Source organism: Synchiropus splendidus, chromosome 9 (genome assembly GCF_027744825.2).
Source record: "Synchiropus splendidus isolate RoL2022-P1 chromosome 9, RoL_Sspl_1.0, whole genome shotgun sequence".
NCBI classification, from domain to species: domain Eukaryota; kingdom Metazoa; phylum Chordata; class Actinopteri; order Syngnathiformes; family Callionymidae; genus Synchiropus; species Synchiropus splendidus.
Genome location: NC_071342.1, coordinates 23,167,392 through 23,296,877, shown reverse-complemented (window position 1 = coordinate 23,296,877; position 129,486 = coordinate 23,167,392). Strand labels below are relative to the sequence as shown.

Genomic DNA, 129,486 nt, shown 5'->3' with positions numbered 1-129,486 from the left:
TGCTCATGCTAACAGACCTAACTCATCCTTTCAAAGTCAAGCTCAGAGCCGGTCACCACAGACTTTAGTGAGGACACCGAGCCTGATGTTGAGGAGGCGGCGCCCAGCACCTGAGCAACATGGAGGCAGGAAGATGCAGCTCTGGGCTGTGGAGTCTGAGTTTAGATGCAGATATAGACAGTTGAGGTTTAACGCTTGACTCACGTTGTTTCCAAACTAAATGGTGACTGAAGCTGAATGAGTGTTTGACTGCGTTCATGAAAGCAGCACGATCATTGCGACATCCAATAAACTGCTACTGCTTTGTTTCACTCACTCACATCTGGTTCGGTTTGTCTTTTTATTTGAGGAAAAATGCTACAAAATATCCGACAATTCGATCATGTTTGGATAAAAAAGCCAACAGTGAGACACGTCTCTGTTGCCAGAGAGCAGGTGAACAGTAGTGACAACTATTTCAAATGCATATGAACCATCATGTGAACAACACAGAGGCGCAGTTCTCACCACGACCTTGATGAATCTAGTTTCCTTACGAGTCCGGCGTGGTCCAAGAGAGATCACTGATTTGCAGACCGTGGTCATGTGACTGCTACATGAGGCCAACCTGTGGACATTTTTTCCTGTCATAGATAAGTTTGTCCCAGCTAGCCAGGGTGCCAGGTGATAGGAAGACTAGCCAGGTTTGCGTGTTTTGACCTTGTTTGTGCAGGTCATTGAAACTCTGACTTCCTCCGCTGTTATTAAACAGTTTTAGGTGAATTGAATCTTCGTAATGATCTGAGAGGACCTGGGTCTGAGTGGCCTCCCTGGACGATGGTGGCTGATGCACCTCTGTGTTGGTCATGAGGGACAGTCTTCAGGTTTCCATCCTGCACATGCAACATTGAGGGCTACCGGACCTCTGTCAGCAGTCGAGTACAGTATTTACACTGAGGTCCAGAGGAGCACCTCACAACATGCTGGGAGCCACTGGACCTCAGCTTCCTGGATTTCATTTCCCTCAGTGGCCGGGGATCAGACTGGAGCTCTTCAGTTGGCTCTGTTGTTGCCTGCTGCGCCCAAGTTCATCCTCGAATACGAGTCTATAAATGGTGTCTCTCAGGCGTCACTGTCACTGTGAGCGGCAGTTGAAGAGGCTCCACAACACGCCCGGCTCAAACATCCCACACGACTGAAGAGTCCAAGAAGAGAACTAGTCCAACAGAACTGACCGTCACGAGAAGAGAGGATTCAAAACAACCGCCGCCTTTGAGCTCAGCACAACTGCTGCGTCCTTCACAGTCCAGCAGGACGATCGCATGCAAACTCTTTCACACTGTCTCAGAGGGCTGAGGAGAAGCATGACACCACGGCTGATCCAGGAGAGCTGTGGAGTCAAGGTGGCTCTCTCTTCACTGTGAGGACGAAGAGCTCAAATGGCCACGTGGCTGTTAACTGACCAACCCAGATGTGAGACCAGGTTCAGACCCATGCATGGTGACAGAATCATCTGGAAGAACTCAGCTGGCCGTGAGGTGGAGGGGAAGCTCGGTAGAATCTAATAAATCCACTCATCAACACAAATGCTTCAGTTGTCTTGTGCATATAACTGTTGTCTGCACAGGATATGATGACCATACGAGCAACTGAGCAGCTCCTCAACACTTCAGTGGAACATCTGCCTCTGAACTCCACACAGTCTCATTGTAACTGGAGTGGCGTTGCAGGCTACAGGAAGTTACATCACTGTGACATAGTGTTGTCACAGGAAGTTGAATTTATTTAATAATTTTCATTGTTTATTAATCGTGGCAGCAGATATACTTAGTTATGTACTGTTATAAATACAGCCAGCAGCATGACGCTATCCTCTGCCTGGGATTGGAGGGGAACGTTGGAAAGGAGCCCAGACAGCCCAGCCAATGTGGTCTGGACCTAAAAAGGGTGTGACGGCACAGACATGAGTGAACTCGGGAACATCTGGGGTCGAAAACCCCCTCAAACTTTATTCAGGAACATTATAGTTGCTGCAGAGACTCATCAGCACCCCCTGGAGGCTGACAGAAGAAACGCAGTTCTGCTGCTTCAGGCTCCAAACCACGGTCCAGACCTCTGGACACCAGTGATCCCAGCGCCTTCACTGACTCGAATATGTCCTCAAGCACCTTCTCTGTGGATCCTGGTGTCGCCTGGGTGTGTGTGTCTGTACCTCGGGAGCAGCAGCAGAGGGAGCAGCAGGAGGAGCTGCTGGTCAGTTCTCAGCCAGTGACAGCGCCAGAGCTGCCTGCAGCGCTGCCTCCTCGTCGATGCTGTAGTCCTGCAAGGGCAGGGAGGGAAAGTGGTCACCGTTTAGAGTAAAAAACTGACGTGCCACCAAAGTGCGCGAGGGTGTTCGAGACTCTGAAAGCCAAACTCCAAATGCCAAACTCACCACGAAGGTGTCATAGGAAAACTTGTGCCTGTGGAGAAGATGCTGCATGAAGTTGGAGCTCTTGTAGCTGGGGTCTCCCCAGGGCATGGCCGAGCACACGGGACACACCTGAGACACACACATGCCACTGTCAGGACTGAGGATGCTGACAAGCTGGATTCACTTCGGAACGCAGGAGTGAGACCAAAAGAAAAGCCGCAGGAAATACTGACCAAAATATTCTGGCTGATGATTCAACCATGTCATGACAGAGAATCTGTGAGCGATAACCAAGGTTCAAGAGAGTGAGAGAGAAGCCAGTTACCACTTTATTGGGGTCATTGCGGTGGTTGTCCATGCAGTGCTTCACCAGCTCCTGCTGGTCCAGGTTCCGGGCCCCACAGAAGGGACACACAAAGGTGGAGCGGTTTGGGATATTGCTGCAACACCAGAAGAGAAGTTTTGGAGTTGATGTTCTATGTTTGGCACTTGGGTGAGGCGTGCATGACTCGTTCTGGTGGTTGGTCCGACAGGACGCACCTGGGTATGGGCTGAGAGGTCGGAACCACCGGGACAAATTTGGGGCAGTTGGCTATCTGCTCCTGTACTTTAGAACAAGACGCAATGTGGGATCTCATCTTCACAAGAGAGACCTGAGAAACCAAACACACAAACATCGATTGATCCGCAGGTGTTAGTGATCAGAGTGACAGGAATATTTTCTTTGCTGACATGGGCAGCTACCTTCTTGCTGCAGCCCCTGCAGGGAGCTTTGTATGAGGCCAGCTGCTTGTCCACACTGGACGACCGCTCCACTTTCTTAGGGTCAAAGGGCACTCGGCAGAGAGGACAGAGAGGTGAGGTCACCTGAAGACACGGCTGCAGACACTCGCCACAGAACCTGCACAGAGGAGGCCACTGAAAATCTCCTCGAACCAACAACGTTCACCTTCTGTTTCTTGTTTTTATTGGTTGGTTTTATGATCCAAATGACGTCTTCAGACTGCAGTGTGTGAGGCGTCCCACGCAAATACACACTCTCCACACACAGCAGGACTCACAGCCGAGCGAGCTCAGACTTCCTTTCGTTCCCAGTAGACTTGCAGTGACCAGAAACATCAAGTGTTGATGGAGAACTGAAGAGTTCTGTGGTTACAAATTCCCACAATGGATAAGTTTAGGTCCTGTCTTTCGTTTGACTCTCCACAATAGTTAAAGCACAAGTCTCTCTGTGTGAGTAATGTGAGGTCACCCAATGTCTGGTTGGAAAGAAACTTCGTTCACAGAAGCTCAAGTGTGGATCTGATTGAGGATTTACAATCATCTGAGCGACAAAGAAATTCAACAGAATTCAGTACTGTTGACGTGGACTCCACCTGCTGTGAGACGGTGACTAAGACCTCATTTAATGCCTTTCATCCAATTCCATCAAATGCAGTGTAAAAATAGTGGCCACTCTTTTGACTCAAAATAGATCCAAAGCAGCATGGTCTGTTTCTGTCTTTCACGGCGGTCAGTGGCTCAGGGAGACAAAGGAGCGAGTGAAGTGTGTATGTGTGTGTCATCTGTGGGACCAAATGGTGATGCTGAGACATATATTTGCAAATGTTGATGTGTAAACGTCTTCTACGTGAGAAACTGTCACGTGTGCTGCGTATACTGTCAGCTGAGGCCAAAACAGCCGCAATTGTTACTTGTTGTTTGTGGGTTATTTATTTATCAGTCCCTTCTATTATTGTTTATTTTATTCATTTTTATCTGAAGTTTATTTATCCAGTTTTTGCAAAGCACTTTGCTAGTCGGTGGGATCCTCGTTGACCTTGGCAATAAAGCTGATTCAGAATAGTGGAGTGAATCTAACTAGTGTTGTTCTGGAAAATAAATAAAAAGGCGATGAACGAGAGAAACGCCATGGGTAGTTAGTAGCAGTAACGAGGTGACTCCAAGTTTAGGTTCCTGTTTTCGACTGGGCGCCTGCACTGCACAGCGCAACAACATCCAGGGACGAGACAGAGCAGAGCAGACAAGCGAGGCTACTTTACGTGTGAGCGCAGCTGGCGATGCTGACGGGCTTGTGGTAGACCTCCAGGCAGATGGGACAGGAAAACTGGCTCTCGACGCTCTCAGCCGGGGCACCGCTGCTCGCTTGCTGCGGCCTCATCTGGGTGCTCGAAGAGACAAAGCTCCGGAACATCGCCATCATGGAGCTGAAGATGAAGCCGCAGTTGTCGACAACAGTCCAGACACGGGAACAGCTTTGATCGCTCTCACAACATCCGAGCCGCGGCGTTATCGCGAGCGCTACAGATTCCACCTATCGCCAACGCTCTGCTCGTTCGGTGCCGATGCGACAGGAGCAGCGACATTGTCTCCCTGGCTGGTGAAGACATGCCGGAGAAGTAAACATTGAGGCGTCACTGACCTGGATAAAAAGCTCAGAGCTACATTGCTCATGCGCGCGCGCTCTCACGCATCCACTCTGTTGTGAGATCTGCGCCGCCGCGCACGCGACGCTCGCGAGCGACAAGGGGTGGAACCAAATGGAAAGCGCTCGGCTCGCTTTGATTCATGGGAGTAGCAGTTTCTAAATTACACGAGGCGTTTGTGTCGCCGTTCGCCGAAAGAACGATGCTTTAAAGCGTCACTGTGGCGAACCACGTCACCGCCTTCTCACTACTTGACGGTCTGGATTCTGGTCATTTTGAAAACTGGTCACGAATATTTTTACTGTTTGATTCTTTACATGAAAAACGTCATTCATTGACTCAAATCCGGCATACGTTACTTAGATTATATTCTAAGAACACTGCAATATTTGAGAAAATGTTTAAACATGTCGCAAATTAGGGCAAAAGCATTTAATTTAATGCCCTTTGTGTGTCAGTCCTGTTGTTGACAATCACCTTCCACACCAGCAGGGGCGCATGTTTGGTTGTGGCTACGGTTGCGCATTTGGAACTGTCTGCTGGCGGCCACCGTACACTCGAGCAACGCCGTCTTCAACTTATGTTATTTAGAGAAACACGTTGTCAAGTTAGCGACGTTTTTGAGAACGAGGCTCACCCTTCGAGTGCTACCTTCCTGCTGGCTTCGGTCGCCTTGAAAAGTTGAGTCATCGCACAAAGTTGTCACGACTCACCCGGGTGCTCGACTGGACTCTGCGGGTGGCGGATCGTGGGTCTTGGCCGGTGGCTTCACAGCTCAGGATGTGTCAGGTCAATGAAGAATTGCCGTCACTGAGGGAGAGTGAGAAGATGCAGGGGTGAGTTGTATGTTGCCACGGTGGCTTTCATCTCTCTGATGTCCAGTGGTGCGAGATGTCTTTGTCTTTTTTTCGAATCTTGTTATTGATTATCTCATCGAGAAACGGTCTCAACAAAGGCAAAGGACACAGCGCGCTTCCTTGTTCTAAGATTCTTTGTTGTCTTGACCGTGGTGGTTGTTGACGCAAACATGTATTTGCCATGAGGAAAACACAATCCAGAAACTCCGAGACATTCTACAACCAGAGTGTGGAATCACTGTGTTTACCACATCATTCACCGCGTCATTCAAATAAATGTCTCTTGTCTCTATGTACATCTCGAACTGCAATAAAGAAGTGATACTTTCTACCTCACCAATCTCTGTAAGAGCCATACGTTTTCTGGTCCAAGGTCTTGAGTTTCAATGAGACAGCATCCTGCAGTCTGGTTTCTTGTTCTGCGTCTTTGTTACATTTGACCTGAAATCAAGCTGAGATGATCATGTGCCCTAGATTCTCCAGGAAGTGTTGCAAATGCAAAGAAGGGAGTGCAGCCGTGGTCATTCGGGCCGGAGACACCTACTGCAGGTGCGTCATCTGAACACTGAAATCTAATGTATCATTGGCTGTTTATTGTCCAATAGAAACCCATGTACAAATGCGTAGCTTTTCATTGTGCTCATGGTACTTTCAGTACAGCGGGCTTGTGTTTGGGCCAGAGTTTAAGATTCACACCAAAGTCTTAGGATGACTGAATTTAGATCTTAAAGGACGTCCCAGTGAACAAATCTTTCATGCTCACTGGGCTGCGGTCAGAGACTGGTCAGTGGTTTGTTGTGATTCTGATCTTTGACTTTTACCTGCTTCCATCTTCCCGTCAGGGACTGTTTCAAGGAGTATTTCATCCACAAGTTCCGGGCCATGTTGGGGAAAAACAGGGTCATATACCCGGGAGAGAAGGTGCTGTTCCGTTTCACATCTCTCCCACTGACAGTCCTCACACAGATCCTTTGCTGCTTCACTTGATCAAGCTGTTTTGGGTGCAGGTGCTGCTCGCTGTATCTGGAGGTCCCTCTTCCTGCTCCATGCTCAGACAAGTGCAAGAGGTAATACAGTGCTGGAGTGTTATAATGTCTGACATTTTGATGAGGAGTAAAGTTGTTATGCTAGATGAATTAGCTGATAAAGACTGCAACTCTAGTTAAATAAAAGCCTTATTTTGTCAATAGATTACCATTTTAATCTCAATGAATCGCACCAAAGCAGAGTTAACTCACCGTTATTGGCAAATTCTTCACACATGACAGTGGCCAATTATGTATCCAGTGTTGTGCCGTGTTGTTGAGCCTCTTCATCGCCTCGATTCTAAAGAATGTTCTGGACAGTATGTGTTCTGTTGGGCATTTGGAGTAGAAAAATGTTGGCATGAGGAAAACATTACTGGTCGCTCTGCTGTTTATTGAGGTTTCCTTTAAGTTACATTTAAAACGGATACAAAATGTGTGATTAAGTTGCCATTAATCGCGAGTTAACTCAACTATAGTGCGATTCATTGAGATCAGAATGTGAGAATCTGTTCTTCTCTTCAGGGTTTGAGTCAGAATGCTCACAAGAAGTTGAGGTTCCTGCCTGGGATCGTCTACATCGATGGTAAGCAGAACCGGGGCCCTGCAGTCTGCAAACATTCCAGCTGGTGATGTCTTGTGTTCTAGAGGGCGCCGTTACGGGACAGACGCCGGAGCAGAGGCTGAGGACGCTGGCAGAACTGCGGGCTCTGTTCCAGGCCACAGGCTTCCCCTTCTATATGGTTCCACTTGAGCGGGTCAGTGTGTGCGCGACGGTCCCGTGCACCAGCTCCAAACAGGGCCTCGGCGTTGGATTCAAATCTTGATTTATGTGTGTAATTGTTGTGCCAAAGAAGACTCAGCCAAAAAGCAACCTTTTGAACGTGTGCGCCAGAAGCCTCACACACAGTCGCTGCCCATAACATGTGTTCAATGAGTGTCTCCCCCTTCAGCCACTTCTGTGATGACCAACTTGACGTCTGGCCTCAGGTTCTGGATCTTCCCAGCTCAGTGCTGGTGGCCGCCGTCCCCGATCACGGTCCGTCGGCTGCGTCCTACAAAGCAGCTGTGGATAAGTTCCTTCAGGCTCCTGACGCCGACGGTTACCAAACTCTGTCAGCCCCAGAGTCGCCGGTCAGCCTCAACGTCCAGGAGCCACAAACTCGGATGCTGCAGCAGATGCTGGACTCTGTAAAGACGCTCACTGCCAAGCTGGACCTGTTAAGAACTTTAAGGTCAGACGTGCTTAGTAGTGTTCCTCTGCACGTCTGGACACTTGTCTTTCCTGCTCCCCCAGGCAGCATCTGCTGGTCCACACTGCTCGAAGTGAAGGATACAGCAAGCTGATGTTGGGCGACAGCTGCACCCGAGTGGCTGTCCTGCTGCTGGTCAGCATCTCGCTGGGCAGAGGAGCAGCGCTGGCTCAGGACACAGTACGTGCATGTGGAGCCGCAGCTTCTCAGCAGGATGTTTAAAATGTTCCCATGAGATTAGACCCAACACTTGAGTTAATGAATCAACTTCTGGGCTTCATTCAGGGTTTCTCTGACGCTCGGTACGGTGACATCGTTTGTGTGAGGCCCATGAGAGACTACTCAGCCAGAGAGATCGCCTACTTCAATCATCTGTTCGGGGTGCCGACTGTCTTCAGCCCCGGCCTGGACACTCAGGTACCGTCGTTTTAGTTCTGTGCTGCGTAAGCCACGGCTGACAAAGGTGAAAGTGTGTGGTCCAGTTAGAGGCGCATCAGCTTTAAAAACAGCAGGAAGTTGCGCATGTGAGCGGCTTCTTGGCTGTGAGTGTGTGGGAAGAGGAGCGCGGCGCACCACAGTAGCGCTGCTTTGACTGAGGGACAGATCAGCGCATCAACACACTGGAGCTCTACAGTAGAGTGGAGAGAAAGAATGGCAGCCAATCCATGGGATCATCTCCTCACCTTGGTTGCTCCTCAACACCTTCTCATTGTCATGATTTCATGTCATCATATCGCCCACCTCTATCTCCGGACAAATGAGGTGAAAGTGGATCATTTTCCCACGGCACACCTGTCGGTTAAAAACGCTGCATTCATCCACATCGAAGATCGTGTTGCGTTTTCACCGCCCCCTGCTGGACAGATTCAGTCGCACGCGCTTGTGATTGTTCGATTACGTGGCCGTCTGAGCACCTCTGTCCCGTTTGAGTCCACAGACCAAAGACAAGTCCAGTATCCAGCGTCTGACCGAGAGTTTCCTCACCAAGCTTCAGGAGGACTTCCCCTCCACCATCAGCACCATCTACAGGTCAGCAGCAGGCCTGACGTGTGAGTGTCTGTGATGCCTCTCAAACCGCTTCCCCTGTGTGTGCAGGACCAGTGAGAAGCTGCAGACCGCATGTGGGGCGTCTTCTGCTGTAGACCCCTGCCATCGCTGTCTGCTCTGCCTGTGTGGCCTGGACACATCTGCAGGTCAGTTGCCAACTTCATCCTGCCACTGGTTGCTCTTTAGTTGTGGCTGAAAAGGGCTCCACACCTGAGTTTTCAGTGTGTTTGAATGGCCCAATGAAGCTGCTTCCAGCAATGAATATTGTTTGTCCCCAGGAAAGGCTTCAGCCTTTCAGTCGACCCTGATCTCAGAGCAGCTCTCCCAGACCAGAATCTCCTCCGCCTTTGCTTCAAGTCCAGGTCCGACCTCTGCTCTTGGACAGTGCTGTGACAGGACAGGAGTGTGTGGGGGGGCTGAGGAGGGGGTGCCCTGCTGCTCCTCCTCCAGGTGAGTGCGCTCTCGCGCTCCTGTCTTGAGAGAGAAACCTCCACTGACTCTCCTGGGTCTGGTCACCTCAGGCCAGCAGAGAGGACGGACCTCAGCAGCCTGCTGTGTTACAGCTGCCAACTGACTGTCAAAGACCTGGTGAGACCACCTCTCGTCTCACACGCACTTGTATTTCTATCCTTGTGGGGATATTGTGATGTTTCTCATGGCCCATCGCCCTTTCCCCAGCCTCTCATCCTGAACCTAACACATGACTAACCTCAACCAGAGCCAAAATGTTATAATGACCCAGTTATATGGAGGAAAATACAAGAGAACAGTTGAGGGGAAAAAAGGAATGATATGATCGGAATTGGAGAAATATATTTTAGGGATGAGCAGAGAGTGTGTGAAATGAGCATCAAGAGGAAGAATCTCACTCAAGCAATTCTGTTTTTTTCATGGTTTTAAAATGCCCTGATGACAGGATTGTAAAAGTCTTCTGTCTTGACTTTGCCAGACCTCAGTGGAGCGACTCCCTCAGTATGTCCTGGCGGAAGCTCGGCGGCGGCAGCGGAGGTGTGACCCGCGCAGCTCCAGTGACTGACCACAAGACTCTTAAACGGCTTCTGTCCTGCAGGTCTGAGATGAGGGAACAGATCAGCGACTTCCTGCTGCCTGGAGACGACTGACAGAAGTGGATCATGAGGATGCGGAAGCTCACAAGCAGAAGCTCTGACTCTGACCTCAGTTGGCCGCGCTCATGTGCACGGCACACATATCCAGAGAGTTGCATTTAGAACCTCTTTTTGTTTTCAGTTTCGTCATTAAAAACGTGTTTTATCACTTTTCCCAGTTCTTCATCTCTGTGTTGAACAGAAATAAACTTCTCCAAAAACCAAAACAAAATGAAGTGACAAAATTAAAATAGATTTATTCAACAGGACACACAAACAAATATGAACAGGGCTGGAGTTTAAAAGAGGATCAAGTTCTGGTGATGTTGGCAGCAGGCAGGATGGACTTGTCCAGGTCGTCGAAGTACGGGTGCAGCATGGCCTCACGAGCCGAGATCCTTCTGGGAGGGTTGTAGATCAACATTTTCTGGAAGCACAGGGGAACATCAGCCACCGCTCATGTGACCAACGCTGAACTCAGATTAGAAACAGAACGCTCCCGACATGAGCTGAGAACCGAGTGTGAAGAGTGGCCACACAACCGCCTGAGACTCAAGAGATCACGTGACAGGGGCTCAGTCCTCACCCCCAGCAGGTCCAGTCCCTGCTTGTCCAGATTCTTCACCAGCGACGACAGGCTGCCAGACTTCCACTTGGGAAAGGTGTTCTTGTAGTCGGGCAGACTCTCCACCTCTGGCCACACGTCATTGTTTGGAGTCCCCAGACACCTGTGGGGACCAGAACCAGAGTTCACCTCTTTGGTCCACCACGACTGGAGGCAGTAGCCAGCGTGGCTGGGCTCACCTGAAGATCCTGAAGAGCTGGTCGATCTCAGAGTCTCCGTGGAAAAGAGGCTTCTTGGTGGCCAGTTCAGCAAAGATGGTCCCGGTGCTCCAAACATCTACAGGGGTGGAATATCGGGGCGAGCCCAGGAGGACCTCTGGGGCCCGGTACCAAAGCGTCACCACCTGGAGGCACAGGGTCTATTGAAGCCACGGCACAGGAGCCAAGGTCTGGGAGCAGATGGTTCGGAGCCAGACTCACCTCATGAGTGTAAACTCTGACAGGAACGCCAAAGGCCCGAGCCAAGCCAAAGTCCGCCAGCTTGATCACCCCCTTGTTGTCTATGAGAAGGTTCTGGGGCTTCAGGTCCCGATGCAGGACTCGGCGACAGTGGCAGAAGAAGATGCCGTCCAGGATCTGGTAGAGGTAGCTCTGAATGGAGGAGCAGAGGCGGAAGATCAGCTTCATATGAAGCATCATCGTCCAGCAGAGCTCCAACTCTCCCGTCTCACCTTCACCAACATGGGGTCCATGTACTGGCCAGAGGGGATGGAGTCCAGGTACTTCTTCAAGTCCATGGACAAGAACTCGAAGACTAGATAGAGACGGGACTCCTGCATCAGAACGTCCAGCAGTCTGGACACAGGAGCAGGTGAGGAACGTCTTCAGTCTGGGGGGTGTGGACCTCTCTTACCGCACAACGTTGGGATGTTTGAGCTCCTGCAGCAGAGAGACCTCCCTGACCGCCGTGCTGGGGACCCCTTCCTCTTCACTCTCCAGTCGGATCTTCTTCATGGCCACCACCTGACCCGAGGACTTGTGTCTGCCCTTGTACACCACTCCATACGTGCCTGTGGGGACCGGATACAGGCTTCATGATTACAACTCCACAACCTTGCATGGTCAAAAAACTATTACAACGGTGAGATACGCAGACCATGTTACAGTCCTGGTCTTGCAGGGTGTGGTCAACTGGTCATCTCAGCAATTGACATGAAAAAAGCACCTATTCATGGAGCTACCTTTTGTTTCAAAGGCAGTTGTCAAAGAGAATCACAGCACAATGGAAACAACGAGTGGTAGATCACATATATCCAGAAGACACTTTCTAAGTGTTAGTCACAAGGAAGATCTAATTTCAATAAATAATTTACTGAAAAAACATCGCTGTTTTGGAAAATCAAGACCCACCTTCGCCTATCTTCTCTGTCCTCAAGTAGTCCTCCATGATGTCCTGCAGTCAGTCTCAGCGACTGTAAATGAGATGACAGTGGCGTCGCCAGAGAACGGATTGATTTAGGGGCACCATCAATGAAGCTCTGTGTGGTCACGACAGACTGAAGGTTCATCTCGCGTCTCGACATCGAGACTCATCGTAGTCTCGCAACATATCGAGGTGTAATTACAGAGTAATAGTTCGGTGATCCGCGGCGCCCATGTACTATCAAACATTTCCAAGGGTTTTGAAATGGCCTTCACTGACAACGTGAAAGTCCTCGTCGATCTGATCACGAAATTCAAATGCTACAACCTTCATCGACGTCGTCCTCGCAGTACTTACCAGTGTTTCTCACGGCAGAACGAGGTCCCGACTGCTGTTCTCAACTACGCCAATGCTAAGTTAGCCTGCTATTTCTCACCCTCCGATTACACCTCCTGTACAAAGAGGGAACGTGACAAATGGAGAAAAAGCAGTCAACTGTTTGAGTCGCAGCGCCAGAGTTTTAAGTCTCGGTGGATCTGCAACAGAAAATGCTGGGCTCGTTTGAACTGGCCGGAATTCTGCAGCGGTTTGAAAACAGCCAATGGGGTCGTCGATCGGGTGTCACGAGGTCGCAGCGTCAACATACGTGCACTTTCAAAATGGGTGGAGCTTGTGTTACACGAAGTTGTTGAATGTCACGTGTTTTAATGTACACGTTTATCTTCAAAAATAAAATACCACCGTCTCCTTTAATTTGAGTTTCTTCGTGAAGTGCTCGCATTTTTACGGTAACGTTTAAAACTGGCCACGTGACGTCACGTTTATTACATCTCCATTCAACAACACATTAGTGCTCGCAGCAGCACTGTTTAATATTTTCACATCGGACCACTGATGAGCTCGGGTCAGCCACTCGGAAACAAGATATGATCTTTGCGTTTGTGTATTTAAAACTTTAAATTTTGTTGAGTGAAAACCTCACAGGCCCTTGAAAGTGAGCGAACGTGTTTGGGCCCTACACTCAGCCTCGTGTCTCATGAAGGAAAGCGTCCATTCACAAAGGTTCATCCAACAACTGCACATCACTGAAGCTGAAGCTGTGGACATGTTAAACGGTTATTTACATCCCACATGCACTTCTGTGTTGACATGGCCATGACAGAAGCGTCTGCCAAAGATGAACTGATCATAGATAACAATGTTTTTGAGGGAAAGATGATGAAAATCCAAAGGACAGTTTTGAACTTGAACATCTTCCATCTGCTCTGGACTTCCTGGGCAAACGTTTAACAGGCGTCCTGAACCACTTCAAACACAGACTTGAGATTAACCAGGACACAACTCTCCCTGTTGTGCACCGGTAAAATCCTGCGGCGACCGTTGAGCCGACGACATCATCACAGCCTTGGACTCGTGGATGAATCCCAGTACGAAACAACAACTAAAGGCGAGTGCCAAGCCACCAACACTGACTCCTGCGACACACTCAGAACTTCCGGTCCAGGACCATGTTCCTCATGAGCAAAAGTTAATCTGCCCTTCTCCTCCAGCATCACGCTGACAACTCTGTGTCCGAGAACATGGTGGTAAATAAGGTTGGAGAGACTCCAACAGATGACGATGCAAGTCCATGAGCAGACAAACCTCTCTCCATACGAGGTGTTCAAAGAGATCTGGACCTCAACAGACCAATGCAGTTGAGATGGTGAAGGAGGAGCAAGTGAGCCTCGAGGTGAAGGTGATGAGAGTCGTCACACTCCTCTCTGACCCTCCTGGGGACATCTGGTCCAGATCCAGGCTCCGGTCACTGTTCCATCTCAGGTCAGAGGTCAGCTGGGACCATGAAGCTGCCAGAACCTTCAGGACATCTTCAGAGGTGAGACGACGTGGAGAAGCAAAGCTTCAGGGTGTAAGGGTTGGAGCCATCTGGAACACACACACAGACACACACAGCTGAGAGAGTTTCTGCTGCTGAAACACAGGCTGCACATTCATGTAGGATTGTATTTTCAGATTTCACAAATGGAGCTAAATGAGTCCTGAAGCTCCAGTGCCTGGACTCAGTCTGAGGACTCACTCGGGATTCTGATCTGGTAATGGTTGAGGACCGTCAGAACCTCCACAGCCTCCGTCTTGCTGTCGAATTCCAGCAGGCCCGAGATTGTTTTGGACGAGGCTGGCGGAGGAGAAGAGGCGGGTCAGAGAAGACGAAAACACCTTGGAGGATTATGAGAGAAAACACTCACGTTTGGCATCGAACATCTTGAACTTGATGAAGCCCGGAACATCGTGCTCTGTGCAGAGCTAAAGATGAAGACCAGGGGTGGGCAATAAAGGGCTGCATTAAGTACTGATATATATGACATTGTTTAGACATATGATAGAAAGGCACTATTTTCAAGGTCCTGTCGAAAAAATCATTTTAAATTATTTATTTGAGGGACAAAAAAATACTGTCAAAAATTTGCATCACCCATTGGAATAATCCAATTTTAAAGGGAAATAAAGTTCTATTTAGAATTTGAAAAGTGATGCCTACCTTCAGCAGGTGCTCCTGGGAGATGCACGGAGGAACATTGTAGTAGTGCAGCACGGCTGATGGAGGCTGGATGATGTTTTTGGACGCCTGTCCTGCGCTGCTGAAGCGATTGTTCCGGGTCATAGCAAAGTCCTTGTAGCTGCTGGAGCCATCCTCCAGCTCGAACACTTGACTGGGGATGACGGCGTGCTGCTTCGACACGCTGGACAGTCACAACAGAGGATTCACTCAAGCGGCGGAGACCTCACTCCCAGCACAGATGTTAACACGGTCACCCGACCAACACCAACAAATAGCAGCCCGAACAGTATTCAGCTATCATGCTGCCAGAACGCATACTCACATACACGAATACTCACCAAACGTTGAGTCTCTTGCTGAAGACCTTGATGCTGTTGAGGTGGGTGATGGCTCGGTCCACAGCATACTCGTCCCCCATCTCCACCAGGGCCGTGCCCGGGACACTCTTCATGAACTTGACCTGTGGCAGCACGGTAAGAAAGAACCTGAAGAGAGCTCAGGATCTCATCCACAAGTTCTTTCACCCTTCCTTTTTTTAGGTCTGTGTTCACCAGAGAGGTTTCCCAACAATTTGTTTTCTCCACAATGAATTACGTGACTCTGGAACCTTCAGTGAGGAGCCGCTGCCAGAGGGGTGCAGCGGTTTTCAACTTGTTGTCATGTGTCATTGTGTCCTAACATCTCTCCTCTCCAAAATTTTCAACTAAACTCCAACATTGTCAGTGTTTAAAGCTCCGGTTTGCCATCACCCTTTCCCCAGCCTCTCACCATAAATCTAACCATCCAAAACATGTTTTAACCCTCTAAACCACTGTTTTTCAACCTTTTTCTAGCCACGGCACCCTTGGTTCCAAAGGAACCTGGGCCAAATCGCACTTCTGCTTTAAGTCCTATAGAAAATCACTATTCATTTGTGAAAAACAGTAGCTACTGACACTCAGTTTTGCAGAAACAAATTGCAGAAAATGTATTTGTTTCAAGTGTGTCCAGAAAGGGGCGGCAATATGGCAAAATATATCATGATTTATTTATTTTAAATAACTGTTTTGATTTCATCACTGGATCATTTTCTCACAGCACACCTGACTCTCTCTCACGGCTCACTAGTGTGCCACGGCACCCTGGTCGAAAAACGCTATTCTAAACCTTGTGAGGACAGGCCAAAATGTCCTCACAAGAAGGTGGCTTGTCAAGACTTGGTACTCACAGGCATGGCAAAAGATGCCCACACACACAGTCACACGCACACCCACTGACACACAGATATAGTGCCACGCACCTTCTCGATGTTGCCGTAAAGGCAGAAGAGGTTGAAGATGCGGGTGCAGTTCATCTTGGAGGGATGTAGGCCGCTCACCATGGCAACAGAGCTGGGGGCGTGTCCTGGGTAGGACGTAGAGGACTGGGGCAGCGGGTACGACACCATGTCAGGAACATCCAAGGAGCTCAGCTTGTGCCTGCCATTGCCAGGCAGAGGCAGCAGGGGGCAGGGCGGTCCTGCAGAGGTCAGAGGGCCAACATGAAACTGTCTTAGTGAAGGGCAAAGGCAAGCATGCTGCCAATCAGGATCCATTTGCTACTGTGTTGCTGCAGTGATGATGAGGTGAATTCCACCACAAACATCAAGACGTTTGGATGTCAATTCTAGAGGTTTCCAGGCCTATATCAAATACTGATGAGTAGTGATCATGACCAATTGTTTACTATATATTCTACTTCCATACCTCTGTCACCTCTTCAGGTTCAAGATATTTGAATTTAATTTATTAATAAGTTACAATTAAAATGGTGAATTTATTTTGTAAAACGTAAAAAAACGATGAGCATATTTGTGAGAGTGAGACATCGTCTTAAATAAGGATCGTTCAAATACGCCTGTAGAGTAGGTGCACTTGTTTCTACTTTGTAAGTATTTGGTTATAAATGTTTGTGAAGCTGCTATGTGTTTTGTTGAACACTGAATGTGTTATATTTGTACATTTGTAGTTACAAGATACATGTACAAAAAACCTCCATAAACCAAGTTTGCTGGCTGTATAACGGCACAGTGGCACGTGTGGTGAGGACAGTACAACCACCACTTCACCTACTGAAGTTGGCAAGCAGCCCTGCTTATTTCTTTCATTGCAAGTATTTCTTTAAGTTATTCTGAGTTATGAAGTTCTGGGTTCTGTTCTGTTTTAAAAAGTAGTTCAACTAGATAAGAAAATGAGAGCGCAAAAGAAAGACAGCGATGACTACAAAACATGATGGAAAATATCCCAAATATATACTTAGAAGATGAAGAAGATTCCTTGTTCAATTTTCATTGAAAGTTTCATCGAAATCTGTGGATACACTTTCTAGTTATTTTCAACACAAACAGACCAATGCAGTCGCGCCTTCTGGGCGAGGATAAGAAGGTTGGTGACCACTGGTTTAAAGTGCTACAGCTGTGGGTGCAGGTTTTTGTGGCAACTGAAGGAGCAGCATCAACAAAGGCTTAAACAAAGGCCCTCCTGGGTTTGAGACCCCTGATCTGGAGTCAGGTGATCGGAGGGTCCACCCGTGAGGTGAAGTGGAACGTTCATGCTCTCAGAGCACACCAGATCAGTGACCAGAGCCAGTGCACACCGTCCCCGCAGGTCGCGTTGGACCAACACCAGCTGAAGGGATCTTGGATCCTCAGCTGAAGCACAGCCCAGGTGCTGTCTCCAGACACACTGGAGCCACACACCACTTCATGTTTGTCATCGTGTCAGGTGTAGTAATCAAGGCACGGCCACTTACAGCCCCTGGAAGTAACACAAACCTGTGGTGTGTGTGTGTGTCAGGTTACCTCTGGGAGGACTGTGGCTCAACAGCACCAGCAGATACAGTTACCAGTTTAAGTCTTTTAAAAGTCTTGGTCTCACCTGCAGCGTCCTAATGTGCGTCCACACTTTTAACAACGTCGACTCCTCCAGCAACTAACACGTTTGTCAGCCACCAAAACACCTGAACCCTGTGGTGCCCCAAGATGAACGAGAGGAAGCCCATCCTCTTTGTTCCGCTGCATGTGCGGCAGCTCAGGATGGTCCAGTCAGAGCTGGAGGTGGAACACACAGGAAGCAGCTCAGCAGACTCACCGAAGCCATTGTTTCCGTAGGACGAGGGATGCTCTCCCAAAATGGCCTGCCTCTGCCTGCCCTTCCCACGCTCTGAAACACAAAAACACGCCACCATTAGCTCGTGTGTGACACCCACAGAGTGAAGTCTTCTGAACTGCAGGAGGACACCAGGCTGGCTGCAGAGTGAAGCTCTCTGGTCAACTGCTGGAGCTCCATATCTGCAGTCAGCTCCTGGAGCAGAAGACAACACAGATCTTCAAATGATGCTACACACGTTCATCACACTTGACCAGCACGAAAGAAGCACCACCATCTTACATGAGACTTTATTGGCGTTCAAGTACAGAGGGAATAAAAGGACACAGTACCTGAGGCGTCAGACAGCGCTCTCATCCTCCCACAGCAAGAACATCAACCTGCGTTACATCCCACCATAATCAGAACATCACCAGTCACTTCAGATACACACGTGTGATGGAGGCACAGTGAGTCCGCCCTGGTGTGTCCACACCCACACCACTGAGGGGGGCCAGACCAGAGGGAGTCACAGCTGCGGGCGGCAGGTCTGAGATATGGAGGCGCTAGAGAGGCAGGAGCTGAGGTGGACAGATTCCTTCTGTGTGCGTCACTCATGTGACAATCACAAAAACAAATGGTGAACTACAGAGGTGACGATGAAGTCACACCTCAACATGGGTGTCTAAGGACACCAGATAAGAGAAGAGGTTGGAGGAAGTTGAAGGGTTAACAATCACCAGCTCAGGTGTTTGTACACCTCATATCCACCTCAACTAACTTGTTGCCAAGGTTCAGACTCAAACCGCAGAGCTTTGAGAGAGCTGCTTTGACTCAGTATGCCTCCACCTGCACAGGTGAGTCCCACCCAGTTCACTTCAATATTCAGAGGGTCAGAAGCCACAGTCAGAGACATTCAGTGAAGTCAGTGTGAGGAAAACTAACTTTTCAACCCAGCTCAATGTGGTGTTGCAGGCCAGACTGGCACTGAGAGAAGGAGTCCCGCCTGGTGAGTTTGTGGAACAGAATTGAAGTGAACTGGTTCCGAACTTTGTCACAGGAAAACTCCCGACAGTACAGCCACGTACCATTAGCATTAGCTCCACATCTGTGCTAGCTATCATTACAAAGTTCTCACAAATCAATCGTCGAGTCTGTCGACCGAGACTCGTGCGCATGCGTCAGTACAGTTGTTTAGAAGTGTCACAAGACACTTGTACTCACAGCCAAATAATACAACGGCCATGTGACTTCCTAAACCAGAGGGAGGTCAAGGGACAAGCGGCATGTTTCACACCCACCAGTGAGTCAGTTTTGAGAGCTACACATGATCAGTTGCTGCTGTTTCATGTATTCATAAACTCGAGGAGGGAGAACTGTTGCAGTGTTCATGTGTTCAATGACTCGAGAATGAAGAGCAGCTGCAGTGTTTGTCAATTTGTTCATAGACTAGGGAAGGAAGCGCAGTAGTGTTGACAGACAAGGGCAGGCAGAGCTGTGGCGGGGTTAATGTGTTCATAGCCTAAAGGATGAAGAGAGTCGGTAGTGTTCATTGGCAACAGCAAGCAGAGCAGTTGCTGAGTTCATTTGCTCATAAACTGGAGGAGGATGAGGTTCTGCAGTGTTCCCATTCATAGTCTAGAGGAGTCAGAGCTGATGTAGTGTTTATGTGTTCATAAATTAGTGTATTCAGAACTGCTGCAGTGCTCATGTGTTCATAGGCTCGAGGACAGATAACTGCTGCAGTGGTCATGTGACAATAGATTAGGGAAATGTTGACATTTATGGTGACTTTTATAGGGTTTTAGCAGGTGTAGAATTCATTTTTTCCATTTCCAAAGGACCATGAGGTAGGCAAACCCTTGGTTTGTAAAGAGTATTCACAGTAGGCCTGATCTCAATTCTAATAATTCTTGCACAAATAAATAAGAAATTCTCTAAATAATAATCCTGCAGATGACTAGCTGCATATTCTGCCATTATGCTTTGTTTTTGACCTGTATTTTGGGTGGTGAAGGTCCCTTTTGTAGCTTCTAGCAATCCAAAATCATTTTTCAAAGTCTGAGTGCACTTGCTCAGACCAAAACCCAAGACCTCTTTTCTGCCTTTGACCATGATCATTGTGCTCTATGAACTCACCAACATCATCACCAAGCGGATGAGCTTTTGGGGTCACACTCACGCCACATTTTAACCAATAATGGCAAAATTGGGCAACGCCCCGCTGATAACCAGAGTCCAACTCTTGGCCAAAGCAGGCTGTTCTGACAGCATCTAAAACTTCTATAGCATCTCAAACTTTGTATTTGTGCTTTGAGTCTGTTGACAGCCTCCAAAACTTCAGCAAAATTGTTACCATGTCAACAATACTGCAATGACTATGCAGCTAGTCATTTGAGGAATTTCTTTTTTATTTCTGCAAGAATTATTAGAATAGAGGTTAGGCCTACTGTGGATACTCTTTAAAAAAACAAGGCTTTGCCTAGTAATGGAATTTAATTTTTCCATCACAGTCTCCTTCATGGTCCTTTGGAAATTGCAAAAATGAATTCTACGCCTTTTAAAACCCTAAAAAAAGTCACCAAAAATTAAAAAATAGATGATCCCAATATCTCAAAAAACAAGTTTAAATCTTCTAATGACATACCATTGTGAAAACCTCACATATAGGGCTACAAGTTGGTATAGGTTTGGTTATCTGCACAATTTTGTGAGTGTAGATTTTAGTTACGGAGACCTTCATAAACCGAGGAGGTAGTGCCGTGTTCATAGGTTAGTTTGTCATACGAGCAGAACTGTGGAGAAGTGAAAAATCCTTGACTCACGACTGAGTGACTTCACCGCAGCAAGAGTGGATGTTGGATTCTAGCATGTTCTCCTCACAGAAGTCAAAAAGGCGACAATACAAGACAGATCAACAAGCCTGTCAGCCAGAGTGAGGCAGCAGTAGTCAGCCCTGCGAGACGTCTTGTCCAGAAAGCAGAAGATGGAACACAGGAGAAAGAGGATGGAGAGAGAAGAGGAGCAACTGAAGTCCTGAGGCCTCCTGGGCATGTTGAAGAAGCAGCTGCGTGCCTGTCAGCAGGTCTGAGGTCCAGTTCTCCACCTCCCTTTCTGCAAGTCTCTGGGTTGAGGAGGTGATGATGAGAGAGAGCTGCTGTGCATGGTGAGCCTGATGTCCGTCTCTCCGTCGCTCACGGGGTGGAGGAGGTGCAGGCTGGTGAGTGGCTCATGAGAGTGGTTTGTTTGCAGATGTAGAGGAGCGTCGCTCAGATGAAGCTCTGTGTCCCACACAACTTAACACTTTATCTTCATGGAGCAGCAGCAGTCAGTCACTGAGTCTTGGACCTTGGCCTGTCTCCCAGTTTTGGTGCTGGAGTTGTCAGAGGCAACCGACCCGAGCGAGTTTGTGTGTGTGTGTGTGTGTGTGTGTGTGTGTGTGTGTGTGTGTGTGTGTGTGTGTGTGTGTGTGTGTGAAGAGACAGGGAGTGAAGGAGAGCGTCTTACCTCGCCTCACCAGGTAGGGTTTGGTGTAGTCCCAGCTCTCGCTGTCGTTCTTAATCACATTCAGTCGTGTGGGCTGCAACACATACAGTAGGTGAGTTCTCCAGATCACCACATCACTGAAGAGTCTGAGCAGGAGCATCAGAAAGCAGAGAGACTGACCCGAGCATATTCTATCTTCAGCGTGCAGCAGCCAGCGTAGATGTCGGCTCCGTTCAGGGCGGCTTTGGCCTTCTGGGCACACTGGACCGACTCGAACCTGCAGGATGTGAGTGAAGGAGCCGGCAGAGAGGAGACTCACACGCTTACACACACACATACACACAAAAAAGGATACTCCACCATGGCTTGTATTCCATTTCGCTTGAAGATCACGATTCTCAGAACATTGCCGATGGGGTTGCACACCGTGTGCAGAACATCCTGACAGGGAGGAGATTGAAGTCTTAACAACGGTGGACATTTTGGCATGTCCTCACAAGGTTTAAAGGGTTAAAACCCAGTAAAAGTAGTTTATTATAATTGAGTTTGGTTCTAGTCCTGGTGAGGTGAGCCATGTGTTTTGGATGGTTAGGTTCAGAGTGATAGGCTGGGGAAAGGGTTATGGCAATGAGAGGTCCTCACAAAGACAGCCAAACAAACGTGCATGTGTGTGCGAGTGTGTACCGTGGTGATGGGGTAGAGTGGGTTCTGGATGGACAGCAGCAGGACCTTATTGCCACTGTTAGGATTGTCAGCATTGGTGGGCCTGGTGATTCTCTTGGAGGTGGAGTAGTTGAAATAAGCCTGCTGACCTGAAACACAACGTCGTGACTTGAAAACACAACTTTCATTTGCTCTTTGAGCCTTGTTTTTTTGTCTTCCACAAGATATTAAGCGAGGGAGGATCTTAGCACCACCCTCCTCTGTCGACAGAAACACCACCACAGACAACACACCAGCGATATAAACTGGCTCCTTGGCTCCACAGGACACACAGCGGTCGGCGCTTTCCGCTGCAGAGAACTCCACCAGAGCCTGGCGCTTGAAGGGCATCATCATCACGTAGCTGCAGGGACACAACCGGACCGGGACTCAAGTCACACCAGCTGCAGCGGAGGCAACCCATAGGCGACACGACTCACCATATGGAACCAAACTGCTCCAGAGCATCGATCAGGTCGGCCTCCACCACCGCCTCACACAGGCCTCTGACGTGGACCACCGGGCTGGGTGAGATCTGGTGCGAGTCCTCGCCATTATTCTGTAATAGACACATCTGATGCCGGTGTTTGCAACACAAAGCACTACACATTCTCTCAATAACAAGTCGTGCAGATGAGTAACAGCCACCCACAGAAGACCACATTGTCCACCAACTACGCATCAGGGTGAACTGGCAGCATCTGGAGGAGGCGTGGGGACACCCTGGACAGCACACCCGCGAAGCAACACAATGGCGATTTTCTTTTTGGCTATATGTGGGAGGAAACCAGAGTTTTCTTCTTCTTCTTTGGCCTTCTCCCTTCAGGGCTGGCCACAGCGGATCATCTTCCTCCATCTCACCCTCGGCTTCCTCTTCTCTCAAATCTACAAACCTCATGTCGTCCTTCACCACCTCCATCAATATCCTCTTTGGCCTTCCTCTCCACCTTCTGCCAGGCAGTTCCAACCTCAACTTCATGTACTATCTCTCTTTCCTCTGTACATGTCCAAACCATCTCCATGTAGCCTCTCTGACTTGGTCTCCTAAACACCTGAGCACATGTGCTGTCCCTCTGATCCTATCCATGCTGCTCACTACCAGAGAGAAGCTCAGCATCTTCATCTCTGCTACCTCCAGCTCTGCCTCCTGTCTTTTCCTCAGTGCCACTGTTTCCAAACCATACAACATTGCTGGCCTCACCACCCTTTTGGGAGGAAACCAGAGTGCCAGGAAACAACCACGGTGTTGCCTCAGGCTGCAAACGTTGGTGACTGGAGTATGGAATAATCTAACTGAAGTAATTGGTGACTTGGTTTGGAGCAGCAAATCAAGAAGAGACTCACATCAGTCTCATCATCCTGCCCTTCCTCTACTCACTCAGTGCCTTCATCTATTTATAGACGTAGATGACTTCTGCAGCGACGCGTCTCTCTTATGTGTCGCTCACAGCCTCGCTGCTCTGAGAGTTTGAGATGAACAAACATGCAATAACACACAATAATGTTCCCCTTCAAGCCCCACCTCTTCTAGAACACCAGAGCAGATCCACAAGAGGACGTTCAGGGTCCACAACCGAAGGCTCAAGGTCCTCAAGAGCCTCCTCTTGCAGGGTCCAACAATCAACATGAAGAGCTCAGCATCCACACATTGTCCAGGACATTTTGTCTCAGGTAGGCCACGTGTTTTGGGTGGTTAGGTTTAGGGGGAAAGGGTTATGGCAATGAGAGGTCCTCACAAAGACAGCAAAACAAGAGGACGGGCGGGATGGGCTGTCATGATTCACATCCTTGTGGCCCAAGAAAGGAGGCTGACGGACCGCAAACAGCCCGAGGGCAGTGGTTGAGATGCAGTAAATAATGGGTGAATGAGTGAGCGTCACTAAGTAGAACATCCATCTTCTTAATCAACTGCAATGCTGTGAGTGTCGGTCGGTATGAATACTTGAGTGTGTGGAAACTAGAAGACCTGCATGTAGACCTGATTACACAGGAAGGTGACACCACCTTCACTCCAGCCTGCTTCAGGTGTGTGTGTGTGTGTGTGTGTGTGCAAGACCGTGAGAAAGGAAGCAGAGTGTGAATAACAGCAACACGCGTGTATACGTTACATCACCGTAGAAACTCCTCGCTTCTCCGTTTACCTCCTGCTTTATTCATCCATGCTCAGAGGAACCTTGGTCCTCTTACTGAGGGTGAACGTGTGCAGAACCTCTCAGGTTGCTTCAGCAGATGCTCTGATGTTCTTGACTGTTTATGACACCCTTGCTTTCACTGGGCCTTTCTGTGGTCTCCAGGTCTCAAACTCCATCAGCACCGTTCTTCAAACAAATGTGTTTTTTCCAAAAAATCTCACTTAAAAATGGAGCTAAAAACAAGAGCTCAGAAGAAGAGGCCACATCTGACACTACTAAGGAATTGGTAGCACAATAAGTCGGCTAGAAGCAGTGAGTGACAGAGTAAACGCTCAGCAGCAATGAAGATAAAACATCAGTCTGGCTCAGGAATCTTCTCACTTCCACAGACCAGGGTCTCCTGTGACCATCCTGGAGATGGTCTTCTCACTTCTCACATGCATCTCATCTCTGTCTGCCACTCGCAGCCCACTCGGCAGCAGAACTCAGCAGCTCTTCAGCAGCAGCGTGGGAGGATTGTTCCCAGCATCTGTGGGTGTGAGAGCTCTGCAGCCGTGGATCTGCAACAATGAGCATCAGACCAGTTTCTCCACATCGCTTTTGTTTTCTGACTCCTCACTCGACAACACGGACAAACTGTTACAGTGGGATTTGTGAATAAAAGGCATCTTCCATGTGTGCAGTTTATGGAGTAGCATCATCCTCATGGCATGTCCTGAACAGTCCTGTCATTCTTCTCAGCCACAACGGAGCAAACTCTGAGTTCAGGCCGCTACAGGAAGTGACCCCACCAGAAATACAAACGCACACACATTTGTGATGTCTGTACGTAACTTTGCCATTTCAGCTTTCTCCACCGACAGAATCAAGGGAACCAGACCATCAGCTGAGACCAGCGTCCCACTTGCTAGTTACTTTCTTGAAGACAGTAGTTCACGATGGGACCTTTAAATGTAAGTGTGAGGTGATAGATTCTCAAATTTTCATCCTTGGGTCTGTCGCACAGCACTACAGGAAGAGGAGTGCGGAGCCACAAGCTTTTTCTCACAGCCCACAGAGACGCTCATCTCTAGAACTGGAACCGTTGCTATGGCAACTTGCTGAAAAACCATTGTCTTGGAGGCAGAAACCTTGTCAGCACTAAGCTCGGCAGCAGTGATGGAGAAAGTCTGAGGGGAGCACAGGCAGCACGGGGAAAAGAAGAAGTGACACCCGAGCAGAAGTTCTGGCAAATCTGAAAAGACGGCGACTGTGTCTCGTGCTGTTGACATCATTCACCAGGTGTGTGTGTGTGTGTGTGCTGCTCTCGAGAGTTGAGCTTCAGGTGCATCCTCGCATGCGCGCGCACGGCTGCTCTGCTGAGTAACGTTAGCTTCTCACCTTCCTTCCTGTCGTGTACTGTCCGCTGCTCCACTGGGCCCGACTGTTCCCGAGCAACGAGCCGGTGTCGGGGTCTTCTCCTTCCTCCAGCTCCTCTTCTCCCTCCTCCCGGTCCTCCACCCCCGCCTCCCTGTCCTCCGTCCTGCGTCGCTTGGCGGACCTCTCGTACTCCTCCTCCCCGAGCTCGCAGCCTGGTTCTCCCGAGGACATGGTGGCGCTGACTCTGTGGACGGAACCGAGGCTGTTCTGCAGCGGCAGGTCGACTGTAGAGCTGCTCCACTGATTTACACTGCGTGAAGGTGTGCGCGCGCCACAAGGCCCGCCCCCGCCGCCAGCTCATTGGCGGCGGTGCGCCTGCGCTACCGCACCTCTGTCCGTGATTGGTCAATCTCGCCGCGTCACTGCAGAGGCAGAAGGGATGGAGGAGGGATGATGCGAGCTGACTAACTGGAAGACCAAAGTGATGGAGGACGGTCGTCCATGAGCTGCCTTCTCCAAAGCAGACTTTCTCTGGGGACACGAGTGTGTTACTCCGGGAGGAAGTCGAGAGTCAGAAACAGCCGTTTCCCTGACTACGGATGAACCCTGACATCACCACATGCATGACATACATGCCTTGCTTCTGGACTGACCCTCCGATGATGGTGGGTGAAGCAAAACAGACATTTAGGTGTGTCTCAGAAAATGTTGAGTCCATCTGTCTCTTCATCTGTCGCCACAGCTGTGTTTCCTGATGAGTATAAGTCTGTGAAAGTGAAACAGAAACAGAAACAGCGTCACAACGCTGTGAGTTCGGGTCACCTCCAAACTCCAGGCCAGAGCAGCTGGTTTTGAACCTCATCTTCACAAATCACATGTTCTCAGCACCATCAGTGAGAGGAGATCCACATTAAGGTCATCAGGTGGGTGTCACACCTGTTAGTGGAAGATGACTCATGAAACTTTGACGAATCCTGAACCTCAGCTGATCATCCATGCTCCCCATAGTTCCAAAAGTGAAGAAGCGGAGTGAATCAACCACCACTGTATTCAGTTTGACAGAGAGAAAATGTTCAGAAGCGGCAAGGTTCACCTCCCCATGACACTGTGCTCTTCTAAACTTCTCACAAGGTTGGGGATGGTAGTCCTACAAGCACTGTCCTCTCTAGTGGACTCTCCAGAGTAGCTCCTCACCTTGACTCTTCTTTTGGCTGGTGTGAAGTCACGAGAGGAGAAATCATCGGTTGGTAGAGAAGCTTCACCCAACTTCTTTCACAATTTGATGGACTAGCAACATTCTTTCTGTAAAAAGTTCTCTATGACATAATGAGCAGCACCTGCACCATGCAGCAGCAAAGTCCTTGTTGTTGTTGTCAGACAAGTTCTGCATCTCAAGATACGAATTCATGAAAATAGAGAAGTAAGTCTGCGTGCTTGGAACTATAGAGCACCTGCAACCGAGTGAGGACGTGAATATAAATACCTTCGTCACCAAACCATCCAAACGTGCTCCAGCGAAATTAGAGGGAATTGTTGAGGCTCGTACCGCTGACAGCCACTAGGTGGCGGTAACTGCGTTGTTCTACATGACGCTCACAATATTAGATGTTGTGTGGCAACACAGGAGAATAGGTTTATTTTCCATCTCAAAAGTGTCTTCATGTAGTTTCCGTCTCAGATCAGAAAGGTTGGTCCGGGAGTCAGCATTCACACAGCAGGTGCACCGGGTCACATGGTAGTGAAGGTGTAGCGAGTCACGTGATGGTATTCTTCGCCAGGACGGAGCAGAGTGTCAGGAAATGATGCCTTCAGGAACATGCGTGCACACGGCCAGGTACAGCATGAGAATTGCATTTGGTTTCAAAGGCGGCCCACGTCACACACATCTCACCTGGTTGACAGCATCGGGCCAGTTCTGGGTCTCTAGACAGATGGCACTGTGCTTGCCATATCCACGGCCACACTTCCCAACCACAGATCCATCTAGAACGTTGGCCGTGTAGAGCTGCAGTCCAGGCTGGGTGGTCGTCACCTGAAGGACACGCCCACTGGCAGGATGACTCACCCTGTCAACATGTGGTCACATTTCCTCAGTCATGAATGTGTGTATGTGAAAACCTGAATATCTATACTTGAGGACCTATTCTTGGAAACACACCTCCTTGGAGGGTCCTTTTGTTATTTGGGGCTATTTGTGGGAAACTTTTTCCAGTCCCCACAAGGTAAAGCCTCAATTTGAGGATTAAAACTTCAAAATAACTGGGACATTATAATTCATTTTTGGTTTTTCAAAGTATGGTTTAGGTTAAGGTTAGCCATTTGTTTTGGATTGTTAGGTTTAGAGTGAAACTCAATGAAATGTCCCCACAAAACATAACCACATAACATGTGCATGTGTGAGATGTGTCTCACCGAGCAACCACTCTCTCGCTCCAGGGGTCACCAGGAGAACACAGACAGAAGTTGTGATCAAATCCTGAGCCAGGAAGTTTCTTCATCTGAGAGCCGATGGCCACTGGCTTCCTGAGGTCAAAGGGCGAGTCCTGCACAGACCTTATCTCACCTGCAGAGACGTTTCTTCATCAGTCATGTTCTATACATAAGCAAATGAATGGAAACAGCGCTATGAAAAGCAAAGCAGGAGCAAAGCCGCTGACATGAATTCCATTTTTGAAACTTCACCTGTTGGGACTGAGGTTTCATCTACTGGCAGGTAGGAATCGGCGTACACCGCCACCTGGTGGTCATAGATGTCCACAGCGTCCTGCGATCAAATGGGCAAGTCTCAGTGGGCGACAGTGAGCCACACTCGCAGGCGCTCACCGGCCCCGCCAGGTTGACGTAGGAGTGGTTGGTCAGGTTGATGGGAGTGGTACGGCTGGAGCGGGCGTGGAACTCCACAGAGAGGGTTTCCCCCTGAACATGGCATCAACGCAAGAACTTAGACGCTCTGGAGTGCGACAGCAGAGTTAACATATCAGAGGTGAAAAACGCAGACAGAAGAGTTTCAGCTTTGACCTCATTCACTGATTCATGGGAACATCCATTCAAGTGAGCTAACATTGGTGCAAACAGACAAAGACAATAGAAAAGAGTGGCTTCTCACACTGTGTGAGCGATTCAGTGCGTGACGTTACATTAGATTTCCAGGGAGTGAGTTTACTACCTGCAGCAGGTAGGTCACCGACACCTGGACCTCTCCGGGGTATCGCTGATCTCCATCAGGACTTACGTGACTCAGCTGGACTCCACCATCCACTGCGGAGGCTCGCCAGATCGCCTGCCGGGAGTCAAACATTTACACAGGAGTGGACAAATGACCTGCCAAACTCCTCACTGGCTGAGTCAGAGGATTCACAAGTGAGTGTGAAGGCTCACTCTCGGTGTCACAACCCGCAGGAGAAGCATTCTCTTACTGTGGAATCATCAGCCTGTGGTTATTTTGCTTCATCAAGACTCTTCACTTTGTAGACGACACCACCTGCTGGTCAGAGGTTCAACCAGAACAACCGGGAGCTCCATGACGACACTGGCTGGTAGCAGGCCTGGATGACTCGTCATCCAGCCATGACTGACTTTCATTTTGTCTTTGGAGACACTGCACGCTTGTTTGTCATTGTGATGAACACAGTCCCCCTGACAACACGGCAGAGGTCCTGACAGGTGTAAGGACCACATGTGGGGTAACATTGTGGTGAGCAACCTCCTCTCTGCTCCTGTTCCCATCTCAGGCTGACCTTGTTGAAGCCATGCAGACCTCCATGTATAGCATTGGGGCCACTGTTGAGGTCCAGCTGGTACTCTGTTCCATCCACCATGAACCGTCCTCGTGCGATCCTGTTGGTCACACGGCCCACCACGGCACCGAACAACCTCCGATCTGACACGTAACCTGCAGGAGCAGACGAAGTTAAACACCCTCTTGCTTCACAGTTACATCTCCCCCACAACAACCCGCAAAATCCAATTCAACCAAAGATCCAGACTGCAGGAGCAGTTGACCTCAAATCGATAACTGGATTCTACTGAGTGTCGCGTTTACCCTCCAGGTGGTCGAATCCTAGGACCACATCCTCCATGTGACCGCTGCTGCTCCTGCAGCGCACTGAGCGGATGATGGCTCCAAGAGTCAGCAGCTCCACTTGTAGCTGGGAGGACTGGAGTCTCCAGAGGTCCACCGGCCCCTGGCCAGCAACCTGGCCCCACGACTCGCTGCTCACTTGAGTCATCTGAGGAAGCAACAAGTCAGACATGACCATCAACTCCAGAACACGCCCCAGTGCTCTCACCTGGCCACCATTGACCAACCACCTCTTCTCACCCCTCACCTCTTCCTACGGTCAGCAGTGTCTGAGGTGCTGAACATTTCTTCTTTCTATCCTCCTCTCATGAAAACATCCACACACACGCGTGTAAACACAACACTAAAATCTTGCTCCCTCTTTTAAAGTTCACACTAAACACACTAAATCACACTAAAAATCACACTTCGTCTCATGTTCATACGCGAAAAAAATCCCGACTTGAGAATCGTTTCTCACACAAACGTTTACGGACTTACCGAACAACGTGACGTCACTTAAAAGAATGGGAGACTTAAAGATCGGATTGATTCGATGTTGACACTGCTGGTGATTCACTTTTACTTCTGTTTACTTCCGCATTCGACCAATGGCCATAAGGGTACTCTCTCCCTCCGTCTTGACTTACAGGAGCGTCAGCCAAACGCCGGTGCACCGGCAAAGAGGCCTTTCCCCGAAAAAACATCATCTCGCCACCGCATTCCGGACAATCTTGAAGTCTGAAGCTGGTTTTAACTCTTGCTTTTAATTGGTTATCACTTACACACTTCTAAACAATAGATGATAAATGATATTCCTCTCAAATAATTGTCTTGCGGCTGAGTGTTCACAATGATTACCAATGGTAGAACAAAGAAAAGAAGAACATAATAAGATGGTTATTGCATGAAAATTATCATTATTATTATTTTTAACAGCCCTTAGGTGCACCCACCATTGTGAATGTCTGTCCCTCAGAGCGCTGAATATTAACGAATGGACTTCATGAAGTGATGTCATGAAACTGCGTTTACACAATGGACTCCCTGGACACATGGTCACCAACAACCATCAGCATTTGTTGTCGTCGTAGCTGGTTGCTGTTTCACATTCTAGGTATTTTAGAACCTTTTCCTTGGATCATTCCTTTAATTTCCTCAAAGGGCTGGGGTGGTCCAGAGGAGCAGGTTTTTGATCCAACCCATCGAGCACACACAGTTCAACCAATCAGGTGTTATCAACTGAGTGTGTGTGCTTTATGGGTTGTAGCAAAAACCTGCCCCACCCCGGCCCGTTGAGGACTGGTTTGTTTACCTCTGACTGAGCCACTTTACTGTTGCACTGTTTAGTTTCACGAGAGCAGCATTGTGATTGACACATGGGGAGCATCTTATGCACAGTAGTTTTGACTCCTGTCCACTTTCATGTCATCACATATCTGTAAACTTCTCCCTCTGTCATGACTGTGTGCTGCTTCGGAGAGTGTGTGTAACTTGTGTAGGTGACTGCATCAAACATCAGCGTTTTCTCTCGAGGCGACCCCACTCTGAAAACCTGGTGGTCGGCTTTGGCCGGTGCCAATAGAAGGTGACAGCCGCTGTCAAACAAACTCAGCCGCTGCAGGTCACACGACAAGAAACCAATGTTTGTAAATAGGAGATATTTATTCAACACTACAACAAGAAAACTAGCTTGAAGTAGCAACACTGTAACATGCCATCATCTCTCCAGCAGAGGGCATCCTGGTTCAGGGGTGTGAGTTTAGCTCCTGTCTTCAAGCAGAGACAGAACGGAAGTGGCCTGCGCGGCCAGGCGGCTGCTGCTGTGCTCGGTCAGCTCGCGCACACTCTGCCTCATGTCCACGCTGTGCAGCTCCGCCGTCATCGCATCTGCAAGGAGACGCCAGAGTCAGAGTAGAGCCAGAGCACCAACTCTGACTCGAGCTTCTGCTGCTCAGTGGAGTCCTGGCAGACTCTGACTCACTTGTGCTGGCGAGGCTGCAGACCAGACCCAGAGCACTAAACTTGACCTCGACTGCTCCTGCAGGATCCTCCAAAATTTTCTTGATCATCTGCAACAGCCCGGCCTCACTGAAGGGTTTCTTCATCGCCTCTGACCCCGAGACACATGAAGGTCGTCATCATCATCATCATCACCAAGTTCCGTGACTAGAACTCACCGACGTCAACCGCAGAGGCAATCGCCAGTGCGACCAATGCTTCGTTCTGCATGATCACATGTTCACTCGTCGCCATGGAGATTAGGTGTCGAAGTCCATCTGCTTTGGCAACAGTGTGCACGACTTCCTATCAGAGAGAGGAGATGACGTGTGTCTGTCCTAACCCAGAGTGAGGACATTCTTGGCTTTGCCAAGTCCTCACATCTTCAACCCTCAACCCTCCCTTTGAAGATTACAACTTCATAACTAGGTTACTATAATTAAGCCTGGTTAAGAGTAATGGTTAAGTTTACGCATTTGTTTTGGAGAGGCAGAGGAGAGGATTATGTCAATGAGTGTCCTGACAAAGTGCAAGGATGTGTGTGTGTGGACTTACAGCACTACGACTGTGTCTGATGAGAGCGGCCAGCAGACGACTGGCTTCTCCTTGAACGCCTGCGTGGTCTTTGGCTTCACACCACTCCATGATCCGGGACAGCAGCTGTGCATCTCGACCCAGGACCAGAGCTGTCTCCTCTGACTCCCATGGAGATGGAGAAACAGAGACGGGGTCAGTGGTCATCAGGGGACTGTCTGAGATACACTCTCACCTTGTCCGTCGACCATCATCCGCAGCGTCCCGAGCAGCTTGAACTGGACCGGCGGCATGTCTGAGCGCAGCAGAGTCTTGATGCGCTGGGTCACACCGTCTTCCAGCATCTTCACCTTGTTAGCAGCTGGACAACACATGACACTTCCTGTTAGGGTGGCCACATGCTCCCTCTTTTGTTTGCACTCTATACCAGGAATGGCCAGGTTTCTGAGCGCGCTCAGTCCAGCGTGCTGCACGGACACATCTCCCTCGTCTACGTGCTGCTCCAGCAGGGTGAGGATGTGAGCCACCACGCCAAGGTCCAGCATCTTCACACAGTTGCTGTCTGACAGGAGCAGCAGACGTTACAACAGGTCCACTTCTCTCTCCCACATGGGCTCACCGTTCCTGGCGAAGTTGGCGATGGCGAGGGCGCCGGACAGCTGCAGCTGTGTATTGGAGCTCTGCAGCCAGGACAGGACGTCTTGGTAGACCCGGCCGGACCCCTCCCCGAAACACTTCTGCATCGACTCATCTGACACACACCAGACCAGACAGTTGATCCCAAATCCTCCTGAGGACCCTCCAGCATCTGACCCGTCTCAAACTCACCTCCTAAGAGCAGTGACACAATGAGGTTGGAGGCGATCTTGATGCTGCAGAGGTCATGTGGATCAGATCCTCCTTGTAGAGCCCGGATCATGTCTGACAGCGCCTCCGGGATCCCTGACTCAGCAAACTGCAGCTTCAGAACGTCTGATGGGAGCCAGCAGAACTTTAGAATCCAGCTGTCTGGAACGGATGAGAGAAGAAGGCTCACCGCTCTCGCCCAGCGAGCCCAGAATCTCCAGGATGACGTGGCGACGTTCAGAATCAGGCGCCCGATTCAGCTGAAAGGTCAGAACCTCTGCAACGTCCAGCTCAGTCAAGGCTTCACGAGCAGAGTCTGCAGAGGGGAAAGAAGGTTGCTCTTCTTGTCTCCATGAGAGCAGCTGCTACTCTACATCAGCCACCTCTTGTCATCTAAACCAGTGGTTCTTAACCACAGGGCTGGGGCCCATGGTTGGGCTGCGAGCGCCCCTTAGAAGGCCACTAGAAGTTTTCTTGTTTTAAACCTTTGGGTCATGAGACGCTTAGTTTTAATACACGAGCCACATATGGTGGCAGTAGTGTGTCACTGAACTGACTTGACAGCTGCAAATCTGTGATAGTTACCAACTATGGAGAAGTTCTTGAAAAGAAAAAAATGAGAAAGAAAGTGATGCTGCTCCCCCCAACAGTACAAACTGTTCATGAAAGCAACTGCTGAAGCAGTTTTGAAAATTAATTAGATCATTTTATGGCAATATTTTCATTTACACTTCAGTTTAAATCAAATGCCTAATTTTTATGTTATGATATTTAGACATGGATTGATTGAAGTTTTTCCAATTTTCTCAACAGTTTGCATCGAGTGTATATTTGATGAACATGACTTGCACCTGGTTCTGCTGCTGGTTGGACTTTTCCATGATGAATAAGGTTTTGGTTTGTTTAACGTGTCAGTAGATTAAATACCCTGATCTAAACCTTACGACAAACAGGAGTTACCCAAATCCGCCAGGTTGCAGAGGGCCAGCAGGCAGACGTTGACCAGAGGATCATTCTCCGGGTACTCCCTCATGATGGAGACCAGTCTGGGGATGACTCCACTCTGAACCAGCTGGTCCTGCTGATGTGCTGTGTTCAAGGTCAGACAGGAAGTCAGTTCAGGTTCAGCCCTGAGCTTCCTCCCGGTCTGCGTCTTCCACCTCACACGTCTCACATGGAGCAACAGCTCTCCAGCAGGGCAGGAGAGGACAAGGCATCGAGGAGTGTCATAGACTCACAGTTGTCAAAGCAGATGCGTCCGATGGCTCTGCCGGTGTTGAGCAGCATCTCTGGGTCGCTGCTGCTCAGATGAGGAACCAGAACCTTCACCAGACCGGCCTCGATACACGGCTCTCTGACAGAAGCTGCAACACACACAGACCTGAGTCGGAGTGAACCTCAGGGAATGGACAACAGAGATGAAGCTGTGTCATGAGGGTTGAGGCTCCAACCGTCTCTGGCCATCTCTGCGACCACCAGCGCCACCTGGCGGCTCAGATTGCTGCTGGAGCGTAGCACCTGGACCAGCACCGGCAGAATCCCACTTTTGGAAATGTCCACTGCAGCGTCCTTCTCTGTGAGGACCAGGACATCGTCAGTGACACTGCTATTTTGCTGACTGCTAGCAAGCAACTTCTCTCATAGATGATCAACACAATTGGATGTTATATACTGAGTTACAATGTTTCTGATCACAGAAGCTTGGGGAGTCAGTCAAAAGAAGGAAAGAGACTAGTGGACAGAACAGTAACTGGTGTCTAGAACAACCGAAACGTGCCAGAAAAGTAACCAAATGAGAAGACGCGAGAGTCAACAAAACAAAATACATGACTCGGCGACCAAACGTTTCTTTAGTCTGAGTAACAATCTCCAAGAATTTGGTCAGATGGAGACCATCAAGAGGAGGGTTGCTCAAGACAGGAAGTGAGTAGGGAAGGTACCAGTATGGTCGCTGGGTGTGAGGGGCAAACATGTGCTGTCAAGGCTGAGCGTGGTCAGACCGTCTGTGTCAAAAAGATGACTTACGCTTGGACAGAAGAGCAGCCAACAGTGTGTCCAGATGAGGTCTGAGTTCATCCTCCACCAGCTCGGTGCTCACGTAGAGAGCCTGCAGAGCTTCAGCCAGAGAGTCTGAAACACACAGCAGGTAGCTGAGGAGCTTCTCCGAGCTTCAGGTGGGCAGGAGGGAAGGGTTACTGTGCTACGATGCTGCGCCCGGGTCGATCGTTACAGCTCCGACTGACACCCATGAAGGCAGGTTCCCAAACACACCCCTGCTGAAGCATTGTGTTGTGGAGACACAGACACACATGCACCGAGGCTGCATGCTAATCACTCCAGCTAATCTCTGGTAAGTCCAATGAAAATAGCCCCAGCAGAGACACAGGTCTTTGTGATTGTGTGTGTGCGTCTGGCCCATCCTCCCTTGTGGGGACCAACTCTTGACAAAACACTATCCTTGTGAGGATCTCTGGCTAATGTGGGGGCCGTTTGGCTGGACCACACAATTCCAAGCCATGAAAATAACTGGGTCAGAGTCCTGGTTCAGGTGAGCCATGTGTTGTAGATGTTTGGGGTGAGAGGCTGGGGAAAGGGTGATGGCCAAGAGAGGTCCCCACCAAGATACAAATACAAACGTGCGTGTCTGAGTGTTTTGCTGGTGTGTGTGTGTAAGTCATTGCTAATGCACCTGCGCAGACACACTCATACACACACTTATGCACATACACACTCAGGGTGTTAGCTGTGTGGCTACTCACCGGCTTCTGTCATGGCTGCAGGATCTCTTTGCCTGGGCTGTATTGACTTTGGTGTGTGTGTGTGTGTGTGTGTGTGTGCGTGCGTGCGTGTGCTTCAGTCAGATGAGCTCCCCTCTCCAAAGGTCAGGTGTCCCCCTACTCTGTCCCCCTTGCTGCTCCTGCCTGCTCCTCTGTCATCCTTATTCTTCCTCTCTTAATCTCATTATCATCCTCTTCCTCCCCCTCCCTGCTGCGCTCCCGCGCATGCGTCCTCCTCCTCCGCTCCATATTCTGTCCCGTCATCCTTCCGCCGGCAGACTCAGGTTCTCTCACGCATCACACGTCACAGTTCCTCTTTTTGCCGAGCGGCGTCTCAGCTGGCAGTTGTCTTCTTCAGGTGTGATGACCCGCTGTCATGCTGACCTCAGCAAGACTACATGCTCGCTCATCACCTCAGCCTTCTCTCACCTCATGACTCTGCGATGTTGAGCAGCAGCTCTGCACAGACTCTGAGGAGGAGGAGAGACTCTGATGTTCCCCAAGCTTCCTGATGATGGTCTTTGCTGTGAAGCTACAGTTTGTAATTATGGCTGACGTCTGCTGGTGTGGAGTCGTGAAGCTGGAAACACGCTTGTGGGTGGAAACACCTTGCTTTTTCAGATTGAGTCAGCTGACCTGCCGATGACTCATGCAGTGAGACTGGTGCCAACTGCATGGGTCGTCCTCCTCCAACATCACAGCTGATCACGCCTCCTCCTTCACTCACTTCACCAGCACCCCCGCTGACCTCCCTCGCCTCCTGCCTCATGAGGTGGTCAGATGTTGTGAAGCAGCAGGAGCTCTAATCGCAGGCGTGATGCGAACATAAGTGTTCCTTCTCAGGAAAGTGAATTATGGTTAATCAAATCAAATTCACTTATCTTCTCCAGTCAACTCACGGCGGCTCGGCTTCCTGGCCACAGCTTTCCATTCACAGAGTCATAACCCAATCATCTAGAGGAGTGTTTTTCAACCTTTCTCAAGCCATGGAACACTTGGTTCACTGAAAAAATCCCAGGCTCACCACCAAAGGAACCTGGGTCAAAGCGCACTTGTGCTTAAAGTCCTATAGAAAATCCCTATTCATTTGTGAACAACTGTAGCTACTGACACCCGCTTGTTATTTTGCCAGGGTATTTGCAGAAACAAATTGCAGAAAATGTATTTGTTTCAAATGTCTCCAGAATGGGGAAGGCAATATGGCAAAATATATCATCTATTTATTTACTTACTTTAAATAACTGTTTGGATTTTAGAGTGGAGAAAAAAATGTCAGTGAATCCATGTGATCTCCTCACCTTGGTTGCTCCTCAACACCTTCTAATTGTCATGATTTAATGTCATCATATTGCCCACCTCACCTCTATATCCAGACAAAAGAGGTGAAAATGGATAATTTTCTCACGGCACACCTGACAGTCTCTGGCACCCCAGTTGAAAAACGTTGATCTAGAGATGTGCAGCAGCATCAGATGAGCAAAGGTCACAGACGCTTCAAAGGAATCTTAGGCCTCGGCCCACTACCGCTGGTGACGTCCAGAATGAATAGCTCCACATTACTCTGAATGTTTGAGATATAAAGATGTGTCTTCACAGCAGGAACGACACTAGGTCTTGTCCCTGAGGTTGATGTCACAGGACAAGTCTCTTTCAAACTTGCTGTTGCAGAACACTGTATCTCAAGAAACACTTAACTCTCCAGAACTCATGGTCCTCATTAGCTCAATATCTCGTCTGACCTTCGCTGATCGAAGCTCAAAACCCCAGCAGCACTTCACACATCAGAAGAACTTGTTGGACTCACTTCAGTTGGAACAGTCTTGTCCATAAATGTGAATATTGTTCTGGAGACATTTCAGTGAGCCTGGTGCTGGTCTCCTGTGTGAACTTGTTGACCTTTCCGACCTCAAACATGAAGGAACAGCAGAGACAGAAGCCTGGTTTATACCCCCACAAACTCAAGTTTACCATGCAAACATACATGCCCCTTCCTCACCCCACCACCAAACCATCTGCTGCTTTTATCAATAATGCAGCAGTGAAATGGGGTGATCAGCTCACACCTCAGACACACCCTCAGTCACTCAGGGGAGACATCCTGAAGCAGAGGCTGTTGTTTGGCAGGAGGAGTAGACCACTCGCGGGTCGGTCATCTTGCTAGTGAGCTTCTGAGGGTGGCACTCGATCCATCCCGTGAAGGTGATGATTAGCAGATAGATTCATGAGCGTCTGATCACATCTGCGTCATTTGGTCCTCCTCTGAGGGATGAGAGCCCAGTCTGAGCTTTGCGACCCCCGATCAAACAAAGCAGCTGTCTGTCTCACACAGGAGGTCACCTGACAGGTCAGAGATCACGGTTTAGAGTTGGATACTACAAACAGGAGTGGACTCACGTGGTTCTTAGCATTCCAGCCGGCCTGAAACACTTGAGATGAAAAGCAAACACACAAAGTGAGTTCAAGAAGTTTCACCAGATGTTAAAGACTGTTTTCACAGCCTGCATCCATGTTTGCTTTTGATCTTCATATTTCAAACTGAGTGATGCGTGAGTGGAGGAGTATCGTGAGAGAAAGAGACTAGGCTGCTCAACTTTCAGATCCCAACTTGATCTGGAGCTGATGACACTGCTTGGCCTCCAGCAACCTGGTGATGATGTCCAGGCTTGTTCTGCATCCAGGCAGGTGCTGACAAACGATCCAGACTGTTCCATATCATGGTCAGACACGTGATCAAAGACAGATCACTATCAGCTATATAGACTTAGACTTAGACTTTCTTTATTGTCATTGCACAAAAACATATCACTGTATTATGGCAACGAAGTTTCGGTCTGAGGCTTCCGGTTTCCAAAAACAAAAACTATATGTCCAAAATAAATAAATATTAGATAAATACTAACAACATTTTTTTTAAATAAATAAATAAAATACAATATAAAAAGAATAATAATAATAAATAAAATTATATATATACATATAGTAACCGAAGAACGGTAACAAAAACAACTCGCTGTTCGTTGTTTGTATGTTGTTATCACGACAGCTCGAGAACTGTCTGCGTCTACTTCCGCTTTACGTCACCTGTCCTGCCGTACGGTAAAGATGGCTGCGCTCTCTGCAGCACAGTGAGGTTACGTTGAGAGACGTGAATACTCAAACGTCTGACGGTTCTGGTCGTGTTGTGTCCCAACGCCGTCATCAGTGTTCAGGCTGCGGGGTCGGTCGGTCAGTCAGCGGAGAAGATGGCGGGCCAGGGAGGACTGTTGTTCCAGCAGAAGGTCAGCAGGATGCTGAGCGGTCAGAACGGAAGAAAGCCGGTCCTGAAACCCAACAGACCGCTGGTTCTGAAAGACTCAGTCGCCAGCCGCAAACCCAAGAAAGGAGGTGAGCCACTAAACTGCTGGTGCTTGTGTTTGTTTATTGTCGATGTCTGTCACTTGAACCTCTTATTTCATAACCTCCTTGTGAGAGGTAACTGAATTAATAGGGAATTGCAAGGAACATTGAATCAATGTACAGCGAACTCTTCCTGTCATCAGGATTGAAAAAGAGCAGAATGAGGAGAAAGTCTTATAGTTCACGCGGTCACTGTCAGTCATCCCGTGTGCTGCGGTCATGTACCGGTGGTCCGTCTCCTCTGGGGTTTGGTAGGTTTAGACTCTGGCATCTATGTGACCAGCTGCGTGGAGCTGCATGTGCTTCCTGGAATTTCTTTTTGCTCCTTGTTTCTGTCATCAGAGACATTTACTCGACAATTACATCGACTGTGATCTAGTCTGTCACAATGTGCCTTGCTGGGTGTTGCACAATTGTGTCCCATTTTGTCATTGATTTAGTTTTATCATCGACAGTGTCTTCTGGCATAGACTATATTATTCTCCTGCCATCACATCCTCTGACTCCAGAGAGGTTTGCTTGGTTTCAACTGCTGACTCCATCACTTGTTGAATGTTCATTCTATCATTGTTGTCTTGTCCCAGTTCTTCCAGTTTTGCATTTCAGTGGTGACTGATCCTTTTGAGTTATGCTAATCTCTTCCTTTACTTTGGTGACGTTCTTAAAGTGGCATTCTCTTCCTTTTTTTCTCCCTTCATCTGCACTATTTATTCCTTTATGTCCATCGTTGTCATTTTAATTGGGATTACTATTAACTGTGTTGGTATGTCTCTCTGTATTTTCCTTTTTTCCCTGCAGTAATTTTTCCCTACACGAGCTCAGTCTCTCGAGGGTGGGCAAATTGCAACATGCGGCCCTTTCCTGTATTACTTTTTAAAATTATTTTTTATTTATAATTTATTTTTGTTCGCATTTAATCTTCTTTTTTTTACCCACTTTACTCGTGACATTCAGGAGGACATTTCAAGACACCTTCTATTCTCCAAAGAGAATGTGATGAAGATAGTTTTGTGGCTTATTTTGATTCTGTAAAACATTTTCGGAGGCTGTCACGACACACCATCACCTGAACGTATTGTGTTGCAGAGGCCACGTGTATCACCGAGATGTCGGTCATGATGGCGTGCTGGAAGCAGAACAACTTTGTGGACTCTCTGTGCTCCCGAGAGATGAATGACTTCTACACGTGTGTGAAGGAGGCTCAGGTATGCACATGTAGAATCTGGTGCAGAAGCGCCTTCAGTAGTGGAGTGTTGAAGTGCGCTGAGAACATGTTCATGCTCCCTCTGTGTCTCCTCCACAGGCAGCTCTGAAGACAGCGTCACTGAAAAACACACAGGGCAGCCGACTGTCTCCCCAGCAAGCCAACACTCTGCTGCACAGGTTCCCGAACCAGCGACACGAGATTTAGTGACTTTTGGACTGAATTTGAGACAAAAATCACGAGGTGCAGGCCACTGTCTGGTGGTGGTCTCCTGGTAGCCCAGAGTGGTTCCACTAGTGTTGTCCAAGTTTGTTGTTTTGATTAAAATTGTCATGATATACAGATTGTGTCTTCTCTGTCTGGACCCACTGAGTCATTCGGTGTACTCTCCCTGGACCAACAAAATAATAGGATGAGTATTGCTTTATCACTGAACTCATTTCCCGAGCAAGCAGTTGTTGGTGAACATCTGTGTTCTGTAGAAACATCTTCGCTCAGCAAGGTTAGAGTGTCAGATCAGCAACGTCAGTGTGTTCAGGAGCTGGGGTGACTCTGGGCTCAGAGCGTCCAGGAGAAGGTGAAGTGTCAGACCTTAGGTTCTGTGTCAATTTGACTGAGACAGAAGCAGCGTTGCGAGCACTTTCACCAGCTCCTGCTTGATAAGGTTCTTCATCTCTTCAGTCTTGAAGCATCTGGAACCATGTGACATCAGAAGAACCTGTGAAGTTCCTCTTTGGTGCATCAGCAAGAACATCTGGAGTAGAATCCATAGCTGGTGTTTCTGTTGTGTTGCTTTGATGCGCCGGGCGACAGGAACACCATGCGGCCTCAGTCTTCAGGTCTGATGTTTAGTCTGAACAACAGGAAGGTTGCCAGCTCCATTGTCACGCTGATGATTCTGTTTACATCCCAGCGCGGCATTTCTCTCTTGCTTATCACTTCCTGTCCACCCAGAGGAAACCCTCTGTCAGCCCTGCCTGCAGGCTGCTGTCCCGCGAGGTTCTTCAGTCTTCACGTTTGAGTCGCCTCCACTAAAGCTTGAACACATCTGAAGCTGCTCCGGTCAGTGACCCGTGACCAGATGAAATCACTCGCACCAGTTGTGGTACAGACATCAAGATGAAAGAAAACCATCTTCATAATGTTTGTACATGTTAGTGCTAACACCAGATGAATCGGAGCACAATGAGTAGCACCACAGCCTCCAACAGACACACCCTCACGCCTCTGCAGGCTGCTCTGTGTCAGTGCAGCTGGAGGCTTGTTGGCACAAAGGCAACAAACTTCCTGTTCAAATGTCGAGGGCACCTGGAACTCTGATCTGAATGTTTGTCAGGAAAACGTTCATCTCCAATCTGCTGGCTGGACTTTTGTCCCAGGTGTCTCTTATCTCAGAGGAGTCACGCCCTGGAAACACCAGATTAACATACTGACACTATCTTCTGGAAGAGGCTGAGTCAGTGCACTCCACTCTGGAGGTCTGATGCCCGAGTTCACTTCTGTTGTACAAGAAAACACATGTCCCCTGGAGCCATGGTCTTTTATCGGGTAACAAAGCAGAGGATGGGTCATGATCCTCTGTCATGTGACCAGGAGATGAAGACAAAGGTCAGGCAGGGTCCATGAAGCTGAAGCTGAAGTGCAGCTGATGAGACGTTCTCCCGTGGGTCTTCAGCTGCTGCATACATTGAGCAGGGCAGGAGTTGAACCAACAACCTGCCATTCTCAGACCCTGGCAGGACGGAGGCTTTCTAGAGGTCTGTGATGTTCCATTATGCTTGGACACAAACAACAAATAGGAAGGAGGAAGCAGCTCCACGTCCTGGGTCTATTCACTTACAACTTTGACTAGTGTGGTTGTTTGTAGCAGCTCTGCACCAAAAGTGTTCTTCTCTGCATGGTCAACCTGACACTTGGAGGCGTGTCTGCGCGTGCGTGTGCGCGGACGTGATTGTCTGCGCGCGTGTAGCTGCGAGAGCGCGCGTGTGCGTGCGAGAGCGAGAGAGACAGATTTAGAGCGGCTCACACCAGAGTGTCGGCGAGTGAGAGCGCGATCTTCAGCTCGTGTCGGACCTCAGAGCGGCTGGACCTGCGTGTATGTGAGATGGATCTGTGACGATGGACCCGAGGAGGAGGAGGACGGCCGTTCCGGTGCCGTGCTGGCAGGTTCTGGTTCTGGTTCTGGTGGAGGTGAGTGAGCTGGAACTAAATGCAGCATGTTTACGAGCTGGCACCAGACTGGACCGCCTCCGTCACGGAACCACTCAAGAGAGAATTGAAGCCTTGACCTTCAAAAGTGTTGAATCATGACGTCTTGATGTGATTGTTTATGAATGACGACCGCATAATATCGAGCGCTTTGATGAGAAGTTTGTTGGGTGTCAACCAGTGGTTGCGGAGTGTGAAGATGTTGTGAGTTCTGAGCTCTGACAGAAGCTGATCCCAACTGGTTAGATGTAGAAAAATGGAGTGTCTGTCACTCCACACTGAAGTCAGCTGACTGGAGTCAGTCTAGTCACCACTGGTCAGATCCATCTCCTCCTGCTGCACCATGAACTGGAAGTGGGGCTGAGGCTGCGAGAGATTTTAACCTTCAAGTGTGAAATTTAATGCCATTTAAGAGTGCAGTGTTCTCTCCTGACCAATCACAGCCGAGTGGGCGTGGCTGGGAAACAAGATTGTGTTTTTGATGGGGACGGCGTATGCACATTCTTTTATGCAAATATTAGTGGTGGGACTTTAACGAGTTAATTACGCTGAATTAATTACAATACTATTGTGATTAATTAATTACAATAAAATATTATATTTATATATATTCTTATACCAACATATTTGTTGTGGCTGCTAAGTTTATTTAGGTCCTCCATTCATCAGATATGGACATGTGACTTCCTGTGGACTGACCAGCAACTCTGTGTCTCTGCAGGTGACAGAGGAAGTGAAGCTGAGGGACCTGAAGAATGAAGGTAAACATGAGAGGTTCAAGTGTCTGGCTGAATTCCTCACACTGTCTTGAGGTGTTCATGTCACATCACTGTCAGATGACCTCACCATCCCAGCTACTGCAGGTGGTGGACCGTTCTAGTGTTGAGGTTCTTACCTCAGCACCTGCAGAGGTCTTGTATCACTCGCCCAGCAAAGTGTGTGCTGAGTCTACTGGACTTCTGGCACTGAGACGTTGTCGTGTTGGCAGCGAGGCTGTGGCTGACTCAGCAAAAAGTGTTACGGTCCAAAACAGATCCAAACTTGCGTTCTGATGCTGCTGGCTGAGTCATCAGTTTTTAGTGTCTCTGCAGGAAGTGGCGTGGTTCCTCAGTTCTCGGTGTCTGCTCCGTCTTGTTGAGAATGCGTGTCTCCTCATGTCAGCCAAAACATTTGCACTCTCAGACTGACTCGGCTGTCACGAGACAAAGCCACTGTGCGTTCGCCACCTTGGTTCCTTCGAGCATGAGGCAGAGACCTGTCCAGAACCAGGCTACTTGGGGCTAAACCTCACTTGTTGATGAGATCAGAGGGAGAGTCTTCCCGGCATCTCCTGGCCCTCCACTTCTCAGGAGGGCCTCCCAGACCCAGCTGCAGTTCAGGTCCTGGAGGCATCTCATGCTGGAAAAGAATCTAAATGTTGTGTGGACACGCTTCAATGGAACATTGTCTTATGATGCTGTCAGGAAGTAGTCGAGGCACAGATCCTCCTGCTGAGCGAGGACATGAAGACCTAGCTCAGGGGTAGTGCCTTGCTCAGGGGTAGATGTTTTGCTCAGATGAAGACAAATTCAGAGGGACGTCACAGAATCAAAGACTGAATCGTCCTCGCTGAGTCTGTAGAAACCTTCCAAGTCTCCTCCTCAGGACTGGACTTCTGCACCGAGCCCTTCAACCCGCAGAGCTACTACAATGGCTCCGTCTCACAGACGGAGTCGGGCTCCTCCTGCCTGAAGTGGACAGACTTCCCAGACTACATGCAGCAGTACCCGGGAAGGGGCCTGGGGGACCACAACTTCTGCAGAAACCCGGACCACGAGGACCGGCCCTGGTGCTTCTTCAGGAGGAGCTCTGGTGCCATCGGCTGGGCCTTCTGCGACTGTCGTCAAGGTGCGGAGAGGAGGGTGAGAAGGAAGTGTCAGCTGTGAGGATGTAGGCGTGAAGGAAGGAAAGGAAGGAAGCAGAAAGAGTGGGAGCGATGAAGCGGCCGGAATAGACTGTCAGGTTCATCATCTAGACCAGTGTTAACACAGGGCCAGGGCCCATGATTGGGCCGCGGGCGCCTCCTAGAGGGCCGCTAGAAGTTTTTTGTTCACACCTTTGGGTCGTGCGATGCTCCATGAGCCACGTATGGTGGCAGTAGTGAGTCACTGAATTGACTTGACAGCTGCAGATCTGTGACAGTTAGCAACTATGGAGAAGTTCCTGAAAAGAAATAATGATAAAGAAAGTGATGGCGCCCCCAACAGTACACACTGTTCATGAAAGCACCTGTTGAAGCGGTGTATTTTTCCAAGTGTATTTTTCATTTTTTTCTTTAATAAATGTAATGAACATGACTTGCACCTGGTTCTGCAGCTGGTTGGACTTTTCATTGACATCTTTGCGATGATTTCATGTAATTTCACAAGGTTTTGGTTTGTTTACGTGTAGGTAGATTAAATAAGGCTATTGATCACAGGCCTGATCGGTTAAACGCCCGAACAAAGATCTGCACCCACTGCGGCCCCTTTGTGGATCAGTTTGAGACCCCTGATCTAGACAGACCATTGCCCATCATCTAGAAACACACCTGCAGTTGAGTTGTCTTCTGTGGACATCAGGTGCCGCTAGGCTGGTCGGTGGAGCGACAGGCAGAAGTGGGCTCCTGGAGGTCTTCCTGAACGGCCAGTGGGGGGCAGTGTGCGACACTCACTGGATTGACCGAGATGCCGCCGTCATCTGCAGGCAGCTGGGCCTTGGGTGAGTTCAAACAAGACCTCTTTCTGAGACTGTCCATAGCAGAGCGCTCCCTGCTGCTCAAACAAAGTCTGTCGCGCAGCTTCTCCCTTCATGGGTGGCCACAGCGGACCATCTTCCTCCATCTCACCCTGTCCTCTGCTTCCTCTTCTCTCAAACCTCATGTCTTCCTTCACCACATCCATCAATCTCCTCTGTGGCCTTCCTCTCCCCCTTCTACCTGGCAGTTCCAACCTCAACATCTTCCTAACAATGTACTGGCTCTCTCTCTCCTCTGTACATGTCCAAACCATCTCCATCTAGTCTCTCTGACTTTGTCTCCTACACACCTGAACACATGTGCTGTGCCTCTGATCCTATCCATGCTGCTCACTACCAGAGAGAAGCTCAGCATCTTCATCTGTGCTACCTCCAGCTCTGCCTCCTGTCACTTTCCCTTTGATCCTTGCAGACACCCTATTGTCACACATCACATCAGACACTTTTCTCCAATGATTCCATCCTGCCTGCACCCGCTTCTTCACCTCTTTCTCACACTCTCCATGGCCCTGGACAGTTGAGCCTCAGTACTTCAAATCATCCACCTTCTTTATCTCTGCCACCTGTAACTTCACCTGTCCACTTCGCTCCCTCTCATTCACACAGATGGACTCCGTCTTACTGCGACTAACCTTCATTCCTCTCTTTTCTAAGACAAACCTCCACCTCTCTAGCTGATCTTCCACTTGCTCCCGGCTCTCACCACAGATCACAATGTCATCTGCAAACGTCATGCTCCAAGGGGCTTCTTCTCTAACCTCATCTGTGAACCTGTCCATCACCATGGCAAACAAGAAGGGGCTCAGAACCTTGGTGCAGTCCCACCTCCACCTTGAACTTGTTCCACCTGCAGCACACCTCACCACTGTCTCACACCTGACACACATGTCCTGCACCACTCCAACATACTTCTCTGCCACTCTAGACTCAAAACAGAATCCAAGTTGCTCATCTGAAGAATGAATACTGAGGAGAGTGACCCCCCTGACAGTGACACGCAACGTGAGCTAGGAAGGTGTCTTGTTTTTAATGCGTCTGTTTATGTGTGATTCTACAGTGAGATAGGTACAGCCATGCAACATTCCTACTTCACTCCTGCATCACTGTTCCACTACGAGCGTCTGGGTTGCCGTGGAGACGAGACTTCTCTCCTGGAATGTCGAAGCAGAAAGTTTGTTAGCGGTGATTGTAGTCATGGGAACGAGGCTGGAGTGATCTGCGCCGAACCTGAAGGTGAGAAGTGGATCATCACGGATGATGCTGAGTCATCATTTGTTTGCAGTGACTGACAAGTCTTCAGGTGTCAACTTGTCTGCGCTGCATGATGCCGTGGACATGTTGATATGAACAGCTTTCGTCAACAGAACCCACACAAAAATACTGATCAGTAATTTCAACAGTAACACGTGTAACAGCACACACTCACAAAGAGTAGACACCGGTTAGTCAAAGTAGGACAGATGAGCTGGCGTGGACAACTGTGTAGACGGTCTTCTGGAAGTGAAGGTCTCCGCTCTTTTTCTCGACAGCCACCGCTGTCCCCGTCAGGCTGGTGGGAGGTCTGGAGGACTTTGAAGGTCGGGTGGAGGTCTACCACGCTGGCCGTTGGGGGACGATCTGTGGTGGTCGCTGGGACGACACAGACGCCGAAGTGGTGTGCCGACAGCTTGGTCTTGGGTGAGGACTTCTGCTTACATTCTTATCGGTTGGTCTGAAGATGAGACCAGTAATGAGTTTGAGGCCTGGTTCTTAAGAATGGGTTAGGGTTTTTCTTCTCTATTTGTCCATCGTTGTTGCTCAAAAACTCTTCAGCCAGCGAACCATTTTTAAGAAGGAAGATTCTGAGGTTGATCAGGAGCTCAATCTTCTACCACCAGAGGCTCTTGAGTAAAGCTTTCACAGAGTGGCTAAGTATGAACTAAGCTGGGGGGTGTTCTGATCCAGAGCTGAGCCGCCCAGTTCAAGGACCGACACCGACTCTGGCACTGAACAGCTGGCTCTGTTGCGACAGCTGGAACATGCATGCTGTGGCTGCAGCTACCATAAATGTTTCTGTGTCTGGATCTCCAGAGGTGTGGCTCGCTCGTGGAAATCGGCCCATTTTGGTTCAGGCACCGGACCCATCTTCTTTTCCGGCGTCCGCTGCAGCGGCAACGAGCTCTCGCTGGAGGACTGTCCTCGTGACAAGTGGCAGCAACAGGACTGCAACCATTCGGAGGACGTTGGGGTCTCGTGCAACCCCTACACAGGTCAGTAACCCTCGAATCCAGTGTTTTTCAACCTTTTTTAAACCATGGCTCACTTGGTTCAATGAAAAAATCCTGGGGCTCACCACGAAAGGAAAAAGCGCAATTGTGCTAAGTCGAAAATCCCTATTAATTTGTGCAAAATTGTAGCTACTGACACTCAGCTATTTTGACATAATATTTGCAGAAACAAATGGCTGTGCATTGGTTTAAAAGTATCTACAGTTAGGGGCGGGCAATATGGTGAAATAGAGGATTTCGTTATTTACTTACTTTAAATAGCAGTTTCGATTTTATCACTTCTTCTTTGCATGATTTTATTCTAGTTCGGAGAGTTTCCAGGCAAATAAACTTAACATTCTTTGCCTCAGCTTTTTCATAACGACAATGAGTCTTTCTGTCTTCACATTTTGGAGCAAATTTGTTTGGTTCTGCATATAGTTTTTGCCAACTTTATATAACTTTGCTAGTTTTGAAATGAGACTTTACGTTAGCTGTTAGCTCTGCAGACAGTCTTTGGCATGGTGGCGTCTCCGACAAGGACCCCTCCCTCCATGGTTCTGTGGTGAAAGTGTGTGGTCCAGTTAGAGGCGCATCAGCGTTAAAAACAGCTGGAAGTTGCGCATGTGAGTGGCTTCTTGGCTGTGAGTGTGTGGGAAGATGAGCGCCACGCATCATGGCAGCGCTGCTTTGACTGATGGATGAATTAGCACCTCAGCATAGATCCATAGTGTATAGAAGGAATGTGGTAGATCGTCAACATGCTCGAGTTGTTCATGATTTAATGTCATCATATTGTCCACCACTATCTCCAGACAAATGAGGTTAAACTGGATAATTGTCTCTCAACTCACCAATTGAAAAACGCTGCTCTACAGGACTTCTCTGCTCTGTCACATACACTCTTCTAGTACCTGTCAATGTTGGTCTGGACAAAGGTTCAAGAAACATGGAGGCAGTGAAGTGTGTAAGTGGGGCTGCATTCACCTGACTCTTGTCAACAGGCCTCAGCCTGCTGCTGCCCTTGTTACGATTCTGACGTGAGAGCTTGTGGAAGTCTTCAGAAGCTCTCATGGCGCATGTGGTCGGGCAGTTCTCTCCCTGCCATCCTGAAGAGCCTGGATCTTTAATGACAGGTGTTCATTCAGATGCTGTGTTGGTGCAGATGGAAGTGTACGCCTGGTTGGTGCGAATGCCCCTTGGGAGGGCCAGCTAGAGGTCTACCACCAGGGGGAGTGGGGGTCCGTGTGCGATGACAACTGGACCCAACTCAACGCGCAGGTGGTGTGCAGACAGCTGGGCTTCAGGTCGGTACATCTCAGGTGCTCCTCTGGATTCAGTGTGCCGTGTGTACGCACCAGGGAGGGAGGGGTTACCACAGCCGGACTCTCTCACAGAAGATTTTTGAGATTGAGGTCTCTGTGACTCTGTGACTCCAACACAGGGGGCTGAAGTTGTCTGTCCCCTGCAGGGGTCGAGCTGAGGTGGCCCCTGAGGGGATGCTTGAAGAGGGCAGAGGGAAGATTCTCCTGGACGAGGTGGAGTGTCGGGGAGACGAAGCTTCCTTGACGTCCTGCAGGCACTCTGGATGGGGTCAGCACGACTGCTCCCACAGCGAAGATGTCAGGATCCGCTGCGAGAGGGAGTCGGACAGCAACCGCATGTCTGACCTGCTGCCTCCTGTCGGTGAGTGACCAGAGAAGAGACTTGTGTCTGCCGCTGACTGTCACATGTGGTCAGCAGGTCCGGTGGTGCGTCTGGTGGCAGGTGAGAGCAGGAGGGAGGGCAGGGTGGAGGTGTTCATGAGGGGCCAGTGGGGGAGTGTGTGTGACGACGGCTGGAGCGACGTGAACGCAGCTGTGGTCTGCAGACAGCTCGGATTCACGTGAGACCTCGGCATCTTGAAGTGTTTTTCGGGAGGGTGGATTTGTGCTAATACCATGGCTCACTCCACCAGTGGGGTTGCCAAAGCTCGGTCCATGGCCTACTTTGGCGAGGGTCAAGGTCCGATCCATCTGGACAACGTCCGGTGTTCGGGCTCGGAGCGGTCTCTCGGAGAGTGTGCGGCGGTGAGCGGGGAGGAGCATGACTGCCGCCACAGTGAGGACGCCGGCATCATTTGTGACTACAAGCTGGAACATCCAGGAGAGGGCGCAATGGAGACCTGCGGCATGAGACTCAACAACCGGCGGCGGCGACGGATCATCGGAGGCGACAAGTCTTTGAGGTAGATGTTTGTTGTCCCAATGTTGCACGCTGTGCGTCTCAGTAGACCGTCCACTTGAGTGGGTGTTTTTTTTCTGGCTGTCCTGTCAAACTTACTGACAGTCTGGAGGGTCAACGTGCAGATGTCAATATGTTTGAGTTGGTATGACAACTCATGTGTGTTCAGTAGGTAGAATTATTTTTGGTTAACTTGACTGCTGGAGCAGTCTAAACATGTCTGGAAGTGTGATGTTTGCTATGTGAAGAGACGTAACTGGAGATTCAACACATGCAGCTGTGTGTGTGTGTGTGTATGTGTGTGTGTGTGTGTGCGTGTCAGAGGTGACTGGCCGTGGCAGGTGTCTCTCTGGCTCAGGTCTCAGTCAAGAGGCAGTCATCCTCTGTGTGGAGCTTCACTTATCGACCCCTGTTGGCTGGTGACGGCAGCGCACTGCTTTAAGAGGTGCAGTACAGTGCCCCCCTGTGGTGGTCTATCCCAACTACAGTTGCTGGTCTGCTGTCCTCATGCTGTGCTACCTGGAGCCAACTGACTGACTGTGTCCTCTGGCAGGTTCGGAACAGATCCGAGTCAGTACGTGCTGCGACTAGGAGACTACCACACCGAGGAGCAGGATGATTTCGAGCGCACCTTGTCACCGGCTCAGATCGTAGTGCACAGGAAGTATCACAGCAAAGGCTGGGAGAACGATATCGCACTGGTGCGGCTCAAGGGCACAGAGGGCAGTTGTGTGGCGTTCAACCCTCACACTGGGCCGGTCTGTTTGCCGGAAGCAGGCAGCAAGTGGGAGAAGAGACCTGCTGCCTGTGTGATCACTGGCTGGGGCGTGACAGGTAAGAGGTTTCCATGGCAACGCTCTTCAGCTCCAGATGTAATTGACACCACCAAGAGAATATTCTTGTTGTTCCAGAAAGTGTTTCTGAATGTCGTCTTAACGTTCTTTTCCCTGCATATGGGTGTGGACCATTTGTTGTCAAAGAATGAGAATGAATGTGACCCAGACCATGCTCTCCAGTGCCCCCCTGTGGTTTGTATTCCCATCATGAATGTGCCTCTGTTTGCGCCCACAGAGCAGGAGTACTCACGGACGCTCCTGCAGGCCTGGGTGCCGCTGCTTCCTGCGTGGAGGTGTAAAAGACAATATGGCGGTCGCTTCACCAGCCGCATGCTGTGTGCTGGTAGCTTGTCAGAGCGCCACCGTGTGGACAGTTGCCAGGGGGACAGTGGTGGACCTTTGGTTTGCCAGGTTAAGGGGGGCCAGTGGGTGCTGACGGGGGTCATCTCCTGGGGTCATGGCTGTGGTAACCCCTCCTTCCCGGGTGTGTACACGCGTGTCAGCAGGTTCCTGCGCTGGATCGACAAAGTCATGAACAAACCCTATAAGAACTGATGATGACCATGAGCTGTGGCAACAAGGGTTCGGACTAGTGTCAAGACTCGAGACCTTGACTGTTAGATGTCAAACATTTGGATGATTCCGCCTCACCTGGAGATGAAGCTAACACAGGATGGAGCTGAACTGAAGGAAGAGCGAAGCAGAAAGAAAGAACAAGAGAGGGATGAAAAGGTGCAGGGACAACGTGAAGGCCCTGAAAACTCCTCAGGAACATGCTTTTCACATGACATGAATAAATGTGCTCAAGATGCTTCCAGAAACACAAAGAAGCAAAGCAAGATAATGACTTGGTTTCCTCAGGTTAACTGTTTTGGAGACAGGTGTTGGAGCCTCAGCATGTGCTCACTGCTTCTTCTCATGTCTGTTGTTGTTGTCTGTATTGCTGCTTGTGTTGTTTGTATATACTGGGATGGTTTATTTATTGAACCTACATTGTCGTGTCACATTCCTTGCTGATTGAGAGGCCACTGCTGCAGTGTTGACTGATGTTCTGGTTCGAATAAAGGCTTCTCTCGCTGATACATGATCAATACGCGGACCATCTCGGATCTCACTTCATAAAGAAGATGTGTGTCTTGAATCAGCTGAGAGACCTGTGTTCTTGTTTACCATGGTCAGTGAACAAGCTCAGCTGTGGGTCCAGACTCAATACAAATTTCATCTTCAACTGCACTGTCCACGACAGACTTTTCAGGTGATTGATGATTTTAATGCGAGAATGAGGTCAATGCTAAATTGTGACAGCTAAATTCTTTCTATTCACTTGGACATCAATGTCATCATGACCAGCCTGTGTCATCACTTTGACCTCGACATAGCACGGCTGATCAATAGGGGGCGCTGGCGCTCCTCCATGTATGATGGGTTTGTTTTTATGAAATGTGAAAAATATGGAATTGTCATTTTTACGGTTAATTAACAACAGGTCACCCATCAGACACTAATTTCAAAGGAGGCTTTCGTTCGTCCTGCCTGCCAGTCAGTCCAGCAGCTCACAGACACGGAACGGTCTTGGCACCGGTAGAGGTCGGTGGATCACCGCAGGGATGGACATTCGACGGACCACTACACCGTCCTCAGTTGCGTCCTCAGTCCCTGATCGCGGCCCAACAGTCTGACTGGCCGCAACTCGGCGTCAGCAATGGGCCATCAACAAATTCTCAATATCTGATGAAATCATCCACCACGTCAATGAAAAACGACCATTTTAGGAGAGAGAACTGTGGAAATAATTTCACCATACTAGACAAATCACGGATTAACGGTCAGAACATACAGATACCCGGTTCGATTACCTTCCCAAGCACAGATGTTGGACATCGATCAGAGTTGTTTGTGGTTTGGTGCAAGACTTAATGATCACTACGGAACATACTATTCTGCAGTCCGTGCTAAATTATGTGAGATGTCACGGTCCCACAGCCCTTTCTTGCACCAGCCGCCACTAGTAACTTCTACAGAAAAGGCTGCTGTAAATGGCAACTGTGGCGTTGAATGCTCCAACCCGATCAGTGATGCATCTAGATGTAAAAGTAAAAAGACCACCACCGTGATACATCTGCTCTTGTCAATATTTTACACAGAATGGTAAGTGTGGCTACCTTTTTCTGTTCTACTCACAATACTTAGACAGACAATGCTCTCTTCTGGACGACAAGTCAAATTAGTTGGAAAAACAAGAGCTTTTCTCTCGTCATAACCATTTGGGGCCTCGCAGACAGACATTGCGGTGAGATGGATGCATAGATAAAATGCTAAGAGCAATGCATGGAAGCTTCATTCTTAAATTGTCATCATAGTCCGGCGGTAATAACATGATAATTGTCGGTGAGACACGCATTCGTCCGTTCAAGCCGCAGCCGGAAGCTGTGATCAGCTGATGGAGGAGGAGCAGCGCGAGAGCTGAGCCATCTTCCCCGGCCCCGGCTCTCTCTCACTCTGACAATCTGCTGGAGCGTGGAAGACTGGGACGTAGGGGAATCACCTGGCGTTCGGTGTCATCTGGAGGCGGAGACGGTTCCTGGACGCGAGGACAGCCGGTGTCAGGCAGGCCGGTTCGTGGTTCGGGGACTGTTCACCTCCCGGGGGCTGCCGTCGGGGATCGTCGGTCAAGGGACTGATACAAAGAACGGAATTCACTGAGCCGGACAGCGGGATTACTGGCATACTGTGGATTATTAGACAAGGCCCTGGTTGGTTCGGATTTCTGCCATGAAGACATTTGCCGAGCGGATCGCGTCGAGCTTCTTCATGTAAACAAACACTGACGCTAGCTGAGCTTAGCCGACGGCTCGTTAGCTCCGTTGCTATGTCACATAGATGACATTAGGTCGGAGACGTCTACAAAAGTCTGCTGTCAGTTTGGTAAGACGAGGTGCTTTGTTGTTCCCCAAAACAGTCCGACCTTTTAGGTGTGAAGGTCTGAACGGACTGACAGCCAGGTGTCTGTCCAATTACCATAATTAGCCGTCCAGCTAACGCAGCTAGCTGCTAGCTGCATATGTTAACGAATGAGAGTCCAGTAAGGCACGAGCCACTCTGTTTTTGTTCGGTGTCATCGCCCGAGCGATAAGACTTGCGTTAGGCGAGCGAGTGGAGGCTTGACAAACGGAAGCTCCTGCTGAAATCTAACTCATCTTTCTGAAGCGCAGTGGTGGAAGGGTTCGCTGGAGCACCGGTGGAGAGACATGGAGTAGCGCTGTCTGGGAGCACAAGTTGGATACATTCGGACATAAAGCGGCTTTCACGAGTGTCGGGAGTGTTATGTAGCAGCGTTGAGGCCCAGCCAGTCCCAGCTGTGTTTGGGTTGAGTCTTCTCCCCTCCCCCAGTCTTACTCTCCGCCGAGTTCGGAACTCGGCATTTGCACACCGAACGGAAGCCGGGACACTCGTACTCTTGACGTGGATGTCATGGAACTGATGTTCGCCGAGTGGGAGGACGGGGAGCGATTCTCTTTCGAAGACTCGGACCGGTTCGAGGAAGACTCTCTGTGCTCCTTCATCTCCGAGGCCGAGAGTCTGTGCCAGAACTGGAGAGGATGGAGGAAGCAGTCCGCTGGACCCAACTCCCCGACTGCCAAGATCAAAGGTAGGAGCACAACAAAACGGTTCGTTATGTTTGTGTATTCCTTAAATGCAACGAAGCAACGGGCACTGTGTCGACGGTGCCGTGGCGGGGTCAGGTCCTGCCCAGTGCAGCACATACTGTAGCTTTACAGATCAGGTGTTGACAGGTTTCTTTGGTCAAAACTTTTTTTCCTTCATGATGTTCAAGTTTTTTTTTCCTTCTCTTGATCGATATACCGCAGTGTTTGAGGACTTATTACAGTTGTTGAAACCAATCACTTTGTTGGGAACTCTTGTTGGTTGTCGCCCCATGACTGTTGATGTTGAGCAGGTTTGGTAAACTTCTCCACAAAATTGTCTGTGTGGGTCCCAGTCTGCATAGAGCTGATGGGTGAAACCATGTGCCATCAATTGGTCGGAACACAAAGCTGCTGTTTCGTGCAACACTTTTCCACCCCTGATGTAGAGGAAACCATGGGGTGTATGTAGCGTGACTGAACATCAGAGTTCCACTTTAGAAGTAACAGTCTCAGTTTAGAACAACTAAGGAACTGTAGCATTTCATAGAGAAAAAGTGTTGTTAGTATTGGAAGAAGTTCCTCACACCGCTGCACAGAAGAGCATGCTCCCCTCATGTCATTGCCATCCACAGGTCAGTTCAAACAAATAGCAGTCTCAGTTACAAAAGGCTATTGTAGTTAAGTGTGCTTACATCGCTTGAGAAATACTCAAATCCTCTCATATCTGGTATCCTTTTTTTTGCTTCACCAAAACGTGAGTTGAGTTTTTGTGAGTGAGCTCACATGCTTTTATCTGCACACAATACTGTCTTCTACAGCATTCAAGTGGCGTCATCCAACTCACTGGTGACACGGATCACCGCTCTTTCTGTTGAGTCCCATGTCAGTCCCCTGTTAATGATGCTTTAATGATGGAGTTTGTAGATATAAAACTTACCGTGGGTCTACAATTATTGGTGGCCTTAGAACAGCTGGTGATGAAGCCTCACTGCAGATATGTGAGGACCTTGTCTGTAACGGTTGTCTCGAGGCTCAGATAGTGTCTGCCAGGTTTATTTATCGTCTCTAGCAGCAGCTCCAGAACTGACAGATTGGGGGGACATGTGATCTGAGGTGCTTCCTGTGGACAGATCCTTTACAAGCCTGAAAAAGCAGAGACTGGAGAATAATTCGGGGACTGCTTTGGCACTGTGTTTAGAATACGTTTGCTCAGTGGTGTTGTTGCAGACACACTGTGTGTGAACGCCAGTGGCCATCAGGTTGTGTTAAGTCATTTGAGTAGACAGAGCTGATGTGGGTTTGTGTGTAATAGACTTCATCTGCTCATGGTCTTCAATGTTTAGAGGTTGGTCAGCTGTACGGCTGGTACTCAAGAGTTACAATTCCAGCACTGCAAAGAAACCACTGGCGCCTGATGCTGTGTGGTCCCAGGTCCGGTGGTGTAAGATAGGGAAGGTGCACCTTTCATCTCTGGTCGAGTGCCCATGTGACCGAGCTGTATCGAGGCACCCCAACTGTGACAGATTTATCACACGTTTAGAAACAATGTAATTGATGTCACGACTGCCAACATCCCCATATTTCATCTGGGCGCATCAACCCCCGCTGTTTGTGTGTGAGAGAGGGGGAGGTGTTGTTGGTCTATCAGAGCTGCTCATCTTGTGTTTCTGGCAGAAGTTCAGGCCGTTCTCACATAGATATTAGTTGGCTGGAGAAGAGTGTGTGGTTCTCCCTCCACTGGCCAGATATGAGAAGAAGCAGCAACTGTCGAGGACTGGCTCTGTGCGGCAAGCTGATTGGATGGCCGTGTCTGTCATTCTCCTGCGACAGCCAATGAGACAGCAGAAATATTAGCTGTTACTACCCAGCTCCTCTTGTCTCTCGTGCTTTGCTGCTGTCCCACTTTCATGCTGCTTCTACCACCACAGTTCTTCTGAAGCATTCATGATGGAGAAGATCCAGTTTAATGTCCTGCAGAAGTATCTTTATGTTAGTGTGCAGTGACAACTGAGAGTACTCTTTTTCTTTGGTGTGAAGTTCAAGTAATAATGTTTATTCGTCACAATCACTGTGTGAAACCGGAGTCAGTGTAACTCCCACTCCTGGTCCTCCACAGAGACTTGGTCATCTGAATGAAGCCACTTATGGCTCACTTGTACTGGTTCAGACACAAATGTATTCTAAAAAAATGTGATGAGTTTGAAACTGCGGGGTCAGTTATGACAAACTTAACAAGATGACCCTGTCTTCAGTGTCTGTAGTGTAGTGTCTTGAGGGTTCTGGGTTGAGGCATAGTTAAGGATGGGAAACTCGAGTACCACATTTTCAGTCACTGTCAGCACTGGCTTTGTCTACGTGCAGTTCCATCAAGTTCTGAAAAAGAGTTGGTACTTTTCCTGCTGGCACTTGACATCGCACATGCTGCCGTTCGTCCTGATTTGCATCCATAACCCTAATTCATCCTAACGGCAATGACACGAACAATACAAACACACCTGAGCCTGTGCATCTGGATCACAGTGTCGTCCCGGGTTATGTGGCCCAAACCAGGCCCCTCAGCAGCTTCAGATTAATCTTGTCGGGAAAAAGTGAAGAGGAGTCCTGGCAGATAATGGATGGATCTAGCAAGACATTGTGAATGCACTGTGGCCTACTAACCACAAAACAACAATAATGTCAACAGAACAGCCAAAAACACAAAAGGAAGTTGAAGCGCCAGGTTGGTGCAGGATGGTCGCTACATGTTTTGTCAATGGTCTGTTGATGGCGGACTTGGCGCTTATAGTTATATATTTTTATTTGTTATGGCTGCAATCTCTTTAGCAGCCTTGAGGCCCCTGCGCTGTGATTTTGACCTTTTACACGGGGGGCCTTCAGCTGTTTTGTAGTGAAGCGTTACTCATATGTCAGCGCTCCCTCACCTGTCAGTCAAAAGAAGGGGCCTCCGCCTTTTAAGGTAGACCTTTAAGGATGTACAGTCTGGGGTGCTCCCGATTTGGACTTGACAGTAAATACTCCCTGCCAGTCTTGTACGGAGCTCCAGCTCTCAACCACAAAACAAACGCTTGGGTCGATGTTGAGCACGTTTGTGCGCACGTGTGTTCAGGGGGAGACTCCGCGCCCTTGTTTTTTTGCCATCCAGTCCATGATGAAGTGAAGTTGCTGAATGAGGGGCCACACTTTTGTCTCGGCTAGAGAGCACCTGGAGTGAAGCCTTTGTCTCGCTCACATCAGTTCCCATACAAACATCTTGCCTGTGGTCTGTGGCAGTAAGCTCCATGCTCTTCAACGAGGATGGCATTAGAAGAACGGAGAGCTTTCCTCCATATATGGTCAACAGCAGCACATGAAGTGGTCTGTAATCTGAGATCCATTAGCCTGCTCAGTTTATGCTCTGTGTTCTCCAACACACACATCATTCCTAATCTCTCGTTCTAGCCGCAGCTGATGTTGCCTCCTCACAGGCTCCCGTGGGTTTCAAGTGCAGTTTGAATGAATAGATGTTTAAAAGGCTTTAAACCGGCTAATGTTGCTAAGTATGAGCGTAAAGCTGCTTTAGGAGACTCAGTCAAAGTGAAGCAAATTGATGTGTGTCTGCAGCAACACTCTCTAGATTCCACTGCACTCTTCCCACATCATTGCAACAGTGATGACAGTGCTCACCATTCTCAAGCATCAAGAACAGGAGGTCAACTCAGGTCATGTGATTTGCACCTCTGTGAGACCTATGAGATCGTGTGATATTTCATTATCTAAACCACATAAAATGTAGACAACGGTTGGGTCTTTGATTCATATGTGTTGTTGTGTAACCAGGGGGATCACCCCCAGACCTCTCAGATCCTGACCTATTCCTCCACTCATCCCATCTGTCCTGTCATATACAGGCCCCCCCAGTGATGCCTCACAGTTCTGCTTCATTTCTTTTGGCTAAGAAAAATATGTGTGCAGGAAGCATTAACACTGATGATCTCACCTGGACCGCCCTGGTTTTATATACCAGTCAACCGATCACAGCCACAAGTCAGCTTCTTCAGTTATATTTGATAATGGCGAGAGGTGGGACAGATCCTGCAGTTGTTATGCCCAAGTAGATGGAGGTTAATAGACTTTGGACTCCTACAGGGTAGGAGGTTGATTCTGGAAAAGAATGATTCACCTTCAGCAAATCTATGGGTGAAAGAAATGACATGCTGCGAAAAACCGTGAACGTTGTGATTCTTCTGTTCCATTTGGACCTCATGTAGCACTACATCACATACGTTTATGGTTCCATGAAACTGTTGTCCTGGTTCAACTTCCTCCATACAGAGAGACTAATGCCTCACACTAATAGTCTCCTTACAAAACCTCTGAAGGTGCTCAAACCCACCCTTCAATTCTGAAACCCAGTAGCAGGAAATGATGACTCCACACAGTTCAGTCATGTCTTCATCTTACAGACGGCCTGGTCATTCCTCTGGTGGAGCTGTCGGCTAAGCAAGTGGCGTTCCACATTCCCTTCGAGGTGGTGGAGAAGGTCTACCCTCCAGTTCCAGAGCAGCTGCAACTGCGCATCGCATACTGGAGCTTCCCTGAAAATGAGGAAGACATCAGGTGAGTAGGTTCACTCCATCACTTCTGTTTCAGATGAGGTGAGTTGTCTCCACTGGACAAGTGAGACAGAGAGTTGATACGCCACCCGTGATACTAAGGGATATTTTTCATTTATTAGGGTTTTGGTAAAAAAATTTTATATGAAACTGTGACTAACGTTGTCAGTCCAAATGTCTGTCATCCTGTCTGCTTTCTGTTATGACATTTGATTTAGTCAACTCTTTTAAACAGCCTTTCTTTTATAATTGATTCTGTAGAGTTTTGCGTCAGGAAAACCCTGGTTGGCACTCGTATAGGTCCCTGACAATAGTGGTCTTGTGTTGTAAGGATGGAGGTTGAAACTGAAGACAGGTGGACTGACTGACTTGTTCTTGTGTTCAGGTTGTATTCCTGCCTTGCCAATGGGAGTCCGGATGAGTTCCAACGTGGTGAGCAGTTGTACCGGATCAGGGCAGTCAAGGATCCTCTGCAGATAGGTAAGATGAAATTCACACTCCCCCTCCATGTTACTTATGTTAATCCAAGTCTGTTATTGTTGCATGATGGGGGTTTAATGCAACTGCTACTCTATTATGTATATGTTACACATTATTTGGATTATTTTATTCTTGTTTAGTGTTCAATCAAGTTTATCTGTGTTCAATGCAATAACAGCAAAAATCTTGAATTATAGTTTGAATATTCAGCATTAGGATATAAATCAAAATAATTGTGTAATTTTTGCCGTAGCCGTCCACCGTAGTTGTAATCCTGTGTAAATGACTGTTGAAGAAAGCAAACTGTCATGTCTTGAATGATCATTTACCAAGTTCCATGTCTATTGAAAGCAAGCTTTTATTTTGCAAGAGTGCTCTTCAGACTGTTGAAGTTCTCCACCTTTTGGTATGTGGTCTTTGCATACAATGGCAAAAATCCTTTCTTTGGTCTGAATTTTTTTCTTTTAGGAATGTTTTACACACAGAAATGGTTGCACTGTTAGGAAACATGATGTCATATCTTTTTGTCATATCGACCACCCATATATGGAGTTTTAATTGTCTGCAAATAACATACCAACGTAGCCAAGTGTCAGTAGCCACAATATTTCACATATTGGAAGGGATTTTTTGCAATTTCGGCAAAGCTTTTGTCTCAAAATAATGTTGACAGTTGCTCTCGTTTCCGCTCCAGCCTTCCGATGATCATCATGCTTCGTCTCTCCTCAGGCTTCCATCTGAGCGCCACCGTGGTGTCCAGCCAGTCTGGTCAGAACAAAGGCGCCTATAACGTGGCGGTGATGTTTGATCGCTGTCGCATCACTTCCTGCAGCTGCACATGTGGAGCCGGGGCCAAGTGGTGTGCCCACGTGGTTGCGCTCTGTCTCTTCAGGATCCACAACGTGAGTGTCAGGAGGTCTGATCCAATGTGATATGGTCCGGAGACAAGCTGACATCCTGCGGTTGTTGTTTGCAGGCCTCGGCAGTTTGTCTCCGAGCTCCAGTGTCTGAATCTCTGTCGCGGCTGCAGAGGGACCAGCTCCAAAAGTTCGCCCAGTACCTCATCAGTGAGCTGCCCCAGCAGGTAACACTGTCATGGAAGCTCTCATGGCTGCAGGCGTTTGCTGCTCTCTCTGACTACAAACATGTCTTAACTGAAGTCCTGGAAGCTCGAGATGAGTTTAAACGTAGTTGTTTGATGCTTTGCTGTTAAAGCACATGCACAGACATGATTTACACGTGTGGATCACCAAACAGTGAAGTGTGTCTTTGTTCATTACACGGCTGTGTTTCTAGATTCTGCCCACGGCCCAGCGACTCTTGGACGAACTGCTGTCGTCTCAGTCCACCGCCATTAACACTGTGTGTGGAGCTCCAGGTACTGAACAATGTCAGCTACATAGAACTTAGGACTGCAGACAGCGGTCTGACGTGTGTGTGTGTGTGTGTGTGTGTGTGTGTGTGTGTGTGTGTGTGTGTGTGTGTGTGTGTGTGTGTGTGTGTGTGTGTGTGTGTGTGTGTGTGTGTGTGTGTGTGTGTGTGTGTGTGTGTGTGTGTGTGTGTGTGTGTGTGTGTGTGTGTGTGTGTGTGTGTGTGTAGACCCCACTGCAGGTCCTTCAGCCTCTGACCAGAGCACCTGGTACTTGGATGAGTCCACCCTGAGCGACAACATCAAAAAGACTCTGCACAAGTTCTGTGGACCCTCACCTGTAGTGTTCAGGTGAGCTCTTCTGATCACGCAGGAAGTCAGCACAGTCAGCAAACGCAGATGTCCTTTTAGCGTGCGTTGGATGTGAACAAAAATTCTTTCTGTTTTGAGTTGTCGTCTTTGTTGAGTCGTGTGTGTTGTGAGTCATGACATCTTCACATCTTGAAGTTTGGGAAGCGATATGCTGATGTGTGTCTTGTCTGCTCTCCTCACAGCGATGTGAACTCCATGTACCTGTCATCTACTGAGCCGCCGGCCGCTGCTGAGTGGGCATGTCTGCTGAGACCTCTGCGGGGGCGAGAACCAGAAGGGATCTGGAACCTTCTGTCCATTGTCAGAGAGATGTTTAAGAGAAGAGACAGCAACGCTGCTCCCCTGCTGGAGATCCTCACTGCGCAGTGTCTCACCTATGAACAGGTGCTGTTTGATTGACAGAGGAGGTGAACTTAGTCAGCAGTTGCTCGAGGCAGAGATGACAGCTCAGACTTTAATCTCGACTCTGTCAAACCAGCTTCTTGCTGCCTTCACTGATGAGAGAGACGTTTCAGCTGCTGAGGTTTGTTGCTAAACTGCACCTTTAAATGAAACCAAGGAGCTGCATCATGTGCAGCCATGTAGAAAACAAGAGAGGTGCCTGGCTCAAGCCTCAGGATTTGTCCACTTCATCAGTGAACTCTGCTAGACACACCTGAGTCTGCTGCTGACCACATGACCGCACCTGCTCCCTGCTGCTGAGGTCTGCATTTCTTTAAGTTTGTGTTCACTTTGTTTCCTCTGGGTTCTCAGATCATCAGTTGGTGGTACAGCGTGAGGACATCTGCCTCCCACAGCAGCGCCAGCGGTCACACTGGCCGCAGCAATGGACAGTCTGAGGTGGCAGCTCACGCGTGCGCCAGCATGTGTGACGAGATGGTGGTGCTCTGGAGGCTGGCGGTGCTGGACCCCACCATGAGTCCTGGCAGGTCAGGACTCTGACCATTTAACCTCACAAACACACTCATTTACGCACAACTCCTGCCCTCACATGCACAGTCCCTGCTCACGAGTCTCCTCACACAGTACATTGGATTCTGACCTGCTTCTGCTCCACAGGCGTCTGGAGCTGGCGGCACTGCTGAAGCAGTGGCACCTGAAAGTCATCGAGATCGTGAAGCGCGGGCAGCACCGCAAGTCGCTGGATAAACTGTTCCAGGGTTTCAAACCTGCTGTGGAGTCCTGCTACTTTAATTGGGAGGTGGCCTACCCCCTGGAGGGAATTACCTACTGCAGTGCTGATCGGAAGAGCGCCACCTTTTGCTGGTCCAGGGCAGTGCTGCACCAGAGAGGAATGAAGGTGGCAGCTGGAGCAGCGGAAGGTCTTGAGTCTGGAGGAGTGGGCCGAGTCGAAGGTGCTGCCGATTATAAAGGGAGAGTGTGCGGCCACTCACCACTGCAGGAGGTGGCGGTGAGGCCTAAAGAGACCGTACTGACCAAGAGGAAAGGATTGTCTGTGAGTGGGGGAGGTGGTATGCTGGTGCGCCTGGGAGGAAGTGTTTCTCTCGCTCTAGAAGATGGAGGAGGCAAGTGCATGTACAAGGGACCTGGTTCCTCCTCTGGAGGCAAACTAAAACTGACTCAGGGAGGTGGGAAGGGGGCGTCTGGAGGAGGGGGGCTCAGTGGTAGTAAACATGCCAGTGCTAAACGCAGAACTAGCAGCGAGGACAGCTCTTTGGAGCCGGACATGGCTGAGCTCAGCCTGGATGATGGGTGCAGTTTGGCTCTGGGGGCTGAGGCCAGCAACACCTTTGACTTTCCACCACCTCCGGAGCTACTGCCTGCTCCAAGCCCACTCCTCAGAGACTCGCGCAAGTATGCCAGCGGTAGCAAAGCCTTCGACATGAAGCGTGTCGGCCACGTTGCAGCCCCACATCCAGCCACAGACCCTGCTCCCGCCTGCCCTCCTCCTAAAGAGACAGTGGTGGTGGTGATGGAAGGGACCAGCAACTCAGAGAAGGAGAGCGGTCAGGAGGGGGAGGCGGAGCCAAGCAGAGATGACGACGTGGACTCAGTCGGTAGTACGCAGCCATCTGCCTCCACTGTGCCGTCAAGGTCTGGGAATCAGACCTTGAACAAGACGGCACGTGGTCGCCGGGAGGCAGCAGGTGCAGCAGCAGTGGCAGGACCATCAGCAGCAGCACCAGGAGCTGGTGCACAAGTGGCGGCAGGCCCTGATTTTGCAGCAGCAGGCGAGGACGACTATCAGGCCTACTACTTGGGTGCTGCTTCAGAGGAGGGAGCCGACCGTCAGGTGCTGGACAACCACCAGGAGGAGGAGCCTGACATCTTTGCAGGAATCAAACCTTTGGAGCAGGAGGGACGCATGGAGGTGAGGAAGTGTTTCATTCAGTCACTCAATTGATGACTTCAGATAGTGTTACTCAGGATTGCGTGTGTCAAGGTTCCTGTCTCACTCTTTTCTAAACAAACCAGTTTCAACATGTGTGCATGTGGGCGGGCGGATGTTTGAAATGAAGCATGTAGTTGTCTAATATCTACGCTGCTGCTGTCCAGGTGCTGTTTGCATGTGCCGAGGCCCTTCACGCTCACGGCTACAGTAACGAAGCGTGTCGGCTGGCTGTGGAGTTGGCCCAGGACCTTCTGGCCAACCCTCCGGACCTCAAAGTGGAGCAGCCTCAGACCAAGGTTCCCCGCCTGACTTGCTCTAAATCTACATGACAACCTGCCATGCAGTCACCTCACTGTCATTTCTGACTTCTAAGGGAAAGAAGAGCAAAGTGTCCACCAGCCGTCAGACACAGGTGGCCACCAACACGCTGTCCAAAGCTGCCTTCCTCCTCACTGTCCTCACAGAGAGACTGGAGCTGCACAATTTGGCCTTCAGCACCGGCATGTTCTCACTGGAGCTGCAGAGACCACCTGCCTCCACCAAAGCCCTGGAGGTCAGTCGCACACCAACATCGTCTGTTCTCTCTGTGTTCAGAGCTCCAGTATTCTGCCGCTCACTGGGTTTTAAATAGTTTCTAGAAATTAGTGGAGCACTAATCAATCTCTGATGAGTGGAGTAGAGCTACGTAGCCATTAGTTTAGCTAACGTGAGTGGCATGACTTACGAATCGGCGAGACACATGCTTTGATTCTGATCTTGTTTCTTCAAACTCTCCATTCTAAAACACACCAAGATGTGTTGAGTGATCGTGTCGATGATGGTGATGTTTGGGTGTCTCGCGGCAGCAACCCAGGCAGACCCACACATCCGAGACCCTTTAGTTCTTGGCTCTTCCTCCACGTTGACATGAGAACAAAGCAATGTTTTTTCCAAGTGGTCATGGGAACAAGTGTGGTGGTTAATAACACCGTTCGTTTTTGCACCATGATCGGAGTTTGCAGACAAACTCAAATTGAACACACATCACAGTTCGTCCCTAAGCCCATAATGCAATGCGTTCTTTCCCACTCTGTAACATCACCCTTGTGAGCCTGATTGCTCTCTGGATGGACTCAGGTGGACGACATCTTGGCTTTTTGACCGTAGCTGTTATACGTGGTTTCAACTGCATGGCACGAGAGAGTCTCAACGCTAGATGGGTGTGACCTAGAAACATTTTTTCTTATTAATCAATATTGAACACGATGAAAAAAATCACTGTTTTAGCAATGTTAATTAACTAGTGTCAGGGTAAATACTACTACAATCTGCTGCATCAAACACGAAGCACAGATTACTCAGATGGCACTGTGAATAGCATAACCATGTGTATAACATGTACTGTAGCAACGGTACTACTGGTGCCTTTGTTTCTCAAAGAAATCTTGAGTTACGTCATGTCTATCGTTTCCGTTTTGTTGCCCAACTCTTCAAATTCTAACACCCAAAATAGTAAACCTGTAACGACAACTTTGCATCCTATGGGCCCTTTAACATTGACGTGAGCAGCTGAGTTCTTGAGGGCAGGTGGCGTTATAATATGAGCCACCATGCATGCATGTATGGAGTGAGCATATTGTGACTCCGACTCATGGAGGTTTCAGTGGGAAGAAGAAATTTCTTTCTTTCTTCCTGCCCTCTCTCTGTGAAGCAGGACAGGAAAGGCGGCATGGGCCCCATGTTTCTTTCTGTATCATCAGATTCAAGTGCTGCTTGTCACTGACGCTCACTTCAGTGATGGTCCAGTGTAACTCACAGCCTGTCTGGCGTGTCCTCTTCGATCTTTTCACCCTTTTGCTGGTCAGACCCTGAAGCAGACATGCAGCTGTGTGGTGACGGTGTCTGTGTGTGTGTCTCAGGTGAAGCTGGCCTATCAGGAGTCAGAAGTGGTGTCTCTGCTGAAGAAGATTCCCTTGGGTCTGGTGGAGATGACTGCCATCAGAGAGCGCGGCGAGCAGCTCAGGGATGGAAACTTCTGTGACTACAGACCCGTGCTGCCACTCATGCTGGCCAGCTTCATTTTCGACGTGCTGTGTACACCAGGTAGATGCTCTGTGTTCTCTAACCTGATCCAGGATGAATGAATTAACATTTCTTCCTCATTGTCGATGTTGTTTGTGCAGTCGTGTCGCCCACAGGCTCCCGCCCACCGAGCCGCAACCGCAACAACGAGATGCCTGGCGACGAAGAGTTGGGCTTCGAAGCTGCTGTTGCCGCACTCGGTGTGTTTTCATGCACACTTGCTGCAGCTGTCTCTGCCGTTCTCTGATCATCTGTGTTTGCATGTGCAGGCATGAAGACGACCGTGAGTGAGGCTGAGCATCCACTGCTGTGCGAGGGCACCAGGAGGGTGAAGGGTGACCTGGCGCTGGCCCTCATGATCACCTACAAAGATGACCAGAGCAAGCTCAAGAAGGTAACAGGAGCCATTCTGTAGAGGTGTCAAGTATCGTGACGGCATTTCACCTCATGCTTTTCTCTCAGATTCTGGATAAACTGTTGGACAGGGAGAGTCAGACCCACAAGCCTCAGACTCTCAGCTCCTTCTACTCCAGTAAACCGGCTGCAGGCAGCCAGCGCAGCCCATCCAAGCACATGGCAGCAGGGGGTGGCAGCAGCAGTGTCTCCAAACACCCCCCCTCCTCCACATCAGCTGTGGCCACCTCAGCTGTGGCGCTCAGCAGTGATGATGTGACCCCCCAGGCTGAGGTGACGCCAGTGCAGAACCAGGAGAACAGAGAAGCGGGTGAGTTCCTCATGCGTCTGTCAGGGTTGGGAACAGCACGTTTGCTCCTCAGCTTTGACAAGTGTGTGTGGCTTCTCTGCTGCAGGCTCAGAGGCAGCGCCTTCTACAAACGAGCAACAAAGTGAGTCAGCTCCATTCAAGCTGGAAGCAACTGTGCCCAGTCGACTGGCTCTGGGGGCACGGTGCGGATACAACCAGCGCTGGGGGTCGCCGGTCCGTCAGAAGAAGAAGCACACAGGTAGACACTCGCTAGTGACTTGCTGTGTGAGCATGGGAGTCCTCACTGTGGCGGCCTGTTCGCAGGTATGGCCAGTATTGACAGCAGCGCCCCCGAGACCACCTCGGACAGTTCCCCCACCCTGAGCAGAAGACCCATCCGGGGCGGGTGGGGAGCCGCCTCCTGGGGCAGGGGCCAAGACAGTGACAGCATCAGCAGCTCTTCCTCAGATTCCCTGGGGTCGTCGTCTTCCAGCGGCTCCCGGCGAGCCGGGGGCGGGGCAAGGGCCAAGAACACCGACACCAGCAGGTAACCACCCACACGTCACAGCCAGGAGTGTGACGCCTGGTTGATGTCTGTTCGCTGTGTTTTGACTGCAGGTATAAAGGCCGTCGCCCAGAGTGCCACGCGCCCCATGTGCCCAACCAGCCGTCAGAGGCTGCCGCTCACTTCTACTTTGAGCTGGCCAAGACGGTTCTGATAAAAGCAGGCGGGAACTCGTCCACCTCCATCTTTACGCAGCAGTCGGCCAGCGGGGGCCACCAGGGTCCTCACAGGAACCTTCACCTCTGCGCCTTTGAGATCGGCCTGTACGCGCTTGGCCTCCACAACTTCGTTTCACCCAACTGGTTGTCCCGGACCTATTCCTCGCATGTGTCCTGGATCACCGGTGAGGCTGAGTGCCCAAGGCCTAGTGTGAAAACCCTGCTCACCCACCGCTCTGCTGTCTTAGGCCAGGCCATGGAGATTGGGAGTGCCGCGCTCAACATCCTGGTGGAGTGTTGGGACGGTCACCTCACCCCTCCAGAGGTTGCCTCTCTGGCTGATCGAGCATCAAGGGCACGCGACCCCAACATGGTCCGTGCTGCGGCCGAGTTGGCTCTGAGCTGTCTTCCTCACGCTCACGCGCTCAACCCCAACGAGATCCAGAGAGCACTGGTGCAGTGCAAAGAGCAGGTCTGTTGTCTGTCGATCTGAGTATGAGTTCGTCTGTGAAGAGTTTAGTCAACCACCTGTGAGTCCACTGGCCGTGTTGTGGTCCAAAGAAAGAGTCAAACTAAAATACAGCATTTATAGAAACAACTAGGCTTTGATACTGAGAGTAACTTATAAATCTGATGAGAACATGAACTTCTTAGATGGGTGAGCAGTTGAGAAGCCTCGCCCTTGAATGTCATCTGTGCTGCGTCTCGATTGATCTGTGACTCGCCTACGGTCTTTTCTAAGCAGCTGTTAAACTGACTGTTTCAGGACAACGCAATGCTGGAGAAGGCCTGCATGGCAGTTGAAGAGGCGGCGAAGGGAGGCGGAGTCTACCCCGAAGTGCTGTTTGAGGTGGCCCACCAGTGGTACTGGCTGTACGAGCAGTCGGTGGGGGGAGGCTCAAATCAGCAGAGGGAAACCTCAGGCCGCTGCGGGGCGAACGGGGGCTCAGGCCGGAGGCCCCCTGAGTCCAGCTGTGGCATCCTGGACAACGTGGGTGTCCTGGAGTCTCAGGGGGTCGCCACGGTCACGGCCTCTGTGACGGCTGCTGCCGTGGTCCCGGTCATCTCCGTGGGCTCCACCCTCTACCAGTCTCACCCGCTGCCTGGACAGGCGATCGCCCACACGCAGGGGCTGCATCCCTACACCACCATCCAGCCCCACCTGCCTACCGTCTGCACCCCTCAGTACCTAGGACACCCTCTGCAGCATGTCCCTCGACCTGCTGTCTTCCCAGTGTCTGGTGCTGCCTACCCACAGGTGTGTGTCTGATGTGAGCGGATTGTTCAGTATATGTGGCAACATTAGTTTAGATCAGTGATTTCTTTTTTTTAACTACAGGGCCGGGGCCCATGATTGGGCCGCGAGCAGCCGCTAGAGGGCCGCTAGAAATGTTGTGTTTCACACCTCTGAGCCTTGATACGCTCAGTTTTCATCCATGAGCCATGTATGGTGGCAGTAGTGAGTCACTGAACTGACTTGACAGCTGCAGATCTGTGATAGTGACCAACTATGGAGAAGTTCTTGAAAAGAAACAATGATAAAGAAAGTGATGGCGCCCCCAACAGTAAAAACTGATCACATGTTGGAACAGTTTTTAAAATTAATTCATTCAACGTTTTATGGCGATACTTTCATTTACACTTATGTCCTTTAGTGTTAATTTATGAAAAAGAAAAGATTTTATGATATTTAGACATTATTTTATTATATTTATTTAGATCTATGTTCATGACATACAGTTCGTTTTTTTTTTTTTTCTTTTGACATGACTTGCACCTGGTTCTGCTGCTGTTTGGACTTTTCTATGACAAATATCTTTGCACTGATCACATGGTTTCAGGTCATTTTACTAGGTTTTACATGTGTGTTTATTGAACACTGTGAAATCAGTAATGCTGAAATCAGTACTCACAGGAATTAATCTGTTCTATTCCTTGTACGGGCCCCAGACCTATTTGGTAAAGGTGGGCCCCGAGATCAGAAGATGATCACATGGATGTCAGCTGTGATGTCTGTGACCTCCAGTTCCTGATCCCAGAACAGTGTATTTCCATGACAGCTGAGTGTCATGTGCTGTGTGTGACTAGGGGATGCCACCGGCCTTCATCGGGGCTCAGTACCCGTTCTCAGTGGCCACCGGCTCTCAGCCTCCGCTCGCCGCCACCGCCGTCACCTTCCCCGGTGTCCCGGTTCCGTCCATGACCCAGATCGCTGTCCACCCCTACCATACTGAGACAGGCCTGCCCCTCAGCACCACCGTGGCAGGTAGGAACCTGAAACCACCCTCCTGAGCATCTCTCACCCCGGCGCTTGTTTTATAGTCGGCAGTGTCCACACGGGTCCCACCATCCAGGCTATCCAAGGGGCCACGCTCTCCTCCCAGCCAGGCTCTCTAGTGAGCACCGCTTTCCCATCAGAGGATGACCAGCACAACCAGCCCATCAGCCAGCAGGGTCTTCACTACCTGCACTCTGCACACCGTGTCGGTGAGCTCACGAGGCGTGGAGTCCAGAGCTGGTCCGTGTCGGTGTCTAATGAAGTGTACACTCATGCAGGCATGCTGGCTCTGGAAATGCTGGGCAGGAGAGCTCACAACGATCACCCTAACAACTTCTCCCGCTGCCCCCCTTACATGGAGGATGTGAAATGGCTGCTGGGTCTCGCCGCCAGACTCGGTGCGTAGTCTGGTTTTACCAGAGTTCTGGGTCAGCTGCATGTGAACGGCTGTGAGGAGAAAGGTCTGAGTCATGTGGCGTCCCCTGAACGCTGTTGTGTGAGGGACATCGGGAGCTGAAATGTTATCTTCCTTCATCAAACTCTCCTCTGGTGTCTTTGAAGGGGTCAACTATGTGTACCAGTACTGTGTGGGGGCAGCTAAAGGCGTCCTCAGCCCGTTCGTGCTGCAGGAGATCATCATGGAGGCGCTGCACCGACTGAACCCCACTCACATCCACGGACACCTCCGCACTCCAGCCTTCCACCAGCTGGTGCAGCGCTGCCAACAGGCCTACCTTCAGGTACCTCCTCACTTTCTGGTGGGATTCACTCGATAAATAAGTCGGAAGTTCAGCAGAATGGCATGCACATGTCTACCAGAGGGCGCTGGTGGATACCAGAGCCTAGACCCTGATACTGTGCCCGAATTTCTTTCTGACTTGATGTCATGTCTGAGTCGAATAAAACACTTGTTAGCACTTGACCTGAGTATTGGGTGGGTGGGCAGAAAATATTGTGTAGTAGCAACCAGAAAGAAGGTGTATGTGACAGATCAGAATACAATTACGGCAACTGATGGAATGACGCTGATATAGGAACTGCCACCGTCTCATAACTTTAATTTATGAGTATGAATGATGGAATTTCATGGAACGTCTTATCAAGTTTGTCATCTGTGTCATGTCCTCCCCCCACAGTACATCCACTACCGTCTCATCCACCTGATTCCTGCCGAGTATGATGACTTTGTCAACGTCATCCGAAACGCACGCAGCGCCTTCTGCCTGACGCCGGTCGGCATTCTGCAATTCAACGACGTGCTACAGAGCCTGAAGCGGGGGAAGCAGACGAAGGAGCTGTGGCAGCGCATCTCCTTAGAGATGGCCACCTTCTCGCCGTGAGGACCAGGGCGCCATGACTCACCTCTCTCCCGTCCTGTCGGACGGAACGGCAAACCGCTGGACAATCACTCTCAGCAGAGACTTCCTCCTCCTGTCATGTTTATGTGTTTGTACGTGAAGTGACCTCCTCGCTCGCTCCTGCATTTTTTGTTTGAACGGATTTCATACTGCAACATTCCTGTCCGGGGAGCTGGTGGCCCCGCTCACCTCCACCATGGGCCCAGTCTTGGCAGTGCAGGAGTCTAAATCACACTCAGTTTGAGCTTTTCAGTGTTTCGTTTTTTTAACATTTGTATTAAATGTTTGTTTGCAGAACAACGCAGGAAACTAGCGATGGTCAGAGGTGCTGTTTGTGTTGTTGTGTGGCGTCCATATTTACATTTCCAAACACTGACGTAAGCCGGGTCAGAGGCTGAGCCGAGCTGCGGCAGAGAGAACTATGTTAGTTGTGTGAGCCGAAGAGGACTTCATGAGTTGTGTGAACAATTTAACCTCAGGTAGCTTTTCTTAGTGAAGACAGACGACCCTGTGTGGTGGTAGAAGTACTGCACGATGTTTTTAATCTGGCTCACAGAGGACATATTTCCTATTCGTGACGGTGGAACAAATTGTTTGTAGTTTCATAACATTTTGATTCCTGGAGTTTCAAACCTTTGCAAGCGTTTGATGTTGTCCAGTTCAAGCCCTCGATGTGTGAGCAGCACACTAGGGTGATGTCGGATGAGGAGGAAGCTCTGAGTTCATAACTAGAGAAGGTGTCTAGGACGAGGAAGTCACACCTGTGACGGGTGAGATCAGGTCCTGGCTCCTGAATCGCACTTCTGCTCTTCACTCCGGCCTGCCGCGCTCGATTACCACCCTCCAACACGTGTGTTGACGATGAACCACGTAACTCGGCAGCGATGCGCGTCAGTCGCTGCCCCGGCAAGCTCGGCTCAGACCGCAGTGCCGTGACTCGGATGCGTCGACAGTCCATCTGTCTGGCAGCTGCACGCTCCGAGTCCCTCCGGACGACGACAGTGACCTGGTAGAAATATACTGTGATATTTTTGTATTCTCAAGAAGTGTAGTTCGTTTGAAAGTTCTTTATGTCCTGAAAGTTCTTATCAGAGGTTCAAAAGATAAAAGCAATACTGAAGTGTAGAGTTTACTTAATAAAGACAACAAACTAACCAGCTGTGGCATTCGATCTGTGACCTCTCGGACTCCACTGTTTCCAAGTCATTGCTAGTGCCAGACAAGTGTCTGAAAACCAGCAGCCATGTTCTTTTCCCTATAGTCATATGCATGAATTCTGCAGCGGGACGACTGCAGACCAGATTTAGAGGACGTCCTTGGGGTGGACGACCACTTCACTCCTGTCTCAGCCACTCAGAAGACTTGTCTGACAGTTTTCTGAAAGGAAATTCACATACCCTCTAGACCTCAGCAGCTCTTCACTCACCTGGGTCGGTGCAGCCTGTGTACTCCTCTGGCCCTGTACAATGGACAAGGTCACCTGACCTCAGCAGCCTGTCCTTCCACCTCCTCTGGCTCAGGGGGGATCTTTATGCAGTTTGCTTGTAAGTGAGATTTGTATGTGAGAGTGCCATTTCATGTTCCCTTAATAGTCTGATGAAGAACGTGACCCCCCTTTCTTCACCAGATAGAACGCAAAGCGTTGAGATCCTGCTAATCTGACTCGACAGTGCTCCGTGATTACTGCAGTCTCATCACAACCGCCATCTATCGTCTGGTTCTCTGAAGGTTTCTGCCACAACACGCGAACGGAAGGCTGTGTTCATTCACATGTTGAAGAGAACATGCTTCCCAAAGCTTCCCTTCGGTGACGTGTTTGTTTGCGACCGTGCGCTGACGCTCTCTCTGTGTTTAAAACTTCAGTGGGGGCGCCGCACGTCCGTGGGGGTGGGCGAACCGTAGACCGGAGTGACGTCAGCGGAATTCCAGGCTCGCCGGTCTTAGGTTTACATTTGTGACATGAACTCTAACCTGAGATCCGTTTAGCCAGCTCATTACCGTGAAGCAACCGGCTTCACTGGCCACCTTTTTTTCGGGGTCGGGGGCGACACGGTCGTCTCCCCCGCGCCGATTCACTTGGTTCCGTCCGCGGGGTATCCAGCAGAACCAAGATGGCGACCTGAGCAGCGACGTCCACAACTTCAACGTCTACTCAGGTCGGGTTTGCGTGCGTGTTTTGGTGCACCGGTTGCTTCTGGACTTCAACTGCCGGCTGCCGGTAAGTCCGGACACGAACGCCGCTGCCGCGGAGGGTCGCTGCCGGATGTAGTCACTGGTTCCGGGGAGCAGTACTGGGGTCCTGCTAGCTGGACTAGCAGCTGCTCGGGCTCCTCTATCGGAGTTCACGAACCGTCCGATCTTTGTCCGATCGATAATGTCGCCTTCTGGAGTGAAGCGTCCGTAGGGGCTCGCGTGGCTCGTCTGGACCACGGAACCAGTGGTCTCACGGGCGAGCTAGCTGTTAGCATGCTAGCCTACTGCTGCGACGATGTTGAAGGAGACCTGACTGAGATGTTCTGTACATCCGTGGCTGTTAGTCGTGTGAGTGGACGTCAGGGACGTGTTGCTCTGCCGGGAGATGCTGCGGTGCTCCCGTACTGGACCTCTTCTCTGGAAGTCCCTGTGTTCATGGCTTCACTGATCTTGACCACAACTACTGTATATTCGTCATTGACAAACCAAATCAAGACTTTGGTCGTTTCGTTTCAGACACCATGAGGTAGACTCGGGGGTCTTGCTTCTTCCTCTGACGGGAAATGTTGCGAAAACAAAGTCGTCAGGCTAGATCCCGCGGTGAGTGCACCCATCTCTGTCCCCCATCATGTTGGAGAGGTGAATGAGGTGTTCCTGCTCGCTTGCAGAGAGAGGACGGGGTCATGACATGTCACTGTGAGTCTACTGACTGTCGGCTGTCCGTCAGAGAATTTGGGAGAGATGCTCTGGCAGCTGCCATTCTCTGATTTAGATGTGTTTGAAAGATGTTCTCAGCTGATTCTGGACAAAACTCTGGACTGAAGCCTTGTCTGATCAATGCCTACTGAGCTGGTGCTCTGGAGTCTCTGCAGCTTCAAGGTTTCTGCTGGGACGTCTACGCCCTCTGTAGATGAGAAGATGATGACTTGTTTGGAATGATGAAGATTCAGCTTCATCCCAGTCTCTTTTCTCTGTCCGATGATGTCAGGAGTTCCTCTGGTCTCAGGTGACTGTATTGTCATCCAGTTTCTTCAGCAGCATTTTCTTTAGACCCTCCACCTGGTCATTGGCAAGATGAACTGGTGCTGCAGACGACTTGTTCATAGTGAGCGCCTTCTTCACTGGTCGCTCTTGACTGGAAGTTGATGAAAGTCCTGGATCTGATATCCAGCAGACCCTGACCTACCATTGGACTGTGTGTCTGCAGGTTTCAGATCGTGGTGAGCAGGTCGAGGTAGGACTGTGAAGCCGTGTTGTCCAGCATGCTCCCAACTCACTGCTCTCACGCTCTGGTCAACTCTATTGTTGTCAGGAATTCTGCTCCAGGGCTTGGCTCTGTGAACTGTCTTGAGGTTCAACCCTCCAGATTCTGCTCTTTACCGTAGCTGCAGGGCATATACTTCACTCTTCTGTGGAAGGTACTGAGTACCTGGTCTGGTTCTGCGTGGATCTGAGTCAGATGTAGCCCTTTGTGCAGAGTTGTGCACCCCTTCTGAAATGACAGGGTGTGCAGGTTTATTGCTGAGCGGAATGGTTGTTGAGTGCAGGACTCGTCAGGACTGGTCAGGCTGCTCTCTGTCTTCAGGAAGTTGACGTTGACGTTCCTTCTCTTGATGGTTTCAGGTTCCATCTGGAATACTGAAGTTGCATGGCAGTAAGAGGGGGTCCTTCCTGGAGCACAGACCCCCTCATGCAGACACCCTTGAAGAGCCAGCCTGAAAGGTTGTGAACATTAGGAGACCTTCTGGTGAGGACCTCACCTGATCTCAAGACTGCGCGTGTAGTGGTGGATTTGACTTCCCAAACCCTCCGATGAGGGTCCATAAGGATCCACCGCTGTGTCCCTGAGAGGTGCCACGGTCACATGTGCTGCAGGTGGACGGACGATGCTGGCCATGGTGACCTAGTGTAAATGGCTGTTCTCCAGCACACCTCAGTGCCAGTCTCTACTGTTAGGTCCTCCTCTCACCCTCGCTCCCCCCTCGTGCTCCTCCCTGCTCTCTGCTGTCACTTGCCTCCCCCTCCCACCGTCCTCTTTGTCCACCATGGTCGGAGCAGGCTGGAGCGTGTGGAAGTTTTCAAGAGGTATCCGCCAGCTGGAGCTCCACCGCCTCATCCTGGCTCTGATCATCTTCTGCGTGCTCTCCATGGCCTTCCTTGCTTACTATGTCTCCAACAATCCCAAAATCAAAGAGGCCCCCCCCTTACCCTTCAGTGACTGCGATGGAGGGGCGATGCCTCCGGGCGAGAGCGTGGGGACGGTGGGAGAAGGACCTGGCGTCCAGAGGGCGCCGCTCTTCCTCCCCCCGCGCCACGGCCGACCGCGGCTGGTCAAGGCGGTGGACCGTTCCCGGACAGAGCCAGTGGTCCTGGTATTCGTGGAGAGCATCTACTCCCAGCTGGGTCAGGAAATCGTAGCGATACTGGAGTCCAGTCGTTTCCACTACAGGACGGAGATCGCCCCTGGCAAAGGAGACATTCCCACCCTGACAGAGCGGAACCGAGGACGCTACACACTCATCATTTACGAAAACCTTCTAAAATATGTCAATCTGGACGCTTGGAACCGAGACCTGGTGGATAAATACTGTGCTGAGTACGGGGTCGGGGTCATCGGCTTCTACAAGGCCAACGAGAACTCTCTGCTGAGTGCTCAGCTCAAAGGCTTTCCTCTGTTCCTCCACTCGCACCTGGGACTCAGAGATTACCGCATCAACCCCCACGCCCCCCTCCTCTTCATCACCAAGCCCAACCAGGTGGAGCAGGGTCCTCTGCCCGGGGATGACTGGACCATTTTCCAGTCCAACCACTCCACCTATGAACCAGTCCTTCTGGCCAGCACCAAGTCCTCGGATGCGCTGGGCAATTTTGGACCCGGTACTTCGCGAGCCTTCCATGCCACTGTGGTCCAGGACCTTGGACTCCACGATGGCATTCAGAGGGTTCTGTTTGGAAACAATCTCAACTACTGGCTCCACAAACTGATCTTTGTCGACGCCATTGCTTACCTGACGGGAAAGAGGCTGTGTCTGTCTCTGGACCGACACATCTTGGTGGATGTGGACGACATATTTGTGGGCAAGGAGGGGACGCGCATGAAAGTGTCAGACGTGGAGGTAAGTGACATCAGTTCTCTCTCTCTCTCTCTCTCTCTCTCTCTCTCTCTCTCTCTCTCTCTCTCTCTCTCTCTCTCTCTCTCTCTCTCTCTCTCTCTCTCTCTCTCTCTCTCTCTCTCTCTCTCTCTCTCTCTCTCTCTCTCTCTCTCTCTCTCTCTCTCTCTCTCTCTCTCTCTCTCTCTCTCTCTCTCTCTCTCTCTCTCTCTCTCTCTCTCTCTCAGAATCAGAATCAGAATCACTGCCTTCACTGAGTGATGTCATGTTACAGGCTCTACTCAACACACAGAACAAGCTGCGAGTCCTCGTCCCCAACTTCACCTTCAACCTGGGCTTCTCTGGAAAGTTCTACCACACAGGTAAATGGCATGCGACACACTCGCCATCACATCTCAAAGTCGAGGCAAAGTCGAACTCAATGTGGCATGACGATGAGAAGCTGCCTCTCCAGCATAGTTCATATGGTCTTCCGCAGGCACGGATGAGGAGGACCGAGGCGACGACACGCTGCTGGAGCACAGGAACGACTTCTGGTGGTTCCCTCACATGTGGAGCCACATGCAGCCGCACCTCTTCCACAACGTCAGTGTACTGGCCGAGCAGATGAGGCTCAACAAGGCCTTTGCTCAGGTGAGGATTGAGACTTGATTCATTCTCAATCGAGCCGCTGCTCCTGCTCAGTGATCTCCCCTTGTTTCATCTGAGATGGGTGGACTAAGTTGTTCATGTGCCCCAGCTCAGTCTGAACCTATGTTTGAACTAGTTACAACACCAGTATGTCTGCAGATCTTGGACTGTGGTCGTCAATGCTGCAGAACAAAGTTCAGCCATTTGGCAGTTCAGGTATTGATCCCCTCCCTCCCTCCCTTCCTTTTCTGCAGGAACATGGCATCCCGACAGACATGGGCTATGCTGTTGCCCCGCATCACTCTGGGGTCTATCCGGTTCACAGCCAGCTCTACGAGGCCTGGAAATCTGTGTGGGGCATCAAGGTGACCAGCACGGAGGAGTACCCTCACCTCCGACCTGCTCGCTACCGCCGAGGCTTCATTCACAACGGCATCCAGGTCTGTGACGCCTCTGGTTGGACAATGATTTATGCGGGTCATTGAAAAGCATGGAAATTATCTGAAAATTCAGTCCTGAACTGGCAATAAAAAGCATGAACTTCGATGTTCAACAGTATTATAAAGTACAAGTTTACGATTTTTTTGGAGTATATAGACATCTCTATAGACTTCACCGCAATCTGTAGCATAATAAAAGGATGGATCGCTACCAAGTTGTGAAATATTGAAAGAGGAACATGCTTTGGAAAAGGATGATTTTTATCCATATCTTCCTTTATAAGAAAATTGAAAAAGATTAGAGTTGAAACTAAAGCATTAATTGAATTATTTGAGATGAGATGCTACAAAATAACAGCGTTGATGCATCTCAAAACAAAGTATGTGTAAAAGAGAAATAACAGGAAGGAAGGATGCATTTCAGAAGAGGAATGGACAACAATATGTATTGGACATTATAAATGTACTATCTTGCAAAGTTGTCTTGAATTTAGCAGATCAGCTCAGATGTCATGTATTGGTAACAACTCATCAGCATGTTGGAGAAAATGTGGAAACAATAAGGCCCATCAATGTCAGATTTTCAGGGAGTGTCCAGCTATGAAAATTTTGATTTTGGTTAAATTTTTCTGCCATTTAATTTTCATATTATTTTTGCCCTGTCCGATCTCCATAAATAAAAAATGAAAATAAAAATGATATATATTTAGATGTCTATTTTCCCAAATATGAGACAAAATAAAGTACATGTGGATAGAATCCAAGTAAATCGTGAAAAACAGTATTTTGTTCCATCAAGTTTGCATAATTTTTAATGCTTCTCACCATCAAAGTTAGTTTTTTCATGCCATTTCAGGCATGAATATTCCAAAAATCTATTCAATGACTTTTGTCTCTATTTTGTTCTTATTTTGTAGAGCATGAACTTAGTTTAAATGGCAGGAAAAAGCAAGTGACACCTGCAGAAACCCTGTAAAGATCCAGATTTGTTGGCTGACGCCATTGTGTCTTGTGTTCAGGTGTTGCCCAGACAGACGTGTGGACTCTTCACACACACCATCTTCTATAATGAGTACCCAGGAGGCTCCAAGGAACTAGACAAGAGCATCAGAGGAGGAGAGCTCTTCCTCACTGTCCTCCTCAACCCTGTAAGACACTCCAGATGTCCGTAGTAGTTTAGTGAGGTGCAGTTATGGTGGAGATCATTGTGCAGGGTGCTCAGGTTAATAACGGCGAGCCGGTGCACACACACTGCTAACATGGCCGACTGGTGCGTCCTCCCTTCTCAGATCAGTATCTTCATGACTCACCTCTCCAACTACGGCAATAACCGTCTGGGCCTTTACACCTTCGAGTCCCTGGTCAAGTTTGTCCAGTGCTGGACCAACCTGAAGCTGCAGACGCTGCCGCCGGTGCGCTTGGCAGAGAAGTACTTCCAGATCTTCCCAGAGGAGAGAGACCCCCTCTGGCAGGTGAGGCGGTCCACTCTCTAGTCCTGTGTTCGTGTGTTGTCACATGCTCAGCCCGGAACAGATGTGGCACCAAGTCAGTACGCAATGTATCTCAACACATTACGCAAGTTGCTGTGGTACCTAAACCTGGAATTGTCGCTACTGACGAGGGATGGGCGATAACTTGTCGTACACCATATTCCGCCAAACACAATCTCCACAATGACAATTCTGCATATCACAATGAATTCCATAAACAAGCAGCTCACTCGCTGCATTGGACCTGCACACGTGAACATGATGAGACCGTGATGGCGCTGCGCTCTCCAGCTCCGCGGCATTTGACAGCCGACAAATGCAGCAAGTGTGTTTGCCTAAAGTGTCTCTAGAAGGGGGTGGACTATATGGAAGAAATATACCATGATTTATGTACTTTAAACAACTGTTTTTATTTGATCACAACCTCTTTTGCATGCTTTTATCCTAGCTTTCTTTGCCTCAGCTTCATAACGTTTCTTTCTCGCTTCACTTTTTGAAGCGCATTATTTTTGGTTATGCATTTAGTTTTTAGCCCATCTTTAGAGGGTAAACTTTGACAGTCCATGAGTATCAATAAAGTTTTGAAGTGAGATGTCACGTTAGCTTTTAGCTCTGCAGTGCGGACAATCTTTGGCATGCTGGCGGCTCCGACAAGGATCCCTCCCTCTCTCCCTCCATGGTTCTGAGAGGAAAGTGTGTGGTCAAGTTAGAGGCGCATCAGCTTTAAAAACAGCTGGAAGTTAAGCATGTGAGCGGCTTCCTGGCTGTGAGTGTGTGGGAAGAGGAGCATCAGCATAGATCTATAGTGTCATCTCCCACCTCTATCTCCGGACAAATGAGGTGAAACTGAATCATTTCCCGCGCCAACGGCACTCACGGTGCACCAGTTGAAAAACACTTCATTGATGTCACCATGTGGGTGATGAACGGAGACTCACAGATGCTCTTACTCCCCAGAACCCCTGTCATGACAAGAGACATAAAGACATCTGGTCCAAAGAGAAAACCTGCGACCGTCTTCCCAAGTTCCTGGTCATCGGACCTCAGAAAACAGGTGCTCACTCTCTTCCCTCTGATGTGGAAACGTCTTTGTTCTGACCGTGTTCTGGCTGCACTCAGGCACCACGGCTCTACACTCCTTCCTCAGCCTGCACCCGGCCATCACCAGCTCCTTCCCCAGTCCCACCACCTTCGAAGAGATCCAGTTCTTCAGCGGCGGCAACTATGACAACGGCATTGATTGGTAAGTCTGTCGTCCCAGACTATGTGCTGCTTTTTAGCTGTCCAGGTTCTCACCTGGGGCGACGTTGGGATGCACGGTTGCCTGTAGTGGAGATCTACAGGGGTTGGACAACATAATGGAAACACCTTAAAGCTAACCCCTGTAGACTGGATTGAACTCAGTTTGGGCCGTGTGTCTGTCCTGAGGTGAGTTTTCAGGTGCGTCTTCGAACTTGCACAAGCTCCAGCTCCATGATTTAGACTTCATTTGGTTGTACGTGTTATTCCAATCCTAGCTGAGGTACCTTCCAGCCTGACCCCACACCAGGTGTCGCTCCATTCTCATGCACGCCTTCTTGTCTTGTCCCGGCAGGTACATGGACTTCTTCCCGTTCCCCTCCAACGTCAGCACCGACTTCATGTTTGAAAAAAGTGCCAACTACTTCGACACGGAGGCTGCCGCCAAGCGAGCTGCGGCTCTGCTTCCCAGGGCCAAGATCCTGGCGGTGCTCATCAACCCCTCTGACCGGGCCTACTCCTGGTACCAGGTGAGCCCCCACATCACCCTCCCGTACCTGTGTGCAGAGCGGCTGGTCTGAGTGGTGCGTTTGTGCGTGTGAGCAGCACCAGCGAGCCCACCAGGACCCGGCCGCCCTCAACAACAGCTTCCACGCCGTGGTGACCGCAGAGCCATCGGCCGCCAGAGACCTGCTGACCCTCCAGAGACGCTGCCTGAACCCAGGGACCTACGCCACTCACCTGGAGCGCTGGCTGCTGCACTACCAGCCGAACCAGGTGAGAAGACGGTGGAACTCCAGCCACATCCTTCCTCATTTTCTGTGTCACATCCTTCCTCATTTTGTGTGTGTGTGTCTCCACAGCTGCACATCGTGGACGGCGCTCTCCTGCGCTCCAATCCTGCCCTGGTGATGGACGGCATCCAGAGGTTTCTCGGGGTCACGCCCATCTTCAACTACACTCAGGCTCTGATGTGAGTCGCTCTCCTCAGTGCATCCAGTATCTCAGGAGATCTGTGTCCACATCTGGAGTCACAAGGCTCTGGAGGTGGTCAGGTTCTACTCACCTTCTGTGCCACGTGACAGAAGAGTCCGCAGCTCTCCAACCCATGAGCTTGTTCTGGAGCTGTTTGTCTACCTGCCGTTTTAGCTGAGTACTTCCTCCCAGTGCTGATATAGAGTGAACTTACCTCCGCACCTCCCTCAGTCCTTCTGTCTTCACCACCTCGTGACCTTCGTGATGACAGATGACCTGTTCTCCCTCAGGTTCGACGACAGCAAAGGGTTCTGGTGCCAGCGGCTGGAAGGAGGCCGCTCCAAGTGTCTGGGCAAGAGCAAAGGCCGGAAGTATCCTGAGATGAGTCCCGAGGTAAAGTGTCTGGACAGGTGGCGCCCTCGCACTGGCTCAGTGCACTTACCTCTCTCCCTCCTCCACAGTCTCGTGCCTTCTTGGCCGAGTTCTACCGTGATCACAACCTGGAGCTCCTGCATCTGCTGAACCGACTGGGTCAACCGTTGCCGTCCTGGCTGCGACAAGAGCTCCAGAGCACCAGCTGGAGTTGAGCCCTCACAGAAGCGCAAGACTGAAGTCTGGACCGCCTAGGCCGGAGAGGCAGCGACACACACTCACTCACTCACACACACTGAGCTGTGGCTGGAGCTCAGTGCTGGGCGGTTCTGGGGTGAGCTGGGCACATGATGGTGACTGAGGCACATGATCTTCCACAGCTCAGTGTGACACGGTCATCCTTTTTTGAACGGTTGTAAACAGTCAGGGGGCGGAGACTCACTCACGCGCTCAAGTGCCAAACACTATCAGACTCTTATGAACTTCAGGGGGCGCCCTCCCCCCGCCTCCGTGGAGGTTCTGAAGCAGACGGTGTAAATATGAGGTGTTTGTCTCAGCTGCTCGCCTCTTCTCTGGTCTGGCTTGGCGTCAACCCACAGAGAGGTCTTCCAGCTCCCAGGTCCTGATCGTTCTTCAAACCGAACCATGTGACCCATCAGATAAGCAGACTCAACCGAGATCTTCCTCTAGTGGCCACTGAACAAAAGACTAAACCTATTATCGGATTAGTCCTGAAGTTTCTGTGGTCTGGAATGCACAGTGGTGTCATGACCTCCAGTCAGAAGAGACGGCGTCCTGCTCTATGCAACCTTCTCTGACACATTCCCTCCTGGACTGCTGGAACCCAAAATCGCCTGAAGGTGTCGAGTTCTGCGGGTCACTGTAACCGGGTCGGACCTGGTGGAAGCTGCTGAGGCTGACGGAGGATGTGGTGGACCAGAGACACGAGGAAGCAGATGTTGTGCTGTCGGCTGAGAGCTGAGCCAGAAGCTGCTGTCGTCTCTGTTTTGTAAACACGTCAGAAGGCCAACACTGTATCTTCTCTAATAAATGTAGAGTTGGACACTATCGGATGTTGCTGGTGCTTCACACACAAACATATCTACGTCTCACACACTCCTGTTTTCATCCCCAACAGAGACAGATGAGCTGCAGCTTTTCCATCAAATTGCATGTGGAAACTCATTCCAGGGATCACATGATCAAAGCAAGATCGCCCAAGACTCATTTTACCATCAGAGGGGGAGCAAATTCTGTTTCCTTGATTGTGGGGCGGAGACGGATAATCTCAGATTAAACAATCGGACACGTGACCGGAGAGTTCATCTTAATCTTGAGTCTGTGTCATGTGACTTCTCCATCCTGCAGGGGGCAGCATTTAGAATCCTCGCACTGGTGCTGATGCTGCAAGGGAGTGAACACGCGCGCGCACACATGTTCAGATGTGCAGATTAATGTAGTGATGAAACAAACTTGACTTTCAGCAGCATCTGGCTGCTAATCTTCACTGCGGACACAAACACATACGCGACCTGCCACTTTTGGCTCTAAGGTGACCCGTCCTCACTCTGTGGTCATGTCTCGGGCGCCCACCTACGGATGTCCTCTCTAGCCCTCACAGAAACTGTTGATGGACTGGTGAGAACCGGAAGAGGCCTGGCTCAGGCTGCTCGCCGCACCATTTAGAGGCTTCCTGGGTGCGTGAGAGCCACACGCTCCCGGGGGATTTGTTAGAGCGCTGTTGTCTCATTGACGACGGAGACTGAACGACACACGGTTCAAGTGAGTCCTGCAGTTTCCATAGCAACGTGGCTCGTAGTGAGGGGGAGGAGGGGTGGCGGCGGCTGCAGCAGTGTGCTGAAGATGGAGGAGCTCTCATTCATCTGTGCATCAGTCTACTCCTCTCTTCCCAGGTGGAGGCTGGGTGACGTCTGACCATCTTCTCCCCCACTCCTCCTCCCCCGCCTCCCACCACCGCAGCCAACCACAGCGCAGCTCGCTGCTGCTCCCAGCAGGATTTGAAGATTTCATCCTCACATTTGTAATCAGATGTGGGAGAGGATTATCTGGAGTTCTCCATCTTGTCACGAGCGACGAGGCGGCGAGCGATCGGGACGTGGAGCAGAGGAGGAAGAGGCGCGGGGTCACCTGTGGATGAGCCGGGGAGCCTCCTCCTTCTAGGCTGACTACAGAACTACTGTCGTCAGAGGACACAGCTGGAGTCATGAGGAGCAGATAGAGCTGCAGCTGGGAGCACAACAAGGTAATCCGCTGTCATTTTACAGACCTTTCACTTCCCGGTTGGTTTGAACATCTTCAGTGAAAACATTACTGAGACAGGTGGAGCCTTCCACAGATCTGTGTGTGTGTGTAAGGGTGTGTGAGGGGGCGTCATGGTCACATCTGAGGGTTTAGACAAGGAGGAAGATCACATCATGTCAGTGGTCTCCTGAGGAGTTGAGAACTTTGACCTTGAAGAAGTGAGGAAGCCGAACAGTTGGAGTTTCAGGGTCTTCAGTGTCTGCTTGTGCCTTGGAGTGACGGGTCTCTCTGGGTTTTTCAGGCTCATCAATGGCAGAGACGGAGAATCCTGCGTCGGAGTCTAGCCGGCTTGCTGTGGCTTCTCTTCCTGTGGAGGTCGTCTGCCTCAACTCTCCCAACCCGCGACTCGTGGTGGGACCAGACGGGAACGTTGCTCAGGAGGAAGGCGGAGCCAGTCACCCCGGGACTCTCCAGCAGTTGAGTCCGTCACATGGTCCACGTGAGGAGGGGAGCATCCGAACCCCTGACACAATCAGAACTGAGAATCACTCTGGCCCTCCACAGGGTGTTGGACCTCCTGACCCTGCAGGACACCCAAGACCTGATCCATTCCAGACCTGCATCCTTCATCAGAGCCATAGAGTTCTGTGCACGGGTCTGAGTGCTCACCCTGGACCCCACCAGGGTCTCACTGGGACAGATAAGAACCATGTCCCCTCCAAAATGAGCAGTCTCACGAACTGCGGCGCTCATCTTCATCCCCTGGAGGAGACCTTCGCCGCCTACTGCCACCCGCCTCCTGTCCTGGCACCTGCGCAGCTGCACGGGTCAGCAGCGCCTCCAGAGCCCCCCTGCAGCCTCCTCTGTGCCCCAGCAGCCCACCAGCTGGTACCGCCGCGCCTCGTGTCCTCGCTCAGTGAGACGGGACTGGACCATAAACATCTGATGCGCTGCTGCAGCCTCAGCAGCTCCTGGATCAGCCCTGTGGCCCCTGGCTCCGTTCCACATCCGGAGTGTTGCGACTCCTCCAGAGGAGCCAGCCGCAGCACGGGGACCATGACTGCTCAGGTGGAGCTGAGGAGCGTGGCAGTGCAGACGGTCCAGGGCGGAACCCCGCATGTCTACCCTCAGGTCTGTGTCACCGACGAGATCCACAGCCAGGACAAGCGCTCACGGCCCGGCGCTGAGCCCAAGACCGCTGTGAAAGAGGTGAAGTGGGATGCTGAGGGGATGACTTGGGAGGTTTATGGGGCCTCTGTGGACCCCGAGGAACTGGGCCTGGCCATCCAGAGACACCTGGAACTGCAGATCAAGGAGACCGCCAGCCGTGCAGCCAAACTGTCCCGTCAGAACACCAACACCTCCCGCCAGAGCAGAAGCGCCGGGACGCGACCGGCTCGGAGGAGGATGGACTCCATCTCCACCCTGACCTGCTGCACAGGTGGCACGGCGACCGCCGAGTGACCCGAGCACTGTGTGCAGCAGCAGCGAGCCTCAAACCGCCAGCCGCCGCTCAGGTCCTGTTGATGCTCTGAGCAATACTGCTGTGGCCTACGAGGAGGTTTTTCACTGTGCTGGGTCTTGTTTGTTTTGTTTCCTGTCACCATGCTAGCGCTGCTAACCGTTAGCTTCTTCACAACAGCATGTGATGTTCACGCGACTGAGCGTTGTTGCTTCTCCCTCCTTCTTTCAGGACCACAGAGTGATAAAATATGTAGAATGTTCTTGTGGTCATGAAGATGTTTGTGATAGGACACGCTGACCTTTGACCCTGTCGCAACATGACTGCGGCCCATCAGTCATGTGATCTACAAGAGTCTCCTGACGACCACGTTGATGTCACTGAGTCTTCTTTCTCTGGAGCTTTAGACTTATCTCTCAGTTGATGGTTAGCGGAGCTCTGAAAAGATGCAAGACTGTTGGTGGGATCAAGTGATGCAGGAGTCCTGGAGCAGCAGGGCTGAGGAGGTCCACAGCGCAATGAGAATATCCTCAAAGTGATGAGACGTTTGTTGTGGAGAAGCTGAGTGTTAGCACTAGCAAGCTGAACGACCAAAAACCTAAACTACTCATCATTCTGTGGACTGTAAAAACGAATAAATGTTCTCTGCCTCACACCAGGACTTGTTTCTGTCTGGGTGCCATGATGGTGGCCATGTTTATACCTGCTTATCGAACATCAACACGCTTGTGTCCACCGATGGAATCTTTCACACCCAAAACGTGTTTTTACATATATTTATTTCCTTTCCATCAGGTTTTTCATCTTCATGCAGCCAGTAGTGTAGTTTAACATTTACTTTAATATTGTAAATATTCTCACCCTTCTCTCCATTTTTAAGAATTTAACGGTACTGCAGTACTTTGTGATCAGAATCAGAATTACTTTATTTACCTGGGATGAATTGCTTTTTGTTACAAAAACTCCAACGCAGGATAAAAGAGGAATAAATATATAAATTGAATACAATATGTTAGTAAGAAAACATACTAGTTACTAAAAAAAACACTAATATTCACTGAAAACATCACAATAGAGTAGAATAAAATAAAATGGAATAGAAGAAACATCTGAACTTATTTACAGTGTAGACACATTAAAAACCAAAGTTAGTTCCAGAAAATAAAAAGACGGTTTAAAAAACGAAATCTTGAAAATCACAGAAATAAGACAAAACCTTTTTCGACAGTTGACACGTGATCGAGTTGCCATCGGCAACATGGCAGCGTCTACGTATCGTCGCTCCTATACAACGTCATCATTGTGGACGGACTACAAACCAAGATGGCGGCGATCAGTCAGAACGTGGAGGAAATTCGCAGCAGAGTTATTTTGGGGGAATTCGGTGTTCGAAATGTGAGTAGCGAACTTTGTTCTGACGGGGCTGAGCGTGTGTGAGCGCGTGGATCTACCGCGCCGCATCAGCCGACACCGAGCCGCGGCTGAAGTGTCGATGTTTCCAGGTCCACTCCACTGACTTCCCGGGGAACTACCCTGGATATGACGACACCTGGGACATGCAGAAGTTCCAAGAGGTATAAAACGTGCCTATGAGGCTCCTGGTATTTTCACAGTTGTGAAATGGAACATAATAAATGGACATATTCAAGTCCTTTAACTGTGTAGGTTGACAGCCTCGTGAGTGGAGTGGTTCATAACGTGCATCTTTGTGTGCGTGTGCAGAAGTTCAGGATTGACATGGTGAGCCTGGATGACTCCACGCTGGAGTTTGACATGGTGGGCATCGACGCAGCGCTCGCCAACGCCTTCAGGAGGATCTTGATCGCAGAGGTCAGAGTGGTTCCCCGGCTCCATCTGCGGGTCAGATATCTGACCCTTGCTGTGGCCCTTCTCCTGCAGGTTCCCACCATGGCCATAGAAAAGGTGTTTGTCTACAACAACACTTCCATCGTCCAGGACGAAGTCCTGGCCCACAGATTGGGATTAGTTCCCATCAAAGCAGACCCCCGCCTCTTCGAGTACAGGAACTCAGGTGACCTGCGACTCCACTCTGACCCAGGAATCTTCACATCTGTGTCTAATCTCTCACAATTGATCTGCTGCAGATGGGTCTGCAGAGGAGGAGGGCTCCGAGATCGACACCATCCAGCTTCACCTGAAGATCAAGTGCACCAGGAACCCCAGAGCCAGCAAGGAGTCCTCTGACCCTCGAGAGCTCTACCTCAACCACATGGGTAGGTCTGACTGGCGGTCATCCGTCACACTGGTGTGCTTCTTCTGAGCGTCAGTTCCACAGAACAGAAGACAGTCTAATATCATGGGCTCAGGAACACAAATCTAAAGCATGAATCTGTGGCTTGAATATTTATTGAACTGTGGTTTTAAAAGTTTAAACCAGGTTGGACTGTGGTTGTGTTTTGTTCAGAGCCCTGTTGTCATTTTTAAATGCAGTCAAATCAATAGTTCCTCTTGAAACTAGTTGACCATTCAACATAGCGGTCTGAAAACCTCTCCTCACCACTTGTCAGCTCCGTGTTCTTACTCTACTGCAGTGTTTTTCAACCTTTTTCAAGTCATGGCAACCCGGGGCTCACCACCAAAGGAACCTCGGTCAAAGCGCACTTGTGCTTAAAGTCCTATAGAAAATCCCTATTCATTTGTGAAAAACTGTAGCTACTGACACTCGCTTGTTATTTTGCCAGGGTATTTGCAGAAACAAATTGCAGAAAATGTATTTGTTTCAAACGGCTCCAGAAAGGGGCGGCAATATGGCAAAATATATCATGATTTATGTATTAGTTTAAATAACTTCTCTTTTGCATGATTTCATTGTAGTTTTGAGTTTCCAGACAAATCCTCAGCTTCTTTGCCTGAACTTGCTTCATAAAAACAATGATTCTTTCTCTCTTCACATTTTGGAGCACATTTATTTTGTTGTGCATTTAGTTTTTCGCCACCTTTTAAACCACAAAGTGAACTTTGACAGTCCATGAGTATCAATAAAGTTTGGAAGTGAGACATCCTGTTAGCCGTTAGCTCTGTTAGCTCTGCGGTGCAGACAGTCTTTGGCATGGTGATGGCTCCGACAAGGATCCCTCCCTCCCTCCATGGTTCTGTGGGGAAAGTGTGTGGTCCAATTAGAGGAGCATCAGCTTTAAAAACAGCAGGAAGTTGAACACACTGGATCTCCACTACAGTAGAGTGGAGAGACAGAATGGCAGCCAATCCATGTGATCTCCTCACCTTGGTTGCTCCTCAACACCTTCTCATTGTCATGATTGAATGTCATCACATTGCCCACCTCTATCTCTGGAGACATGAGGTGAAACTTCATCCAACCATGGCCTTGCTCCGCCTCCTCTCTACGTCTATGTCTTCAGGAAGCTCTGTGGTGCTCTGTCGAGTGCTGATCTTCCCTTGGTTCTGTGTCTCCAGTTTACTCAGGAGACATCAAGTGGGCTCCTATTGGGAATCAGGCCGACGTGTTCGCAGAGTCCAGTATAGGACCAGTGCACAAGGACATCCTCATCGCTCAGCTGCGCCCGGGACAGGAGCTGGACATCATCATGCACTGTGTCAAAGGGATCGGTGAGTGAGCGGAGGCTTGAGTCCTGCCTTCAGCACATCTCTAATGCCCATGTGTTCAGGCAAAGATCACGCCAAGTTCTCCCCCGTGGCCACGGCCAGCTACCGCCTGCTCCCAGAGATCACGCTGTTGGAGCCTGTGACGGGGGAGAAGGCGGCGCGGCTCCAGCGCTGCTTCTCACCCGGAGTCATCCAGTTACAGGAGGTGGATGGTGAGAGGTCATGTGACCCTTGTCCTGAGTTAAACAACATGACCTTATTGTCTTGGGTGTGGACTCCTCAGGTGAGACGGTCGCAGTGGTAGCCAACAGCCGCCTGGACACATGCAGCAGGGAAGTGTTGCGACACGACGACCTGAAGAACCTGGTGAAGCTGGGACGAGTGCGCAACCACTTCATCTGTAGGTTTAGCTTTAACCGTCCTGTTTAAGATGGTGTCACTAAAGTCGACTACAGGGGTTCTGAACCTTTCTGATCCCAGGGGCCACCTTTCCCAGAACAAATGGACCCGGTGCCCATTCAACAGAACTGATTCATTACTCTTGATTTCAACCATATTTAATCTACTTATATGTCAACAAACCAAAACCTTGTGAAATGACATGAAACCATGTGATCATCGCAAAGATATTTATTTGTCATTGAAAAGTCCAACCAGCAGCAGAAGCAGGTGCAAGTCATATTCATCAAATTTACTTAAGAAAAAAATAAAAAAATACACTTGATGCAAACTGTTGAGAAAATTGGAAAAACTGAAAAATAGCCACTATAATAGTGACACTTGTTAACATGTTGAATCATTGAATCTGTGCTCCATTGTTGAGGCCTTTCCATGTCTTGCGAGTTGAACATGGCTTATTTTGGACTGAAGCTTGATGGAATTCAGTCTTAATCTCCACTCTGAAATCAAAAACCTTCACAGCGCAGAGTTGGACAACGCGCGTCCGATTTTCTCACCGAGCTTTGCTGAGCATGTAAATAAGGCCGGCTCGTGAACCCCAATGGTGTCCACCACAGCAGCATCTTCTACTGAATGTTTAGTCCTGAAGAGCCTGAGCTGTGCGTCCCAACTGAAGGGACCCTGCAGGGAAAGTCGACGGCGTGGTTCTAATTTCCTGTCTGTCCCTCTGCAGTCATGGTGGAGTCCACGGGGATCCTCCCTCCTGACGTGCTGGTTACAGAAGCCATCAAAGTCCTCATGACCAAGTGCCAGAGGTTCCTCAATGAGCTGGACTCGGCTGAGATGGACTGAATCAACCGCACTTGTCTCATACTTTATTGTTAATTTTGTCCTTTGCCTTCTTTTACATGCCTCTCTGCTGTCGTCTGAAAATAAAAACATGCTCAGACGAGGATTGTTTTTTAGTTTACATTGTTCCCATGGCAACTGAGTTGACTGTGAGGACAGTGTGGTGATGATAGATGAACAAACAAAGGTGAAACTCTGAGCTACAAGCAGGCTACGAGTGGTGCATCCAAAAACAGGAATCAGACAGTTTATAACGTGATCAGACAGTAGCTTGTTGTTGGTGTTTTTGTGGTTGATCTCATACTCACTTTGCAGCAGGGGTCTTCTGCTCAGTCCTCATGTTGATGTGGTGCAGGTTCAAGCACAGATACACACCGCACCAGACGGACATTCAACTGAAGACAGTCCTCTAGCACCTGAGGGGTTCAGCTACATATGACTGACTGGTTGGATCCAAAACCTGCCACACCCCGGTCTGTTTAGTCCCAAGTCAAATACCTTTGCTTCACACTGTGTCTGTCAGACCAATGGCTAAAGATTCTGTAGATGGCGTGTATATTTGTGCAATTCACTTCTTGTATGAAGCATTCTTTTTCATTCTCACTCATTTTCAAATGAGTGAAGTTAGTTTATTCAACCAGGAAACCAGAAATTATATCTATAATCACGATGTTCAAATGATTACTTTGGTCACTCTCTTTTATATTTGAAACATAGAACTTTTTCTTTTGCCAAAATGAATGTATTTATCATTGATTATCATATCATGTCATACACACATAAGGGGAAAATAATAATAAAACACAAACAAAAATACAATTCAGAAAATACAAAAATAAAGGTTGTACAATAACTACACTGCAATATTGATTAAATTACTTTTTAAATATGTTTTAACTTTTAATGAAATCCCGGAGCATTATACTTAATATTACTTTATTTGATATCATATTTTGACGTGATATATGTGGAAATATTATTGTGATTCAGTTACCTTGCAGTCAGTATTGGGTGTGCATGAGACAAAGGAGGTGTGGGTAGATCATGCAGCAGCCACTGGGGGCGCCCTTGGTTCGGCTCGGCGAAGGGCGTCTGCGTCATGGCAGGTGCCGCTGTCAGCCCTTGTCTTGTCACTGCTCGGTGAGATGTAACGTGGCTTCTTCACGGACGCCAAAATGACACTCCTTTCTTCAGTCTCAGATACGGAAAAACACAATTGCAACATAACAATAATGCATCAATAAATGAAGGAAGTCAACATTGCGTCACTTCCGCCTCCTCCAAAGTAAAGCCAAGATGGCGGCTGTGGTGGAGAGAGTTGATGCGAATGTGGGGTCCTTGGATTCGGACGTGGTGTCAGCGAGGCAGAGCAGCCCGCCTTTGGACCAACCGGACCAGAACAACCCGCTGCTCGGGCTGCCCATCGTTGCCATAGAGACGATTCTCAACTTTCTGTCTTACGACGAAATCAGCCTGCTGCGCTCGGTGAGAACCCAAGCTAGCTGCTGCTAATGCTAGCTCCTCTGTTTATCCTCGCGTCGGAGCTTTCTGTTTCCATCACGTCATGTTTTTAGCTTCACTCGACTGCAGATGCGAATAATGGCGTGGGCAAGGCAGAGTCACGTCATTGCGTCTCCCTCCTTTAAATCAGTAAAATCTAATGAAAGGGGATCAGGTTGAGGTCCCCGATAACCATCTTTGTGTGACTGCTGCTGCAAAACAAACAAACAGGAGTTAAACTGGTTCTGCAATTCACGTGGAATGAAGTGACATACTGCTGGTGTTGATCTGGTGTAGATCTCTCAGTTCACAGCTGTAGCCAGTGACAGGAACATGATGGTCACCACCCACTGCAGACAAAGCGCTGGACAATATGTCTAAACACAGTCAAACACCAAATGACTCTTTGAATCCGTTAGTGATGGATATGAGTCGTCGCGACAATACATGACAAAACAATGACCTTGTTTACTGTTGTTGTACTCATGTGACCTCAGTCTCTTGAAGGAAACACTGTCTTGCTTTCATATCTATGCTGACATTTGTGTCATCTGTGTTGCTAAGGAGACACTGTGAGGGTACTTTTTAAATTGCAAACAAAATCACAAGTCAGAACTACCTTGTGGACAGCATTGTAGCTCATCTTTCATTCTTCATGATAATAATATCATTTTTGCTGCGACGAATGCATCACGTTGTTTTATCTACAGAGCCATAACAGGCGTGTAGTCAGTGCGTCTTGCAACCTGATGAGGGCGATTCAGGTCCATGAGTGAACAAGTCTGGCTGAGTTGCTCTGACAAAACTGAAGCATCTCATTGAAATAAAGCAATGACAAACAAGAGCGGAAAAGTTCATGTGGCACAAGCTCTGTCGACACCTGTGAGGTCTTGTTCTGCACCTCTCAGCAGCAAGCTTCCTTCCATTCGATAGCTCAGCACGAATCTCTGCTGAGTGTGTGAGTGAGTCTTATCAACACATGTGTTTGACCAAGAGCCACATAATGATGCTGAACCAGTTCACGAGCAAGAGTTCCTCGACAATAACATCCTTCCAAACACACTGTGGGCCTCTTGGTTGGAGGCTAATCCTGAGCAAACATTCTAATCTGAGCTCTGGTATCTTGAAGCTTTGTTAGCAGCTGAACAAGCTGCAGGGAACAAGTGTGATGTTTGTGGTCAGGAGCCTCTACGTGTTTGACACGCTGATGTTATGTATGTGCATGTTATATTAGTCTTAAAGTCTTTACAATATTAGAGACTATTTGAGTGGCACTGCTCCAGGGTGAGAGCTGTGGAGACGCATGAAGTGGATGATGGTGCTGACTGATGTCTCTCCTGCAGGTGTGTAAGCGCATGGACATGATCTGCCAGCGGGTCCTGAACCAGGGCTTTCTGAAGGTCGAGCGCTACCACAGCCTGTGTCAGAGGCAAGTCAAGGCCCAGCTGCCTAGGTGGGTATCAAACCAGCACACTTTCTTGCACACCAGCACGTGGCAACCGTGTTTCACGTGTGGAGCTGAGGGACAAATATGACGCACTCTGAAGACCATGAATCTCAAAGTCACACTGGGACACACGGATATATGTTGGAGGCCCGACATCTCTGCTGTCCTTCAACACGGCCATTCAAAGCAAGGTTCCTACCATCCTGGATGATGGTAGAGCTGTTTCAGGGAGCGTGACTCCATCATTTCTCACGTTAAAGCTCAGGATCATTTATGCTCTCCTGGTGTTTGCCTACGAGGAGTTTGATGCACTCAGACAGCTCCTGGCCACCTAGCTATGGCTCTATGTTCACCCAACTCCCACATGAGCTTCATCAATGAATGATTGAATTGGTCACGAAAGCTGGTTGGATGAATGTTTACTGGCCTTTCCAGTGTAGATCAGGTTGGAACAAGCTATATCAGCCCCTCTGATGAGCTCATGTCTTGTTTTAAGTCAGTCAAACAACGTTCTTGAGAACCTCAGTGTGTTGAAGGATGTTGAGCATCAGGTTGTTGTTGTTGTTGTTGTTGTTAGAGTCATGCACTTGTTCCAAATGGTCTGAAAACATCTCACGCGTCACAACAGCTGTGAGATGACCAGGTTTGGACTCCTGGCTCAGGTCCTGGCTCGTGGCCAATGAGGAAGCGCCTTGTAGTCACGTGTTACACTTGTGACGTGAACACAGTGATTGGATCGCTTGGTGACAGGATAGAAACTGAAGCAATATGGATGACAAACCGGGAACTAGTTAGGCTCGTATTCGGTAGTGTGGCTGTATTTTGGATTCAAAAAAGTGATTTTTCAAGATGTGTTTTTCACTCGTCCGTTAGGTAACACCTCAAATCTTTAACAGCACCTGCCAGGAATCTTTGAATGCCATAGCCAAGATTATTTTGATCTATCACTGACTCCATAGTTATTTCTTTTTATGACCAGTTGAATGTTTTTCTTTTTTTCATTGAATCCTTTGTTGACAGGGCATTTTGCAAAATAATCTGTTGCTGTGTCTTTGGTTTGTCATGGTTTATGTGTGCAATAAACTTCATATGTCATGAGGAAAAGAATTGTGATATCAATTCTTAGCTAAAAAAAAAAATCCCCCGAATCGTGCAGGCTTAGTTCACATGTTAACAGTCGTCAAGCCTGCGTGCGTGTGCTGAACAGTGTCTCCGGACTTTGCCCCTGCTGGCCCACAGGTGGCGGTGTGGTTGACCCACACTTGTTGCTACTCTGTTGTAGCCGGTGAGATGGTGTCATGTGGACATAGAGCAACAGCAGAGCTGTGTCTTTGACCGTCACCTTTGAAAGTTCGGGAGACCATGAGAGGCGAGCTGGTGGGAGCTGGACCTCTTTGTGCTTGGTGTTGATATCCTGATGTTTTCAGGCGCGAGTCAGAGCGGAGGAATCACTCACTGGCCCGCCATGCTGACATCCTGGCGGCGGTGGAGACTCGACTCTCTCTGCTCAACATGACCTTCATGAAGTACGTGGACTCGAACCTCTGCTGCTTCATCCCGGGAAAGGTGAGCGACGCGCACACACCCACACACACACACACACACACTATCTGACTCTGCTCACCTGTGGAAGTGTGATGTCCGCAGACTCTGAACCAAGTCACCTGCTGTTTGTGAGGCATGTTCAGTCGTCTCCTCTTCTTCATAGTCTCCTCTCCATTGCAACTGCTTCCACTTGTATTTCTGGCTCCACCCGACTCAGGTTGATGCCAGTGTGGACACTCACTGCTGCTGTCACCTGCTCAGGTCATCGATGAGATCTACCGTGTGCTGCGCTATGTCAACTCCACAAGAGCGCCCCAACGGGCTCACGAGGTTCTGCAGGAGCTCCGGGACATATCGTCCATGGCAATGGAGTACTTTGACGAAAAGATTGTCCCCATCCTAAAGAAGAAGCTGACTGGGGCTGACCTGTCCGGGCGCCTCATCGGCTCAGCTCCAGGTAAACTCTCACCTGGGGCATTCGCTTGGCATCGGAGTCACATGACCGCTGAGAGACTCTACTCAAGATGGATTAGTGTTGCAGGCACATGTGCGTCCCTGGAGCTGCAGCTATACAGCGGCACATTCCTAAGAGCAGTAGTCAACATCGATGAGTGGCGCAACACACACACACACGCATTTGTATTGCTATCCCTGTGGGGACGTTGGGAGATTTCTCATGGGCATCACCCTTTCCCCATCCTCTCCCCCTAAAACTAACCATGAAAAAAACATGGCTCACCTGGACCAGGACTCTGAACCAGATGAGCCAGGACTCTGAACCAAACTATTATTATTATTATTTTTATTTATTTTTTTACATGTTATTGTTTTTGCTGAATACATAATATCAAGACCATGTGATGAATTCTGCCAAATTACAGAGCAGAAAAAAACAAACCACAAACCCTCCCTACCCCCCCTGACAGTAGAACACGAGTGTGATGTGAACCCTGACTACTCCATAGAGACCTGCTGCTGGCTGCTTTGGCTCTGTCAGACCTGTTTTCTGATGGAATTGTTCCAGTGTCATGAGCTCCGTGAGCTATGTCTCTCTCTGAAGGTGGTCAGCCCCTCCTCCTCCTCTGATGATGATGATGACGACGTCCTTTCTCGTGTCCACAGTGGCCGGACCTTCCACCTCTTTGACCACCATGTCTCTACTGGCCAAGAACACGCCGTCGCGCTCGGAGATGACCAAGGTGCAGCAGCAGGTGAAGGTGAACGGGGCCTCCATGACAGTGCTGCGCAGGGAAATGCAGGAGATCCGCGTGAAGCAGCTGGAGCAGCAGAAGCAGCTGCAGGACCAGGAGCAGAAGCTGCTGGAGCAGACGCAGGTGATCGGCGAGCAGAACGCCCGCCTCGCCGAGCTGGAGCACAAGCTCCGTGAACTGATGGAGAGCAACGCCGCCAGCGTGGGAGGCAGCCGGCCCAGCGCCACCGTCCCCTCCACGTCCAGCGGCGCCACCGTCTCCCCTGCCGCCAGCACCACGCCCGCTGTGCCCGTGTTAGCTGCGGCAGTGGCGCAGTATTCGCCCAGGGAGTCGGAGGAGGACTTGTCTCCGTCACTGAAGCGCTCCAGGAAGAGCTCCGACTTCCCTCGCCAGTCCAAACGACTGCGCTGCAAGAAATAAGACTCTGAGCTGAAGAAGTTGTGACGGATCACACACTCACCCCCTGCTCATCCGTCGACACCAAACATCCTGTGGTGGAAATGTTCACCTCTGGTTTCACACGTGTGTAGAACTCGGCTGACCTCTCAGCTGCTTCAGAAGAGATGTCCATCATGTCCATGTGTCCTAGCGACGAGACCCCAGCTTCTTCTGAGGACAGAAGAGCTGAAGTCTCCTCCTGAATCTGATGAAGTGCAATAATAGTGATCATGTTAGGAGCCTCACAGACCTTCTCCATATCTACATGTGTCTCGATCCTCACGTCTGCACGGCAGGAGGACTGAGCTGATGTTCTGGCATCCTCAGTCTCAGTTGCTGCAGCAGCTGTGTGTCACTGGAGGTCAGAGTTCATGTTCTGGGGCCGAGTCCTTCACTGACACCTGGAGCTGTTTCTTCACCACTGGCCCGTTTTAACACCTTGGATCATGAGAGTCGTGTCCAGTCTGAGGTTACTGGCTGCGGAAAATGATCATGAAACTGAACGACTTTACTGTAGAAGGAAGCAGAAGTGGGACGTCTGATGAACATTCTTGTCAAAGCTATTTATGTGTTGCTGCCGTCAGTCTGCTGGAGTCTAGAGGTCCAGAAATATGTGGCTCAGTCTGGATGGTGGCGCGTCTGCCATTGGAAGATGATGCAATGAAGTTGGTCCACCAAAGTTGGAAGGGTTCACTCTGGGGGCCACACACACGTCACCTCATTCTCATGCCGCCCCACGTGACCCCTCAACATGAAGATGAACTTGTGCTGGCAGCCCAGCCCTGGACTGGTCACACAACTCAAGTGGAGACCCCCCCACAACCCACCTTTTTTTTTTTTTTTTTTTTTTTTTAACCTGAGTCGAGACATTTTGAGAAGGTGTTGGTGGGAAGGCAGGTGTGGAGGACGTGTCCCTCTTGAGAGCTGGACTATCATGTTGTGTTGATGTGTTTGTGTGTGACATTTCATGTAACTGAGCAAACTGTTGGGAAACGGTGGCCAAACCTCTGTTGCACATGTTTCTGTTAGAAATGTACAATCAAAGCTATTAAACCCACTCCAGCGACTCAAGTCTCCTGTCTGTAGATCTTCTCGCGCCCACTCTGGTACTGAGTGTGGTCCGGATCAGTCTGTTCACTGCTCGCAGTTGGACCATCACTTTTTGTTCCTGATCGCCAACACTTCCTGTGAGTCCTTTTCCTACGTCATAGGGCAATGTTTTTCAACTGGGGCGTGAGAGTGTCAGGTGTGGCGTGGGAAAATGATCCAGTTTCACCTCATGTGTCCGGAAAGAGGTGGGCGATATGATGACATTAAATCATGACAATGAGAAGGTGTTGAGGAGCAACCAAGGTGAGGAGATGATCCCATGGATTCACTGCCATTCGTTCTCTCCACTCTACTGTAGAGCTCCAGTGTGTTGATGCGCTGATCTGTTCGTCAGTCAAAGCAGCGCTGCTGTGGTGCGCCGTGCTCTTCCCACACACTCACAGCCAAGAAGCCGCTCACATGCGCAACTTCCTGCTGTTTTTAAAGCTGATGCGCCTCTAACTGGACCACACACTTTCACCACAGAACCATGGAGGGAGGGATCCTTGTCAGAGCTGCCACCACACCAAAGACTGTCTGCACCGCAGAACTAACAGAGCAAACGGCTGACGTGACGTCTCACTTCAAAACTTTATTGATACTCATGGACTGTCAAAGTTTGCTCTGTGGTTTAAAAGTTGCCGAAAAACTAAATGCACAACAAAATAAATATGAAGAGAGAAAGAATCATTGTTTTTATGAAGCAAGTTCAGGCAAAGAAGCTGAGGATTTGTCTGGAAACTCAAAACTACAATGAAATCATGCAAAAGAGAAGTGATCAAATCCAGACACTTATTTAAAGCTAGTAAATGAATAAATCATGATATATTTTGCCTTATTGTCGTCCCTTTCTGGACACATTTGAAACAATTTGTTTCTACAATTCTACAGTTTTTCACAAACGAATCGAGATTTTCTATAGGACTTCAAGCACAGGTGCGCTTTGGCCCAGGTTCCTTTGGTGGTGAGCCTGAGATTTTTTTCAATGAACCAAGGCTGCCGTGGCTAGAAAAAAGGTTGAAAAACACTGGCATAGGGAATTTCAGGAAACCTCTGAGGTGGAAGACAATTTTGATTGGATGTTGTGCGTTGAGCACTTCCTGCTTCTCTCGGTAGTCTGGCAAAACATCCCTAAGGGAGTCATGAAACCTCCAGACAGCACGATGTTCTGACATGACAGGTGAACATTTGGAAGGTGTATCGATGAAAAAACCCGTCTGAAATGCTGGATTTGAAAACCAAACATCTAGATCCGGCGAGACTGAAGAGATGACTGGGGTTTGTTGAGAGGATGTGTTGCAGGAGAAACGTTCACCTGGAGACACTCGCACTCCACCTGGGGGCCTCTTAGGCCTGATGAGGTCCCAGTGGGTCGTATTACCAGGCACTGTGGTTCTCTGAGGAACCAGAGAGAAACATGCAATGAGCAACTCACTCACATTTCAACACTGGCTGACCCAGCTCTCTGGACCTTTGACCCCTGGTGAACAAACAGCTCTTGGAGCAGAATCAAACTGAGCTCAATGAACAGTCCCATAACACTCCCACCTGCTTCTGCCACGTGTCTCAACTTCCCTGTTTGTACAGAACGTTTCAAACGTTGTTCCTTTTTGGAAGAAGTTTAAAACACAAGTATTTCAACCACAGCATTCGGAATCCATATTGAAACATCACGCCAAAACGACACAGAACTACATGTATTTCTATCGCTATTAAGAAGGTTTTCCAATTTGGAGTGGCTCATTAAACGATGCTTAACGAGGTTCTGGTTAAATGATTCAGTCATCGTAGTTCGAGCGTCATGTGGCTCTTCTTTGAAGTCACGCCTTTGTTCCTGCCTATGAATCGTGACGTCGCGAGGATATGGCCCATAAGACTGTTAGGCAGGATGAACGCTGCGAGACAGAGAAGTGAAACGCAAATGTGGACGCGAACGCGAACGCGTTACGTAACCGTCGCTCCTGCAGTTCAGTGAGCGGCCTGCGGGGGTCGCATCGCATCGAGGGGCGACTCAGGCGGTGGGTCAGCTGAGACTCGTCACGTCGCGCGGACCGGCACCAGAAGAAGGACGGCAGCCGGAGCAGCTCCCCTCGACGCCGAGTATCGCTTTCACTTCCTGCGCGGTCGTCTTCAACCCCGAACCTGAGCATGGGGAACTGGGTCGCCCGGGAGGACTATGAGTGGGTCTACACCGAGCAGCCGCACGCCGACCGCAGGAAGGAGATCCTGGGTGAGTTGGACCGCCTCGCTCTGGTTCCGTCTGCCCGCTGTCTTAGTTTCCGTCTTTGTTCGGTGCCGAGCGAGCCTGCTGCTGCTACGTTAGCCGACCTAGCTAACGGTCCACATCCGGACCCGGTACTCGCTGTCGGAGATAAGCTCCGTCACCAGCTTTAGCCCGGCAACACCGCGCTGGTGGGCAGCCGCAGAAGAGCCCAGTTCTGGCCGGGCTCCCTGGTTCTGTTAGCCGCTTAGCTTGGGTGCTGAGTTTAGCCGCCCCTCCCCGAACTCTCGTAACGGGACCGAGCTACTTGGAAACGTGTCCGTGCTTGTGCCAGGAGGCTGAGGGAGGAAAAATGTGGTTGGGCGGTTCTGGGCCGCCACATGGACCAGGACCACGAACACGGCGTTGTCTTGTTCTCGAGTGAGGGGATTGGACCAAGTCCAGTGACCCGGAGAACTGATCCGAAGCCCTGCGGCTCCTCACTCACGTCCGGTCCACCGTGGGTGTGGAGTCTGGCGCGACCCTTGACCTCGGCTCTGTACTCTTGAGCTGAGGTTCTCCGCTTCCTGCGCCGACCTGGATCTGCAGGAGGCCGTCTCACTTTATCAAAACAAACTTCTCTGTTTCCTTTAGATGAGCTAATGTTGAAGAACGCAGAAGCAAATACGCCATGGAGGAGTGTTGAGGCGTCGGGTGAATGATGGAGTGGTGAGGGACTGATGCAAGAGCAAGTGTTCGACCAGATGTTGGATGGTCAAATGAGAGCTGTTCCTGTTTTTTAATCTCATATTAATCGCACCAAAGCTGAGTTAGCTCGCCAAATGAACCACACATTTTTTTATCTCTTCTAAATGTAACTTACAGGAAACTTTCCTCCACCGCAGAGCAGCCATTCACTCTTTCCTCGTGCTAACAGCCCAGCAGATCGGAGACTCTAAACATTACTGGCTTCTCTTGTGTTCATTGCTTCTTCCTCTGAGCTCCACGTAGAACGGATTAATTTGCCTTTAATTGCGAGGTGACTCAGCTTTTGGCGGAGATGAAAACATTGTAATCTTTTGACCTGGACACGACACTCGAGCAGAGCAAAGCCGTGTTGGTGTGGGGCCGTGATGAGCTGCAGTACCAGTCGGAATCTGTTGTTGTGTAAACAGAGACTTGAGTCAGATAGTTATGTTGAAGTTGACTGCTGTCAGACGTGGTCCTCCGCTTCCTTCGGTAACTCTGACTTGGTCCCACAGTTGATCGCTATTGTCTTTAGGGCGGCGCCGACTGGTCGACTGTAATGGGCTATTAAATTAGTCGCATGTGTGTCCTTTGATGTGCCACAGGGGATAGATCAAAGGACACACAAGCCTTTCACGCCTCGTTCTGAGCTATTGCAATTCAAATCTAATGTTTGAAAACAATATCTAACTCCTGAAGTGTTTCCAACAATGCCCATTCATTTTTTTAGTCTGTATTCTATTGACAACCCAGTAATGTTGCCGTGTTCCTCACACAGCCATGGTGCTAAGGTTACTGTCAAAATAAGCACTAGTTGCAGCCCTAGTCAGGAGGGGGTTCATCATCTGTGCAGCTACAGTGGCGTAAGTCATCGACTCGTAGCTCGGTCTACTGATGAACCGCTGTCTGACGAGTCAACATGCTGTGACACGAAGGCCTGCTCTGCTCTGCTCTTATCTACATACTTGGAGAAACCCACACTTCCGTCACAGCACAAGTTCTGCGACTCTGATGGGAGCGTCTTCAACCGCTCTCTTGGACCCGTTCACACTGACTCGGGCTTCAAACTGCAGAGAGAACCAGAGCTCTGACTCGTCATCATTCAGAGTTCAGTGTTGGGAGGCCGCACAAGTCAGTGGCTGAAGTTCTGTGGTTGTGTGTTGTGACACTCAGAGTCAGTTGTTGCGCTGGAAGTGGGATGTTTGTGAGAACAACACCGCTCTTGTGTCCTGAGCTGAATTATTCAGGGCAGGTCATGTGACAGCACCAGTCCAGACGTCAGAGTCTCAAGTGACAGTTCTCAACTGGGGCTTTCTGACGACGCCCTGCTCTCACTTCCTGTCTGTAGAACTGCGGCGCCTCAGTACGAGTGGACGAGCTCAGGCTCCAAGACTCGAGCGGAGGTTCACTCCAACCTCCAGGTCGACAGCTGCTGACACCATTGTCACAAATACACTTGAAGTGTGGGTGTTTGTGGAGCGTTGAGAGCGATGCTGGTGACTCAGCAGGATGTGTTTGCTGCAAGGGCTGCTTCCACATTCCTCTGCGTCTGTGTGCATCCTGCTGCTGTGTGCTGCGTCCTGTTGCTTCACACTGAAGCTGCACAGGCCTGTCACACTGGGGCTGCACCTCACTGCTTCACTGCCCTCTCCCACATGCTAATCCCTCAGAGGTCAAAGGTCTGGAGTAACCACAGCTCCTTCTTTGACACGTTAAACATTGAGCTGAATGACGAGCGAAATATTCCAGTGAAGCGTGTGTGTGTAAAAGAGGATTTGGAATCATGAAAAACCCGAAATGAAACGGGTCACTGTTTCCTAGGGATGGGCAATAACTTATCGTACACAATATACTGCCGATGACAATCCTGCATCTCACGATAAATGCCATAAACACACGGCTCACTGGCTGCATTTGGACCTGCACACGTGAACATGAGGAGACGGTGACGGCGCCGCGCTCTCCAGCTCCACGGCGTGTGACTGTTGTGGAGAGTGCGGTGGACTTTGGTTCACCATGGTAGTTTGAAAGTGATTTTGAATCCAGGGAACCTTTGATCATGACACTGGTCGACTCTGAGTCTCTGGATCCCTGTTTCTTTGATGAGATGGAGTGGTCCTCATAGGTTCTCTGACATGCTCGTCTGCCTTGGTTCACATCAACACATGCAGGTCTCCTGCTGCCAAGGCGACAACACTTGGATATTGGCGGCGACGGCGGCGGCGGCGTCCTCTTCCGCATCCCCATTAGGCTTCTCTGATCGCGGACATGCTCTCAATGAAAACTGATTTTCCTGATAATTATTGTTGTCGCCGAAATGATGAAATTTATCGCAAAAACTTTTCTTGTCCATATCGCTTGGTTAGTAGGAGGTGCGCGTGCGTGTGCGTGTGTGTGTGTGTGTTTGAGCGGGAGATAAATCAGCAGCCAGTCAGTGCCACAATTGACACAGTAGCAGCTGACGCTTGAGTGTAACCTCGGCAGTCGACTGCTCACCTGCCGACCAGCTCACATGTTCTTCATGTGACCACAGGGTCTGATCATGTCGGTGGCCTGAGGTGTAGCGGGGTCAGCGTGTCGTTGTGTTTTACAGGAAGTCAAACTCATCAGTTCTTTATCAGTGGCTGCTGTTTGCTCAGCAAACTTGGCGTCCGTCGCCACGCTGGTGAAGGTGCGAGCACCACCGTCTCCTCCCACGCGGCGGTGATCTCATCTCTGTTATGCGAACTAGAACCAGGTCCCCTGCTCCTTCTGAACTGACCAGAACCTCTGCTCCACAGCCAAGTATCCGGAAATCAAGTCTCTGATGGGACCGGACCCCAGACTCAAGTGGATTGTGTGCATGATGGTGGCTGTCCAGTTCCTGGCCTTCTACCTGGTCAAGGACTTGGACTGGAAGTGGGTCTTGTTCTGGACCTACACCTTCGGCAGCTGCATCAACCACTCCATGACCCTGGCCATCCACGAGATCTCGCACAACACCGCCTTCGGGAACAGCCGCGCCATGTGGAACCGCTACTTCGCCATCTTCGCCAACCTGCCGGTGGGGCTGCCCTACTCCGCCTCCTTCAAGCGCTACCACCTGGACCACCACCGCTACCTGGGTGGCCACGGCGTGGACGTGGACATCCCCACTGAGTTTGAGGGCTGGTTCTTCTGCACGCGCCTGCGCAAGTTCGTCTGGATCATCCTGCAGCCGCTCTTCTACGCCGTGCGGCCACTCTGCATCAACCCCAAGCCCATCTCGCGGCTGGAGCTGGCCAACGTCACCATCCAGCTCACCTTCAACGCGCTGCTCTTCTGGCTGTGGGGAGCCAAGCCCCTGGTCTACATGATGGCGGGCTCCCTGCTGGGCATGGGCCTGCACCCCATCTCCGGACACTTCATCGCTGAGCACTACATGTTCATGAAAGGCCACGAGACCTACTCGTACTACGGCTCCCTCAACCTGCTGACCTTCAACGTGGGCTACCACAACGAGCACCACGACTTCCCCAGCATTCCAGGGCGCCGGTTGCCCATGGTGAGACTCGCACGTTGCCTCCAACACGAAAAAGAGCTCAGCTAACTCTGCGTTTGTTGACTCGCAGGTGAAGAAGATCGCCGCCGAGTACTACGACGACCTGCCTCAGTACACGTCATGGGTGAAGGTCCTGTACGACTTCATCATGGACGACTCGCTCAGCCCCTACTCCCGAGTCAAGAGGAAGCTGAAGGGCGACGTCAAGCAGGAGTGACGTCCTCCGCCTCACAGCCACGCTTCACTGTGCCTCCTTAACTCGCCTCAGCTTCAGCAGCAGAAGGCTCCGGACGTGTTTTATTAACTTCCAACTGTGTGTTAGTGTTGCTGGTGGGCCGGACCAGGACGGTGACCACAGCTCGTGCCCCCCTCTCGCCCCCTCTTGAAGTGCCTGACATTAGATGTGCAACACAGGTTGTACTCCGAGTCTCTGCCTGCTGCTGCGAGTGACAAACATCAGGCACGAGCACCTGATGATTGTCTCTTGCACTCGAGCAGCCCATCCTGAACTAAACACCACCTGAAGAATCCAAAGCTCTCTCCCGTCCAGGGTCTGCCCCATGGTCCGATTCTCGACTTACTCCGAGTCTGGAGGGAAGCTCTCTGTGGAAGCTGCACCTCATCCTGTCACGACTGCCGACCTGAAGGCTCAGGTCCTCAGGTGAGCCAGTAACCAACCTGGCTCTGTAAATCATCGCACGTGACCCACTGGACACGACCGTTGCCCCCAGGATGAGAGCTGCTCTGTGATTGGTCCGGAGAACAAGTTACTGTCTTGATGTCTAACAGAAGCTTGTGGTTTTGATTATTTTTGTATTTCAGATGATCTGAAGACAATAAAGAGACCTGATCCAGAGCACTGGTCCTGTGGGCTTTCACTAGTTGGGACTGTGTTTGTGTGTGTGAGAGACAAGAGAACAGGTCACAGCACCATGGCAGCTTGCTGTTTACAGTTTTATTACAAAAGCAGCGTCACTAGAACGTCTGTGTTGACCTTCATCTCAGAGACTCCTGCAGCAGCTCGTACGTCCTCTGGTCCTGCAGGAACACAGACCACAGTCAGGCAGGTGTGTGTACTTTTTTAGAGTCTAGATTTTGGCAGGTCATCATTGGTTAAGCCTCATTTTGAGGGTTAAAACTACAAAATAGCTCAGTTATAACTGGGTTTTAGTTTGGTTAAGAGTAAAGGTTAAGTTCTGCCATTTGTTTCAGACGGGGAGGTTTAGGGTGAGAGGCTGGGGAAAGGGTTATGGCAATGACGGTCCTCACTAAGATAGGAAGACGATTGAGTGTGTGTGTGAGCAGTCAGACTGGTTGTGCCGGACACATGATATCCATGTTCTGAAACTCATCAGTGGATAAGATCTCCAGAACGTTCTCGGGTTCATGTGCGGCGTTCTGACTTCAGTGCCCCGGGCAAATCTTTTGTCCACATTTTCCCATCACAAAAAGGTCCTCTGCAAATACGTTTCAGAAGAACCTGTATCCACTGAAGCCATGTACCACGTATGCCAGGCCTGCATGTGGCGCTCACGGGTAGAAAAACGCTTCCCACAACCTTCGACCTCCACCTTGAAGCCTGACTCACCTTCTTGGACACGGACGGTCGAACCTTCCGAAAAGCTTCTTCGAAGTCGTGTCTGCTGACCCGGATGTCCACCACAGGTCCAGGCGTGAAGGTGTGACCTGCAACGGTCGCGTGTTACATCAGCAGGTGACATTCTGGAGGTTCCTCTGCTGGAGACATGAAGATACCTGCGGTGGACGAGGAGGTATGGGACTTGAGATGAGCTCTCAGAGCTGCGACGGAAGCTTCCCTCACCAGCGCCGTCAGGTCCGCTCCCCTGTGACACGCGCACACGTCAGGTAAACAGGTCTGATCGTGACGATCACATGACTCACGTGAAGCAGTCGCAGCGCTCGTCAAATGCCACGTCCTTCAGACTGACGTCGGGATGTAGACGAGGTTTAGTTCCACCCTGCGGAGGTCAGAAGAGGGACGCATGAGGAAGGTTCCAGGGAGTCGGCTGAGAAGACTCCCATCTAGTGAGGAGTGCCGTGAAGTTCCAGAACAGAAGCGAGTGTCGGTCACCTTGGTGATGGTCAGCAGGATGGCGTGACGGTCCTCTGCAGGAGGAAGACCCACGTACAAGGTCTTGTCCAGACGACCGGGTCTCAGCACTGCCGGGTCGATGATGTCTGGGGGGAGACAGAGCAGCAGGGTGAGTCTCTGAGTGGACGAGGTGGGCGGGGTCTCAGGAGGAAGTGGACCTGGTCTGTTGGTGGCTGCCATAATGAAGACCTGTCTCCTGGTCTCCAAGCCATCCATCTCCGTCAGCAGCTGGTTCACCACACGCACACTGGCCCCGGACTGAACACACACACACACAGTCAGTCAGTCAGTCTGACCCGAGGACACACAGAGCCAGAACCCTGATCCTGACCGCTCCACAGACGGAGATCCACATGAAGGAGTCTGGCAGGACTTGCTCTCAGGGGGTCCGGAGACTGGACTCACCTCGTGGCCGGATCGCCGTGGACACAAGGCGTCGATCTCATCAAAGAAGATGACGCAGGGCGCAGAGTTGCGTCCGCGCTGGAAGACCTGGCGTACGGCGCGCTCGCTCTCCCCCACATACTGCACACACACAGAGTCAGAACTCAGCACCTGCACCTGGGTCCAGGGGCTGGGGGAGACTCACCATGTTGAGCAGCTCCGGACCTTTGACAGATATGAAGTTGAGGCCCGACTCGTTGGCCACAGCCTGGAGAGACAGACAGACTTGAGCCACTGGCTTTATGATGTCATCGACTCCTTCCTTATCTGCCTCTTATCTTCACAGCGCAGTGATACTGGACTGTAATAGACCAGTAACGGCGTAAAACCTGTGCGTGCGTGTGTCAGGCTTGGACGCCCTCCAGCACGGAAGCCCGGACGCCCTGTTTCCTCAGCAGGTCGCCCTAAATGTATTATTAGCGCCTGTATAATGCCCAACTCCTAGTGTCATCTCACTGCTTTACATTCAATTGAGTTTCCGCCCAGTAATTTCGCCCAATATGATCCAAATTTGCAGATTCTCGAACCTTTTGCAACCCTATTTTGGCCATCGCGGTCGCCATATTTGTTTACCGCCGTAATCTTGCGAGTTGCAACACTCACAGCATGGAAGCGTGCTGGTGTTGAGGGGATGTCTGACGCTGATAACAGGAGGAAACCTCAGATAAGTTCCAAACTTTAAATGGTTCACAAAACTAACTCATTGCTTTCTAAAGGGAGGAATATATGGCGCTCCCCCGCATCCCAGCCTTTTCCCCTTTTCAGAATGAGAGCAAAATAGCTGAACAGGGATCAGAATTCGAGTCGTTCTAGTGATTGAATCAAGCGACAGGCCTTTCTATATGTGTTGTTTGAATGAATGAATGTTATGGTTGTGAAAGTTTAGAAAACCATCACAGCTGATACAGCTGCTTATCTTGCACCAATATATGAAAAAAGATGGAGACACCAGACTGTACACACTCGTAGTAAGAGAATGAATCATTAAAGAATCTTAATGAATGAGGCTCAGCCCAGTAAAACAGTCGTCCAGGGGACCCCTGCATCTCAAAGTGTTACTGTGGCAACAGTTACTGACTTCATGTCTGTTAACGTTTGTTGTTTGACTCAGATGATTGTTTATCTGTTATTTATGAAGTTATTGTGATACAAATAGATGTTTACAGCTTTGTTTTTCCAAAGCAAGTTGTTAGTTGTCAGTCGTTGACATGGCGTGTCTGGAGTTAGGGGCGGGGTTTTAGACGCCCTGTTTCAAAATCCTAGCTAAAAGCCTGGTGTGTGTGTGTGTGTGTGTGTGTGTGTGTGTGTGTGTGTGTGTGTGTGTGTGTGTGTGTGTGTGTGTGTGTGTGTGTGTGTTAGGTACCTTGGCCAGCAGGGTCTTCCCACAACCTGGGGGTCCAGCCAGCAGCACCCCTGAAGGTGCGTTGAGTCCGAGAGCTTGGAACTGCTCAGGGGTGCGGACGGGAGCCTGCAGGGGACACACACACACACGTGTCAGACCCGGGTCAGCTGAGCACTTCAGCAGAGCTGGGTACCAGGATGGCCATGGTCAGCTCCTCACGGACGTCCTGCAAGGCGCCAATGTCGTTCCAGGTCACGTCAGGCACCGTGGCAAAGCCTTCCCTCTTGGCCGACGGCTGCACGCTGGACAGAGACGCCTCGAAGTCGGACATGAGGATGGAGAGACCGGCCAGCTGCTCCTCAGAGAGGCTCTCGGCGCTCTTCAGCAGCTGCAGCAGCTTCCACAGCTCCTCCTGCTGGACACGCCGCAGACACTTTCACTTTCATCATCAAGTTTTGCTCTGGCAGAGCATCAACTCTGCAGCACGGCTGAGCCTCGGGGTTAGTTTTACATGATGGTGGCCGTCTAGTTCCTGGCCTTCTACCTGGTCAAGGTAGAAGGCCATAATCTGGGATTGAAAACAGTTCAAATTAGGGATGCTCCGATCATGATCTCAGCGTGATCAGTGAATGGCATCACTTCCTGTCACTGCCGATCACAACATCCGATCAGGTGTGACAGCCGGCGCTCTGACCCCGCTAGTTGTGATGCGTCCGCTCCTCCCTCTTCGCTTCTTTCAATCTGTCATGTAAAGTTAGCATCCTGCAGCACATGCACAGGTGTGTCAATATGTCACAGACATAGCAGAGTCTCAATAGATTCACCAAGCGAGATGTCTGACATCGAATTAAATGCTTTTCAATTGTCCTTTTGACAGAATAGTTGCTGCATTCAGCAAGGTTTTTCTATTTTTAATTCATTCATTAATTAATTCATTGTCAATCCATGTGATTGGTATCGGTGATCGGCAGCAGAGATCCTGAAGGCAACATCCCTAGTTCAAATACAAATGTTTTCCCTGATTTACCACGGAGTGAGCCAGTATTAAGCTTGAGAGAGATTCCAGTAAAAAGGTAGTGACGTCACCCAGCCGTCAACTCTGATAGGAGACTAAATCTTAAGACAAACACAGTTCCTGCACATCGACCTCTGAACTACAGAGCTTCCCACCTGGACAGTGGCACCTGAGGACTCAACTGCTGCCATGTCTCCATCAGCTCCGCTGCTCTTCTTTGCTGAGTCGTCACCATCCGCCTCTGGGGTGCTCTGGACCTCTGCTGCAGTCCAGGTCGATCCTCTCAGGTCCAACAGGATCCGGTTGACAGCCGACATGGCTGCCTCCCGACACAGGGCCATCAGGTCGGCGCCCACGTACCCTGGCGTGAGGCGGGCCAAATGCTGGTAGTCGAACTCCTCTGGCAGCCTCAACTTGCGACACAGAGTCTTCAGGATCCTGCAGGAGCAGAGCAGAGGAGCTGAGCTCACAGGTCTACATTCCTGCAGCCGTTCTCAGCAGACGGACCTCAGGCGCGCTGCCTGGTCTGGGATACCCATGCAGATCTCCCTGTCAAAGCGGCCGGCTCTGCGCAGGGCTGGATCCAGAGAGTCAGGTCTGTTGGTGGCGCCGATGACCAGCACCTGGGCAGTGACTGTCAAACTGTTGAGGTCTGCAGGAGGGGGGAGCAGGACCAGGTCACAGGGAGGTTCTACTGCACAGGTCTACTGGCACAGAGAGCGACTCACCGTCCATGCAGGTCAGCAGCTGAGCCACAATCCGCCGCTCCATGTCTTTGGAGGCCACCTCCCTGCGCGGCGTGATGGCGTCGATTTCATCTATGAACAGGATGCATGGAGCAGAACTCTGGGAGCAAAGAAGACTCTCGCTGGGGTCTTGCTTGGGTCAGTGACGGCGACATGAGCGGGACTCACCACCGCCATGTCGAACAGCTCCCGCAGCTTCTGCTCGGACTCTCCCGACACCCCGGACACCAGCTCAGGAGCCGAGACCTTCAGCATGGGCAGCTCCAGTTCCTGACGGGCACAGAGGGAGAAACATGTTGGTTCTGGAGCAGGTGTTGGTTTCGTCGGATCTGCTTCTCACCCCGGCCACTGCCTGAGCCAGCAGGGTCTTCCCACAGCCAGGAGGTCCATGCAGAAGGAAGCCCCGAGGAGGGACCATGCCCAGCCTCTGGTAGACCTCTGGGTGTCGCAGGTGGACCAGCAGTTTACACACCTCCTACACGCACAAAACAATGGTCATGATAACACGTTTACATCGGCACCAAATGTGTTGCCGGCAGAATAGGTCCAGGCAGCCGCCCAATTGATGACCTCATATCCTACAGTCAGGATCGGATTTTACCCACTTTTTTTCTTTTCTTTACAAGTAATCGTGTCCAAGGTACCTGTTCGTTCTACTTCCTGGTCTGAGGACAATAGTCATGTATTGCTGTTGGAAGAGCTGCATTAGCAGACTTGCTGAAGAAGAAGGGGGAAATGACTGTGCTGAACAAGTGACGGTGGTGTATAGATCATTTACAGGTCAAGCTAATGTTGTCAAGAAAGTGTTGTGAAATAGGAGGCTGGTAAATCAGTCTTGTCTTGAGCTGAGGTTTTGGTCTACACATACCCATTAACTTGAGTGCGGGGCAGGACATGTGATGCTTTAACCAATCACAGCCAGTTGTGAAAAGCGGGTGCCACAGGTTTAGCAAAACAGTGTCCTCCATGATAGCACAGATGCTGTGTGCTACTCTGTGAACACCCAGCGCTGCTCTGAATAAAAGTCAAATGCAACAATCGGTGAACATTTCCAGAACCAACACTCATTTAGTTTGAGTTGCAATTACTGTGCCATGTTACTTGGATGTGTTTTCCAAATAACTTTAGTAGTAGTTTAACTACTTCATGTCTTACTATTTTTATAATATTCTTTGTTATAACTAGCCACAGCCCCTCGAGCTACGTGGATGGAACAACACTCGACATAGGTTAAAGTGGAGGAGGCTGACTTGCTGTGTAGAGCCCTGAAGAAAGATACATATGACAAAGTTCACTGATAAAAAGTTACCGTTATGGTCTCTTAATCAATATTTTATTTGTTTATGGTTCTTCTTGTCTTGTTCATATATTGAGTTTACAGTAAAAACATGGCTGGTATTTACAGGAACGGCTTTCTGTAAGGGTGAAAATCATGCGCCTGAAAAGTACGTTAGATATTTGTGTGATGATAAAAAAATGATAAAAAAAGCAATAACTCACATGTCAACCAATCACAACGTGTTTAAAGTCAGACAAGGAAGTAGAAAGGATAGAAATGATTCAACCAACGGAGTTTGTCTTTTGTGTCACATGTAGTGGAAAGTGACTTGTAATCTGTCATTTGGCCTCTCAATCGCTCTGTTTTTTAAAAAAATCTGACTCTAACAGCAGGCTGTGACATCATCAGGCAGCAGCCAGGACACAGTCCACAGGCGGACACATTTGGCACTTACAGGGGCCCTGTGTGTGGGGACATGTTGAGGAGGGAGTCAGACTGACCGTCAGCGTCTCTTCATTCCCACCCACGTCCTCAAATCTGAGTTTTGGAAACTGCAGCTCCACAGACTTAGCTGTCAATCAAAGGCAAGATGCACAAGGTCAGACCTGTCTCCATGAGTGACAACTTTGGGGTGAGAGCCAGTAAACTCCGGAGCAGGACTGAGGCTGCAGATAGCCTGGGCTCCAGAGCCAAACATGGAAATGACCCAGCTCAAAATTACAAAAGGACACTTCAGAATCAGCAGCAGCTTCTTCCTCTCCGCGTGTTCATTTCTGTCCAGTCGGGTTTTTTTTGTCCTCATGTGTTCACCGATGTTTGTCTCACTTTGTCAGACTTCCCATCAAGTGGACCAAGTGTTTGATACCTTTCTTCTCCTGCCTCTCCTCAGACTGTGTCGCCAGCTTCGTCCTCTTTTTAGGCTTCTTCTGAGACTTCTTGCTCTCTGGCACTGAGTTACCAGTCTGCGGAGAGAAAGTTGAGTCCAGTCTCTTTCACGAGTCTGATGACATCACACACGTCTGCAGCAAACATACCTTTATTCCGACAGGCACGTCGTCCTCACATAGGTCGATAAGCGGAGCCTTCTGAGGTCGTTTGTCAATGAACCAGCCCCCAGGAGACACCAGGGTCTCTGTCCCTGCAGGAGGGGCAGCAGGACTGGACGGAGGCTGGGCAGCCGAGGCTAGGCTGCCGCCCGAGTCCAGGTTTCCTTTACGGTACAGAGACGCCAGAGAGTTGTTCATGTGGTTGGAGGGCTGCAGTTGAACAAAGGTCAGAGGTCATCTCCCACACAGAATCAAACAGGAGTTTTCAGTTGTGCACACTAGGGTTTCATAAGAGGTGAGTTACGCCCCTCAAATTCAACTGAGACAGAGGCTCAGTAGAGACATTTCTGTGATACTGAAACGTCTTTGATGAAGATGACTCCCTGGAGGGGGTGGTAGAGCTACATACGGTGGCATCGAGGATGTCTGCGTCGCTGTCAGATGGGTCCTCAGTGTCACTGCTGCTGCTGCCCCTGCAGTCGCACAAGTGCATTGGTTGGTTAGTGCATTGGTTGATGAAACAGTTGGATTTCGGTCAGGTGAGGTGGCTACCTGCCGTCAGCGTGTTTGGCTCTCTTAGCCAAGTGTTTGCTCTCCAGCTCGTCCAGGCCGCTGTCCTGCATGATCGCCTGGTACACTGGCAACAGGGCGAGGTTTTAGTATCGATACTCAGATGGTATCAGGATTGCAAACGGCACAACGGGCAACAGGTCAGTAAAGCTCAGTACTTTCCTGAGTATCGACATTGATTTTTAGTATTGTGACAAGCCTACAGCAGAGCAAAGGACAGTACAGTGGTACCTCGGTTCTCGACCATAATCTGTTCCAGACGGCCGTTCGAGAAGCGATTTGTTCGAAATCTGAATTGATTTTTCCCATTACAATTAATGGAGAAAGAAATAATGCACTCCACGCCTTAAAACAGGCTTTTGTAGGCGTGAATATAGAATGTCCGCTGCAGGTGGCTGTTCGTCTATGTGTGTGGCCGCTGCATGTGGGAGGGGTTGCCGAGTGAGTGAGGTCTCTCCAGAAGTGAAGAGGTGCCCGGTGCGTGTCCAGCTCTGAATGTGCGCTTCTGTGCAGTTTGGCTGTGACAAAGTCATAAACCAAGTCAAGCTCTGTCCCAGACTCGCCTCATCCCTGTCCCAGCTCCAGCCCACAACAGGACAGAGAACCCTGGAGTGCGCACTCCAGCACCTCCCCTGTGACACTCTACCAGGGTCCAGTACGGAGACAGGAAAGGTTTTACACCTCAATATGAAGAACAGTCAGCAAATGTAGCTAACGGGACACGTCTGCATACAGATACACAATAACACAGCGTGTCATGGGTCAGCTGATCACTCCGCGCACATTATGTTTTTCCGGCTTTTTTCGGGCGTTCGAGTTCTGGATTTTCGTTCGAAATCAGAAGCAAAGAAAATCTTGAAATTTTTGTTCGAACTCCGATTTGTCTGAAGTCCGGGACATTCGAAGACCGAGGCACCACTGTATGTTGTTCAGAAGCAGGAGTGTTGCTCATTTGCGTCTCACCTTTCTCCACTTGAATCCTGAACGCTGTCTTGTTTCTCCTGCCATACTCCATTCTGAGGGTGCAAGAGAACCTTGTCAGTGTCTCCATCAACAACTAGACCCTGAGGTGAAGCAGCAGCCTTACCCTGGGTCTGACTTGTATCAGTGAACTAATACTATAGAAGTCTGATCAAGGATTTGTCGGCTTGACTTGCCATTGAAGAGCCCTCAGACATGTGAGTGTCTACTGACCTGTGGAGCTTCTGGAGGTCCTCGGCCATGGAGCATATGTCGACATACTCCCTCTTGCTGGAGGACAGGTACTGTGGAGACACAGGTCAGAGCAACCAGGTGAGACATGCGGCCATCTTTGGTCACCAACACAGCCAATACATAAATGGGTGAGACAGAAAGTGTCCCTCATATGAGCGAGGACTACTGCACCTGCTCCACTCTGTGTTTGAGCCGTCCGTCCACACATCCTCTGCCCTTCATCGTCTGACTTATAGTGATCTACACAAATCAGAAACTCAGCCAGTGTCCTAGATTTTCTTCCAACCTGTCGTGGTAGAAACAGCATTTACGAAAATCAACACTGAAACCGAGCAGAGCACGAGTCAAAGTCTATGCAATAATGGTTAGATTTGCCATGATGTATTTAATATTACAATTACATCGACATAAACGAATGTCACTCTGCCATCGTTCCTATTGTGTGTGTGTGTGTATATATATATATATATACATCGAGGTAGATATATATACTTATTACTTTTCAACAAAATTCCGCCTCAGTAGCGAATATATCAGCCAGTAAGTCTACACAAGGAACAGGGGCTCGATTTTTCAAACAATTCACTGCTAAAAAAAGAGATGTTTACGGAGAAAGATCACGCATAAAGTCACAAACACGAAACGGTTCTACCTTCACGTCACTCACCTTAACTTAACCAGGGAAACATGATCTGTAACCTGGATTCTTTACATAAAAAACAGAGGACTTCCCAGAAGAAACGTGACCATAGGACATGCGTGAACCGGAAGCATAAACGATCACTTCCGGTTGCAACAACTTTTTGTGTATCTTTTTATTTATTTAATACTGTATAAAAAAATTACATACGCGTTTTCACAGAGACACTTGTATTGTGTTCGGGCTCACATATATGTCTTAATTCATATTTTGAAATGCTGAATATCATGACGTAAAGTTTACATGTTGTAAAGGTTAAAGCCAATTTTCAAATGAATTTTTTAATAAAGCTTTTTTTTTTTACCCTTTTCAAACCTGTTGGCGATTATCTTTGACGAAGCTACTAATGTCCGAATTAAAATAAAATTCAGTAGGAAGTAAACCAGCTATTTCCAACACTTCCACCGAGTTTCATATAGAACAAGTTAAACAAGTTCCGAGACGCCGAGGTCTTCAAAAGTGTCAGTCAACTCTCACTTCCTCGTCTCACTTCCTCATGTTACTCCGTCAACATGAGGGACAGTTCGGCGGAGGCTTCCCGTGACGACCTGTTCCAGGAGTATGTCCGGTGGGGTCTGGAGCTCCGGACGGAAGCCCAACCCTGCCGGGACGACACTCTGTTCACGAGGGTCCGGACTTTCCTACTCAGAAAAGCCCCGACAGATTCGGCGGACGGAGTCTTCGACATCCTGCCCTTCCACCAGGCACTGGCGGAGGGGGCTGAGGAACCGAATTGGACCCGACACCTGTCCAGATTCATCAAGGCCACAGAGCTGCTGGAGGTGTTGTGTGTCAACCTGTTCTTACAGCCGTGGAGGAAGGAATTCAAGACCCTGAAGGTGAGTGACGTTTCTGCCCGACGGTTGGCTAAAGTGAAAGTGAGGACAGAACAGAAAGGAGGGGGGAGTCACGTGACTTCATGAGGCGAAGGTGTCTCCAGATGTTCTCATGTTGGTGTGTCTTCAGTGTTTCACAGGAGCCTTTGTTTACCACCTCAAACCAGTCTTCTCCAGTCCCACACTCCAGCTGGTTCTGGCCCGTATCGGATACCTCCCTGACCCGGACTCTTCCCTCAGGTACTGAGTCCAGCTGGTCATGTGATTATTCAGCGTGACACAGCGTAACGAGAAGTGTTTGTCAGCCAGTACAGACTCAGCACGGACGTAGACACAGACCAAACCATGCAGATGGGGTTTGAGCTGATGCTGGCTCGGGCCCAGTGTCTTCACCACATGGAGCTTCTGGAGAGCAACCAGTTGAGTGCTGAGGTGAGACTCTCCTGGCCTTGTGAACAGTTCAGGAGGCGCGTCACTCGAAATGACCAGCTGTGATCTGCTTCTGCAGGAGTCTATTGACCTGCTCCAGAGGAGGACCACAGGGTTGAAGACACACGTGCAGAGTGAGGACAGGAGCCAACATCAAAGAGAAGACAGCGATGAGGGCGCAGCTGAGGTGAGACGGTGCTGGGCAGAGACACGGGTGAGGTGAGGAGAGACAGTGCTGTGGTGAGACACGGGTGAGGTGAGACACAGCTGGGCTGAGACACAGGTGAGGTGAGACAGGGCTGAGCTGAGACACAGCTGAGGTGAGACAGTGCTGAGCTCAGACAGAGCTGATGTGATGTGAGACAGAACTGAGCTGAGACACAGATGAGGTGAGACAGTGCTGATGTGATGTGAGACAGAACTGAGCCGAGACACAGATGAGGTGAGACAGTGCTGAGCTGAGACACAGGTGAGGTGAGACAGAACTGAGCTGAGACACAGGTGAGGTAAGACAGTGCTGAGGTGATGTGAGACAGAACTGAGCTGAGACACAGGTGAGGTGAGACAGTGCTGAGCTGAGACACAGATGAGGTGAGACAGTGCTGAGCTGAGACACAGGTGAGGTGAGACAGAACTGAGCTGAGACACAGATGAGGTGAGACAGAGCTGATGTGATGTGAGACAGAACTGAGCTGAGACACAGGTGAGGTGAGACAGTGCTGAGCCGAGACACAGATGAGGTGAGACAGAGCTGATGTGATGTGAGACAGTGCTGAGCTGAGACACAGATGAGGTGAGACAGTGCTGAGCTGAGACACAGGTGAGGTGAGACAGTGCTGAGCTGAGACACAGGTGAGGTGAGACAGTGCTGAGGTGATGTGAGACAGAACTGAGCTGAGACACAGGTGAGGTGAGACAGAGCTGGGCTGAGACACAGGTGAGGTGAGGGGCAGACAGGTGATTTGGGACAGAAGATCTTTGATGAAGGTGAGCCGAGTCTCGAGCAGCATGTTTGACTGAAAAACTGAAAGGTGCATCACTGCTCTCGTCTCCAGAAACTTCGCTCTCTGTACGTGCAACCTCGACTAAACACTAGTCAACATGGCTACCACCTGTCAGCTGTCGACCAATCCATCATGGAGATGCAGAAGAACTATCCCGACCTGGCCATCCGAGGGCGCCCCATTCTCCCAGAAAAACCTCAGCTGCCTCCCCCATACCTAAAGAGGAAGGATGAGGGAGCAGCACCGCCCACAGGCGCTGGCTCCACCTCCAACACCGACGATGGGGGAGGCACAGAGAGCCGTGACAGGAGGACGGGTCGGTCCCAGCGGGTCCAGGGTGGCAGCAGAACAGAAGCCACTCAGGACCATGCGCCTGACATTGGAGCGGCCGGACAACGCCTTGAGGACACGACACAGGGAGGAAACAAAGAAGATGAAAGCCAAGTGGAGGTGGAGGAAAAGCAAGAGGAAGAGGAGCTTTTCGATGATCAGTGTGTCTATGTCTTACTATGAGTCCAGGGCCAGTGACACGTGTCACACACACACCTTGACTTGACCTCAGTGGAAAGTCACTGTGGTCCTCACAGAGCTGGAGGTCTTTGGTGTGTAGAGGTGTTAGTGCAAGTTCTGGTGTTTCCTCAAAAAAAACACCACAAGGACGACATGCAGATCTGAACCGTGTGTGCGCAGGCACCACCTTTTTTTTTGTACTTTTCTTAACTTTGTTTGGCTTCAGCCCAAAAGTCTTTCAACAGCGAGCGAGTGGCAAACACACACCAATAAAAGTGTTGGTGGATGACTGTCGTTTCTTTGTTAGTGATCTCAGCATGATGGCTTCACCCCCGAGACTGTGCTGGCACACGCTGTCCCTGGTTGACCTTGTGTGAGGGTTGAATGCAGACCAGCTGAAGCACTGAGGACACAAAGATCAGTCTCTGCTCACAGAGGTGGTTCATGTTTTAATGGTCCCGACTGAACACGAGGCAGTCACACAATCCAAAAGCTGACTAATAAATAATGTTCGGACAGACATGAGCTGGCTTGGCCCTGAGGTCCAGGCAGCCGATGTAACAGACTTCATCACTTCCTACTCTTGTTCAAGGAATGTTCAGCGTCACCTGAGACTCCAGGAGAGGACGTGTCAGTAGTTTGCAGTGATGATGCGGTCACGGTTCTCCTCGTACTGTTGGACCATCTTCTGCAGGTCGTGGTCAGCTGGGATCACCTGGACACAGAGGTTCAGGTCATCTACATGATGGATGGATCTCACAGGTCAGTGTGGAGAGCAGGCACCGACCAGAACCGGAGCCGGAGGAGATGATGAGAAGAGCCAGTCCTCGTAGAGCTGGTGGATGGCCTGCAGGTACTCCTGCAGCGCACACACAGTCAGAACACACACCTGGCACTGTGGAACCTGGTGCTCTCACCAGGGGGATGAGCTTCTCTTCTTCTCTGCATCTCTGCTTCAGCCTCTGATAGCAAGTCAGCGGGGAGGTCTGCAGGTAGACTGGAGCCGAGAGACTGCAGCAGGTCAGTGTGTGGTCCAAACACAACAATGTCTCTTACTGGTGTGTGTCTCTCACCAATGAGGTCCAGAGGGATGGAGATGTTGGAGGTGATCCAGTCGAACCACTCACTGAGGACAGTGTAGTCCACCTCTGGCATCTTACCACTGAGAACACACACACAAGCCAGTGAGAATCAGCTTCCTGCCAGAACTGGAGCTGCACTACCTTCTGTACAGGTTCTCCACAAATATATGTTTGGCGCTGAAGATGGACCGCTCCAACATCCTAATAGGAGCAGTCTGAGAGGACAAACACGTCAGGACAAACTCAGACGCTTCTTGGCTCGGAGGACTCACGGTGGCGGACAGGTGTCGGTCCAGCATGGTGAGCTGGACGTAGGTCTGCAAGGTGATGCCCCAGCGTGAGGGGTCCTGGTACATGAGGCCCTGCAGAGACCACAGTAGGTGAAGGAAGCAGCTTCTCTGAGAAGCATCTCCAGCCTTCAGACTGTTCCTGACTCCATTCATGTAAAGACACACATTGGCCTGCTGCTCCGGGCCTGTGTGGCTCATCGTCACACTCTGACCAACTCAACAACACTCTGCTCAACACCTCCTACAGACCCCCTCCTCCATCACTTCTTAAACTTCGTTCTGACAGTGATACTGGCATCCCTGCTCACAGACACCTACAGTACCTTCTATACCTCAACATGTCCCGCTCAGAGCTGCACCCTCATGTTCCTGCCTGATCGACATGTCCTTGTCCTCTATGCCTCCAACCCTCCAAACACTGTGAGAATGCGCCTTCACGTATTTTGGGTTTGTGTTCGAGGACCACCGGCGTGCCGTACCAGAGGGTTGTGTCCCCGGACGTTCCTCCACTTTGAGACCGGTTCTGTAAGGATCTGGAAGACACCATTCACATGACAAAGTCACCACACAAGAGTGTTCATTTCAACGTTCAAGATGGGGTGGACCACTGCAGCTAAGTTTGGTCAGATGAAGAAGCTCATTGGTTCACTGGAGTCAGGGTAAATGCACCTCAAGACCGCTGGTCTGGCTGAAGTACTCCAGGCATGTGGTCTTCCCACTGGCGATGTTTCCCTCGACACAGATCTGGAGTCAGAGTGGAGAAGAAGCACTGTGACCATGCGGGCCTCGGCCCTCAGCGTCAACCAATATCTTGTTTCGTTCAGGAAAATGTGTGCCCAGATTTCAAGCTCCAAAACGGTATTATGAGCACTGCAGCTCTTGGGTCTGACTTGAACCCCAGTGCTGGTAGGTTAGCAAGGTTGTGATCCAGAACTTACCACAGTCTGCTTCCCCACGACGGGCCGCACCAGCTTCCCTTGGAGGGAAGAAGACATGATGAGAAAGGATTCGAGAGCCGGCCTCAGTGAGGTCAGCAGTTGAGAGCTTAAAGAGACAGACAAGACGACAAGAAGAGGAGCACACTCTTGTTAACACAACTTTAGTTGTAAAAACTGGGAGCAGCAACACCACTCCATGCAACGTCAGTTCCACTGACTTGTAGTGGACAACAGAGTCTGAGTCACAGTTAAGTACAGAGTCACAACAGTGTGAACATGTTGGCAACAGGCAAACTCACTCACTTCGCAAAGGTATAAGGGGTTACCAACTTGGTGACCATTCATTTTTGTTAGTTGCTTAACTGCAAACCAAAACCTTGATGTTTAACATCCAGAATTAAACATCTACACAACTGGTTTTCATTTATCATTCTCTCAAAAGCACACTGGGAGAAGTGAATGAATGAAGAAAGCTTTCTTCTTCCTTTCTTTTTGGCTTCTCCCTTCAGGGGTGGCCACAGCAGATCATCTTCCTCCATCTGACCTCTGCTTCCTCTTCTCTCAAACCTACAAACCTCATGTCCTCCTTCACCACCTCCATCAATCTCCTCTTTGACCTTCCTCTCCACCTTCTGCCTGGCAGTTCCAACCTCAACATCTTCCTAGCAATGTACTGGCTCTCTTTCCTCTGTATATGTCCAAACCATCTCCATCTAGCCTCTCTGACTTTGTCTCCTAAACACCTGAGCACATGTGCTGTCCCTCTGATCCTATCCATTCTGCTCACTCCCAGAGAGAAGCTCAGCATCTTCATCTCTGCTACCTCCAGCTCTGCCTCCTGTCTTTTCCTCAGTGCCACTGTTTCCAAACCATACAACATTGCTGGCCTCACCACCCTTTTGGGCACTTTCCCTTTCATCCTTGCCGACGCACTTCACACCTGACACTTTTCTCCAATGATTCCATCCTGCCTGCAGCCGCTTCTTCACCTCTTTCTCACACTCTCCATGGCCCTGGACAGTTGAGCCTCAGTACTTCAAACCCCTCACCTTCTTTATCTCTGCATCCTGTAGCTTCACCTGTCCACTTGGCTCCCTCTCATTCACACACATGGACTCCGTCTTACTGTGGCTAACCTTCATTCCTCTCTTTTCTAAGGCAAACCTCCACCTCTCTAGCTGATCTTCCACTTGCTCCCTGCTCTCACCACAGATCACAATGTCATCTGCAAACAACAAAGAAAGTGATTCCCTAAAATAGCCAGAGAGGCATTTTTATTTTGTTTTATTTGTAAACATGCCTGTGTGCTGTACTTGACACCATGTCTTAGAACGTGATGCTGTTTCATTCTCCTAATAGAAGGGCCTGCTCTGGACTGATGCCGGCTTCCGCCTGGACAAGTCCATCTCACTGTGCTGTCCAAGTCCCATCGTGAATAAATGGTCTGTCAAGGGCTTCACGTTCAGATATGTAGTTCCGGTTCGAAAAGCAACAACCGTAGGAAGGAAAGAATCGACTAACCTGCGCTATTAAATGCTCCGTTTTGGATCAATCTGGATGTTGCAGCTGAAAACATCCGTCCTCCAACTGCACCGGAGAGTATCGATGAGGCACATGGCACGGAGATTCGGACCCTCCTGAATAACCAACTCACACAGGCATTCAGTGACATTTCACACACGCACCATCACAAACAGGAAATGTGTTGACTTCTCTTCCTCGGACCGTTTTAAACGCCGACCAGTCTGGTGGTTTGCTTTTTAGTGCTCCCAGTGACTGAAGGGTGAACTGCAGTGATTATATTTATGGAAATATTTGTCTCATAAATATTAAGTAGTCGGTGGTTCGCACTTGCGTTTTGATATTCACAAATATAAATGTAATATTTGTAACTTGTATTTTGGTCTTTACAAATGAATGTGTATATGTGGGTATAATAGAACCGCAAGACACGAACTGGTATAGGTATGTAACATGGTACACGGCGGTAAAAAAAATCTGACAGTAATACCGCGTCCTTTAGTAATACCATCAAACCATGTATGACGTCTTATTGACTCAGGATGTTGACATTGTGTTCATCATTGGAATTGGCCTCAAATCAATAAATATATATTTCAATTTAACCGTATTGAAATTTATATTTCCATCTTTATCCCTGCTAACATTTTACTAATTTAACTTTTACTTCCATTAATATATCCACAATTATTACCGCATTTATTTCCTTATTTTGTCGACGATGGATGCGAATAAGCCTGCAACAACATACGTGCAGAAACGTAGTGCAGCGCGCTCGGCTGTCTGACCAGTAGGTGGCAGTGGGGCGCAGTTGAATTCGACTACGGAGCAAGAGAAGAAGATGTGCGATGGCTACTGACCCGGTGTCCAAACTTCAGCTCGTCTGTCGACATATCCGAAGTTTCCAAGACTTTCCGAAGAAAGGGATCTTGTTTAGGTAAGATAAGGGTTGGCTCCGGATCCGTTCTGAGAGAATAGGGCCGTCGTATTGACATGTCTGATCACGCGTGCTGTTCACACGTTATGTTCAGATCCGCAAGGAGTAAATCAAAAAAGTCAGCATGAAACGGAAACTGGCGTTTGGGTTGTTCTAACAGGACACCGTTGGCAGGCGGTATCCAACCTGCTGGTCAGGTAATAGAGCGGATGACGTCAGAGTTCAAACAGGTAGGTTTGTTTGTGGAAGGTTCTTATGGTCGCCAGTTGCGAGTCGTGCTGACAAATTCACGTCCTGGTTCACTTCAACAGTTTTAACTCATGAGCAGATGTGACACAGAAGTGGTGTGTGTGATCATCCAAGTTGCGCCTGTGTGTGCAGAGACATCTGTCCACTCCTGAAGGACCCTGCAGCTCTGACGGCAGCCACCGACCTGTTTGAGGACCATGTGAGGGCCAACCACCCTGATGTGGACCTGATCGTTGGTAAGATACTCCAGAGTCCTGCAGAGACCAGCTGAGTGATTCGATCAAAACTCTGAAAAATGATGGTTCAGCATTTTATGAGGCTTCACTTCCACAGCTCTTCACGACACAACTAAAAAGTGCTATTAAGTCTCCCACCCTGGTCTGGTCTAATGTGCCGTCATGGTCCTCGTCATGTTCACCAAGTCCAGCTCTTCTCCCTTGATGACAGTTGTCATGCTCCTGTCTGCAGGCTTAGACGCTCGCGGCTTCCTGTTCGGGCCCCTGCTCGCCCAGCGCCTGGGAATTGGGTTCGTGTTGGTCAGAAAGAAAGGGAAACTTCCGGGACGGACCGTGTCTGTGGCCTACGATTTGGAATATGGCAAGGTGACCCCACACATGACCTTTAACATTACCTGCATATCAGCCTGTAAGTCACCAGAGCTTCTGCTGACCGCTGTGGACCACTGGTCACACGTGGTATGAGGAAGGTGAACCATGGTCAGCGACACGCCACAGGCTGCTGGCCACTGCAGACTCGAGGCTGTAGTTCATCTGCATCCTGAGACTGGGAGACAGAGCAGTGAAGCCAGAAGCCCTCATTATCTACCAGTATGATGCTTGGTGTCAGTCTTTGTTAATGTTTTGCTAAAGTTAGTTTGAGTAACGTTTCACCCTCCAAGATTTGACCCTTCGTTAGGCCACGTTTCTAAATAAGTGCGAGCTCTGACCCTGCCTGTCTGAACTAGGTCACACTGTTGTTGCAGGCAGAAGCAGAGATGCAAGAGGACGCAGTCACTGCTGGACAGAAGGTCCTGCTCATCGACGATCTTCTGGCAACTGGAGGTAAATCTCACAACATCGCAACACACACACACCATGTGGGGAGATTGTGAGGTTTCTCATTGACATACAGTAAAGCTTTGCCTAACCTCTTACCCTAAACCTAACTATCCAAAACACATGGCTAATCTGAACCATGGCTCCAAACAAAGCTTAAAACTAATTATAATTACCCAGTTATTTTGAAGTCTTCATCCTCAAATTGAGGTTTGGACCTGTGGGGACCGGCAAAAGGCCCCCATGAAGATATAAGGTCCCCACAAGGACAGTGTGTTGTCAGGAATTGGTCGCCACGAGGCAGTATACGCAAGCTCACACACACATACACGCTGCTCTCCTCTGACGGTTGTGTGTTATCGCAGGGACTCTGTTTGCCGCCTGTGAGCTGATGAAGAAGCAGCAAGCTGAGGTTCTGGGCTGCATGGTGGTGATCGAGCTAAAGGAGCTGAACGGTGCCGAGAAGCTGAAATCTCAGGTCTTCTCTCTGGTGCAGTACTGACGGAGCCCATCCACCCAGCAACTTCCCTGGAGCACGTCGGACGAGCGTCGGCACTCGGGTGCCCACTTCTCTCAGACTCACCATCTCGTTCACATTTGTCTTGTGTGGTGTGGACCAAACCATCAGGCAGCTGCACACGGGACTCAATGCAGGTCGAACTGGTGTCTGTGGCCCAGTTTCTGGTCTGTGCTCTTGTTAGGGACCTCTTGATTTGGCAGAGTCATAAGCTCATGACTTTTTGGTTTCCTGGAGTGCCAAGTGGTCAACAGTCCATCTGTTGTTCAAGTTGTTGAGTCATTAAATAGTGGACATGAAAGAAGTTAATTGTAAAGGTTCTTTAGAGTGAGTGAGAGTTTTGTGAATGGTTGTCACATGTGCACAGATTTTTTACACCCAATTATAATGCTCCAACATCCATTAAAAATTATATGCCTTAAAGTTCTGTCGAAAATCCCTATTCACTTGTGAAAAAAATTATTTTGCCAGGCTATTTGCAAAATGTATTTGTTTCAAATGTGTTCAGAAAATGGCAGGCAATATGGCAAAAATTTTTAGTTGCTTAAAATACCTGGATTTTATCACTTCTCTTTAGCAGGATTTTATTGCAGTTATGAGTTTCCAGACAAATCCTTCTTTGCCTGAACTTGCTTCATAAAAACAATTGTTCTCCCTCCCTTCACATTTTGGAGCACATTTATTTTGTTGTGCATTTAGTTTTTCACCAACTTTTAAACCACAAACTTTGACAGTCCATGAGTATCAATAAAGTTTTGAAGTGAGACACGTCACGTTAGCCGTTAGCTCTGCGGTGCAGACAGTCTTTGGCGTCTGGTCCGACAAGGATCCCTCCCTCCATGGTTCTGTCGTGTAGCGATAATAGCAATAAACTCAACTGGACAGCAGGCGCCAGTACAACACTGAACAATCTGAGTCGCTCTGAAGTATGTACCTAGCTCTTAACTAGGGGTAACTAGGCTGAACATTTGAGTCCAGGAGCTACAGAGGTCAGTTGCACACGAAACCTGACACATTTCACTCAAGTCTATTGTTACACTGAAGGCTGTAAACAACAAATTTATTTTCTCACAACAGTTGCAGCAGTGTTCTGACATGCTCCACGTGAAAGATACAGGTCAGAATAAGTTAAAGTTCTAGTCTCACCGTTGCACAACGCATGTGATGCAACAGCAGCAGACGACCTAAGTCTCAAAAAAAGTAAACAGTTTCTCATGATAAAAGGTTGACAAAAAAAATCGGCAGTAAAAAAAAATGTGACCCCCTAAAATTCAGACTCGCTCCTCCTCGCGCTGGCGGCGGCTCAGCTGCTCCAGGACCAGGCTGACCTCTGTGTTCCGGTTCACCTTCACATAAAAGTCCTTCCTGACGGGCAGGATCGTCAGCCAATCAGGAACCAGCTCAGCCAACAGGCGCACATGTTTCTCCATCTCGCCTGGAGAGACATAACACTGGTGAGACTCTTTTTCTGAGCCCTAGACCCAGGACTTGTTTAAGGCGGCGTCAGCTGAAACCTGAACATCAGACATTCTACCACGTGTGGCTGAACTCACCTGTGCTGAGCGCAGATCTGTAACTGGAAACCATCCTGTTGCACAGCACCTCCATGATCAGTGCCGGTTTCTTCTCCGCCACAAACACCGTGCGCAGGATCCGGGCCAGCTCGCCGAGCCGCGAGATCATCACCAGGCGCCCCTCCTGTTCAGGGTTTCGTGTCATGGCCGCCTGGAGCTTCTGGGCCTCTTTGGCCCGAATCTGAGAGAGAAAGGTCAAGTGAGACCCTTGTGCCTGAAGAGACCCTTCAAGAGGTTTGCAATGGAAACGATTTGATAAAGTGGTCTGATCAGTGGCTCTATGTTTTAATGCTCGTACCCTGTCTAGCAGTGTCTGGGGGACTCCTCTGAGAGCGGTGGGGACCTGAGTCATAGGATCAGGTGCAGGAGTGGAGGTCTGGTGAGTGGCTGGGTCCTGTGAACTCTCTTCTGCTGCTGCTCCTTTGGTCTTTTGCGCCACTGAGATCAGAGCTTTCTCCATCTGAGCACAGCACAATGTTAGTCTGAGGTGCTGCTGGAGAGGAGGCCTGCAGGAGACAGGCCTTACCTTGGGCGTGATGAGGGAGCGGGCTTTGTCCAGAACCTCCTGGGCTGTAGCAAGCTTCTCCGTCTGTGGCGGCTGAGGCAGCGTGCCGACCTGCACGGGTGGGACCGTGTCGACGTTGAAGCGCGGGTGCCAGCGGGTCAGCTTGTCCTCCGGGACGGACACTGGAGGAACCAACGAAGAGAGGAAGACCTGCGGGAGAGAACAAACCCAACTGATCAGTCAAGCGAATGACCCACTTCTTCAAGTTCATTTATTGGCCGACTTTTACCTGGTGTTGCTGTTTGACAAGAGAGACCAGGTTCTGGTGGAATATGTGTCTCCTCTCCAGCAGCCTTGAAGCCGAGAGCAGCGGCCGGGCTTCATTTTTGTCTGCACGGACAAGCCAGGAGTTAAGGATGGATGCGTCGCCCCACGTCTCGGTGAACATCAGTTCTCACCTGATTGGAGGATGGGCTCCATGGTCAGCTGGTAGCTTCCTCTCTGGGTGCTGCTGCTGAACGACGGAATGTTCTTCTCCTGTCTAAAGGTGTAGGCCTCCGGGAACACCGTTCTTATCTGGCCCACGTGGGTCTCTTCAAATCTCCTGCAGGAGGAAGAACATCAACACTGAAGCCAAATATTCTGGAAGACTTTTTCAGTTACACATCAGAGACAAACAGCTCCAGCGACAACAGCATGATCCTGGAACTGTTGAAGGAAGGATGGCAACAACAAACAGGAGAGCCAACCTGAGGTGCATCCCAATAACAAGGCGCCTCACTTACTTGTGCATCATGTCCTGAACTCCCTGCTTGATCTTGGTGAAGGTGGCGGTCTCGCAGCGGTTGTGCAGCATGGCCACCACTGTGTCCATACTCCGGAACATCTCGGCCAGCAGTTTGTACTGGTATGGAAGGGAGAGACCCGGAGGAGCAGCCTGGGCCAGAGTGTGGTACCGCTGGTATCCAGGAGGCTGAACACTGTGAGAACACGAGTGAGTGAGAGAGAGAAAACGAGTGAATGACAGGGTTAGAGAAAGCGAGCGAGAGAGAGAGAGAGAGAGAGAAAGCGAGCGAGAGAGAGAGAGCGAGCGAGCGAGAGAGAGAGCGAGAGAAAGACACCTTTCTTGGCTGGTCGTCTGGCTGGGCTTGTGCTGATCCTCCATCTCTTGCGCCTCCTTCCTCCTCTCAGCTTTAGCAGCCAGCTCTCTGGCTCGCGTGAGGTTGGCCAACAGGGCTGCGGCACCAGCATCTGCTGTGTCTGAGGAGGCAGCAACTGGCTTGGGAGGGGATGAAGGTGCTGGTGTGAGAGCTGAAGCATCCTCAGCATGCTGCTTGATTTTCTGCAGACGAGACTTGAGGGTGTCCAGCTCGTCCTTGCTCAGCTTCTGAGGGGGACATCAACAGTCACAGACTCAAACTTTAGCATGAATTTGGACAACACTTCTCAAACATTGCACGACGTTACCTTGAAGGTCCGTTTTGTCTTCTGCTTGCTGACACGGGTGTGCGGGTCAGGACCTGCGGTGGCCGTATTCTGAGCCGCCAAACTAGCCTGGTCTTTTGTTGGTGCAGCAGTCACTTTACCCGTCTAATCAACACACACACACAAAAAAAAAAATTGGCATCTTGTAATGTTGAATGAAAAACATCACTCCACTTCTGTCACACCATCTCCTTGTTGGTCATATATATATATATATATATATATATATATATATATATATATATATATATATGACATTGGTTCAGCACAAACAATTGCACAATAGGCACACAAGTTCTCATGCTCCCATCTCTAAGACATTTTGGTTTTGGCAATTACTTGTTCAAAACACACAGGAAAACCGTGACCTTGTGTCAGTCTCCAAGTCTAAGTCAAGTCTGCGCATAGGGCCATGTAATTAGTACCATTTCATTTTCTGTCACAGATCAGCTGGTATAGAGTAGCTTTTGGTTTGGATGGATCCACAATGAACATGCCAACTACGTAGACCTATGCATTGTAACTGTTGCGGGTTCAACTCGTCCACACAGTACCGGACTCAAGTGGAGCTCTCACCAGAGACGGGGGTAGCGGCAGGACCAGCTTCTTTCTGGCAGTCCTCCTCGGTGGAGGAGCCGCGTCCTGCCGCATCTTCTTGGCCGTGCAATACTCCACCGTGGCTGAGAAGCCACTGAGGTCGAACTCCTCCGATGTGCGCTTCGGTGTCCGGGGGCTGGCGGGAGACGCATCTTTTAGATCGTCCGTGGACGCAGACTCGTCGACCCGTGAGGCCTCGTCGATAACCCGGAGAAACTCTTCGTGCACGGAGTCCGGGCAGAAAGACTCTTCCTGGATCTTGGAGCGTCTCGTTCTGGTGCCTCGGTGGACAGCAGCGGAGCGTTTGTCCGCTTTCACCGGCGCAGCGACGCCTTTCTTCCGCTGGGCGAAGAAGTCTGTGACCCTCGCCTGAGACATGCTGACTCCGTGCGCGAGGACGGTCTGAGTGGAGGTCCGACGGAGCAGAAAAGATGATCTGGACTTGCAGGCCGCAAACAAGAAGACGCTGAGTTTCGCGGGAATTCTACAAGCCACGCCTCTATCTGCGTGGCTCAAGTTTACCACCAATGATTTCTTTCAGAAGGCGTTCGGCTCCAGAAACCGGTTGCATGTGTTTGTATGTGTAAATAAAGTCGACCGACCAAAAGTACTAATAAAGGCTCGCACCCTGCGCGTATTTAACGGTCGTGTGGATGTAGATCAAGACTCTCTAACGGCCCAATTTCTTTTCTGTCAACGCAATGCAACTGATGCTAACAGTTAGCTAGCAGGTTCGGAGAAGTTTGGGAGGTCGATATTTTAATATTACGATCGTGGTGTGAATGAGGACACGTTGAAAAGTAAGAATTTTCAGTGAAACTGGAGGGAGAACTAATTCATGTAATGATGTCAAAACTTAGTACAAAGTACAAATAATAATCATAACGCAAAATAATCATGTATAAAGATGCCTTTACAGGGAATGCAGTAGTCCAGGTGCAGTTATTATTATATCCTGTGATACAGGCAAAACATCCGTGATGACGGAAAACACAAAACATGCTGTTCTGTGCACTTCAGGTACCAAGAGTTTGATTGTTTCTGGAGCACTTCCACCCAGATGTTTAAGCTTATGTGTGTAGATTCCGTTTAAATGCCATTATTCTGGTGCATTAGATCTTGATTATTGTGATGAATTTGTTGCAAATCCTCACGTTTTTTTCCCTCAGAGCCCTTGGAGCATTTGTTTAAGGATCGAAAAGCATAACAATGAAGAACACAACACAAGACTGAGAAGCGTTGGTTGGCATTCTTTGACATTATAATTAAGATGGTTTTAGAATCGCTGATTTCACCGACTATTTTATTAAGCTTTGACCTGGCGCGGGTTTCTGAAGTTTCCTGTAGCTTCAGTACAAATAAAAAAAGTTTTGTTTTGGCCTGTCGGCCAATCGAAAACCTCATCAAACCTTCAATGAGATTTGTTTTGTTTTCAGTCAGGTTTAACTGAGGATTTAATCTGACCGTCAATCACTGTGATCATCTGCATCAATCATCTGCTCATCTGGATTTAAATGGAGGTGACCCAACCCTTCTATTGTTCCTTCATTCATCAAGCACTTCATTGTGTTGATGGCTTGTCTACGACTGTCAGAGGGTCCCTCAAATCATCCAAGGTGGTCAGAGTTAACAATTGTGATGCTCAGATGAGGTCAGAGGAAGTCAAGTTAACTAGTGTGATCTAAGGAGGGATAACTAACTAAACCTCTCCTTATAACACTTTTCTGACATGGCCTGCCAAGGGTCTGTCTACAAGGTCGTAGGTCAAATAATACAATGGTGTTGAAACTATCTCTTTATAGCTTTAAATCTCTTTAATCCCTTACATTTCTTCTGATATTTTCAAGATAGAAGAATTTTTGATGTACAAACCAACACAAAAATCATTCATTTCAGAGTGAAATGACCCAGGGCTACCTGGATCCGGTCTTCTCTGGATCTTCTGCTGTCTCTCTCTCGCCAGGGTGCTGTCTTAAGTTTAATTTGTGTTTTTGAAAATGATATATAATCTAATAAGCAACCTTTATTTTGTAGAGTAGTGTGATGGAAATCAAACAAGATACGATATAGTTCAATGTCCTTTACTTTGAAGTGAGCATCCGGTTAGCATTGCTGTCATACAATGCTTGGCTCCTTGACAGCGACTGAATCCGGTCCACGATCTCAGGCAGCGGGTGGGAGGAGTGGACTTCTGTCCTCTTGCTCGCCACAGGGTGGCGCTGTTGACCATCGCAGACTCACCTGACTTATGAACAGGTGTGTGGTGAGACCGATGTCGGTCACTTGGGCAGTTATTTTGAATACGC

At 49.8% G+C, this 129,486-nt stretch overlaps 20 protein-coding genes across 30 annotated transcripts in view; 12 read left to right on the top strand and 8 right to left on the bottom strand.

Annotated features, from left to right (window-relative positions):
- The window catches only part of LOC128765047 (steroid 17-alpha-hydroxylase/17,20 lyase), a 3,802-nt gene extending 3,483 nt beyond the window's left edge, over nucleotides 1–319 (top strand). The window contains exon 8 of the mRNA XM_053875431.1: nucleotides 1–319. This exon is cut by the window's left edge and continues 400 nt beyond it. The gene's annotated coding sequence lies outside the window, so the exon portion shown is untranslated.
- Nucleotides 320–326: 7 nt separating this feature from the next.
- LOC128765050 (E3 ubiquitin-protein ligase RNF166) lies at nucleotides 327–5,700 on the bottom strand. 2 transcript variants are annotated; one of them, XM_053875435.1, is made up of 7 exons: nucleotides 5,532–5,700; nucleotides 4,435–4,599; nucleotides 3,137–3,293; nucleotides 2,933–3,045; nucleotides 2,718–2,832; nucleotides 2,414–2,521; nucleotides 327–2,299 (listed from the first exon to the last, which is right to left on the bottom strand). In XM_053875435.1, exons 2-7 carry the CDS (start codon nucleotides 4,593–4,595, stop codon nucleotides 2,234–2,236), a joined length of 720 nt encoding a protein of 239 aa, XP_053731410.1. In that variant the 5' UTR covers nucleotides 4,596–4,599; nucleotides 5,532–5,700; the 3' UTR covers nucleotides 327–2,233. The 2 variants fall into 2 exon arrangements, with proteins under 2 accessions (XP_053731410.1, XP_053731409.1); XM_053875434.1 differs by having other exon boundaries at nucleotides 5,456–5,669.
- ctu2 (cytosolic thiouridylase subunit 2 homolog (S. pombe)) lies at nucleotides 4,818–10,297 on the top strand. Its single transcript, XM_053875432.1, has 15 exons — nucleotides 4,818–5,654; nucleotides 6,150–6,224; nucleotides 6,518–6,596; nucleotides 6,683–6,742; nucleotides 7,226–7,286; nucleotides 7,349–7,458; nucleotides 7,691–7,935; nucleotides 7,998–8,133; nucleotides 8,239–8,370; nucleotides 8,891–8,982; nucleotides 9,049–9,146; nucleotides 9,279–9,450; nucleotides 9,522–9,588; nucleotides 9,950–10,008; nucleotides 10,070–10,297. Exons 1-15 carry the CDS (start codon nucleotides 5,599–5,601, stop codon nucleotides 10,119–10,121), a joined length of 1,494 nt encoding a protein of 497 aa, XP_053731407.1. The 5' UTR covers nucleotides 4,818–5,598; the 3' UTR covers nucleotides 10,122–10,297.
- A 41-nt stretch (nucleotides 10,298–10,338) lies between these two features.
- LOC128765049 (cyclin-dependent kinase 1-like) lies at nucleotides 10,339–12,597 on the bottom strand. Its single transcript, XM_053875433.1, has 8 exons — nucleotides 12,451–12,597; nucleotides 12,081–12,142; nucleotides 11,584–11,740; nucleotides 11,402–11,525; nucleotides 11,151–11,321; nucleotides 10,911–11,074; nucleotides 10,693–10,834; nucleotides 10,339–10,533 (listed from the first exon to the last, which is right to left on the bottom strand). Exons 2-8 carry the CDS (start codon nucleotides 12,115–12,117, stop codon nucleotides 10,417–10,419), a joined length of 912 nt encoding a protein of 303 aa, XP_053731408.1. The 5' UTR covers nucleotides 12,118–12,142; nucleotides 12,451–12,597; the 3' UTR covers nucleotides 10,339–10,416.
- Nucleotides 12,598–13,868: 1,271 nt separating this feature from the next.
- Nucleotides 13,869–25,745, bottom strand: LOC128765045 (heterogeneous nuclear ribonucleoprotein L-like). 2 transcript variants are annotated; one of them, XM_053875428.1, is made up of 14 exons: nucleotides 25,458–25,745; nucleotides 22,386–22,504; nucleotides 22,200–22,309; nucleotides 21,928–22,055; nucleotides 21,599–21,684; nucleotides 21,424–21,520; nucleotides 21,265–21,337; nucleotides 17,761–17,832; nucleotides 15,933–16,150; nucleotides 14,992–15,113; nucleotides 14,633–14,834; nucleotides 14,340–14,397; nucleotides 14,171–14,269; nucleotides 13,869–14,019 (listed from the first exon to the last, which is right to left on the bottom strand). In XM_053875428.1, the coding sequence occupies exons 1-14, from the start codon at nucleotides 25,665–25,667 to the stop codon at nucleotides 13,964–13,966; spliced, it is 1,650 nt and encodes a 549-aa protein (XP_053731403.1). In that variant the 5' UTR covers nucleotides 25,668–25,745; the 3' UTR covers nucleotides 13,869–13,963. The 2 variants fall into 2 exon arrangements, with proteins under 2 accessions (XP_053731403.1, XP_053731402.1); XM_053875427.1 differs by lacking the exon at nucleotides 25,458–25,745 and having other exon boundaries at nucleotides 22,386–25,417.
- Nucleotides 25,746–27,054: 1,309 nt separating this feature from the next.
- galm (galactose mutarotase) lies at nucleotides 27,055–30,142 on the bottom strand. 2 transcript variants are annotated; one of them, XM_053875370.1, is made up of 9 exons: nucleotides 29,998–30,142; nucleotides 29,479–29,665; nucleotides 29,174–29,328; nucleotides 28,603–28,716; nucleotides 28,260–28,352; nucleotides 28,119–28,200; nucleotides 27,849–27,999; nucleotides 27,328–27,502; nucleotides 27,055–27,242 (listed from the first exon to the last, which is right to left on the bottom strand). In XM_053875370.1, the coding sequence occupies exons 2-9, from the start codon at nucleotides 29,663–29,665 to the stop codon at nucleotides 27,165–27,167; spliced, it is 1,035 nt and encodes a 344-aa protein (XP_053731345.1). In that variant the 5' UTR covers nucleotides 29,998–30,142; the 3' UTR covers nucleotides 27,055–27,164. The 2 variants fall into 2 exon arrangements, with proteins under 2 accessions (XP_053731345.1, XP_053731344.1); XM_053875369.1 differs by lacking the exon at nucleotides 29,998–30,142 and adding an exon at nucleotides 29,765–29,970.
- Nucleotides 30,143–31,155: 1,013 nt separating this feature from the next.
- Nucleotides 31,156–36,181, bottom strand: si:dkey-191g9.5 (rap1 GTPase-GDP dissociation stimulator 1-B). The gene is made up of 14 exons (XM_053875242.1): nucleotides 35,637–36,181; nucleotides 34,903–35,007; nucleotides 34,329–34,451; nucleotides 34,116–34,241; nucleotides 33,838–33,966; nucleotides 33,068–33,193; nucleotides 32,860–33,003; nucleotides 32,651–32,782; nucleotides 32,459–32,593; nucleotides 32,267–32,392; nucleotides 32,053–32,192; nucleotides 31,677–31,803; nucleotides 31,481–31,609; nucleotides 31,156–31,386 (listed from the first exon to the last, which is right to left on the bottom strand). The coding sequence occupies exons 1-14, from the start codon at nucleotides 35,647–35,649 to the stop codon at nucleotides 31,259–31,261; spliced, it is 1,683 nt and encodes a 560-aa protein (XP_053731217.1). The 5' UTR covers nucleotides 35,650–36,181; the 3' UTR covers nucleotides 31,156–31,258.
- Nucleotides 36,182–38,735: 2,554 nt separating this feature from the next.
- chchd1 (coiled-coil-helix-coiled-coil-helix domain containing 1) lies at nucleotides 38,736–40,589 on the top strand. The gene is made up of 3 exons (XM_053875571.1): nucleotides 38,736–39,038; nucleotides 40,137–40,255; nucleotides 40,354–40,589. The coding sequence occupies exons 1-3, from the start codon at nucleotides 38,897–38,899 to the stop codon at nucleotides 40,459–40,461; spliced, it is 369 nt and encodes a 122-aa protein (XP_053731546.1). The 5' UTR covers nucleotides 38,736–38,896; the 3' UTR covers nucleotides 40,462–40,589.
- A 484-nt stretch (nucleotides 40,590–41,073) lies between these two features.
- si:ch211-51a6.2 (neurotrypsin) lies at nucleotides 41,074–51,858 on the top strand. 3 transcript variants are annotated; one of them, XM_053875982.1, is made up of 14 exons: nucleotides 41,074–41,316; nucleotides 43,184–43,223; nucleotides 44,107–44,349; nucleotides 45,063–45,201; nucleotides 46,295–46,470; nucleotides 46,767–46,914; nucleotides 47,308–47,486; nucleotides 48,649–48,790; nucleotides 48,955–49,169; nucleotides 49,227–49,368; nucleotides 49,441–49,710; nucleotides 50,029–50,151; nucleotides 50,260–50,540; nucleotides 50,778–51,858. In XM_053875982.1, the coding sequence occupies exons 3-14, from the start codon at nucleotides 44,217–44,219 to the stop codon at nucleotides 51,095–51,097; spliced, it is 2,268 nt and encodes a 755-aa protein (XP_053731957.1). In that variant the 5' UTR covers nucleotides 41,074–41,316; nucleotides 43,184–43,223; nucleotides 44,107–44,216; the 3' UTR covers nucleotides 51,098–51,858. The 3 variants fall into 3 exon arrangements, with proteins under 3 accessions (XP_053731957.1, XP_053731958.1, XP_053731956.1); XM_053875981.1 differs by lacking the exon at nucleotides 41,074–41,316 and adding an exon at nucleotides 41,572–42,444; XM_053875983.1 differs by lacking the exons at nucleotides 41,074–41,316; nucleotides 44,107–44,349 and adding an exon at nucleotides 41,571–42,444.
- A 1,097-nt stretch (nucleotides 51,859–52,955) lies between these two features.
- zswim8 (zinc finger, SWIM-type containing 8) lies at nucleotides 52,956–71,633 on the top strand. 2 transcript variants are annotated; one of them, XM_053874630.1, is made up of 26 exons: nucleotides 52,956–54,191; nucleotides 58,632–58,785; nucleotides 59,167–59,261; nucleotides 59,991–60,163; nucleotides 60,238–60,345; nucleotides 60,558–60,639; nucleotides 60,861–60,981; nucleotides 61,185–61,386; nucleotides 61,756–61,931; nucleotides 62,062–63,334; nucleotides 63,520–63,651; nucleotides 63,729–63,908; nucleotides 65,254–65,437; nucleotides 65,518–65,616; nucleotides 65,686–65,810; nucleotides 65,879–66,140; nucleotides 66,226–66,378; nucleotides 66,444–66,666; nucleotides 66,738–67,027; nucleotides 67,091–67,314; nucleotides 67,609–68,100; nucleotides 68,931–69,108; nucleotides 69,165–69,329; nucleotides 69,399–69,518; nucleotides 69,682–69,860; nucleotides 70,257–71,633. In XM_053874630.1, exons 1-26 carry the CDS (start codon nucleotides 54,014–54,016, stop codon nucleotides 70,458–70,460), a joined length of 5,772 nt encoding a protein of 1,923 aa, XP_053730605.1. In that variant the 5' UTR covers nucleotides 52,956–54,013; the 3' UTR covers nucleotides 70,461–71,633. The 2 variants fall into 2 exon arrangements, with proteins under 2 accessions (XP_053730605.1, XP_053730604.1); XM_053874629.1 differs by having other exon boundaries at nucleotides 65,509–65,616.
- An 818-nt stretch (nucleotides 71,634–72,451) lies between these two features.
- On the top strand, nucleotides 72,452–81,998 carry ndst2a (N-deacetylase/N-sulfotransferase (heparan glucosaminyl) 2a). Of its 2 annotated transcripts, none has more exons than XM_053874631.1 (14): nucleotides 72,452–72,696; nucleotides 74,295–75,787; nucleotides 76,056–76,143; nucleotides 76,260–76,414; nucleotides 76,666–76,851; nucleotides 77,871–77,999; nucleotides 78,141–78,323; nucleotides 79,299–79,395; nucleotides 79,461–79,584; nucleotides 79,936–80,110; nucleotides 80,187–80,357; nucleotides 80,444–80,553; nucleotides 80,846–80,948; nucleotides 81,017–81,998. In XM_053874631.1, the coding sequence occupies exons 2-14, from the start codon at nucleotides 74,717–74,719 to the stop codon at nucleotides 81,140–81,142; spliced, it is 2,718 nt and encodes a 905-aa protein (XP_053730606.1). In that variant the 5' UTR covers nucleotides 72,452–72,696; nucleotides 74,295–74,716; the 3' UTR covers nucleotides 81,143–81,998. The 2 variants fall into 2 exon arrangements, with proteins under 2 accessions (XP_053730606.1, XP_053730607.1); XM_053874632.1 differs by lacking the exon at nucleotides 72,452–72,696 and adding an exon at nucleotides 73,192–73,271.
- Nucleotides 81,999–82,399: 401 nt separating this feature from the next.
- Nucleotides 82,400–85,294, top strand: si:dkey-191g9.7 (GRIN2-like protein). 2 transcript variants are annotated; one of them, XM_053874633.1, is made up of 2 exons: nucleotides 82,400–83,190; nucleotides 83,491–85,294. In XM_053874633.1, the coding sequence occupies exon 2, from the start codon at nucleotides 83,499–83,501 to the stop codon at nucleotides 84,651–84,653; it is 1,155 nt and encodes a 384-aa protein (XP_053730608.1). In that variant the 5' UTR covers nucleotides 82,400–83,190; nucleotides 83,491–83,498; the 3' UTR covers nucleotides 84,654–85,294. The 2 variants fall into 2 exon arrangements, with proteins under 2 accessions (XP_053730608.1, XP_053730610.1); XM_053874635.1 differs by lacking the exon at nucleotides 82,400–83,190 and having other exon boundaries at nucleotides 83,517–83,665; nucleotides 83,754–85,294.
- Nucleotides 85,295–85,964: 670 nt separating this feature from the next.
- polr1c (RNA polymerase I and III subunit C) lies at nucleotides 85,965–90,275 on the top strand. Its single transcript, XM_053875403.1, has 9 exons — nucleotides 85,965–86,046; nucleotides 86,154–86,225; nucleotides 86,374–86,481; nucleotides 86,551–86,683; nucleotides 86,757–86,885; nucleotides 88,087–88,239; nucleotides 88,299–88,448; nucleotides 88,520–88,636; nucleotides 89,369–90,275. Exons 1-9 carry the CDS (start codon nucleotides 85,975–85,977, stop codon nucleotides 89,485–89,487), a joined length of 1,053 nt encoding a protein of 350 aa, XP_053731378.1. The 5' UTR covers nucleotides 85,965–85,974; the 3' UTR covers nucleotides 89,488–90,275.
- A 468-nt stretch (nucleotides 90,276–90,743) lies between these two features.
- fbxo28 (F-box protein 28) lies at nucleotides 90,744–96,691 on the top strand. Its single transcript, XM_053875770.1, has 5 exons — nucleotides 90,744–90,969; nucleotides 92,328–92,437; nucleotides 93,859–93,997; nucleotides 94,238–94,433; nucleotides 95,099–96,691. Exons 1-5 carry the CDS (start codon nucleotides 90,781–90,783, stop codon nucleotides 95,605–95,607), a joined length of 1,143 nt encoding a protein of 380 aa, XP_053731745.1. The 5' UTR covers nucleotides 90,744–90,780; the 3' UTR covers nucleotides 95,608–96,691.
- A 1,904-nt stretch (nucleotides 96,692–98,595) lies between these two features.
- Nucleotides 98,596–104,062, top strand: degs1 (delta(4)-desaturase, sphingolipid 1). The gene is made up of 3 exons (XM_053875771.1): nucleotides 98,596–98,944; nucleotides 102,442–103,184; nucleotides 103,252–104,062. The coding sequence occupies exons 1-3, from the start codon at nucleotides 98,863–98,865 to the stop codon at nucleotides 103,396–103,398; spliced, it is 972 nt and encodes a 323-aa protein (XP_053731746.1). The 5' UTR covers nucleotides 98,596–98,862; the 3' UTR covers nucleotides 103,399–104,062.
- Nucleotides 104,063–104,121: 59 nt separating this feature from the next.
- On the bottom strand, nucleotides 104,122–113,729 carry nvl (nuclear VCP like). 2 transcript variants are annotated; one of them, XM_053875147.1, is made up of 24 exons: nucleotides 113,619–113,729; nucleotides 113,123–113,237; nucleotides 112,931–113,001; nucleotides 112,700–112,752; nucleotides 111,719–111,803; nucleotides 111,576–111,639; nucleotides 111,155–111,376; nucleotides 110,986–111,082; nucleotides 110,621–110,691; nucleotides 109,182–109,316; nucleotides 109,010–109,111; nucleotides 108,824–108,941; nucleotides 108,603–108,747; nucleotides 108,251–108,533; nucleotides 107,274–107,495; nucleotides 107,102–107,206; nucleotides 105,884–105,946; nucleotides 105,700–105,819; nucleotides 105,453–105,552; nucleotides 105,274–105,380; nucleotides 105,084–105,160; nucleotides 104,937–105,025; nucleotides 104,770–104,867; nucleotides 104,122–104,219 (listed from the first exon to the last, which is right to left on the bottom strand). In XM_053875147.1, the coding sequence occupies exons 2-24, from the start codon at nucleotides 113,171–113,173 to the stop codon at nucleotides 104,178–104,180; spliced, it is 2,520 nt and encodes an 839-aa protein (XP_053731122.1). In that variant the 5' UTR covers nucleotides 113,174–113,237; nucleotides 113,619–113,729; the 3' UTR covers nucleotides 104,122–104,177. The 2 variants fall into 2 exon arrangements, with proteins under 2 accessions (XP_053731122.1, XP_053731120.1); XM_053875145.1 differs by lacking the exon at nucleotides 104,122–104,219 and having other exon boundaries at nucleotides 104,261–104,867.
- A 190-nt stretch (nucleotides 113,730–113,919) lies between these two features.
- si:ch211-189a15.5 (spermatogenesis-associated protein 2) lies at nucleotides 113,920–116,710 on the top strand. Its single transcript, XM_053875148.1, has 5 exons — nucleotides 113,920–114,490; nucleotides 114,618–114,727; nucleotides 114,793–114,919; nucleotides 114,996–115,103; nucleotides 115,972–116,710. The coding sequence occupies exons 1-5, from the start codon at nucleotides 114,164–114,166 to the stop codon at nucleotides 116,431–116,433; spliced, it is 1,134 nt and encodes a 377-aa protein (XP_053731123.1). The 5' UTR covers nucleotides 113,920–114,163; the 3' UTR covers nucleotides 116,434–116,710.
- tk2 (thymidine kinase 2) lies at nucleotides 116,625–120,455 on the bottom strand. Of its 2 annotated transcripts, none has more exons than XM_053875150.1 (10): nucleotides 120,262–120,455; nucleotides 118,741–118,846; nucleotides 118,472–118,546; nucleotides 118,282–118,335; nucleotides 117,785–117,874; nucleotides 117,654–117,727; nucleotides 117,504–117,592; nucleotides 117,348–117,427; nucleotides 117,218–117,289; nucleotides 116,625–117,145 (listed from the first exon to the last, which is right to left on the bottom strand). In XM_053875150.1, exons 2-10 carry the CDS (start codon nucleotides 118,795–118,797, stop codon nucleotides 117,062–117,064), a joined length of 675 nt encoding a protein of 224 aa, XP_053731125.1. In that variant the 5' UTR covers nucleotides 118,798–118,846; nucleotides 120,262–120,455; the 3' UTR covers nucleotides 116,625–117,061. The 2 variants fall into 2 exon arrangements, with proteins under 2 accessions (XP_053731125.1, XP_053731124.1); XM_053875149.1 differs by having other exon boundaries at nucleotides 116,626–117,145; nucleotides 118,741–118,778.
- Nucleotides 120,456–121,065: 610 nt separating this feature from the next.
- aprt (adenine phosphoribosyltransferase) lies at nucleotides 121,066–123,698 on the top strand. Its single transcript, XM_053875490.1, has 5 exons — nucleotides 121,066–121,198; nucleotides 121,580–121,683; nucleotides 121,916–122,049; nucleotides 122,430–122,508; nucleotides 122,868–123,698. Exons 1-5 carry the CDS (start codon nucleotides 121,110–121,112, stop codon nucleotides 123,002–123,004), a joined length of 543 nt encoding a protein of 180 aa, XP_053731465.1. The 5' UTR covers nucleotides 121,066–121,109; the 3' UTR covers nucleotides 123,005–123,698.
- Nucleotides 123,699–124,208: 510 nt separating this feature from the next.
- cdt1 (chromatin licensing and DNA replication factor 1) lies at nucleotides 124,209–127,634 on the bottom strand. Its single transcript, XM_053875585.1, has 10 exons — nucleotides 127,160–127,634; nucleotides 126,566–126,688; nucleotides 126,220–126,485; nucleotides 125,884–126,078; nucleotides 125,557–125,702; nucleotides 125,388–125,488; nucleotides 125,120–125,308; nucleotides 124,892–125,053; nucleotides 124,573–124,774; nucleotides 124,209–124,454 (listed from the first exon to the last, which is right to left on the bottom strand). Exons 1-10 carry the CDS (start codon nucleotides 127,556–127,558, stop codon nucleotides 124,291–124,293), a joined length of 1,947 nt encoding a protein of 648 aa, XP_053731560.1. The 5' UTR covers nucleotides 127,559–127,634; the 3' UTR covers nucleotides 124,209–124,290.
- Nucleotides 127,635–129,486: the final 1,852 nt, after the last annotated feature.

Bases quoted from the DNA above. Each gene is read 5' to 3' on its own strand.
- LOC128765050 (XM_053875434.1), bottom strand. From the start codon at position 5,508: ATGACTCAACTTTTCAAGGCGACCGAAGCCAGCAGGAAGGTAGCACTC. The intron at 3,046-3,136 runs GTAGCTGCCCAT...TTGGTTTCTCAG, and splicing joins GCAGGGGCTGCAGCAAGAAG to GTCTCTCTTGTGAAGATGAG. The intron at 2,833-2,932 runs GTGCGTCCTGTC...CTGGTGTTGCAG, and splicing joins ACCTCTCAGCCCATACCCAG to CAATATCCCAAACCGCTCCA.
- ctu2 (XM_053875432.1), top strand. From the start codon at position 5,599: ATGTGTCAGGTCAATGAAGAATTGCCGTCACTGAGGGAGAGTGAGAAG. The intron at 8,134-8,238 runs GTACGTGCATGT...GGCTTCATTCAG, and splicing joins CAGCGCTGGCTCAGGACACA to GGTTTCTCTGACGCTCGGTA. The intron at 9,147-9,278 runs GTCAGTTGCCAA...GTTTGTCCCCAG, and splicing joins TGGCCTGGACACATCTGCAG to GAAAGGCTTCAGCCTTTCAG.
- LOC128765049 (XM_053875433.1), bottom strand. From the start codon at position 12,117: ATGGAGGACTACTTGAGGACAGAGAAGATAGGCGAAG. The intron at 11,741-12,080 runs GTGGGTCTTGAT...CGGTCCCCACAG, and splicing joins GACAGAGAAGATAGGCGAAG to GCACGTATGGAGTGGTGTAC. The intron at 11,075-11,150 runs GTGAGTCTGGCT...CTGTGCCTCCAG, and splicing joins TCAGAGTTTACACTCATGAG to GTGGTGACGCTTTGGTACCG.
- LOC128765045 (XM_053875427.1), bottom strand. From the start codon at position 22,924: ATGAAGTTGAGGTTGGAACTGCCTGGCAGAAGGTGGAGAGGAAGGCCA. The intron at 14,835-14,991 runs GTGAGTATTCGT...GTGACTGTCCAG, and splicing joins AGCAAGAGACTCAACGTTTG to CGTGTCGAAGCAGCACGCCG. The intron at 14,020-14,170 runs GTGAGTCCTCAG...TGTGTGTTCCAG, and splicing joins TTACCAGATCAGAATCCCGA to ATGGCTCCAACCCTTACACC.
- galm (XM_053875370.1), bottom strand. From the start codon at position 29,665: ATGACTCAAGTGAGCAGCGAGTCGTGGGGCCAGGTTGCTGGCCAGGGG. The intron at 28,353-28,602 runs GTAGTAAACTCA...TGCCATGTTCAG, and splicing joins CGGTGACCTACCTGCTGCAG to GGGGAAACCCTCTCTGTGGA. The intron at 27,503-27,848 runs GTGAGACACATC...ACATGTTGACAG, and splicing joins AGCGAGAGAGTGGTTGCTCG to GGTGAGTCATCCTGCCAGTG.
- si:dkey-191g9.5 (XM_053875242.1), bottom strand. The intron at 32,783-32,859 runs GTGAGTTTGAGA...GGTGTGTGTCAG, and splicing joins TGTGTCACTGCTCTTAGGAG to ATGAGTCGATGCAGAAGTGT. The intron at 31,610-31,676 runs GTGAGTTCTAGT...TCTCGGGGTCAG, and splicing joins TGCCTCTGCGGTTGACGTCG to AGGCGATGAAGAAACCCTTC.
- chchd1 (XM_053875571.1), top strand. From the start codon at position 38,897: ATGGCGGGCCAGGGAGGACTGTTGTTCCAGCAGAAGGTCAGCAGGATG. The intron at 39,039-40,136 runs GTGAGCCACTAA...ATTGTGTTGCAG, and splicing joins CCGCAAACCCAAGAAAGGAG to AGGCCACGTGTATCACCGAG. The intron at 40,256-40,353 runs GTATGCACATGT...TCTCCTCCACAG, and splicing joins CGTGTGTGAAGGAGGCTCAG to GCAGCTCTGAAGACAGCGTC.
- si:ch211-51a6.2 (XM_053875981.1), top strand. From the start codon at position 42,373: ATGGACCCGAGGAGGAGGAGGACGGCCGTTCCGGTGCCGTGCTGGCAG. The intron at 48,791-48,954 runs GTCGGTACATCT...TGTCCCCTGCAG, and splicing joins TGCAGACAGCTGGGCTTCAG to GGGTCGAGCTGAGGTGGCCC. The intron at 49,170-49,226 runs GTGAGTGACCAG...TGTGGTCAGCAG, and splicing joins TGACCTGCTGCCTCCTGTCG to GTCCGGTGGTGCGTCTGGTG.
- zswim8 (XM_053874629.1), top strand. From the start codon at position 54,014: ATGGAACTGATGTTCGCCGAGTGGGAGGACGGGGAGCGATTCTCTTTC. The intron at 58,786-59,166 runs GTGAGTAGGTTC...TCTTGTGTTCAG, and splicing joins GAAAATGAGGAAGACATCAG to GTTGTATTCCTGCCTTGCCA. The intron at 65,438-65,508 runs GTAGATGCTCTG...TTGTCGATGTTG, and splicing joins CGACGTGCTGTGTACACCAG to TTTGTGCAGTCGTGTCGCCC.
- ndst2a (XM_053874631.1), top strand. From the start codon at position 74,717: ATGGTCGGAGCAGGCTGGAGCGTGTGGAAGTTTTCAAGAGGTATCCGC. The intron at 76,144-76,259 runs GTAAATGGCATG...GGTCTTCCGCAG, and splicing joins TGGAAAGTTCTACCACACAG to GCACGGATGAGGAGGACCGA. The intron at 80,358-80,443 runs GTGAGAAGACGG...GTGTCTCCACAG, and splicing joins TGCACTACCAGCCGAACCAG to CTGCACATCGTGGACGGCGC.
- si:dkey-191g9.7 (XM_053874633.1), top strand. From the start codon at position 83,499: ATGGCAGAGACGGAGAATCCTGCGTCGGAGTCTAGCCGGCTTGCTGTG.
- polr1c (XM_053875403.1), top strand. From the start codon at position 85,975: ATGGCGGCGATCAGTCAGAACGTGGAGGAAATTCGCAGCAGAGTTATT. The intron at 86,482-86,550 runs GTCAGAGTGGTT...CTTCTCCTGCAG, and splicing joins GGAGGATCTTGATCGCAGAG to GTTCCCACCATGGCCATAGA. The intron at 86,886-88,086 runs GTAGGTCTGACT...CTGTGTCTCCAG, and splicing joins GCTCTACCTCAACCACATGG to TTTACTCAGGAGACATCAAG.
- fbxo28 (XM_053875770.1), top strand. From the start codon at position 90,781: ATGGCGGCTGTGGTGGAGAGAGTTGATGCGAATGTGGGGTCCTTGGAT. The intron at 90,970-92,327 runs GTGAGAACCCAA...TCTCTCCTGCAG, and splicing joins AAATCAGCCTGCTGCGCTCG to GTGTGTAAGCGCATGGACAT. The intron at 93,998-94,237 runs GTGAGCGACGCG...TCACCTGCTCAG, and splicing joins GCTGCTTCATCCCGGGAAAG to GTCATCGATGAGATCTACCG.
- degs1 (XM_053875771.1), top strand. From the start codon at position 98,863: ATGGGGAACTGGGTCGCCCGGGAGGACTATGAGTGGGTCTACACCGAG. The intron at 98,945-102,441 runs GTGAGTTGGACC...TCTGCTCCACAG, and splicing joins CCGCAGGAAGGAGATCCTGG to CCAAGTATCCGGAAATCAAG. The intron at 103,185-103,251 runs GTGAGACTCGCA...GTTGACTCGCAG, and splicing joins CAGGGCGCCGGTTGCCCATG to GTGAAGAAGATCGCCGCCGA.
- nvl (XM_053875145.1), bottom strand. From the start codon at position 113,173: ATGAAGGGCAGAGGATGTGTGGACGGACGGCTCAAACACAGAGTGGAG. The intron at 110,692-110,985 runs GTATCAAACACT...TTTGATTGACAG, and splicing joins GGAGAGGCAGGAGAAGAAAG to CTAAGTCTGTGGAGCTGCAG. The intron at 107,207-107,273 runs GTACCCAGCTCT...TGTCCCCTGCAG, and splicing joins AGCTGACCATGGCCATCCTG to GCTCCCGTCCGCACCCCTGA.
- si:ch211-189a15.5 (XM_053875148.1), top strand. From the start codon at position 114,164: ATGAGGGACAGTTCGGCGGAGGCTTCCCGTGACGACCTGTTCCAGGAG. The intron at 114,920-114,995 runs GTGAGACTCTCC...CTGCTTCTGCAG, and splicing joins GCAACCAGTTGAGTGCTGAG to GAGTCTATTGACCTGCTCCA. The intron at 115,104-115,971 runs GTGAGACGGTGC...TCTCGTCTCCAG, and splicing joins GCGATGAGGGCGCAGCTGAG to AAACTTCGCTCTCTGTACGT.
- tk2 (XM_053875149.1), bottom strand. From the start codon at position 120,412: ATGTCACTGAATGCCTGTGTGAGTTGGTTATTCAGGAGGGTCCGAATC. The intron at 117,428-117,503 runs GTGAGAGACACA...TCTCGGCTCCAG, and splicing joins CATCCCTCTGGACCTCATTG to TCTACCTGCAGACCTCCCCG. The intron at 117,146-117,217 runs GTCGGTGCCTGC...CTCTGTGTCCAG, and splicing joins CTCCTCCGGCTCCGGTTCTG to GTGATCCCAGCTGACCACGA.
- aprt (XM_053875490.1), top strand. From the start codon at position 121,110: ATGGCTACTGACCCGGTGTCCAAACTTCAGCTCGTCTGTCGACATATC. The intron at 121,684-121,915 runs GTAAGATACTCC...TCCTGTCTGCAG, and splicing joins TGATGTGGACCTGATCGTTG to GCTTAGACGCTCGCGGCTTC. The intron at 122,509-122,867 runs GTAAATCTCACA...GTGTTATCGCAG, and splicing joins CGATCTTCTGGCAACTGGAG to GGACTCTGTTTGCCGCCTGT.
- cdt1 (XM_053875585.1), bottom strand. From the start codon at position 127,558: ATGTCTCAGGCGAGGGTCACAGACTTCTTCGCCCAGCGGAAGAAAGGC. The intron at 125,703-125,883 runs GTAAGTGAGGCG...TTCCTCCTGCAG, and splicing joins GTTCAGGACATGATGCACAA to GAGATTTGAAGAGACCCACG. The intron at 124,775-124,891 runs GTACGAGCATTA...TTTCTCTCTCAG, and splicing joins CCCAGACACTGCTAGACAGG to ATTCGGGCCAAAGAGGCCCA.